This window comes from Lytechinus pictus, chromosome 12 (genome assembly GCF_037042905.1).
Source record: "Lytechinus pictus isolate F3 Inbred chromosome 12, Lp3.0, whole genome shotgun sequence".
In the NCBI taxonomy this organism is placed as follows: Eukaryota; Metazoa; Echinodermata; class Echinoidea; order Temnopleuroida; family Toxopneustidae; genus Lytechinus; species Lytechinus pictus.
Window position 1 is genome coordinate 17,754,855 of NC_087256.1, and position 144,179 is coordinate 17,899,033.

Here is a 144,179-nt window from a genome sequence, read left to right on the forward strand (position 1 = left end):
ATCTTTTCCCCCCTACCAGGCGAAAAGTGCTGCTTTTTCTTTAAAGGTAAAAGACAGAAATTATCAGTAGGTACAATACGGTGATATACTATAGGCCAATTTGATCCCCTTTCATCTAACATGTAAGGGACTGTAATCACCCCCTCGCCCCCCAAAGAAAACCAATAGTCTATACCCCTGAAACCCAGTAAGACTAATAGAGTAATATATATAGGCCAATTTCATCCCCTCTCCAATTAAATGTAGGGTTCTTGGAAGAACCCCCCCCCCTTAAGCCAAAAAATAGTTTATACCCCTAAAACCCAGTAGGTACAATTCGGTAGTATATATAGGCCAATTTCGCCCCCTCTCAACTCAAATGTAGGGTTCTTGGAAGTAACCCCCCTTCCTCAAGCCAAAAAATAGTTTACACCCCTAAAACCCAGTAGGTACAATACGGGAATATATACAGGCCAATTTCATCCCCTCTCCACTCAAATGTAGGGTTCTTGGAAGTAACCCCCCTAATTCCTCAAGCCAAAAAATAGTTTATACCCCTAAAACCCAGTAGGTACAATACGGGAATATATATAAGCCAATTTCATCCCCTCTCCACTCAAATGTAGGGTTCTTGGAAGTAACCCCCCTTCCTCAAGCCAAAAAATAGTTTATACCCCTAAAACCCAGTAGGTACAATACGGGAATATATATAAGCCAATTTCATCCCCTCTCCACTCAAATGTAGGGTTCTTGGAAGTAACCCCCCTTCCTCAAGCCAAAAAATAGTTTATACCCCTAAAACCCAGTAGGTACAATACGGGAATATATATAGGCCAATTTCGCCCCCTCTCCACTCAAATGTAGGGTTCTTGGAAGTAACCCCCCTTCCTCAAGCCAAAAAATAGTTTACACCCCTAAAACCCAGTAGGTACAATACGGGAATATATACAGGCCAATTTCATCCCCTCTCCACTCAAATGTAGGGTTCTTGGAATTACCCCCCCCCCCTTAAGCCAAACAATAGTTTATACCCCTAAAACCCAGTAGGTACAATACGGGAATATATATAAGCCAATTTCATCCCCTCTCCACTCAAATGTAGGGTTCTTGGAAGTAACCCCCCTTCCTCAAGCCAAAAAATAGTTTATACCCCTAAAACCCAGTAGGTACAATACGGGAATATATATAGGCCAATTTCGCCCCCTCTCCACTCAAATGTAGGGTTCTTGGAAGTAACCCCCCTTCCTCAAGCCAAAAAATAGTTTACACCCCTAAAACCCAGTAGGTACAATACGGGAATATATACAGGCCAATTTCATCCCCTCTCCACTCAAATGTAGGGTTCTTGGAATTACCCCCCCCCCTTAAGCCAAACAATAGTTTATACCCCTAAAACCCAGTAGGTACAATACGGGAATATATATAAGCCAATTTCATCCCCTCTCCACTCAAATGTAGGGTTCTTGGAAGTAACCCCCCTTCCTCAAGCCAAAAAATAGTTTATACCCCTAAAACCCAGTAGGTACAATACGGGAATATATATAGGCCAATTTCGCCCCCTCTCCACTCAAATGTAGGGTTCTTGGAAGTAACCCCCCTTCCTCAAGCCAAAAAATAGTTTATACCCCTCAAACCCAGTAGGTACAATACGGGAATATATATAGGCCAATTTCATCCCCTCTCCACTCAAATGTAGGGTTCTTGGAAGTAACCCCCCTTCCTCAAGCCAAAAAATAGTTTATACCCCTAAAACCCAGTAGGTACAATACGGGAATATATATAGGCCAATTTCGCCCCCTCTCCAATTAAATGTAGGGTTCTTGGAAGTACCCCCCCCCCCTTAAGCCAAAAAATAGTTTATACCCCTCAAACCCGGTAGGTACAATTCGGTAGTATATATAGGCCAATTTCACCCCCTCTCCACACAAATGTAGGGTTTTTGGAAGTAACCCCCCTTCCTCAAGCCAAAAAATAGTTTATACCCCTAAAACCCAGTAGGTACAATACGGGAATATATATAGGCCAATTTCATCCCCAATACGGGAATATATATAGGCCAATTTCATCCCCTCTCCACTCAAATATAGGGTTCTTGGAAGTACCCCCAGCCAAAAAATAGTTTATACCCCTAAAACCCAGTAGGTACAATACGGGAATATATATAGGCCAATTTCGCCCCCTCTCCAATTAAATGTAGGGTTCTTGGAAGTACCCCCCCCCCCCTTAAGCCAAAAAATAGTTTATACCCCTCAAACCCGGTAGGTACAATTCGGTAGTATATATAGGCCAATTTCACCCCCTCTCCACACAAATGTAGGGTTTTTGGAAGTAACCCCCCTTCCTCAAGCCAAAAAATAGTTTATACCCCTAAAACCCAGTAGGTACAATACGGGAATATATATAGGCCAATTTCATCCCCAATACGGGAATATATATAGGCCAATTTCATCCCCTCTCCACTCAAATATAGGGTTCTTGGAAGTACCCCCAGCCAAAAAATAGTTTATACCCCTAAAACCCAGTAGGTACAATACGGGAATATATATAGGCCAATTTCGCCCCCTCTCCAATTAAATGTAGGGTTCTTGAAAGTACCCCCCCCCCCCTTAAGCCAAAAAATAGTTTATACCCCTCAAACCCAGTAGGTACAATTCGGTAGTATATATAGGCCAATTTCACCCCCTCTCCACTCAAATGTAGGGTTCTTGGAAGTAACCCCCTTTCCTCAAGCCAAAAAATAGTTTATACCCCTAAAACCCAGTAGGTACAATACGGGAATATATATAGGCCAATTTCATCCCCTCTCCACTCAAATGTAGGGTTCTTGGAAGTAACCCCCCTTCCTCAAGCCAAAAAATAGTTTATACCCCTAAAACCCCGTAGGTACAATACGGGAATATATATAGGCCAATTTCGCCCCCTCTCCACTCAAATGTAGGGTTCTTGGAAGTAACCCCCCTTCCTCAAGCCAAAAAATAGTTTATACCCCTCAAACCCAGTAGGTACAATACGGGAATATATATAGGCCAATTTCATCCCCTCTCCATTCAAATGTAGGGTTCTTGGAAGTAACCCCCCTTCCTCAAGCCAAAAAATAGTTTATACCCCTACAAAGTAGTTTATACCCCTAAAAATAAACTACTTTACCCAGTAGGTACAATAAAAATAAAAATAAAAATAAAAATAAACTACTTTACCCAGTAGGTACAATACTGGAATATATACAGGCCAATTTCGCCCCCTCTCCACTCAAATGTAGGGTTCTTGGAAGTAACCCCCCTTCCTCAAGCCAAAAAATAGTTTATACCCCTCAAACCCAGTAGGTGCAATATATATATATATAGGCCAATTTGATCCCCTCAAATTAAGATGACCTTTGACCTTGTTCAGGTGACCAGCAATAAGTTGATATTAAAAGTAAAACTCGATTAGGCTTACCCTTACATTCAAATTTCTTGGGGAAAATACAATTATTTTGTTAAAATTTTTACCCTAAATGACCTTTGACCTTGATCATGTGACCTTCAACTCGGTCAGTGAAACTTCTGTTTCTGTTTCTGATCGCCCTAATGCCAAAGTTTCAAGAAAAGATGCCAATATATCAAGGCTCAGCTTTAACATGCGAGACAAAAATGATGAAAACAGCTCAATCATATTTGAATATTTGCCCGTTTAGCAGTCCATACTATGCTGGGATGATTTGGCTGAAGTTGGAGGCCGGTAATGTATACATATATTTTACGCCCCTAAAACCCAGGATTACCCTTACTTTTAGAAGTTAGTGTTCACCAGCCACAACACTGTACATAAAATGAGGCTGGAGATGATGTTGGGATTTACCTTGGAAAATATGACTTTTTTAATGGCAGGTTTGACCCGGGGGGGGGGGGGGGGGGGGGGCAGTCAATGAAATATATTGCTGTACACACGTACGCTAGACAGCTGGCAGCCGTCTGTTTCGAGGAGTTTTTAAACATTTTTATTTTATTTCTCCTCGTACACAGACAGCTCGCTATCGTGCAGCCACCATTACGGGGTTGATGCAAAATCCCCCCCGACGGGGCTCATCGATTTTTGTCTTTATTTCATAAAAATATATAAATAGAACTGTACCAAAATAAAGATTATTATTCCGTTTTGGTCTGAAATGCACCAAAACGGGAAAAAAAGAAACTTAAAAGGGGGGAAAACAGTGACTTACTTCGGCTGTCGCGCAACTCCCACTTCCCTGGTTGATCTGAACTTAATACATAAACATATGGCCATTGAGTCCCTGTACAGATCGAGCTACAACTTTGGTCTCTGTATTTGGTGAGTGGAGCCAACAGAGTTCAGCGGAACAACCAACATAACAGAGACCGAAGCTTCTGGTCTATACACTAGCGTGACCAAAAAAATGCGAAAGGGGTGTTTTTTTCAGTTTTAAACGTGGGCCGCGCGTGCACTCGTTAAGGGTATAACATGTATAAAAAACACCGATTAAAAAAAAGGGGTAGTTTTGAAAGACTGGTCAATGGTCAATTGCAGGGTCAGACGTATTTAGGGTATGTTTTTTTTTTCCAAAGCTTATTTTTTAAGACTAGCCAAACTTGTTTAGGGTATGTTTTTTTACCCAAGCTTTTTCCCCGGGGTCATATTCTGGTGACAACTTGTTTAGGGGCCAACATGTGTAAATAAAGCCCGCAAAAGGCTTGTTTAGGGGGTTATTTTGCACACAGAGAAAAACTCGTTTAGGGGGTGTTTGGAAATAATTTGGCCACACGTGTGTACAGCAATACATTTGACTGCCCCCCTTCCCCCCCCCGGGGGTTTGACTTGAGCGCTGGTGACTGGTTAACCCAGGACTCGTCTGTGTAATACTAGGCAGACATATACTCTTCAAAATGGGGTAGAATGGGGTCGCAATTTAGCACTCCAAATAAAAGGGGAAAAAATAAATTATGCACTTACCTCGATTATATGGATGAAGGTCTATCGTGACACAGAACTGGACCCTCAAAAAAAGGAAAAGTTCAGTCTCGTTCGTTCTCCTGTCAAAATTGAAAACAAAATGGCCGATCGATACTGAGAACGAACGCGACATAGAGGTCTAACTTTTCCTGTAAAACTGACATCATACTCTTGAGGTACACATGAAAGCAGGTGAAACTTTGTGCTTCGCAAAGATGAAGAAAAGTACTTTAGAACATAAGATAATCAGCTAGCAAACCCTCACCCTACAATCACAGGGGACCTTAATGGCCCCCTCAAAAATGTCCATGATAAATCCATAAAGACGACAGGGCCACGCCATATCATTCAATACTAGTTTGGGGATGCATGCGTGGGTATGCGTAGCCAGGCGGCTTCTAGAGAGTAAAAATCATTTACTAACGTAAGGTCACTCTCATACGAAGCCAGGCCTTCTATCCCATAGACCCACACAATGGAAGCCAAACCCTGAAACTTTCACCCCCGAGATTTCTACTTTCCTTCTAAAAGATCTAGCTCTAAATCATGTACATGGGATAAAACTTCATTTCCGACATTTCTACGCTCTCGTTGTTATTTTTAAAACAAGAATTCATCAAAAAAATGAAAAAATATTGTGAAAAGACGGAAGAGACTTGCCCGATGTTTACGCCGCCATCTTGTTTCTTATTGTACTTCCCCAACGTTACGGACGCGAGCGTCTATGGGATAGAAGGCCTGGCTTGGTATGAGAGTGACCATACGTTAGTAAATGATTTTTACTCTCTAGAAGCCGCCTGGCTAGGTATGCGGTTATGATATACACCACAAGTGCATATTATTGGACCCCAAATTGCTCAAAAACTTGATTTCATGTATAAACCCAATGTGAGTTCTTGCCAAAATTAGTATCTGTAATTCTGTATCATTATTTATTTATTGTTAATGATTGGAAAATTATTGCCAATAATTTCCTTTGATAACAAAATAAGTTTTTAAAAATGTACATAAGAAATATAAAAAAGTTCAAAAGCATTAAAAAACATTTCATACTGATTTCTTTTTAAATATACGTATTTGATCAGAATTCCTCAATTAAAAAAATAAGCAGTTCAAGGGCTTTATTTATAGATTTGAACTCAATTTGTATTTCATGCACTAAAATTGGTATAATTAATTTAAATGAAATAAAGCATATTGATTTAAATGAAATGATGCTTTGAAACCCCATAGATTATGTCAATTTCTTCTATTGTGCAAATTCTTCTCCCCCCCCCCAGATTGACAAGACTCAATATACCTCGGGACTACATGCAAATGTACATGTATTAGAAATAAAATGTCAACTTTTAGTGTTCTTTTTTTGTAGGCATTCAATTTCCATGGTTTAGTAATTTTGGGGGAAATATGAATTTTTCTGTTGGAAATTCAGTAACAAAATAAAAATAATAAAAATCATCTATTTAAAACATCAAGAGCTGAAATCATATTGTACTAAGTGTAAAGTTTAATTGATTTACAGAAAATGGCATCATTCATTGGAAAAAACTTTTTAAAACGATATAAAATGTTTTAAAACAATGAAAACGTTTGTTTTTTTGTTTTTTTTAATAAAAAATCTTTTTTTACTACAAGCCTGTTGAACAATGATATTTATTCTTTCATATTTTGACCCTTTGCAGTTTGCATTCTTGGTAATCCTGGGTTTTAGGGGACTATTATTTGCACACAAAAGTGCTTGCTAACTTCACCCAACTCATCCCAGCATTTCACACTAAAAATTGATAAATAGATCTAGCCCTCCCCCATTCCCATGGGTGCTGCATGAAATGTTGACAATCAAGCAACAAAAAAAAGGTCTTCACCCAAGATTTTACGTTGTTTTGTACCCAAAAAATTTGACAAGCAAACAAAAATAAAGATCTTCACCAAAAATTATACGCCGTTTTGTACCCCCAAAATATTTGACAAGCAAAAAAAAAGGTCTTTTTTTTTTTCAGGGGGGGTTGGGTACAAAAAAAAATCAAAGGGGGGGGGGGTTGGACCCCTGTAACCACCCCCCTGCCTCCTCTCTGGGTAGCTAGGGAGGTGGGGTCGGGGAGGGGCTATCACTATCAGTAATAAATAGTTTTGGTGAAGTTTAAGCGGTCACTTAAGGGTGCAAATAATTTAGTCCCCTAAAACCCACGATTACCTAGTTCTGTTTGATGAGATAAAAGAAATAAAAAGATCTACTGCAATTTCTCCCTGATTTCACTTTCCTCGTTAAGACTTCTGACATAAAGTTGAGATGATCTCAAAGAATTAGGGTGTGTTTATGCTTCCATTGCAGAGACAGAATCTGTGTTTTCAAACGTTTCAGATTGCCAATTGCAAACGTGTTTCTGGGAGTGCTGTTTATGCTTCTTTTTTCAGAGGCAAAATCGCAATTTGCAGCTGGCTTTGCAATTTGCATTGTAATTTTCGTTGAGTTGGAAAACAAGGTCAAATTGGGCGCACCATATTTACGATTTTTTTTCCTTGAGAGTGTTGTTATGGTCGACAATTATTTAAACTTTGAACAATATCCGATCTTTATAGTAATTGCATGGAGCTACTTGACATAGCAATAGAATTTCTACCAGGGTGAGGATAATAATAAGACAAAATAAAGAATATGAAAGTAAAAGAAAAAAATAATAGACATCTATTTTTTCATACTACTTGGGCTTCTGGCTCAGCGATGTCTCCTCACCATAACTCATGTTCCGGGTTTTTTTGTAAATCCCTCAACATACACTGTGATGAGTGATGACAAATTAGATGAGTAGTAATAGTGATAGTACTTAACTTCATAATCACACATGCAAATGTACATTGGTCATGATTAGAACCAAGGAGATGAGAGGTAATTCCATGGAGGTCCCTGCTAGAACTATATGCGACTGTATCTGCCTGCGGATTTTCACCTCACCGGAAGCATACATGTACATGTATGTACCAAATGACGTCATTTAAACATGTTTACGACCATGGTTCTGTTCCCCAGAAAGCCTGATTCTGGTCAAACGACGTTTTGAAACGTACCTATCTGTACGTTTACGATCGGCGTTCTGAAACGTCATTTAAATGAGAGTAAGCATGGATGTAACCTTTTTTTTTTACTAATGTATGAAAATGCTGATTCTGGCTTGAAAACTGGAAGCATAAATATGCCCGGATAGAGGTCTACATGTATGTAATAGATCAGCAGCGCAGTGGTGTGAAGTCATGAGCTATCTATAATACAATTTGTATTGATCTTCTGAACCCAGCTCAGTCCAGCAGCTTTTTCATGCACTCAACACCAACACTGAACACCGTACTTTAAATAACCCATTGTGTTGTGGATTGATTGCTTGATAATTTGTGGTATCACGTGCATAAACATTTTTCCCCAAAGAAAAACATTAGTGGTCATGGTCACAGAACAAGCGATTTCAATTGCTGTGTTCCCTAGCTTAGGAACGAGGGAAGGGGGAGGGGGAAGAACATGTAGATTAGTGAAAAGGGTGAAAACGATATGCTGGCAAGACGTGAAATGCGGGTCTTGATGATCAATCCATACTGCCATATTTGGAAGATGCACCCCGTGAAATTGTAACAAAAATAAGACTAAGAAAAAAATGCAAATCAAATGCATTCCCTTCATTTTATTTTGGAGTTTTTTTTGCTTTTCAATTTTCCATTTTTTCTGGATGCCAAACGTCCTTCAAACAACTAATTAAACACTTATTGCTCTCTCTCTCTCTCTCTTCCTTTTCTCTAACTCATCTTTCATTCATCGCCTCCAGACGGCACCATGCCGTACCTTGACATCCAGGGAAGGATATGTGGCTTCATGAACTTTGAGCAGGATGAGGAGAGCGGGCGCTTCTTCAGGAGGTACTTTGTCATTTCGCTGGAAGATGACTGCATACTCTGTTATATGGATAACCCTACAGTAAGCCAAAGTTTGTCTGGTTGGTGGGGTGGGGGAGGGGGATTTGATAACATCCACACACAATAGACTTTTTAATTTTTTAAAGGAATTTGTTTGATTAAAAAAAAATGATTGTTCTTCACAAAAACTGATCCTAAACGTATATGATAGAACAAAGAAACCAGGAAATTATAAGAAACACATTCTGATTTTTAACTCAAGGGTATTGAGAGAGGCTGGAAGCGGGCGGGGGGGGGGGGGGGGGGGAGTTATATTGCTACACATACCGCTACACCAAGTAGTGATTGCATTAAGGTCTTTTTGTTGTCTCGTGGGGAACTAAATAAAATATGCAGTAATTGCAGGTGTGATACAGTGCATACATGTGTATCGGCCCCCATTCCACAGATTGGAGACCATTGAAAGATCACTGAAAGACTAAAAGTTGGCAAGGTCTTTCAGCAGTTTCCAGTATTACTGAAATTTGTGACCAGTCTCTGGAATGGCTCTGAAAATCTCTGAAGTCTAAAAAAACAAAATTTTCAGTGAGATCACCTTTGGACCTTGAAGACAGCTGCAAGTTTACTGAGAGATCGAAGGACTAAATTGAGAGATCAATGAAATATATGCTTGTTACCTAATCAAGGCTGATGAATTACATGTAAGCAAGCGGTATGCTTTTGTGAGGCATCATACTGAGACTTTATAGAGCTGTGCCTTACTGATCTATAAAAATTAAATGGGAAAGCAGGCTCTGTGAAAATTACCTGTATATAGTGGGATTCAAAGGCCCAATCAAAATTTTATAAATTTCTATATTTGTTAATAAAACCACTTCTCATGCATGAAATTTTATGGAAAAATAGTCTTTACAAAATGGCTTTAATAGACCAAGTGATGTGTACATGTAGACCAAATGACTATTAGACCAAATGGGATTAGTCTGTGTATTACAGGTGGACCATCTGAAAAGCAGACCAATTGCTTGTTGACCATGTGAATATAAATTGAATTGTATGCAAGTTGCGAATTCAAAGTTAAAACAAAAAGAAAATAGCCCCCCCCCCCAAAAAAAAAAAATTATTTTCCTTGATTTTGATATTTGGTGATACAATTGACTTCTACATGTATATTTTACACTCTCTGGGGGTGTTTCACAAAGATTTAAGTATGACTTAAATCACACTTAAATGCTGACGCGTATTTGAAATACAACGTGCAATCTTATTGATCAATACGCAGTAGTGCGCGTCCTCTTTGCATGATCTGGCCAATGCGGTTATGCCTTTTATAACGTGCGCAACTAGGCATTTAAGTGCGACTCTTAAGTCATACTTAAATCTTTGTGAAACACCCCCTTGAAGTGATAACATGTAAAAACTGGACATTTAGTAAAATTCCATGGAAGCAGGCCTCTACAAATTTTTTTTTCATCACTTGCCCAACAGGGCAAGTGATGGAAATATTTGCTTGCCCGATAGAAAAAACTGCTTGCCCAATTTGTTTTATTATTTTCTTTCATTGATTATTTTTTTATGACGGTACTATTATTTTTGAAGGTCATACAAAATAAAAGAAATTGAGAATCATGTACAGTAAAGAACACACAAAGCATATTTTTGGCAAAGTAGGCCTGAGTCATTACGTTTATTTTGAAAGAAAAAACTTTCGCTATTTATTAATGGGCGTTTTAGGTTAAAAAAACCTTCACCAAAAGTTGCTAAAATTTCATATTTTGCATCTTTAAATCCATGAAATGGCCATCTGTTTGCCACGTTTCCTTGGAATTGTTTTGATTTAGTTGGAAACTATCAAGAAAATGAAGAATATTCAGCTCTTTTTGTTACTCTGGAAAAGATCGTTTTATGTTACAAAAAAAAAAAAAAGCCTTCACCAAAAGTGGAGTGGCTAAAATTTCACATTTTGCATCTTTAAATCCATGAAATGGCCATTTATTTCCCATATTTCCTTGAAATTGTTTTGATTTAGTTGGAAACTATGAAGAAAATTAAGAATAATCACCTCTCTCTTTGTCTTTTCTTCATCATTTTATGATGTTACACTCGGACTGTGACTCGGTCAATATTTTTTTTATTGTGGTCACACATGGAGACTTTCATGGTGTTGCAACATTAACTGAAAACGATCGTTGATCGTTTTACACTTGGTCAACACCATGAAAGTCTACATGTGGGACAACAATAATAAAAAACATTTACCGAGTGTAACATCATCAAAATCAGAATCAAGAAAGAGCTGGATATTCTTGATTTTTTCAGTTGTTTCCAACTAAATCAAAACAATTTCAAGGTAATATGGAAAATAGATGGCCATTTCATGTACCGGTATTTAAAGATTAAAAATGTGAAATTTTAGCTACTTTTGCCTGTTTTTTTTTTTTTTTTGGGGGGGGGGTTGCATCGGCAAATTGCACAAGATAGTATGGCAAGCGCACATAAAACTTAAGATGAGACGGCATGGTTCTTCGAACGAGGTACCTGGCGATAAATTATCTGTATTTGGTGCTGATTTTACATCAGTTTCCACTGTTTTTTGACTGGTTTGACATTATACAGACCTGCCAACCAGTACGTTTGAGCCGTATTTAGTACGTTTTTGCAACCAAAATACGGCAATACGTTTTTTTATTTTTTATTTAAATAAATCGTAATTTATTGAGAAAAATAATCTCTATATGTCTCTATTTCATAAAACGTGCACAAATATGGTTATTACATCAATGTAATTTCAGGTAACTTGTTTTTTTTTCAATCATTTTGTTCAAACCAGGGTGAAGATATACACATGTTTTAATGTTTTTTTTTTCATCTGCAAGAGCAGTGCACATTTTAGCTTGCATGCAGCTTGAGCGCCGCGATGAGCGAGTGCGCCAAGCATTTTATTATGAAATACACTTTTTGGGGAAAAATACAGTTTTTTTAATCACAGAATACAGTTTTTCATTCCCAGAGGTTGGCAGGTCTGCATTATATGAGAGATAGTTGTGATTATCACTGATATTTTATTATTTTATTGCCAAAAAAACCACTTGCCCGATCGGGCAATTGACTGAGAAATGCTTGCCTGCACATCATTTTCACTTCCCCCTGGCAAGCGTAATTGTCGCTCCCTGCATGGAAGTACATACCAGTGCAAAATTACATGTAGGTGAAGGTGATACCAGGTCCAGGAATGTAGAGGATATATTTCAGTGTTAGCATTCTGCCAGTTGGCAGCCTCTTTCAGCATTCTATTTTTGGCACGATGCGTCCTGTCTGTGATTCCTGAATGTTCTTGGTTCTGCCTAGAGCTGCCAAATCCTTATTAAATAGGAAGGTACATTGTCATGCATCCAAAGGAAAGGCTCCCGGAACAACGCCGTTCCGGTGGCTCACCCGTTTTAAAGCTGATCTTCGAAAAGTATAAAGCTAGCATTTACCGTATTAAAAATATGAAAAGAAGATGTACATTGATATAATTCATCCTGAATGTCATAAAGCAAGATACAAATTTATTTTGAAGAAAGTCAAAGCTGTCATAGTGGTCACCTGTTTATATAGTAAAAAAAACCTGTCTTTCGGAAGTTTCAGCCACCATAACTGTCTCCCAGTCGTGAGTTCATGCCAATCAGTGATTAATGAGCCAAATTTTTTTGAGGGGGCCAGATATGGCTTATTGGCAAACTATTTTAAAAGTTAAGAGCAAAAATGTTGACACTTTTATTACAAACAAGCAATTTTGTGATTGATTTTGAATTTTGACATAATATTCAGAAAGTAGTATTATATTTCACCCATCTCTCTTTCCCATTCTTGCCTTTTCTCTTATTTTGGTTGAGATTTTTTTTTTTTTTTGGGGGGGGCAAGCATCCCCCAGCCCCCACTGATGCTGATGGGGTTTGGCTATGTGGTATTACTTGTAGACTATCTGAGATCTAGACCCAACCGCTTGCAGACCGAGTGATTATAAGCCATACCTTCAAAATGTTGAAGTGTGGTATGAGTCACCAAGCACAGGATGGGGTGTGGTGTTCTGTAGCTGTTCCTGTAGAGAGCCTTTCACACAGTCCTTCATTAAACCTCAATGATCTTGTTTTGTTTTAAAAAGGAAAAGAAAGAAATCATACGTTAAAACAGTTTATATCAATGAATAAATGGAAATTTAGAATTTATGTTTAAGATAAAATGAATTTAAAAGAGAATTAATCCCTTGAAACAGGCTATTGTGAAAAAAAATCATGAGTGGAATGTGATCAATAAAAGTTTGAGAACAATTGGACAAAGAATATAAGAAAGTTATGAGCATTTGAACGTCGAGATCACCAGTGCTATGGAGATCCTCAAATTGGCAATGTACCAAGATTTGTGATGTCACACATGAAGAACTATACCCAAAACATAATCCTTTAATTTTCAATTTTTCGAAGTATTTGGAATTTATATGAATATAGGTTATGGGTATAAGAGAGCTTGTGAACTTATTAACTTTCATCCAAATAAAGTTATAATTTTGAGAAACGAACTACATTGTACAAATATACAAAAGAATCTGAAGGAAATTTAACCTCTTTTTTCATCGATGGCTATTGGGAATAGCTATTGGCTGACCTGTGATGTGAATGAGAGAAAAGCGTAGAACAAGTGACTTCCTCGTTTTCTAGTCTGGAAATTTATTGAAGCGTTTAAATAAAATCCTTCAAATCTGGGGAAATTACAGGAATCCTTATCTTTCAGTAGGAAGATTACTGTACCCACTATTTTGTCCAAAATATGTATATTGTTTGAATTTGCATGTTTTTTGTTTGTTTGTTATTTGCCAAGGTTAGCTTAACTGGATACATGAAAGCTACAGTATTAAAAACAGATCTTTTCTTTCCAAAAGCGTACTAAACAGAAAAATACACTTTATAGAAATGAGTACAAAAACACATTTATAGGCATAAATAAATTGGAACATTAGCTATCATTCAGAAGGCAAAATAATCAAATGAAAAAGAAAATTTATGTATTTGAAGTAGAAGAAAGAAGAGGAAGAAAGAGCTTAATGTATTAAAGAGAGAGAGAAAAAGAAAGACAATGAATGATAAAGGAGAAAAGGGTACATAGCTTTTTCTGAAAAGTACCATCAAATATTCAAATTATGGAATTCAAATTCTTGTTTATAGTGCTCAGTCATATGTACATGTAATCATCCTGTGATATCAATATTAATATCAGAAAGAATCATGATTCAGATTTGATTTTTCAAATATCTTTTAATATATATATATACATCTATATATGTTTCACTATCAGATAGGCCTTAATGACTTGTCTTTGCTTATATTACTTCAAGTAATTACTGTATTTTATCAAGCAAGAAAACATTGTCAAGAGTATGTACCTGAATTTCATGCTATTCTGTTTATAGGGAAAAGTCGGGGGAAAATCAGGATGTGTTTATTTGATGATGTTCACTCATGCCCGCCACGCAACGGTGGACACATTACAGTTACGTATTCATGAATGAAGGTTCACAGGGTTACCCTCAGTATAAAAGTAGGGAAAATGGGGTAAAATGAGGAAAAATCAGGGATTTTTACCCACTTGTATTCAGTTAAAGGCCGACATGTATGAAGCTGAATATTGTGGAGTACAGTATTTTTATGAATCTACATGTACATGTATTGAATTACTGCCACTCTGAGCCTCATTTCATTTTCCTACAAATTACTGTATAAAAATAATTTATTATTTTTTATGAATGTTCTTTGATTTTTTGTTGTGCTTCAAAGTACCTTGAGCATTCTATTATTACTGGTAGTAAGAATAATGGGTCTTTTTTAGTGCTCAGCTGCCTCGATTGATATAAAAAACTGTTCATTCCCTCAGCTGAACTATTAGATCTAATTTGAGAGAGAGAGAGTGATATAGTGATTTCTCTTCTAAATTCTTCAGTGATTTTACGAACTAGTTCATACCTTGGCTGGTCTCCAAAACATGACAATTTCGAGATAATCACGTTCAAAGTTTGGAGGGTTTTTAGACGCTCATAACTTCGTGCTTTGAAAGAAACCAGATCAATTATTTACATCAAAAAGCATACATGCTATTCTTTTATGATAATACAAAATTTTGTCCGTAGTTCGTATTCATCATTTCAATATTTGAAATGAAGCACATGTATGCATTTCAGAAGCTGGTAATTCTTACATGTACCAAATACGGGTTTGAGTCACTTCGTAAAAGCATTCTTGCCATGCATATTTTTTTTAGAGGCAGAAACCACATACGCGCTGGGTACGCACAGCATATAGGGTCTTTGACCTGTGCGCACCATTCCAGAGACTTTATAGTACACAAAGAATGGTTTGAGCCAGTTCGTAAAATCAAAGGAGGGGGTTGAGTCGGAGGGGGTTGAGTCGTAAGAAATTTAAATTATGCTCTTTTTCTTTAAATCTAATGCAGATTTTGATCTGAAATTTGGCAAATCAATAGAGTGAATCACAGGTTTTCAAAATATGCAAAAAAATAAATTTCGAAAATTTGATCAAAAGTAAGGTTTGAGCCGGTTCGTAAAATCACTGACGAATTGTGCTACATTGTGTACATGTATAACTTGTCAAAATTTTCTACAATTTAAAGCTGCAAGACCTTTAATAGACACTGCTCCATGACTTAATATAACTAACATCGTGGTGTAGCGGTTCAGATTCTCACTTTTTAATAATCTGAGGGTTGTGTGTTCGAATCCCACTGCGGGCTAGCGTCCTTTGACTCCTTCTGCAGTGCGTCAATCCACACTAAACAACTCTCCACCCAGATGGGTGCATGGAAGAATGTGAAAGCCTATGTAGTAATAAACTAGTATGCCTAGCAATGGAATCTTGGAAGTTTTGTTGGAATGCTCCCCAGGGAGTGGAGAACAAGCATATGATCCTATGACTAGGTAATGATAATAATGAAAAGCGCCTCTATTGCAAATGGTGACCACTGGTGATTGATTTACATTGTAGCTCTATCCATAGTATTCCATACATGTACACCCTCATGCTCCTCCTTCTATCCAATGCATTCATGCATCGTTATCTGATGGGATCATTCCTCTGAATTTAAACTTCAATAACAATGTCTCATTTCCTGCTACTATCACCATTGAAGGCCAGTCCCTGCATACCTTTGTTTAATTAAAAAAAATCTGTATTCTATTTTACACAGAGAACTTAGAGGCCATGGCCAAATCAGACTTGTTTTTCATTCAGGTCAGGTGTACATTGGCACGGTCAAAAATTACTATCATACTCATCATCAAAGTACGTAATTTAATGATAATTGAATTGTTGTGCAATACAAAGTTGGAACATCTATATACATGTACTAACGTTAATATCAGACTTTTTGCTAATCTGTGCAGATTTAAAAAAATTAATAGTCATGTTGCCACCAGCAATTAGTTGATTTAATATTAGAATAAAGTTAAATCATACAAACTGAACACACAAACTTTTTTGAAAAAAATAATGTAACATAAAAGAGTTCTGACATTTCAAAGTTTCGCTTTTTTGCACAAAACGGTTAGTAAATGCCATTATGATAAAAAAAATCAAATTCAAATTTCAAATAAGAGAGCACGAATTTTCGCCTGGTGGTCTTCAAGTTTTTGTTGCATATTCCCAATTTTTGGTTGCGAATTTCATGAGTTAAAGACCCTGACCGGTGTAAAAACAGTCATATATCAAAATAAAGGTAATGATTCATACAATACAAATATACCAAAAATATTACATATATCTCCTTCCATTTCTGACAAATATTAAATAAAAATCAAAGAAACTGCTCCTCCAAAGTACGCTTCGATTGAGCACCCCCACGTCGCCTGGAAATGATGACGTCACGTTGTGTCAGGAGGGTTGTGATTCCATAGGTTTGTGTACAAAAGCATTGGGTATTTTCTTCCATTTCCATGTTATGAATCCATATTTTTTTTTCGTTTTCAGATGAAAATGGCACTCAAAATTATTCACTGTTCAAATTGTTGTAAACCTACAACTATTCACTACCTTTTTTGTGATTTCTTTGTTTGGCTCTTATTGGGCCTAAATTGCTATGTCAGGAAAAGTTGTTATACATAATCTAAATGCAGATAGAATTGAAATCTGCGCCAAATAAGCAGGAAATAAAATATGGCAAATACTAGTTCAAAACTGTAGATTTCATAAATTCAAGCTTGTGGGTAAAAATATATGTGATATCCCTCTGTGATAGAAGTGAAGAGAATGAAATGCGTTATCTGGAAAGCAAAAAATCACCCAGTTTTTCTGTGTACAAACCTATGGAATCACGACGCTTCTTACACAACGTGACGTCACGGTCTCGAGGCAGGTGAAAAGCACAATAAAGCCTATTTTCTAAGCGGGGTTCGAAGCCCGATAATTGGAATATTCACAAGCAAAATACTCGGCTGGGAAGCGGTGAAAATGCATAAAGCATACCTTGCTGTATTTAGTAGCTTATAAGCTTTCGATTGGTATATAATTTATCAATTTCATTTTCGGGTCCGGTCTGGATCTTTAAGTTTTGTCACCAAAATGACAATTGAAATGTGAAAATTTAGAAAAACCTGTCAGAAACTTCACAACTGATGTCATGTTATTGATCATTCAGATCTACATGTACCATGGAATTTATGGCCACTACCAAACCCCTACAGAAATTTAAGCGTGCTGCATGCTAGTAACTAGCATGCGACTAGCAGGGCGCTTGCGTAAAGGACAAGTCCACCCCAACAAAAAGTTGATTTGAAAAAAGGGAGAAAAATCTAACAAGCAAAACACTGAAAATTTCATCAAAGTCGGATGTAAAATAAGAAAGTTATGAAATTTTAAAGTTTTGCTTAATTTCATAAAACAGTTATATGCACATCCTGGTCGGTGTGCAAATTGGCAGACTGATGACGTCACCCACTCACTATTTCTTTAGTATTTTATTATATGAAATATTCTAATTTTCTCCTCCTTGTCAAGTGAAACAAAGTTTTATTTCTCCCTGAACATATGCAATTACTATTATTTTAACAGTTTATGGTTAAGTTAAGTTGGTCCTTATTGTCAAATCTGTAAAAATTGAAATATTGTATCATTCAAACAAAAAACAAAAGAAATAGTGAGTGATGGACATCATCGACTCTCTCATTTGCATATGGCTGAATTGCGCATTGAACTGTTTTGTGAATGTCATAACTTTCTTATTTTACATCCGATTTTAATGAAATTTGCAGCGTTATGTTTGTTTGATTTTTCTCTATCGATTCAAATCAACAATTTTCTGGGGTGGACTTGACCTTTAATAAGTGAGTGCATGCTAGCGAACAGTTCCTGCTCGCTAAAAGATTGCTCAACTATTACTCTGCACGCATATTACACGCTTATTAAGCTACATGTAGCCGCATGCTAGTTACTAGCACGCCGCAAGCTTGTCGCAAGCTTGAAAAATTATGTGAGGGAAGTACCAAACTACATGTTGTACCCACTTGCACTCCATCATGTATTTGGAGTTTAAAAAAAAACTAATTGTCTGTCAATTTGGACAGGAAGACTTCCTTGAGCACCATTTCCCTGCGGTCCAATTAGATTCCCTAAATCTTTAGATATCTAAATAAGCATTGATAAATGGCCAAGCTTGTGTAGGCTGACTCTCCTTTGGAATCCTTCTAAATTTAGAAATAACTTTGAAATGCAGTCTAATATGACCACTTCCCAGTGAACTTGCCGAGACCTCCATCTTTGGAGAGTTTGTTCACACTGAAGAAAATGGTTCAGGCTTTGTATATGTATCCACTGGAGCACCAAGTGAACGAATGTGTAATATCAGTATTTTCCATGCTTTAATAATTTAAAAAGAATATATTTGTATATTTTATTAAATCATGCAAGAGTTGTGGTCACACTTCTTATTATTATGTTGAAAAAAAAAATGTTTAAAAAGTTGTGCAAACCAGTTAACTTCTCATCTGAATGAGTTGAGGATCCAAGTGTGGTGCCCGGGAGTGTTAGTCTGCAAGCACAGACTCATATTTGACACTTAACCCAATAACAGGTCTAGAGTGAAGACTAGACTCCAAAGACTCTCTCTGTGTCAAATAAGATTGGAAGAGCCAGCCACAGAACATAGTGAATCTAGTCTCACTACTTCAGACTCTGTATTATGCACTATGCGAAATTGTGAAAACCAAGGGTCTACATGTATGCCTGTAGGCTATTGGAGTAGAGTGGCGTAACCATACACCGTGGCAGATTTGTAAAGGGGCATTTTGAGCCTTCCCTCTTTTGAAGTCCCCTAAAAAACTTTTGTCCTCCTTGTCATGATAAATGCTCCTTAGGTTTGAATCAAAAAAGAAAATCATAAAGAAAGTTTTCCCAGTTCTGAAATGATCCTTCTTGCCCATGAGAATTTTCTTTTTCAAAAAGTTACATTTTTAAAAAAGAATTGTGTACCCTTGGCCATTTTCCAAACCATGTACATGAATTTATTCATCTGTCTACTTTTTATTAAAAAAAAAAGAGAACATATTTCTTTATTTCTTTACACCTGTATTATTAAAACCCTTTCAGACTATTTTTGTATTATTCAAACAATGATTTTGAATAGCATGAACACAGGGATAAAGGAGAACGGTGTTGGCAAGCGTTGGTTAGTGGACCTAGGAGCAAATTGAAACAGGAAGCAAGGCCAAGAAGCCAGGGATAATTTTATCCCCAAGTCAAGGAATCGACTTTGGATATAGTGACAGACAAGCTAGTAGCAACTCCAGAGAAGTATAGCCTCTTGATCACCTAAAAGGTGTACTGTGTAGGATCGTGACTGAAGTACAGCATTGTGATATGATGATCCATCATACCTTGAAAGGGAAAAGTTTATGCTGTCAGAAAACATGAAAGCAATCTTTCTGATCTTTCAAATTCTTTTTCAAGTAGAATAAAAAATAGGTAAAATGTCTTGACCTACATTGTAGTCCCGTTTATAGTTAGTTTGTTTACATTGCATATGACTTTATAGCACTGTAGAATTGATTAATAATGATTTGATGATTCCAAATCCTGCAGCATACGTGTAGGTGTTGCCATATTTGATGATATATCACGTCACTTGGACAGTGTAGGGTTTTTTTCAATGAAGGAGTTTATTTAATGTTCTAAAGATTATATTATCTTAGGAATACAATTGTTTGATCATTGTGTGCATATTAATTGCAAAAGTGATGTTGCATTTTAGCGGGAAAGGAAATTATTGCATTTTTGTGTGTGCTATAATCACATTTGATATTAGTATGGATGCAGCCATGTTAGATGCGCTTCTTATTCTGGCTTGCAGATATTCAAACATACGGATGAACATACATTTTTTTGTCTTTGAGTTTGACTCTGCCTCGCATCTTAATCACCCTAATCATGTCAAATATTCATGATGGACTCATCGTTTCACCAACCCCGCCTCTTTCTTGTCATCTTGATCTAATCTCAAATAAAAACGGATATATGGGAGTTATGTGATCTTGATCTTATCCTGCAAAAATCCAAGACAGGAGTTTCGAGATCTTGGGACTAATCCCCTGCGATCTAAAACTATCATCACTTTTTTTTCTTTTCCACGCCCACTTACAGAAAAGTCTGTTAAAGGTACATTGTAATCTTATTTTAATGCAAGGGGACTTCTTCAGTTTTCTACTTCCTGTGATTTGTGCACCATCTCCTGTTTATGAGCTTGTAACTTATGGTAAATTGCCAAATCGTCTATTGCCAACTCGTCCACAAATCACATGGTCTGCCTTCATTTAGTCTAATGACATTCCGTCCATCAACATTATGTCTAGCAACCATTTGGTCCAATTATCACTTCATCTAATCTCCAGTTGGTCTATGACCATTTCGTCTTATAATCATTTGGTCCAATTATCACTTCGTCCAATCTCCAGTTGGTCTATGACCATTTCGTCTTATAACCAGTTGGTCTAATCATCACTTCGTCCAATCTCCAGTTGGTCTATGACCATTTCGTCTCATAACCAGTTGGTCTAATATCCAAATCATTCATTCCGCCCAATTAACATTTACATGTACTGCACAGTTCAATTAGACCAAATGGGATATGGACTAGATAGCTATTGGACCAACTGGTTATTAGACGAAACGGCATTTTGACCGTGTGAATAGTGGACGAACTGATGGTAGACCAAATGATAGTAGACGAGTTGGTAATTGGACAAATTGGCATTAGGTCAATTGAACATAAACCATAACTACATATATGTAATCACTTGCAGTCTAAAACTATTATCACTTTTTTCACTCTTTTGCACCCCCATTTCAGAAGTCTGTGATAAGTAAATTATGAAGGAACTTCTAAAACCTCTACTTTTTTTCTTCTCTTGTCCACCCTCACTTCAGGAAATATCTCTTATCTCTTACTTTTAATATTTGTGTACTCCTCTTTTTAGACCAGAGAATGAGGTTTCAAACTACCACTACTTTTTTTTTAGGCTATCTTTTCCACCCCCACTTTATAACAAAAGTCTGTTAAAGCAAGGACCTGTAATCTGGTAAAAGGTAATCTGAAGACACTTCCAAGTTCTAACTGTTGAATTTTGTGTTCCCTCCTATTTCTGATTGGAAGTATGTGATCGTGCATTCTTGTGACTATGGTCTAGTAAAAATAAACTATTACCACTTTTTTTTTAATATTCTTTTCCACTCCCATTATTTTTCTGTTCAAATTCTGATTTTGATAATCTGTATACATGTGCTCAGATTGTATTTGCGAACTCGAATAGCCAGTTTTGCAGAAATGCTAGTGAATTGGAAAAACAGTTTCACCTACACCCAAATAATAATGTATGAATTGCTTATTTTGTTTGAAATATAGGCCTACATGTATTTTGATACCAGTTATCTATAATTATTTTATTATATAAATAAATTTAATAAATCACTTGGAGCATTGTAAAATTTGTGTTTGATCCGAAAGAGAACCTAGGATTATCTTTAAACGTTTGTGAGAATCACTGATTAGATTCTTGTCATTCCTTGAAGCCAAGACTGCCTTGAACATTCACTACCCCTGGAGAACATGAGTGATTAGATAGTGCGTGGGAAGAGGCACTGTTTCTATTGCAGGATGTATTGTGGTGTAGTGGAGTTACAGGAGGGGGCAATAGGGGGAATGTGTCGGGGTAGGAATTAATTTTTTTTTTTTAGGGGCTACTTTTTTTTTTACATTGGGGCTACCACTGAATATCTTGGGGCTATTTTCTAATTCATGGGGCTACTTTTTTTATCGCATATCAGCAATTACCTTTTTTGATGCCTAAAACTGAGTAAAAGCTCATAACATTTTTAACTGTAATTACTGTAGGCTACAGGCCTTACAATAAACAACAGTAATCCCACCAGAGCAGTGGCGTACCTAGGATTTTTCACAGGGGGGGCAAATTCATCCGCCCAAAAATGAGACAAGCAAAAAAAAAAAAAAAAGTGCATGGGTTGTGACATGTCAGGGGGGCAGACTGCCCCCCCCCCCCCGTAGGTACGCTAGTGCACCAGAGTTGCCTTCAGGTTCAGCTTCACACACTTCAGATTCAAGCCGATCGAGGCCCCAAGACTTTATTGTCGATTGTCTCTGTTCAGTACTGTTTCTTTTTTGGCTTATCCTTCTCAACAGTATCTCGATTTGGAGAGGCTTCTGGCGCTGGCTCTGGCCGTTTGGCAGAGCCAGGTTGAACTCGAATTAGAAACTTATCCATCTCGCACTCCGACTCGACGATGTCGATAATCAGCAGTCAAAATCACCAGCTGATCGCATACAAGTCTGTGCACTCCTACATAATATACCGTACGATGCACGTGGTCTCGTTACCAGCTGTGCAGTCTAATCGTGCACGGGTACATGTACATAAGCCATGCGGCAAGTGCGTCAATAATTCTAAAAACCCCGTGCTAAAGACTATGCGTACTCCGCATCCCATATTGCATTGCGCGTTTATTTACAATCGCGAAGCTTCCGGTGTTACGGAAGGTTCGGATATTGCATCGACCGTTCAACTTAAAGCCGGCAAGGGTGATATAAAAGATGCGCTTGCTCCGCCGCCGGAGAACGTAATTATGTGAAGTATTTTTTACATTGTCGATGGAATTTTATTGGGGCGATTCTGAAATAAATAGTCGCCCCAAAGCATTGGGTTTTGATAATTTTTAGGGGCGATTTGGGCTGTCATGGGGGCAAAATCGCCCGTCGCCCCCGTGTTATTCCGACCCTGGAATGTGTGCCCCCAATCAGGAGGAACCCCCCCACTATAACCCCTTTGCCAGAAATATGAACAAGAATAAAAGAAAGAATGTGAAAATGGGGAAAGGGAAACAGAAATGGATAATTTCAGGGTTAAGGGTCACTTACATGTACCCCCCCCCTTTGATAAAACGTAATAGTACATGTAGGCCTAAATATATACTTGTAAGAAAAATAATAAAGTGGCAGAAGGTCCTTGTAAATTGAATGGAGAGATGTGTTGAAAATATTACCTGCATAGAAATGTCTCAAGAGTACTTGTATCTTCATTGATCACAAAGAACTTATAGGTGTCTGGTTTAGATGAGGGCAGGTGGGGGGGGGGGGGGGGGATTGGGCATTTGAAAGTGGATGGATTTTTAGTGGCATATGTGTAGAACCTTACAACAAGCTCCGAAGTACTCAACTTACTGAACTGGGATTGTGGCAAAATTAGCATTGCCTGATTGCCTGCATTGAGCGAGAAGCCACAGAGGTCCTTATACCATGGACCTGAATAGGTCCATGCTTATACTCTGTAGGTGGTTTCAAACCGCCTCGTTCACAAGAATCCCGTTAAATTACGAGAACATTTTTAGGCTAAAAAATACCCATTAATTATTCCTGCATTCACACCGCCCCGAAACATACTCTTCGGGATAAGTTCCTGAAGTTAGGAGCATGCGCAGTATGGTCTAATAAGCAGGCAAGGCGTGAGATTCAAAACCACTAGCCCAGCAGCCACCCACGGCGCCCGCGCCCAACGACACGCTGGGCTAAAAGTTCCCGTAAATTGCTTGTTACATTGCCAAAATACCTGCGACCTTGGAAAAATCCCCGCGAAAGTTCTCGTAATTTCGCCAAGTACCTACTATTTAGCGGGTATTTTCTTTCGGGGAAATTACGCGTAGTTTGCTTTCACATTACCAAAATACCTGGTATTTTCTGATCGGGGTAAATTTCCCGATCAGAGAATACCTGGAACTGACGAACTTCGAGGCGGTCTGAAACCACCTTGTGATTGCTGTAAGAACCATCTTAACAGCTGCAGGTGGATGGGCCACTAAATTCTTCTTAGGAATTTTCTTGGTGTCCTTTTCAATTGGGATGGCTATGTTAACAAAAATAAACAGGGTGTATTACAGATTCATATCACTGGAATGACATTATTGTCTATGAAATAGCATGTGATCGGTTCCTTTAATTAGAACTGTGACATTTCCTAGTAGGATGCGTAGGTGTATGCCTTTATCTCAGTCAAGATAATCGAAAATGAAAGAGAGAGAGTTATAATGGGATGTTTCATGTGAAAGGCAATTTTTAGATGATTTCACTAAAAGAAGAAAGAAAGGAAAGTGGTAGATGAGTCATAAATTTGTTCAAAATGCAGAATAGAGATGTAATTCTTCATTCCACAAAGTCAGCCATTAGGCGCTAAAGGGAAAGTGGTTTTCATGATTTTTCTGCATTTGGGCACTAGTATTTTTTTCTTGGGGGGGGGGGTGGTGTTACTGCCCCCAAAACTTAAAACACAAGGCTAATCCGCTAATTGGAAATTGTTTATTTGTAAAGTGCAGTTCCTCTCCCCTCTGGTGCCTGGAATATTCACCCCAGCTGAAAATGTAACATTTGAGACATTATTTACATTAGGGAAAATGTGACTGACATTCCAAGCGAGATTAAAATTAGGGCCTTTTTTGAGAAAATCCATGGACGAGCACAGGGTCCAACTTGTAATGATGGTGAACCCGAGGAGCGTGTGTATAGTCTGTTGTACCGGTACCTGTACAAGTTTGAACCCAGGTAACATACATTGTGTAGGCCCTACCTGAATCTTGTACTGCATTTGTTATTTATTTATTAGTGTGCTGTAATAAGTTCAAGAGTAAACCTACATGTATGTTTCACTTTCTGGTCAAGTGTAGCTCTTGTTGATGTGAAAAACATGCTTTTGCTTCACATACATGTAGGTCATTAGAGAACAGTCTATTGAGAATTGTCCAGGGTTGCTTGATTGAGTGGAATTTTAAAGGGCAAGACAACCCCAACAATGGTTTGATTTTTAATAAAAATAGAAAAGTGAAATGTGCTTATGAAAGCTGATAATTTCATAAAAATTGGATGTGAAATATGAAAGTTATTCAATTTTTAGAATTTCACTTTATTTAAAAAAAATATAAACATCCTGGTCAGAAATGCAAATGAAGAAACCAATGATGTCACCTGACACCCACTCACTATTTCTTTTGTATTTTATTATATAAAATATGAATTATTGATACATATTTTAATTTTCTCCTAATTATGATGTGAAATCATTTTCTTATTCCTACCTGAAAATGTGGCATTGCCAAATTAAATCAGTGATTTGATGAAGAGTTTCCTTATTGTCCAACCAGCAAAAATTGAAATTTTGTATAATTCAAACATTAAAATACATACATGTATATATTGTAATCACCCAATAAATAATTTAATTTTCCCTATTTACAAATACTAACGAAATGGTCAGTGAGTGAAAAAAAAATTGCCACTCTCATGAGCATATCTCTGTTCTCTTTTGTGAAAAATCAGCTAAACTTTATAAAAGTCTTAACTTTCTCATTTTACATCAGATTTTGATGAAGTTTAAATTCAGTGTAATGCTTTTAAAAACTTTTTGTCTTTCTACTCGGATTGACTTTTCTCCCAGGGTGGACTTGACCTTTAATGCAAGTTGAAAGACATGTTCCCGAGAGGAGGAGGAGGAGGAGGGGGAGGGGTGACCATTTCCATTTTCGAGATTTGTCTTGAGGGATCGTCTCTCCTCCTCAGAGAGAATAAAATTGAAATAAGAAATGAATAGATAAATAAATGAAAGAATGAATAAATATGTAGGTAGGCAGATGGATAGATAGATAGTTAGATAAATAGGTAGGTAGGTAGGTAGGTAGGTAGGTAGATAGATAGATAGATAGATAGATAGATGAGCAAATAAAATTTGGAATGAACAAAAAACAGGAGAATGAACCAGCTATATAGAGATTGAAGTTAGTACAAAATAAAAAATATATATATGTATATTAAAAAACCCTTTGTATGAAATGGGGCCCTTGTATATCTTAGTGCAAGGGAAAATAGTAACATATGATTACAGGAAATGAGATATAAACAGTTGTTGTATTTTTATACAGAAAGTTATCAACATATGTGTTGAATGTCAAGATGATCAGAGTTCAAATATGTGATAAAGTAGAAGCATGAGGAAAGTGTCAAATTACAATTATATATGATATTGTACGTAGGCCTATGTGGGAATATGAACAAACACCTCGGCTTATCAAACAGTCATGACATTAATATCACAAAATTATATTTTAATAAAACCATATGTTCATTTCATACCCTTTTGATATGACGGAAACAGAAGGCCTTTGAGGTTAAAATGGCTTGGACCGCAGCCAAATACATGTAGTAGCACATGACTTTAAGACCAGTTAAAAATCCAATATCCCCCATGATATATCATGTTCTATCGACTGATCGCACATTAGAATTGCCTTCCCCCTGTGCTCCTCCTGCATTGTTTGTGTTTGTGTATTTTTATACAGACTTTTTTGGAAGAGCCGTTGTGTAGTGGTTATGACTCTCGCCTTGAAAACAGAGGGTGGTGTGTTCGAATCCCACCGCGGTCTAGCGTCCTTTGGCAAGGCATTAATCCACACTTTGCCGCTCTCGACCCAGGTGCTAAATGGGTACCCGGTAGGATGCGAAAGTCTATGTAGTATGCCTAGCAATTGAGTCTTGGAACTCTTGTTGGAATGCTCCCCAGGGAGTGGAGAAGGTGCATATATTGTATGTAGGCATTCAAGGATCTGATGACCGGGGTAATAATATGCTGTAAAGCGCTTTGGGCCATTATGGGAAAATCGCTATATAAAAAATAGCTATTATTATTTTTTTTTTATTCATGTTTTTTCATTTACAGTTGAGGCCGAAAGTTTACATACACCTGTGGAATTCAGTGAAATTTGTTCGCTTGTCAAACATCGTAAAATTTACCATATCTTCAGAAATATGAATACTACCATGACTAATTTGGTATCAAATGAAAGAGCGTATTAAGCTCTTTCACACAAAGGGATGCCGTTGGGATTAATGTATATTTTAGGTGGAATTTTCTTTGAAGAAAAAGAGTAATATTCGTGCTAAATGTACTCTATTGTTTGTTATTATATTTTCAAACATTGTTTCATAGAAATATATGTCAAATCTATGATTCATATTACATTTTTTATCATGATATGTCACCACTGAACACAAAAGTGTAATCTGAAATGTTCGTGCTGAGAAGTAACTAGCACAAATATGAAATGTTTTTGTCAAGTTTTTATTTTTGATTTGTCTAAAATATGAAGATTTTGGGGGATAAAATGACACCTAAATATTTTCAGCTCCTGATGACTAAGCAACGTGATAAAGGGGCATGGCATACTCATTTGTTTGATATCAAATTCGTCATGATAGCACAAATACTTTATTAGATACAGTGAATTTTATGATGTTCGGCAAGTGTCAACTTTTCTTTAAATTTCCTGGGTGTATGTGAACTTCTGGCCTCAACTGTATAATTAAGGACTGATCGAACTTTAAAGACATGACCCAGAGCTCGAATCTCTGGATACAGGTGCATGTTGAAAAAGCGTAGTTTTCTTTTCTTAAACCCCTTTCGTTTGAGGAAAGGGGTTTAGTATGAAGGAAAAACTTGTGAAATAGGTATATACATGTATTTTCTGATTTTCATATGGCAGATGATGCAGATCTGTACTTTATTTAACAATTTACATGTAGTAATAATTTTTTTTTAAATCAATCTTTTCTCTCTTGCAGAATTTACCTGGAGCTGCCAGAAGACCTATATTAGAAATTCAACTTACCAATATATCAAATGTAAGTACATACTGTATACATATTGTAACCAGGGGAAAAAATTACACTGGGGCTCAGGGTGAATTCGCCCCTGAGATGCTCAAATGAGCCCCGGAAAACTGAAAAAAGAGCTGATGTTCCTGTAGGTTCTAGTATAAACTTAAATACAATTGGGCTGGTGAGCTAAAATATAGCCCTTGGAAAAGAACTATTGTTTCCATGATTGTAACTAATAATGGAAGTAGGATTATATAAATAAGTAATATGAAACTTTTAATATATTATGGTATTGTTTTAAATATTTATCGTGTATTAATTACATGAAGGCCAATAATGATTAGCATGCAGAGAGGTTTACTGCAGTTATGCCCTGTGACCATTTGGTCTACGATAATTGTAGATTGCCTGTTGGGTGATCATATCCTGCTAGCCGGGAGTTTTGCTCCGCGACGCAGCAGACATGCCAACCGTTCCCTTTTCAGAGTATTTATTCCTCTTTTTCGCTATGAATACGCCAATACTTTTTTTGTATGCTTTGTTACTTTAAAAAAAAATTCGATCATGGAGTACGTATTAGACACAGCGCAACACTAGCGCCTGTCCGACGGTCCCAGACCGGTAAAAATCTCTGTTGGGGATGTATTTTTTTGTTGCATGAAAAGCACAAGTAAATTCTTGCCTACAAGCACATGTTTAAAAGGGTGAATTATCAAGTTTTCAAGTAGAGTCATTTCACATATTTTTTACCGATCTCACTACAACAGGCTGGGAATTGTTAAGTTGAGACAAATTTTAAAAAATACTATTCTTTGTCAAAAAATACCTTTTTTTCCTTCTGAGAATACTTCTTTTTGGTTGTAGAAGGTTGGCAGGTTTGAGGCAGGTATGGTTCAAGAACACAGTGAAGGAATTGAAAAATGACCGTCAAATGACAAAGAGCCGGGAGGTCTTTGTCAAAAATTGGTAAACCCAAACAGCAGTTTTGTCCTAAGTTTCAGAGCTGTAGAAAAATTGAAAATTTGTCCAGAGTCAAGGACGAAACTGCTGTTAGGAATTCACCAATTTTCAACAAAGACTTCTTGGTTGATCTTTGTCATAAGAGGAATTTGACAATACATTTTCTAGAACCCTGTGTTCGTCCCGAAGTGAAGACTCCCTTAATATGGACTTTAATACACAAATTTTTCAAAATTGAAAGATCATAGCCTTTACATTATAGAATTTGTTAAATTTGATATCACTTTATTGAAGTCACAATAAAGGAAAGAAATTTACAAAGTAAATACAAAGACATAATAGAGATTAAGATAGGCCCAGATCATGATGCATTACTGTCACATTAAACGATCAGCACATCGTCATTGTTGATCAGTGCAGGGGCATTGTACATGTATGTTATCAGTCTTGACCTTTCGTTCGAGAACGCGAACGTTTATTTACAACGGTAGTTGATTTTGGAAGAGACTTTTGGGCCCGTCGTCATGGTCGTGAAACTCTGTCCTGCAATGCAAATTGTGTGACATGAGATTTTTTTCGTTTCGCATCTGGAACAGAAACATTCAATCTGCGTTCCGTGTGCAAAATTCTGGTTGCTACTATGGTAACAGCGATATATCCGATTTAGGACGACTTTCCAGAGCCACATTTGATTCTGCCCAGAGCTCGAGAGGCCGCCCGGGGGGCCCACTTCCATTGAAGAGTTGATACCAGGCGCGACCACGCGTAAAAAGGGAAAGAGTGGGCAAGTACGTTACGTATAGGCCTATGTAACGTTATAAGGGTGTCAAAAACGATGTTTAAAATACTGAAAAGGGGGATATATTTCCAATACTTGTAGGGTTTTACAAGCTAAATACTTGTTAAGAGATGCATTTTCATAATCTGGAAAAGACTTGCTTCCCTTGTTTAGGGTGATTTTCGAAACCCCATGGTCGCGCCTGGTATCCACTTATCAATGGAAGTGGTTCCCCCGGGAATTTGAATCTAATCCCCCATTTCTGGGGAAAGTAAAACATAATGCCCATTACATTGTGTGCTAGAGGCATATCGTTTTTGTAGGAGTAAGCAAAAGAAAAAAACCCGTATGTTTAGGCCTATTGCCTATGCCGTGTACATATCAACGCATGCAAAATGGTTTCAGCTGGAGAGGTGATCTGACCCATGGAATCAATTGCCAGTGATCCACCAATAATCCACATTAAATGCAATATCGATTCGATGGACTGTAATAATCTATATCTAAGCCTTAATTCGTTAACTTTTTCCTCACTCAATATGTACTCGATTTGTTTGAAAAACCGCTTTCTTATCCATATGTCATAATCTATACGATGATGACTATCAGTCGTAATGTACATGCATGTATGGTGCGGGTGTCGCGGGAAAGAATTTTGCACACGAAAAGCAGATCTGTAGGGCCTGTAACCCCCTTGTAACACAAAGCTTAGCATTGATTGTAGAGCAGTTTTCTACGTTTGATTCTATTGACTATAATGTACAATCAATCTTAAAAATCAAGTGTATGATTAAACGTCAACTTTTGTGTTAGATGACCCTAATATTAGCGTCCGTGAGGTATGCGAAAGGTCCCAAGTATCGATTCTGTACAGCCTCTATTTTGGCTAAATTATTGTTAAATTGCAAATTTGAGATAGTTAAATCAGAGCTAGCCCATTGACTACTGCACTCTGTTATCCCAATAGACATTGTACAAGGATTTCCTAGTTTCAGTGGGCAGTGGCTTAAGAATTATGGCTATTTGCTATGAACTTGGACTAATTATTGGTTAGCCCAATTGTGACTAGAGCAAGCATGAACTAAGTGTCTGAAGGGGGTCATACTTCACACATTTGTGACGGATTGACTCACTGTTGCTGTGTGCATCCAGGCACATCCTGCGTGAGATGGCATTCTCGAGGATGTACGAAGGTTGACCTGGGGCCTCAAAACAAAAACCGAAGCGATTGATCAAGGGATTGATTTCTACGATTGATTGCATTGATTATTGTGTATGATTTATTGTATAAATAAGCCCCATGATCAATCACTAAGCTGTATGTTACTGTGCCCTGGATGGCATATCAGCAGGACCTGCTCTGAGAGAAACCTAGACTAATCTCAAATGAGGACCAGAAAGGCATTGATTAATATTGGAACCATTGTCATCCATTTGACGAGTTTAACTTTACCCGTGGTCTAGATCTATGGTAAAACTGTGTAGCGAAACGTGATGCAAACCTTTACGTCTAGATGATCAATTTATTATCACATTTAGCACTCCAATAAATACAAACTTTCGTTGAATAATAGATTTCTTCTCCACTGGAAAAATGAACCCAGCAAACACGAGAAATGTACATTGGCAATGTAAGTTTCCGATAATTTTAGCCCAGACGTGGACCATGGTCTGAAGTTAAACCAGATTATGACCCAAAGTGTGGACTCTAATATACAGAAGAAATGCATGGAATTTATAGAGTAGTTTTGCCTCGGGATCATAAACTTGGAATCCTGGAGACTTCTAGATCCCCAAAGTTCATTCATCGGCAGCCAATTGGACTTTAAATCAAATTTTAGAGGTAATTTTATTACTTGGTGAAGCCTGAAGACATGATGATCCCACACTGGGTATACTAATCGGCTGCTATGACGATATGAGCTGTATGTCATTGGGCACCTAGTTGATTTTACTTTGAGAGCATTTCATCAACATTTTCTGTCTGACAATTTGTTAGATCTTTTGTTTTGATTGGCTGAGTTTGTCTGACTTATACTATGGTAACTATCAGATAAAACAGACTTTGTGGGATAAAACATCTAGCAAGTCCATTCATGAAATGATCTTGTCTGACAAGTTGTCAGATCTGACCATTTTCTTGTCTTGATTGATGCGTCCGGCCACTTTGACCTGCCTGGAGGTCTCATCCTAGATATTCACTTCGTTGGTCCCTTTTCTGCCTAGTACAATGCACATAAAAGTCTGTACTATCATTGATATTATTCTGACCAATGGTATATCAGCCAAACAGCAAAGAACTACTTAATTTCCTTTCAAAACTCTTTCCATATCAGGAATCCCAGTATAACGATGCTATGAGGCTTTTACATGTGTATCCTGCATTTCCCATTTTACTACAATGAAATGTAAGAAATGGAAACAAAAAGCAAGCTCTTTGTAGGTTCGTTGGGGAGAGATCAGTGGCTCTAACTTTTTAGCTGATGATTCAGATGGATAAAGCCCACCAGATGGCTAACAACACAGGGGACTGTTTCATGAAAGTTGTCAGCACTGACAAGTTGTCTTTCTCCGACAGTTACCATAGTATCAGTCAGAGGCCAGTGCCTTTCAGCCAATCAAAACCAAGGATTTCACTGAAATTGTCAGCACTGACAATTTAGTCGGTGCTGACAACTTTCATGAAACACCCACTTTCAGATCTTCTTGAGAATGAGAGGGGCAAATGCATGCAAGTGCTTCAGATACCACTGACCCTTGAGAGTCAGAGGTTTTCTTTCCAATTTTCGAGGAGTATGTACAAGTCTGTACTGATACGTGGGCTTCTTTATCTGTGGGCTCCTCGTCCTAGAGTCCTTGTGTTGATGACATGGGCTGCCATGTACATTGTACAGTACATGTAGTATCAACTTGAAATACTTCTGGTGAACTCTTAGCCTTGTACATGTAGGCTGTTAATCTAGGCTATCATTGCTGAGGCTTATTGAACATGTCTGCAGATCTCCCAACAACCTACTGGCTACTGGGTTGTCTAAGGGTGTGTTTATGCTTCCATTGCGAGGACAGAACCAGCGATTTCAAAACTCCGATCGTAAACGTCGTTCTGGGAGTGCTGTTTATGCTTAACTTTTCAGAGGCAAAATCACGAAGTCCAGCTGGCTTCGCATCGTAAAGCAGGAAAGCGAGGTCAAATTGGGTGCACCCTTTTTCGATAGTTTTTTTTTCCGAGTGTTGTTATGGGGAAGGTACATCGACTGTTATTTAAACATCGACCAATTTCTGATATTTTAGTAATTGTATAGAGCTTCTTGACATAGCCATATAATTTCTACCATGGTGAGGATAATAGTGAGAAAAAAATGTTAAAGTATACATAATAAAATAATAAAACATCTATTTGTTTATGCTACTGGGGCATCTGGCTATGTCTCCTCATTATAACTCATGTTCAAGTTTTTTTTTTAATTATCCCTCAACATTCATCATGATGACAAATTGGAAGAGTAAGTGATAGTACTTAAATCTATTATCACACATGCAAATGTAACAAGGGAGATGAGAGGTAATTCCGTGGAGGTAACATGCGACCATGGAGCAATGCGACTGTATATTTGCCCGCGGATTTTCATCTTACCGGAAGCATGTACCAAATGACGTCATTTAAACACGTTTACGATCGTGGTTCTGTTTATACTTCCCCAGAAAGCCTGATTCTGGTCAAACGACGTTTTCAAACGCACCTTTTTGTGAGTTTACGATCGGCGTTTTGAAACGTCGTTTAAATGAAAGTAAGCATGGACGCAACCGTGTTTTGGACTAATCACGTTTGGAAACGCTGATTCTGTGGAAGTGGAAGTATAAACACGGCCTTACCTATTCTGCAGGTGTTACGCATTCTGTATTGTACCAATGCACTGTAAGTAACCCCGATAACAGGTGTCCAACTAAAACCTAGAATAGCCATTAGAGATCAAACACTTGACTACAGAGTTGTGCGATTCCATAAGCTAAGGTCAAGGATCACCTTGATCCAGTAGTCAATGGGTTATTGGATTAAGCAGTAGACCCTTGACAGTGCAGAGAGGAAACTCTGTGCAGGCCTCAGATTTCTAATTTTTAAGGCAAGGCCACTTTTTTAGAATGCACATTTCTGGAATGAGGACAAAAAACAAAAGGGCACAACAAATTTCCAAGTCCATTTCAAGGGGCATTGAGCCCGGGGGGGGGGGGGGGGGCACTTAGTATAAACACATGTATAATATGTAATTGCTGCAGCAGTTGCGACCTCCATTTTCAGCCTAAATTTCTGTTCCAGAGCATCACCAATTCAGAAAGCAATAGAAATTCCTATTTTCTTCCATTCCAGAAACCTTCAAATCTGTGGTTTCTCGTTCCAGAACGCGCCTGTCCTGAACTATTCAGCCGGTCGGAGCAGCGAGCACCCGCAGCTAGCTAGCGCTAGCCCGATATGACTCTAGCAAGTTGCGTGCGCGTTTTTACATGGCCGCTACATAACTTCTACCATGCTACGCCTACGATCTGATAAGTTCCTGAGATCCCCTTTTTTGATGTGGTCAGTTTCAGAGCATTGCATTTTAAAGCAATGGTTGATCATATAGCCATTCCCGAGACCCCCTCTTAAGACCAAGATTTAGTTCCAGAGCCCCCGACCTCTGACTTCGGTGCGGCACATAGGTACCATGTTATAATCCAAGTACCCCCCCCCCCCCCCCGGGTCATTGAGGCCAATCACTAAGGCATGAAATGGGGTTTCAGAACTACTTGTACCAAGAACCTCCTTGCTTGTACATGTATACCCTGTATGCCACAGTGATCAAGAAGTTACATTAACTTGCTCCGATAACACATTCCCTGGGAAGCAGAGAAGCTGATTAGAGCTTTCATCTCAATTATAGAGAGGGGTATATCAGGAGAGGCTTTGAAGAGGATCTTGTTCGCGGTGATGACACCCCTTCGAGACGAGGTGATTCAGAGTTTCTTATCGAGGGATGACTCATAGCCACGAAGTATGTTCCCCCGCTGATGTGGGTCAGGGGGGATACGGGGGTGCCCCAAGAGTGCGTGTGTCTTCCCATCAACAGCTGAACTGTCATTTGCCTTGAGGAAGCAGAAGCAGTAGCCTAACCTTCAACGGAGGGATCTGCTTTCCGTTGTGCTTCGTGTCATTCCTTCATGTTCCCTGACGCTATCAACTCTTTGAAGGGGTAGATAGATACATATTCCTCTCCTTTCTTATATGTTGGGATTGGAAGCTAAGTACTTGATAAATGAGCTGCGTGAGAGAGTATTTCAGAGATTTAACATACATGTAACGTGAGCTTTCAGCATTGCGATTCTTTCTGGAAAGAGTTGGAAACTGCAGGAGAGAGCTGGAAACTTGAGGTTTATTCTTGAAACTCATTGGGACATTATGTGTTTTGAAACAGAATGTTTGACATTTTCTGAGTGAGAACTTTTTCAAAGTCGTGAAAAGTACCGGTAAGTAATTTGAGTCTAAGTCTCATTTTGGGGGTAAAATGTTATTCAAAAAAAAACTTTTAAACTTTGCAATAACCATAGCGCTATGTCTCACTTTTTATTCCCAGTTCTCAGGTGGTCTAAGAGTTGAGAATGGTAGCATGAAAGAGATTCTACTGGTATTTTGCTGTGAACCCCATGCAAGAAAAGATTTTAAATTTTTGATGTAATTTGCTATCAAGAAATAAAACAAAGTGTAATCAAAACAATTCATCATCTGTTTTTCTTATGCAGGCTCGAATAGCTGAAAAACAAAGGCCTAAAGTGGAATATTGTTTTGGTAAGTAAAATACGTATATGCTTTCCACATTGCATTCCCTTAACCCCATACTATCCTTAATCCCGGACTATCCTTAACCCCATACTATCTTTTTTTTGATTCACACTGTCTTTCTTAACCCCATACTATCTGCTTAGCCGGGGTTAACGCCTTAACCCCGGACTATCCCACAGCCCATGGATATTGATAATTTTACAATACAGAGCGTGATTAAAGGAGAATGAAACTCTTGGAGCAAGTTAGCTTTTGTGAAAGCAGAAAAATCAAAGAATAAGATCAACAAAACTTTGAGTAAAATAGGACTAGCAATAAAAGAGTTATGAGCATTTGAATGTCGAGATCACTAATGCTATGGAGATCCTCCCATTGGCAATGCGACCAAGATCTGTGATGTCACACGCGTACAACTCTCCCATTTGGACACTGAAAATATACCCCAAAACATCTCTTTTTGCTCATTCTAATCATATGACAAACGATTCATCATATGATATAATGTTGTGAAACCTCTGTACTTGTCATCTCATAAAGAGAACACCTCACCTTGTGATAGACTCTATAAAAATGAGAATATAAGTGAAATAAGTACTAAAGTAATGAGGGAGTTGTACGTTTGTTATATCACAGATCTTGGTCGCATTGCCGATAGGAGGATCTACATGGCACTAGTGATCTCAATATTCAAATGCTCATAACTTTCTTATTATTCATTCAATCTTCCTCAAACTTTGAACAATATGTTTCTTTGATTTTTCTCTTTGATATGGATTCAGCTGGTTTCAAGGGTTTCATTCTCCTTTAACGTGCAATTTCGACTTCTGTGATTGGCTATTGCTTAGCCCGACTTTTCCTTAGCTCGGTTTCGTTTCACACTGCATCTCTTAGCACCGCAATTGTGGTGCCAGCACCACAATAAGCCGGCTAACCCTGCTTTTTTGCAGGGCCAGATAGTACCGTACTATTTACCGTGCTAGCCTACTTTGCTAAAACGTAGTGTGAAAACGAAGTGGGCTAAGCTTAACCCCGGGAAATTGGTGGGGCTAAGGCCCCCCCCTAGCCCCACCAATTTCCTGGGGTTAAGGAAAAAAAGTACAGTGTGAAAAGCATAATAGAGGGTAGGGGGTAGTCTGCAGGCACAGACTCATATTTGACACTTCAACCAATAACAGGTCTAGAGTGAAGACTAGACTCCAAAGATTTGGTCTACAGGTGCCGTGGTAGAACCAGCCACAGGACATAGCGAATCTAGTCTCACTATTTCAGACCTTGCATTAAACACTATGCAAATTGCGAAAACCAAGGGTCTGTGCCTGCAGAATAGGAAGGGGGCTCTCATATCAAGTATAAAGTTTGGATCATAGGAGGGTTCTTGGTGAAAAATAGTACTATCCTTTTGATAATATTTGATAATACGGTAATCACTACTCTGTATGAGATGCACATTATCTTTTAGCAAGGATGCAGCTTTTGAATTTTACCATGATATGTAAGAATTGAGTTAACCCCACCCTCCCCTACATGTATGTAGTGTACATGTCTTAAATATATATCTATCTAGTACAAGTCAAAATACTTTGTAGGCCTACTCCCTCTGTATTTTTATTCATACACATAGCAAATCTGTGTTCACTGTGTCTGCAATGCCTTTGTCACAATATTATTTATATTCTTTATGAGAGTAACATAATATGTTTTCATTTTTTTTATGAAGACAAGTAATATTAAAATGTAAGGATTGAAAAAAAGTACATGTATATTTTTTATAGTATAGATTCCCAATATTTTTGTTATATGGCAGATATGTTTTGGGATTTTTTCTTCCATTTTTGGAGGGGATTACAATTTGAATAATTGCTTGCTTTGTCATGTCTTGTCATAAAGTTTGTCTTCAGTTTATGCAATTAGGCATATTTTTTTATCTATGAAAATGATTACTGTTTACATTTTTGTTCTTAAATGATTTAGAAAATTGTATATTTTCACTGGACTGGTATTGGGGATTTTTCAACTCTCCCCCTTCAATTCAGAGTGTTTACTTTACATATTGGAAATCAAATGATAGAGTTATGTTATTTGTAACCATACATTTATGGTTGTTCCTGTTGAACGCATCAAGATTATTGCACCTGATTTATATTGCACTGTAACCGACATTCTGGGACTTCCCCTATAGTTCCTTGCATTCTTGTCACCTAATGTTTTGCTAATGGGCCTACCCCTTTCTATTATTTTGCTTTGTCACGAGCACTTTCCTGTTGAAGCTATGCTTAGGCCATGATTCACCCAGGCCAGCAAGTTTGGGAGCACAAATAGAGAATGTCTATCATCGCTTCTAAAAAATAGACAAAGGACTTCTTCAGACTACTATTTATGCACTCTTAAAGCCTTCTGGCAGCTAGGCTAAAGCCACAATAATTATTATGGAGTACTAGAGTGTTTTTTTTAGAGCCCACTATTATTTTTGATTGCCGGCATTTAAATGACAGTGTCTGTTTGGTACAACTGGCCAAGTGTTATTTTGATGTTGCAGTGTCATCATTTTTCACCAATATGTAATGCACAACAAAGAGGAAAATAAGAGTCGATGATATGTCACAGTTTCACTAGTTCTTTTGTTACAAAATATGGAATTATTACATTTTTTTCAGATTTTATGGTAAGGTTCCTCTTGATTGAATCGCAGTAGTGCAACTTAATGGGAGATCCAATTTTTCAGGATGAATCAGACTTTGTTTCACTCAATAAGGAAAAATGACAAATATGATATAAATAGTGAAGCCTTGACATGGGCTCTCTCATTTTCATATCATCCACGCTGTATTGTACAGGAGTAATGTTTTTGTGAAAATAAGCAAAGCTCTGAAATATCAAAAACTTATATCTTATTGTACATCCAATTTTGGTGAGTTTTCACCATTTCATCGCTTTTTTGGTAGGTGTATGATTTGTCACTCAAATGGTAGTTGCGACCTGAAATCACCATCTCACAGCTCAAATTACTTCCTCAATATTTGCCCAATGCTCATGATAGGGTACATATAGGAATCAACATACATTTTGGTAGGCAGTTGGTCTAATGTAAATTTTGTAGATCATATTACTACCTCAGTTTTTGCCCAGTGCACATAAATGTATTGATCTTGGAATGAAGGATTGCAAAGTACATTTTTTTAATATGTGGGGTGCTGCCATATTATTAATGCTATATAACAATGATTATAGGCAAAAACCATTCCTCAAATACGTGTAAATGTATAAGGTCATTGTGATTGGGCAGAAATGCTAGTCATCTTCAATTCTAGGTGTCCATGTATTAACGTGGGTTGACAAATGACATCATATCAATTTCAGGCACTGTCTGAAATGAATGTAAACTGTAAAGTGAAATTCATCAGCACTAACATTCGGGTAATGAAACTTTGACAGGATTTCATCACACTGATCCTATGATTCAGCATTACTCACTTCTTTCAGACCTGACTGGTTTTATTTCTTCACAGTCACACTACTTTACATGCACTTTCATAGTCATCGTACATACACACCAATGTGTTACATGTATGTCCACATTGATTTCTGTTTCTTTTGGCAAGGGTAACATTTCTTTATTGAGAACTTTGTTCGAATTTAATACCAGATTACATGTCCATTTAGACAGCCAAGAACTAATTTTGTTTGTTCATATTTATTTGTTCTATGGCTTAATTAATCTACTCTGTTTGAAAATAGTAAAAGTATCATTGAAATACTGGTTGCCTGCTGCGACTCCAAGGTGTTTACCTCTATAACATGCTGTTATTATAATATTAAAATCTTATGAAAGAGAAGGGTGTTAAATCAGTTTTCGAGAATCTTTAGAAAGGATGTTTTGAAAGCAGATGTATCTTGAAATTTTTGTATTAGCATATTTTGTGAGAGGACGTTGCCTTTTGCCTCCTGGGGAGCATATTATGTAGTCAGGGATTTTCACTGACTCAGCGAGTCCCTCATATGATTGGCTCAGAGCAAATTTGTCAGTGATAATCGTCAACTATTCGTTACGTGAAATACTCCCCAGGACAAATTGTCCTGGGTCCCCTGATTGCATTACAGAGTATACAGTGTGAAGTTTCACAAAGTTTGCTTTTTGTTCATAATCTTTAGAGGTGGATGTGAGTAGACCCGAGTCGAATGTGCTGTGTTACATTGACATTTTTTATTTTGTTTTGTTCTTCAGTCGTGACGACAGCGAAGCGAGACTTCTACTTCCAGGCTGACAATCACAGGGACATGGAGGATTGGGTAAACAGAATCAACAATGCCAGTAAAATTACAGTGAGTGATAACTACCAAACCGACTCTAGGATAGTGTTTCATCAACTTTTTTGTCTGTCAAGTCGTCAGATCCGACACCTTTCCTCGAATCTGGTTGACCAAGAAGTACAGTTCCTATGGTTACTGTCGGATAAAACAGGATTTGTCAGATAAAGCGTCTGATAAGACCTTTCGTGAAATGCTCCCCGGAGTGTTTTATGAAAGGACTTGTCAGACGTTTGTCAGGATTCCATGACATTTGTTCCGGCGGCAATTGCTCCGCTGCAAATCCCCACACAGTAATGGAATGACCAACTTCAACCCTGGATTTAATACTATACCCTATCCTAAACCTAACATATAACCCTATTGCAACCCTACCCCTATATCTTAGACGAAATAAAGCCTGGAGCATTTGTCGCTGGAGCAAAAATTGTGTCACCTTTGTCAGAAACAAACGTTGATGAAACACTTGCCAGACTGATCAACGCTATTAAAGCAATATTGACTGGCCTCGGGGCGATACGACATATATCACCCAAACTAGATTTATATCGCCCGAGTCATAGACGAGGGTGATATCAATTTAGTGAGGGCGATATATGTCCTTTCACCCCCAGGCCAGTCAATATTGCTATTATTCACCAATCAGACATCTAGAGCAAAAATCCTTAAAATTCAGATATTTTATAGTTTAAGAATGGGAATCTGTTTTTGTCATGTTGAGCAGACTGGGCCTCTTAACTTTACCATTGTGACGTAATTGAAATGACGCGTCCCTGGCCTAGGGACGCAGTATCCATTGTTGTCTCAACTTGATTAACATTGTGACGTATAGCACTGCGCGATTCAAGGACGCGTAAAAAAACGCGTAGAATACGCGGATGTTAGCTCTCTGCCTTATTGCCCGGCGTGCTACATTACCACGCATTTTCTCATAGACTTTCCTTAGCGGCAATAAATTTGTCCGTGGTTAAACAAGTGGAAACTTATTGACCGACCACTTGATCACAGTCTTAAGCAGGCAACAATGTATTAAAGTTGCCCTGCTCAGATGTCTGATTCAGTTAATAATACGTAATATTCAAATGGCAATTTGAATGGCATACTGTCTGTTGTCAGTTGGTTGTTGGTTTCTTTGGTGTGACTAGAGCATGAAGGAGGTAACACAGGGAGTAGTGGTATGATGGGGGTAAGGAAGGGTACTAGAAGGGGTAATAAAGAGATATTGGGTATTAAAAGGGTGAAGGAGGGGATATGATACGATGGCTTTGTTGCAAAGCTCAAGAGTAATTTATTATGAGTACATGTACATGTAAATGCTCCTTTTTGGATAGGTGACACTTTGATCCTTGTAAGAAAATTCAATAACTCATAATGAATAGAAGGCCCGTAGTGTACACTCTCAGACCATAAAAGCCACATGGAGTACCTGCCTTTCCACCTGAGCACCTACTTGTGGTCAAATCAATCATATACTTCATGATTCAACTTAAAATGCAGTTTTGTTTCCGTATTAAGATTGGCTTTCCCATATGTTTTCCACTTTTAATACGTCCCATTTCTCCCATCTCCATTGCTAGGTACCATCAACAGTAGCACCGGGAGGCACACTTCCTCTCGGGGACAAGAATGGAGGCGACGCGAAGGCGGTCAGTTACAAGACAGAGGTAGTCGGCGGGGTCGTCATCAGGACGCCGGTTCAGGTGAGTGGGTCATGGCATGATGGCGTATGCGACTGCCTCCTTTCCTAACCCAGCTTCTTTGAACCCTAGCTAAAGAAACGTTGGAAGATTTTAATTCCAGTTTTGATCTTAGTGTTAATGTTGATGTTTTGTAGAGTGTGATCAGGCTGCCTGACATAGCTCCAAAACCCAACCAAGCAACAACAGCCCTGCAGGATTTTGAAATGCTACCGATCATATTACTGATGCTGTACCTGTAGTTCACCACCTTGTGCAATCAGTTCTAACACCAGCCCTATTCTAAGTTTGGAGCTGTAGCTGGTGTAAACACCACCCAAAACCAGCTGTCAACACAAAGGTGTTAACACCATACTGGAAGTCACCCATTGGTCCATTCTATTAGCCCATTGTTGTTCACTAGGTGTATGTTCCCTTCCGATATTGGGAAACTGGTGTACATTGTAAGAAAAAGTGTTCGTTCAACACCAGTTGCCATCCTTAGAGGAGAACACATAAGGTGTTACAAAGTTCACCATGCATTTTGAATATAACACCAAAGAGTGTTATAATAACAAAGAGAGGTGTTGCTCTGTAATTTTTCATAATTTTTAGTTTTTTATATCCTTGTTTCTCTGATTTACTCTAGTAATTCATGTATATATTGTGATTTTCATGATTTTTTTTCATTAAAAGCAAAATTATTATTAAAAAAACAAAGAGAGGTGCTATTATAAAACAGGTTGGTGCTGAACCAACATATTATTTACAGAACGCTTGGTGTGGTCCACTATGTAAATTTACACCACTGTTTTGCAGTGTTAGTAGTCCATCTCAACACCTACAGTTAAATATACCAAGAGGACATCACTACGATTTTTATAATACTGACATAAAATATTGACATCAAACCTTATCTACAAGTTTATAAAAGTAAATTGATAGAACTGTTTTATAGATCATTGCAAAAGAAATAGCAATGGTGGAGGAAAGTCGCGATCTGTGCATGTAATATACAATTAATCTTATTATCAATCTTATTCAATCATTATACATTGTACATGTTATAGTATTTTGCATGTACATGTACATTTACATGGAACTGTACAGAAGTGAAACTAATGAAATGGAAAATGATTTTTTCCTCTTCTATCTTTATTCATAAGGATGTTGATGAAATTTAAACCTGGATGTAATTTTAAAAGGAAATAAATATTTTAGGGTTCATTCTTTAAATCAGGTCTGCAGTACACGTAGCTTACTATTAAATTAATAGAGAAACTGAAATTGAATTGTACCTACATCATACTCTCTATCAAGAGAGCTCTTCTGTATGTAATCAATGATTCTTCTTTTTTTTTAGTACTAAGAGCAACCAGTAAACAGACTGTGATTATTATAAGGCTGATATGGTTATTTCATAATAAATAATCATTTATATTCACATGGCAGGTTTCAGATTCCAATCAACTCAAAAATTTTGTAATTTATTTCAACTCCACGTCAGAAAAAGTTGCCTGGCCCCCGCAACACAAATGTGTGATGGATTACAAATTTGAAAAAAAAAACAAGATAAGAATTCTGATTGGTTAGTGATTGGTGCTTTGAAGAAAATGCCCATGCAACAATGTCATTGATTGACCACTGCAATAAAGCGATTGATTGCAAACCTTTGTGTAAAATTGCTCTGAATTGAAAGATCATACTAGTTATTGAGAAGAGTTTCAATTATGAAATACATGCTAGGTATTGAGAAAGGATTAAAATGCACCTGAAAACTTGTGTTTTCTATGCGTTTATATTGAAATAATTTCTACAATGTTGCCAAGAGTCACATCCTCAACACAAAGGTATGGGACTACACCACAATAATTAGCCCATCTGCTTCAGCTTTGTCTTGTAATAGGAATGTATTTCTTACCAAATTAGGAATGTGCGCTCATTTGGAGAGCGATTGTTTTCTAAGATATTCATGAAATTGAAAATAATGTGAAAGTTCAATATTTATTTCATCTTTCTTACAAAGTGTCCAAAAAATTATATAGATGAATATTAAGCACATTCTTGTGGCTCATTACCACATTGAAACTAAACTTATTATTTTCACGATGGTCCCCAATGAGTTTCTTGTTCATGAAGAGTTACTGTAGAACCTCAATTCCTCTAATTGTCCTTTGCAGTCATTGGCCTATAAAACCGCAACACATGCGTCATGTGACGTACTTGCTGTTTCCCATCATGCACCTGTATGTATGCATTTCCTATTGGATCTGTTGGCCTCTTTCCGGGAAGTTGTAATCCTATTGCGGCGATTGTCCTTAATTGATTACTGTAAATTTCATTAGGGTAATTGAGTTCATGAAATGTTTGATACTTTGTTTACTGTCTGACCAGTCTTATTCTTTTACAGATCTATTTTTGAAGGATTAGGTAACCTTAGCAGTTTTGTTTTAAACAGTAGTAGATTTTTTTGGGTTATTGGAATGATAGTGAACTTGTGGAAAATACACAGCCAGAATAACGATTGTCATTTTTATATTCTCTAGCATTAATCACTTCTTTTAAAATCTGCACTTTGAGTCTGAAAACAAAACGGTGACTCCAAGCTTTTGACATCCTAAACCCATCACCTGCGTGTCGTGTAGTCATTCAACAAAGATGGCTCTTTTTATGCATTTTGTTTCCTGCCAGTGCATGAAATATAGTTTAGAGGGTCCATATTTCACTATACGTATTATAAAAATAGAATATTTGAGAAATCATTGAGGGTGAAAAGTGACAAAGATTTATTTTGGGGTACTCTGAGATCAGAGCAAGGTCACTTATTTAGGGTCCTGTTTGAAAGCATATGGTATCCACCTTGTAATGTTAGTGTCCTCACCCCCCCCCCCCAGCACTGCATTTAAAGAAAAATTGAAATGTAGTTTGAAACTGACTGGGATACTGAGTCTACTCCAAGAGGCGGGTCTGCCCTGCGAGGTGGTGTAGCGTGTAAACGTGGTAGGAGTCACATACATGTACATGTATCTCCAAATATTATTCATGTGTTCAAATTTCATTATATGGAGGCGCGATAGCTCAGTCGGTAGAGCGGGGGATTCGGATTCCGGTGACCCGGGTTCGATTCCCAATTGGTGCGCTAGTGCCCTTTGGTAAGGCATTAATCCTCATTACCAGGTCCTTCGGAGAGGACCTTAAGCCGTCGGTCCTCTGGTTGCTTGCTTACAAGCATTCATGCTTTCTTAGCAATCAGGTTTAAAATCACTACCATTACCACATACATGTACATGTAGCTCCAAATATTATTCATGTGTTCAAATTTCATTATATGGAGGTGCGATAGCTCAGTCGGTAGAGTGGGGGATTCGGATTCCGGTGACCCGGGTTCGATTCCCAATTGGTGCGCTAGTGCCCTTTGGTAAGGCATTAATCCTCATTACCAGGTCCTTCGGAGAGGACCCCAAGCCGTCGGTCCTCTGGATGCTTGCTTACAAGCATTCATGCTTTCTTAGCAATCAGGTTTAAAATCACTACCACTACCACATTATATGAGCCTCCAGGAATATGGTTAGTGAGTCATGTCCAAAGTCCTTCAATATCTTGAGAACATGTCTGTTTCCCTGTTTTGGTTTGCCCTCTACTAAACTGCCACCTGGTCTACCCCTGCTTCGTCTACTTTTCCATGGCTCGCATTCCACATGGTCTAATCCTTGTTCATCTATCAACCATTTGGTCTCGTTAGTAACCATTTCGTCTAATTTCCAGTCAGGCTATAGGCCTATATATTTCGTCTAATATCCACTTTGTCTATACCACTTTGCCTATATGATTTAAAAGTATACTGTTTGTGAAGCAATTTACATTTGCAAAAATTTGAAATAATAAGTATATGAACTGGGCATTACATCATCTATACTAAGGGATATTAGACTTGTAGAAAGTGGCTAGAACAGGTATAATGTTGCACAAATGGGAATTAGATCATATTGATTTTAGACCAACCAGATTTTAGCCCATGGAGACCAACTGCATGTAATGATAATAATAATAATAGGCATTTATATAGCGCCATCTATCTAGAAATATTCTATTCCGAGGCGCGTCGTTATTATTATTATTACCCCGGCTTTAGGTCGAGCTGCCTTTCAGCGCTCATGCATTTAAGGAATTAATCCTGCCGGGTACCCATTCACCTCACCTGGGTCGAGTGCAGCACAACGTGGATAAATTTCTTGCTGAAGGAAATGTAGACCAAGTGAATATAAGCTTGCTCTTTTACCATCATCATTTTCTCCCCCCCCCCCCTCCAAAAAAAAAAACAGCATAAAATGAGACAGTACATGTGTGTCTTCATGAATACCTTGCATAAATGCAATGAAACTAGGCACTAGAAAGTAGAAACTCCAGATCCAAGCAGGAATTTGTGGACTGAATCTCTGAGCAATCTACATGTACATGTATGCTCACTTGAGACATGGATTGTATTGTTAAGAGCAGGAAGTACATCTAATTCAAGACATGCTTTAGTGTTTCTGAATAAGAACACTTTGGATTATTTTGTTTTGGAAGGCTGGTCAGTATGGAGTAGAAATTACAGCTTTTTCATTTCAGTCAGCTTTAGGCAGATATGTAAGGCCCATGTAGGTACAGTTTAAAAAGGACAATTACCGCATTTACCTGTCAATTTATAAACACAAGCACTGTAAATTGTCCCCTCTATGTCAAATTGTGAAATTCATAAAACCATTACAAAGGAAGGGATTGGAGGGTTGATAAGGAGATGAGATGGATGCTGAGTAGTAGCTGCCCCACACCCCCCCCAAAAAAAAAATGCAGAAAAGTGATAAAAAAGGGTCTATACAGTCCTAGTTCCCCATATGTTTCCAGACAATGAGTGCAATTGAAGTCTCAAATCCAGTCAAATGTATTCCTCTCACGAAAAGTGTAGGTAGCACTTGAAGGATCGTGCAGAGCAATCCCTCAAGCATCGGGGCCGGCCCAGCCCTCCCTTCCCCCTTCTCCTCCCACCCTGCAATTCTCCCCCTTAAAACTGCTAATAGCAAATGACTAATCGGACAGACGTGGGCAAATCAGTCTGTTGCTAGGTGATGCGGTGGGTTCTGTTTAACAAGATTTGGCCATATATCCTGTATTGCACTGATCATGAACAAAGAAATACATCATCTTCAGGTTTTCGATGATTTTAGGGTATTAAAAGTATTTTGGGGTGAAATGCTTCTGAAAGCTGGATTGTGCATGGAGAGATCACACCTCTGATGCTTTGATAATTTTTTGTATTACATAAAAAAATAATGTAATACAATGTTAGAAATGTTTTCATAGCCCCCTTAGCTACAGTATAAACTGATCCGATATTGACCATACACTATTTTATTAAGTTATTAACATATTGCATGGTCAAGATGGTATCAGCTGATTTCTGTTCTAATATGCTGAGCACCTGGTTTTAGGCTAAAGGTCCCTTTTTAAATGACCTTTGAATGAATCGACTGGGAATTGAAGCCATGACCCTCTCTCTGTTCATGACTTAGACCCCTGTTACATCTGAGAGATTCCCTACCTCGGGCCGGCCCGGGGCCTACCTCGGGTTGGAAAGAAATCAGATGTAAACATCCCAAACCTACCTCGGGCCACCTTTTAGCGAACCTACCCGAGACCACATCCAGAGGTAGTCTCGGGTAGGTATCGGGCCGGCCCCGGTCCACCGATTCGTAGATGTAAACGCACTCAAGCTTTCGAACCTATCTCGGTCCGTTCGCCAGCTGTCAAATTACGTCATAGCGCGCGCTATCCCCTCCCCAGCCCCGTCGTTCTTCAAATGTTTTGCGGCATGCGACATGTGAATTGTGATTGATAAAGTCTTTGATTTGAGTGGAAAGAAGGAAGCATTTTAAACGTATCCTTTTCAAGTCGATCATATCTTCAACGACTGCTGGGATCATCAGCATTCTTCCAGAATCTCGGGTAAAGGTAAAGGTAAAGAGTCGTTTCGACTCTCTCTGGAAATGATCGGCACATGTCCCACCCTGTCATTTTCTGTGTAGCAGCTGATGAGTGTAACGAAATGTAAACAACTTCAATTAGCAAGCGCATATTATTCAGAGCCTAGATCGAGAGCACCCTTTGGTGTCAGCAATCGGATACCGCTCGAAACCGTACCGACAAGGGAGGGAATGAACGCTGTAATGTAAACAGACCACATTTCGGACTCGGTCCATTCGCGAAGTTAAGCCACCAATAATCCAGTCAAGGTTGCAAGTGGACTCGGTCGGGTCTCGGGTAGGAAACTTTCAGATGTAACAGGGGTCATGGATGCACCACCACAGGGCTTACATCCATCTAAATGATTTCTTTATAAAGCTATTCTGTTTGGGTTTTTTTACCCAGGGGAGTCTCTTCAGTATACAGACTGCTTGACAAGAGAGCCCTATACACATAATCACTACCTTATTTCATGTGTTATCTTTATCTGTCGCCCATTTACATGTATAATTGATATTGTACTGTATCTCTGCAATTTTCATTTTTCAATTCTTCATTGCACCATTTGGTGTTTACATTCATCCTTAAAAACTGGGAATATGCTACAGGCATGATATTCTCCCGACTAAAATCGGAATTCCAATTGTTTTTTTCTATACGTGAAATCCTTTGCCCAAGAACATTTTCATGCTGTTTTTACTGCTTTTTTAAGTCAAATGGTAAAACTGTCGTGCAGACTCACCTTGAAAAATCACTTTCAATTTCTTTACCATGCAAGAGCTTGTAACCCCCGACCGGGGCGCCTTGGACTTTGGCGGTGACTTAGTGCCCCTTGGCTATTTTTCAGAGGGGACTATCATGCCTGATGCTGATAGCATTGATCTAAATACGACTATTCGTAGGTGCTGAAAAAAGGTCAATACAAAATTGTGTTGCAAAAACTATTCACCTGTGTTTGAGCTTACAGCTTTACACCGTCTTGCTGAAAACCTAGCTAGTCAGACTTCGGACTTCGTCGGGAAATCATTTTCTAGTTAGAAATTTTCTGGCAAGGTCTTGAGCAGCGTGATAGGGAACTTCATTCTTATAAGCAACTTGAGTTTGTTTTTTTGTTTGTTTTAGTTTGCGGTTTTGAAAAGCAATTTGGCAACAGCCACAAGTCATTAAAAACACATGAACTATAACTTTGTTTCATAACTGATTTTAAAGTATTGTGTGGGAGAGAAATGGTCCCTTTGTAATCAAATAATTGATTTTTTCATAACATTGTGTTTCACTTGTATAGAGGTGTGTGTGAAAGTAGTATTACAATTGGTCTTAAAATGTTCTAGGTCCGTAAACATAATTTACTTTCAATATCATTTTTAATTTCTCCACCCCTTGGTTTCTCCACTCCATAACCATTCTCCCAGCAAACGTTAAGTAGGCCGCAGACAGTTAATGTTCGGCAGACACCGATTCGCTGGAAGTTTCATTTTCCATGGCGATTCTTCTTTGAATTCCGCAAGGTCATCAGCCCGTGTCACATGATGGTGGGAGCCAACGGCCACAAGAACAAGAGCAACGAGAAGCAGAAGGAGAAAGCGCAGAATGTAATTTTTGAGAGAGAAATGGGAGAAGTTATCTGTGATTAAGTGTCAGTCATGTGTGTCCTTATACCAATAATATTTCCCAAAATAAAACAAAGATGCATTGTAAAATGCATTTTGAAAAAACAGCATACATGCATATATGTGTAGTTACCTTCAAATTTTAATACTCCTTTCCTTTTAAAGTGTATATCGACAGGATGTGCAAAATATATTGAAGATTGGGAATCCAAAATTTTGTTTATTTTTTGGGGATATTTTTTAGAGTAGATATCCTGATGTATTTATTGCACAGTATTGTAGAAATTTAAACGAAAATATGAGTAGATTGATGTTCAGATTATAATGTGAACATTCATGATGAGCCGAAAGAAAGAATGTATGGCAAGCAAAAAGATACATGTTTATCAATGTATTTCATATTTTAGCCATTTTCAAACCAATTTAGCTCAAACAAATGTCAGCAGCGTTGAATATAGGATCTACTTTAACATCAATATGTAGTCAGTTTAACACTAGCCAACAAGGCAGATCTGAAGCAACAACTCTCCCACTGCTGAATGATAACTTTATTTAACTTGCAATAGCTCACAAAGAACCTCTCCCCAGTTGCAATTACACCTGTGTGGAGAGCGGCAACTCCAGAGTGATGCCCTCCCAAATGGCATTAGTACAATGGTAAGATTATATTACCAGGATTTTAAAAGGACATACAAACTGGTGAAATACCATGAAATTTGCTTCTTTCAGGGTAACTTACAGTATAACTCCCTATGAATTCTTACTTAGATTGGAATATGCTTGAGGTTCAAAGCAATTAGGGATGCAAACTGGTAAAAATGCTTTGGAATTAATTTCTGTGAGGTTAACTTATAATTCTCTATCAACTCTTGGTTGGAAGATAGTTGATGTTAAGTCAATAAAGAACACAAACTGGTAAATTATTGTGGCATTCACCTCTTTGCGGGTAACTTATAATCGCTGACACGGCATTCGCTCCTGCGACATTTACTCCGGTCTTAATATGTCAGAGGTCATAGGGTTAGGAGTGTAATAGACTTTTTGGTTCAGAATAATGAAAAGATTAGGATTAATTAGGGTTTATTTAGATTTGGAGGTTAGGTTTTAGGTCTGGCTTAATGTGGAGACTTTACATCGGTGCAATTGTCGCCGTAGCAAATATCATGGAACCCTTATAATCCTCTAGATAAATATCACCTCTTGCTTGGAAGGTTGTTGAGGTTAAACCAATAGGGAACACAACTTGTTGGAAATTTACTTCCTCGAGAGTAACCTATAATAATTCTCTATCTACCTGTGCTTGAAAGATGGTTGAGGTTCATAAGGAGCACAAACTGGTAAAATACCTTGGAAATTTACATATTTGAGACAGTTTCCTTTCCTCTTTCTTGGAAGATGGTTAGGAATATTCCTGAATTCTGTATCACCTCTTGCTTTAAAGGTGATTGTTGGAGGAAATCACATGACTGGCCTTTATTCATCTCAGATACTCTCTCAATTCCTTGATACGTTCATACTGCATCTTGTGCATCTTGCTATGGCCGCTGCTCCTACCTAACAAAAAAAAATGAGGCTGAACAAAATTATGCTGTTATTATTAATTGGATTGCTTTATTATTTTACTCTACTGTTTTTCTTTTCTTTATTTCTTCCTTTCCTTCATTTTGGTATTGTATTTTTGTACTTCTTTCCATTAATTTGATAAAATCTAATCTATGATATTCTATTTGGCTAGAATTCAGTAAGCTGAATGATATGTTTTGTATTTTCCCTGATTGTAAGAAAGTTTTTAGCAAATTTCTGAATAAAATTTGATATAATATATTTATGTTTACTTTACAAAAAAAAATGTTTAAAACAAAAATTTTGACGAATCTCTTTACATTTGAGTATAATCTAAATATTCGGGGGCAGTCAGTCCGCAAGCCCCTGTGTTAATGAGCAAATGAGCAAGATTTATCCAAGTCCTCTCGTGGCTGAATTCATGTCCCTGCAAAATCTCGTGAATTGTGAGACTTTCTTTCTCAAAGAATTTAACCACTTTCTCCTTGAGTAATATTGATTATTTTTGTACCATGGGCAAGAGTATATGTTACTCTTTTATATTGGTCATTTCTTTTGAATGAAATATTTTGATAAATAAGTGAATTTTTTACCTGAAAAGATGCATCAAACAGAATTTTCTTTCTCTGTTTTCACTTGCAAATTGTGCAACATTTTGTGTTTTAGGCACCAACATTATTTATATCATCAGAAAGCTCAAACTCTATACTTTCTTACTATGTCACTCTTAATATGTGGCATCTTTTAGATGGGTCAGCAGCCAGCTTTTTCCATCAAGATGCAAGACGAGATTTCTGAAATTTCAGAGTAACATAAAATCCAGAGTTCTGATTGGCTGAATACTGTTTTCAAAACAAACAGGCGCGGGTAATTTGAAGAGATTACCACATGGTGAGTGTGACCTTGCGGAGGCCCAGTGTGGGGAACATTGGAATTTGCGTGGGTGTGTGGTCTCTATGACCAATCAGAGCGCAGTATTCTTGTTTTTGAGCTGCAAAATGTACTTGGCCTATGAAAAGCTGGCTGCTGACCCATCTAAAATACATCTTCTTATAAAAATTATATCATATTAAAGCTTAGATCTTCAGCTTTATCATGATCTAAAAATCATTTGTGCCCAAACAAAAATTAAGTGTGAAAACAACAACTTTTGTTGCATGAAAATTTTTTTTTTTCATGTTTTAGATCAAAAGTTTTTCCTATATTACAACATTCTTTTAAAAATCCAAACACATGACCTGAAAGAATGAATCTTCTCCTTTACAAAGATACCAAAAACATGAAATTTGGTAAATATTTAGAGCAGCAATGGCCGAATAAAAAGAGGTGTTTTGGTTCGCACTAAGCTCATTAACTATGCAAAAACCCTCTAGTCATGAATATCACTTGGATAAAAGAAGCTACTTTTTCAGGGCTTGCGGACTGACTGGGGGGGGGGGGGGGAGGCATTATGCCAGCCAGGTGATAACTTTATTATTTAGAGTGTTGATTAGAGCCTGTGCCGACAGACTATCAAGAACTCACCATCTATCTTCATATGAAACTGAAATGTGTACTTGAATCAATCAAAAGTCTACCTTCAAGTAATTTCAAAATCATATGTTAATTTGATTGATCTTCCTTTTAAAAAATTATCTAGTGTCCTCTTAGATTCATAACGTCATCTTACACCTTATAGTAATGTTTCTACCCTTTCATAACTGTGTTCCTCTTAAAGTCCTTTTGACCATGAAATTAGATATCAAATTGCCCAATCAGTTAGACTCAAGTGATCTATGAAATTTTGTAAATGATCATGTATCATTGGTAACCTCATGGGTGACAGTTGTGTCAAATGCTACTTAATTCTTGAAGGATACAGCTCCTTTCTAACGCTTGCTATATTAGAGCACATTGGAATGTAGCTGCTTCCTTGTATCCTTGTCCCAACGAAAATTGTTGAGGTCCGTCCAAATGAAAGCCGTTTCCTCTTTATCAATGTCCACTCTGTTTGGTTTTGCCAGTTGATCCAGACCATAACGTGCAGAGATTTGTACTATAGGTCGCCACTGCAGAGGACATTGCTGATAGCTGACATTTGAAAGCGATTCGCATGGATTTTATTTGATATTTCCTTGAAGGAACTACTGGCTGTTGCCATGATTGTGCCCCCTCTTGGATAGTTTTGTTGAAAAGTTCTTGTTCTTGAGGATTCGTGAAAGATTTTCAAGGTGCTACCTTCAACTGCTTCCTTGCGGATTTTGTTCGGGTTAGCAGATCCCTGGGAGGTTTTAGGACATGTAGGCCATCTCCCTCCGATTGACAGATGCCTTGAAAGTGTATCATAATAAAAGATACTTTGAGAAAGAACATTCATGAGCTGTCCTGTGATACATGCACTTCATGTCAACTGGTGTATTGGTGAGCTGCATGTTCAAAATGTCATGTAATAAGTGCAGGAATTTTACAAGTAATCCCTGTTTAGTGTTAAAATGAGCTGGAGAGATGTTAGAGTATATTCTTTTGGGATCGCTCACTAATTTAGCTGATATCAAATTTTAGAAGCTTTTGTCCAGTCAAATCTCACGAAATTGATTTTATCTTACATTAAATTGATTTTACTTGTGGTAAACTATAATATCATTGTTTGATTGTCTTTAGATGGTACTCTAGGTTGCAGCTTAAGAGAGTAGTCCTTCTATTGCACATTAAAATGACTATCATGGTATAAAAGAAACATGATCAATGCCATGCAAAACCACCACAAAATCACATGGTATGGCCAACATATTCATTTTCTTTTACACTTGAAAAAAATTTATACCGTATGCTAGCTAGTATAATCTGCTCAAAAATCAAAAAATTTATGGAGGTTTCTGATTTAGAAATGATGCACACATTAATAAGGAAGTGATCTACATACTGTTATTTGCCAATTAAAAGTTCAGGGCATTTGTATATTCTACTTACTGATAGTTATTCTCTGATTTAGTATACTGAACTATCTAACAAAAAAATAATAATTTTCAACTCTTCAAATCTCTTAAATACCCCTCCCCCCCCCTCCCGGTAGGGTATAAAATAAAAAAAATCCTTGACTATTTTGAGTTCACCAGCCCAAATTTGGTACATTGTATTATCATTAACATCGGACCCTTCATAGATTTTCAGGGGGTCTAATATTAGTTATCTAGGGCTCTGTAGGGCATTTTGGGGGCAAATTTGCCCCAGCCCCCTGTATAATTTTTCCCTCCCCCCTCCTCCCATACATCAATTAAATTTTTAAGTAACTGTATTGCTGTCTTGTGCATTTAAGCACAGTCATTGGTTTACAAGTATCATATGGATTTTATACATGTAGCCATATATGTATGTAGTACAATGTATTTTATTGCGTGTTATTTGCATTAGACTTTACAACATCATAAATGGCTATCTCTTAGAATTAGTCAGCTTGCTGAAGTTTGTAAAATTCTTAGAAATGATAAAAGGGTATGAATGGAGGAGAATTATCATATTGCTCACTTTTTTGGGATAGCGTATGAAAACACTGACAAATAAAAATAAAAATGGCTAGTTCCAGAATCATTCTTCATTTTCGCATGAAGTGATTGTGCTTTGATACACTGGTTACAAGAGCTGCTTGTATGTGAAGCAGTGTAGGTATACTTCAGACATGTGAAGCTAATTATAAATATGTCCTGTAGCAATAATGTTAGGAAATTTGATAATTGTTTCAGTCTATAAATAGAGCTCTGGACATCACTACATGTATACAGGGTGTCCGAAAAAAAAAATTAAGAACTATCCATGTATTATCATAATATGATTAATGAATACTATTACCCGTATCAGACATCTGAGCTGGTCATTTACAAAACCGTATTGCCCTGTAGATTTTCAGAATATCGGGAAGGGATAGGTATGTTGTTTATATTTTGCTTGGTCTGTATGCATGTATTGACTTTGCATGCAGAGACGATGCAAAATATACTTTTGTATTTTTCCTGGTCTCACATCCAGGCAAGTTTAGGATTCGTATGAAGAGATAGGCTTCATAATGATCCGTGCACCAACGATATACATGTTTGTCTTAATAAAGACAAGATGGATCCAGGTGCTTATAAATACGTCATAATGGTAAAGTGCAGAGCCTAGACCCTGATATTAACAATGTAACATGACACAATAGAATTCTATAAAAGAAATATCACCATTATCATGATTTTTGCTCTAGCTAACTGATTTGGATGATAATAAAAATACTGACTGGTTATTCTTTCGGGGAACATCAAATACATTTCCCTTAAAAGACCCATATTGCCCTCGTCTAAAGACTCAGGCCAATATGATTCTTTTGCTGGCAATATATTTGATGTTCCCCTCAAGGCCAGTCAATGTGATATAAATATACCATGGTAAAACTTAGATTCTTCTTTTATCACACGATATGATACTTATCCCAAGCAAAAGTGAGTTAAAATTTATTTGAAACGTGAAGTAACAGCACTCTTGTTATTTCAGATACTTGAAATGTAAAGAACAGATTATGGAGTGATATGATTTTCTTATTGAAATTTACATGCTGTCTGCCTAATTCCTTTTTGTATCCTCTCTCCAAAGTGATATGAATTACTCATGTGTCATAAGGCAGCATATAAGCTTTCACTTGATATGTCATGCACAAGGTGTACTGATTTTAAACTGATAATTCTTGGTTTCATTTTTATAGGACACAATGACTATAAGTGGGTCAAAGAAATATTACCCTTCTGTATATGTACAAAACTAATGGAGTGTAAGACAATCAGAAAGTATTAGACAAATTTGAAGTGTTTGCAGACAATTGATTTTTTCAGAATTAATGGTCTTTCAGTTTTCCTCCTCACATATAATATTGTCGGCTTCCCGCAAGAAGGGACTTAGGGTAATATTCACAATTATTTTTATTTCAAATATTGAATAAGTACATTGTAGGCAATCCGATGATGCACAAACTATTTTGAAATTTCAAATAAAACTCGAAATATCAGAAAATTAAAAGGGGCACAGTAAAAAAGAATGATCGTAAAAATTACCTTAAGTCCCTTCTTGCGGGAAACTGATATTTGCACTTCTATAGAACAATATAATTATAGGGGCCTTTGTTTTTTCTTTTGGGCACCCCAACCCTGTGAAACTTTTTTTTTGTGGAAACAAAGTGAGGAAATCATACTTTTAAAAAGTATGGGCCAGGGGCCTGTTGCATAAAATGTCTGACAAATTTTTTTTTTGTCAGAGTTTTTTAATGTGTTAAGTATCAATGAGATAATTTTGTTGCCAGAGTTTTTAATTTTCTAGAGCTTTTTTTATGACAAAATTTATGCAATAGGCCAGAGGAGATAAATAAATCTTTCCTCAAACTTCATTTTCTTTTACAACTTTGAACTGAATACAATAAAGATAGAACTTTGATTAAATCAGATCCTACTTTGTGATTCTTTGATCATATCTCCATCTTAAATTACCCGATAGAATTCTGTATCCTGACTTTAAACCAAATACCAGTCTAATGCCATTCCATTAATGAGTTAAAACTCTAACCTGTCTTGTACCATACACCCTACACTCTTAAAATATTGGGCAACATAATGTCCACACAATAATTGGTTAACAAATTTATGCAACTCTGGGTAGTTTTCAGCCAATACTGTGTAGTTTTCACCCAAAGCACACATTATTGGCTTACAACTACCCAGAATTGGATAAAGTTTTAACCAATTGTTGTGTGGACAGTATGTGGGTGCCCAACATTTTTAAGAGTGTAATCTTCACACCTTCACTGGATAAAAGCCTGGAACTTTTGCCCAGTTCATTGAATATTCACCATGTACAAGTTAAAAAAAAAAAACCCTTTCAGATTTGCACTATTGATGTTTGTTAATACCACTTGTTACCTTGCAAATAAGCACAGACCACTATGCCTTCAAAACAAAACAGACAATTCGGTGCAAGGAGAACCTTCCCTTTAAGTTCGGTTGTAAATTTTAGATGATTCTCACTTTCCTTTCAAACCTTTTTTTTTTCATGCACCCCTTGTAGCGGGATGAAGAGAGCATCATCAAGAGTCATAAATATGTTCCTCCCATTTTCTTCTTTTAACAAAACCAACATGGGTGAACTACCCCTTTAAATTTGGATTTTCATTCTTAATTTTAGATGATTCTTACCTTCCTTTTAAACTATTTACATGCATCCGTTCAGTGGGATGAAAAGAGTATCATCAAGAATCATTTGGAATCCTTAGTCAAGGTAAGACAGGTCTTGATGTAAGTTGTGCCTGCAACAGATCCATTAGCCTGCACTTTCCCCTGCTTTGGCCTGGGTGCGTGTGAGAACTGGACCTGGGGGTGGTTTCAAAGACTTTATGTACGACTGGCGAGCGACCTTTGCTAGGATGCTAAATCAGATTATCACTCATTAAGTTTCCTTTCAGCTACAAGCTCTGTAATTTCAAACTCTTTTTTAACCATCTCACTGGAAAATTCAATGTTTGATTTAGAAATTTCACTTGGTGTTTGTCATTTAGCGCAAGAAAGAATTACCAGTCGTTCCTAAAGTCATGGTAAGTTTAATACAAATAAATTTATGAAACGGCCCCCGGATCTACCTGGAAATGTGCTCACCCGTTGGCATGAAAACTATTATTAAAGCAGAGACCTCCCGACAAGCTCATACCCCTTTCATAAACCCAATAAAACCCAATTATGCGGCTAATAGCAGCATAATTTGGTCGTAAAATCAGAGGAGGACAAGAGTTATCCGCATTATTCTGATGCTGCTATTATCCGCATAATAGCAGCATCGGGACAAGATTTTGAGTTTATGAACGTATTTCCAAATAATGCGGATAATTGCCATGGTGCGGTCACAAGGTCACCCTTTTCCAACACAACCGCATCGGAGGGGGCGTGTCCAGTTGTCATGACGATTATCCGCCTTTTTCAGGACGGGCGCTCGTAAAAATAATGCGGATAATTTTCGGAGTTTGTGAACGCAATTTTTATTGAATTATCCGCATTACTCTTAGGCGGCTAATTGGAGGATAGGTTTTATTGGGTTTATGAAAGGGGTATCACATGCTTCTAGTCCTGCAAAGTCATCTGTGAACTGATATAGTTCAGCATCTGATGCTTGTTAACTGCTGCCAAACTGACTGACTAGATCAAGATATTTTCTGTTAGGTCGGTCTTGCTAGGCGAGGTAAGCAGCCTGGGTCTATCTACCATGATCTGCATCAGTCTATCTTGATCGATATCTCTCTGGTTAACCACCCAAACGTTTAGAACATGTCCAAGGGAGCCAGACCATTCCTGATTACCAGGATCGAGGTAGATTGACCAAGACCAACCATCTTTGTAAAGATTGATCAAGCTGATCAGGTACCCATTTCATCAAGAGTTACTATGCCAACTTTGCCAGTATGGTAACTACCCTGGAAATATTGATTGTGGTTGGCAGTTGAGCTCTGTTACTTTGTCTTTGGTAGTTGCTAGAAGTGAAAAGTTTATACCATTTATGAAATGGCCCCAGTTTGACAGCAGTAGGAATCTAGCAATAACAAACTGTCTCGGCCACTTTTAAGCCATGACTTATAGCAAGCATCCTGTTTAGCGTGTTCTTCATCCTGGTAGTCTAGTTTCTGCAAAGACAAGACAGTCGGGCATCAGGGAAATCCAATGTGGAGTCCTATGGACGCAATCTGGACGTGAGGTCATTGTCTTTAGAATTAGACCTCAGTGTAAACTCTTCAGAAGGCTTGTCAGGTCTTGGTGGTTTCTGAGACCACAGGTATTTCTGATACACTCATATCTCAAGGACCTTTCATGAATCCGAGTAGGATAAAGTGTCCTTTAGACTCACTGCACATTCATGTTGGTTCCATTTGCCATTGGTTCTGTCAACATTGAAAAGACTTTCATATGAAGGTTGTGAGACTGACAGTGATAAATTTGTGGACTTCTTGGATCAGAGAACCCAGGGGGGGGGGGGCACTCAGTATATAATGCATGGTGGGTATGTGCCGTGGAGGGGACCCCCATTTTTACACTCAAACTTCTGTTCCAAGGCATAGCATTTTTATCTTTTTTGAGAAAAAGAACAAATCCACACCAATATGGGGAAATGATACCATATACTGAATTAAAAAACTCCAGAAAGATACCCATTTTCCTTGATTTTTTTGTTAATTTTCTGAAAAAATACATTAGTTTATATGAGAGTTTATAGCACCCTGTATGCACTACATGATCACCACATCTGACATGTTTGATTCCCTTCTAACATTTTTTTTCTTCTGGTCAGGCATGTTCATATACACCAAATATAGTTGATGCCCACCCCTTCCGATACTATGTGTTACTCACAGTGAACAATTTTCTGGCATGTTAAGGATTACATGAATCATTGTAATTATTCTTGGGATGTGCATGTGCTTGTGTGTTTGCATGGGCATTATATATTCATTCATAGAACTTTGAATTTTCTGTTTTAATGGTAAAATGTTGACAATAATTTACATATCATGTTTAAGAGTAATAAGGGTTTTGCTTTTATGTGTATGATTCTTTGTGAGTAGATGATAATATGAATTCTTTGCTCACAAAAAATAAGGAAACAGGTTGGTAAGATTTTTACACCAGTGGCCACTCTTCAAAATGTGGATTTTTTTATTAAGGAGAGAATATAAACAGAGCGTTTATTGTCATTTTTCATATACATTTATCACAAAATTCCTGGTCTATTGTTGTATTTAGTTATGCAAGCCAAGTTTGATATGAGCTCAGGTGTTAGATTTTAACCAGTAACATTTCATTCCTCAGCCTTTTTTATGACATACCACAATAAACCCACCCAGGTCTCCCCTTCCCTTGACCCTTGCAAAGTTTGAAAAACCACAATTATATCTTGAATTCTCACAATTCCAGGTACCAAACTGCTCATGACCAAGTGAGCTTTTTCACCCCTTGCTTGCATAAAGAAAGAGACGGAAAATGTATCCCTAGATTTCTTTCCATAGCAACCGCAATCCCTAATGACGCAAATTTCAGTTTCTTCCAACCAAGAGAGATTGTGAGTCACAATCCGAAGGATTTTCATCCAAAAACTTTGTAAGAACAGGGTTCCCAGCCCATCAGGGAAAATTATTTTACTTTTTTCCAGTCAGGGGAAAATCAGGGAATTTGATTTTTTTTTTAAATAGCTCAAATCAGGGGAAAATGCCTCAAATGAAGGAAAAATCAGGGAATTTTGATCGCCCCAAAACTCGAAAGCACGATAGTCAGTCAGACTCTGTTATATTTTGTTTCATATCAAAACAACCTCCATTGAATGAATACATGTTGTTGTGTAATAGTACTATTTAGTTTTAAATTATTGTTTTTATACTGAAAATACATGTAATTCCCTGCACCAACTTTGAAAACATGCGAAATTGGGAATGGGTTAAAATAGTTATCAGGGAATATTTAAACTTCATCAGGGAAAAATCAGGGAATTTTGTTTTCTTGAAAAGCTGGGAACCCTGAGGAATTTGGGAGAAGCAAACGAAAGATATTGGGTGTCCAAGGGAGACATTTGGGAGAGCCCCACCCCCATCCCACCAATGAAAGTTTGGTTGAAATCATGATTTCTTCCCTTGCCTTTCTACTACCTATGGTATGTATGGTATCAGGAGTACTCATGGGGGCTGCTCAACTTTCGGTAAACTCTGATCAGGATGTTACCATTGTAGTATATGCGAAAATGATTATTGGATAACTCAAGAATATTTGATGAGTTGCCAAACATTGCATATATTCTTGCTCAGTCAGGGTAACATTCAACCATGTAATAGATAGTCATATCATGCTTGGGGCATGGTGAAAAATAAATGTTTCTCAAGATTGCTAGTTGCTACCTCTATGTTCGATTCATTTATTTTTAATTTACATGTATTCATTAATGACACAGAACTTAGGTACCTTGTCAAAAGTCTGTTAGTGTCTTTAAGCTGGAGCCCCATGGTAAAGTTGCATTCCATCTTTTCATAACGGCTTTTCAGCATTCTCCATTGTTTTGTCTATGATGAAATGTGCTTAGCGCTAAAAGGCACTTGCAGGTTCCCTGCAGAAGAGCTGTTTCGTTTACTTCTGACAAAGTGTCTAAAATCTGATTCTTTTTAGCTTCATGGTCACAATCATTTACATTCTGTGAATTATTTAGATAGTAGGGGCGGATTCAGCATTACATTGGAAATTTCAATCTAGTAGATTTGGAAAACAATATTTTCGATGATGTGGAAGAGGTTCATCGTGGTGAAGGATGAGTAGAAGAAATTAACCAGTTGTCTCACGATGTAGCAAACGTAGTGTGAAAGCGACGTTTCGTCTGCAAGCTGCTAGACTTCTTCAGGCAATGAGCAAAGACGCTGCTGCGCGCGGGTTATATAGCGTCGGGAGCTATTGTCTGGCTCCACTCGGGCGTGAGCCGCGCTGTGATTGGCCGAAGCCGCTGGCCAATCAGGGTCCGCGCTGGTGCTTGGTGCCCGCTGGGGCGGTATTCTGAAAACCGTGTTAGCACAAAAACGGTGTTAGCTAACACGATTGGTATTCTGAAAATCGTGTTAGCATGAAAAACACGTGGCCCAAGAGATAACACCGCGCATGGTCATGAAATACGCAGAGCGCAACGCGCAACCCCCATACGCGGTGTTAGGGAGGAAGATAACACGAAATTTGGTATTCTGAAAATGGTGTTAGCTAAAATTTTGTTCAAAGATAACACGAACATTTAACACTGCGTTAAGGAGAGGTTAAGTTGATATTTCTATGTCAGGTTTAATTTTTCCTAAAGTGCTTTTCATGCTTTTCAAAATTTACATTGCATATTTATTTTTTCAAGTTCTTAAAATAATTGGGGGCATGTATGAATTATGCTTGCCCCCATATTTTAGGGGCGATCGTCCCCTGCCTGGTCCACAATCGATCGAGGCCTCTGTCTCCTGTCCATGCTGTCTGAAATAATCCATTCTTAATTGTCACAATCACCCCTCCCGACGTCTCTTTCTTGCTCTAACTTTTATTTAGCTGTATGCGCTTTCAAAAATGATGTCACAATATGCAAGCTTCGTGTAACCGAAACCGAGCGCGCACTCCCCTTTTCCCTGAAAATTGTGCGCGATTTATTTCTTTAACAGCGCATTTGATTGGATTAAATAGATGCAGAGTGGGAGGAGCCGAAGATAACACGAAATGAGATAACACGCAGATAACACGGTTTTCAGAATACCGATTTGGGGGTATGTTAGGGGCGTGTTAAATCAGAGAGATAACACGATATTTAACACCAAAGTTAACACGATTTTCAGAATACCGCCCCAGGAGCGTGCACCGTGCACCGTGCGTTGTGATTGGCCGATGCGGCCGGCCAATCAGCATCTGCGCTGGTGTCAGGCACCTGCTGGTGCGGGCGCCGTGCGCTCTGAACGGTGGATGCAGTATGCCGTCGGATGGCCGGTAACCATGCATCAGGGATCTCAATGCCGCTGTCCCTATTGATATTGCTCGGGTGCAAACGGATCTGAATCGCTTCCTTAACGCGCCGCGTATACCAATGCTTATCATGAGCAACGCAGCTGACCTCATCCCAGTTAGGTGGATGATCGGAGTCCCAAGCATGTTCTGCAACAGCAGAGCTATCAGTGCGCCTAAGCCGAACATCACGGCGATGTTCCTTCATGCGTTCCCCCACAGGTCTACCAGTCTCACCGATGTAGACTTTGTCGCAAGTCGAGCATGGGATCTTATAAACAACCCCATCGCGTCTGTCGGGGATCGGGCGGTCTTTCGGACGGACCAGCTGGCTGCGGATGCTGTCGGACTTGAATATAACTCGGATGCCATGCTTCTCCAAGCGCCGGCGGAGAAGATGCGCGATACCATCAACAAATGGGATTACTATAGCGGATTTAAATTGCGCAGGCTGTTCGGACGGAGCGCTCTTCTTCTTAGCAACGCGGTTAACGAAGGAGCGCGGGTAACCGTTAGAAATAAGAGCCGAGGTGATGTGTTGCTTCTCTGTAGCTGTGCAATGGGGCTTAGTAACGATGCGTGAAGCTCTGTCATAAAGACACTTCACTACACCGCGCTTAACGGACTTCGGGTGATGCGAATCATAAGCAATGTACTGATCGGTGTGCGTGGGCTTCCTGTATACGGTGGTGTACAATCGGCCGCTGGTTCAAAAGGTCATCGGCGGCGGATCTATGCGTGATAATAAACGTGTCATCTACGTATCGCTTCCAAACTCTAGGGGCGCAGTCGGGCGGGCAAATACTCAGCGCGCGTTCCTCAAAAGCTTCCATGAACAAGTTAGCGATTACTGCGGAAACAGGGCTGCCCATGGCTGCTCCTTCTTGCTGTTCGTAGAAATTGCCGGCAAACATAAAATACGTAGATTGTAAAACAAAACTCAAAAGCTCAGTTACCTGGGCCGGAGATAACTGTGTGCGCTCGGGTAGACTCTCATCGCGTTCGAGTCTGCTAAGTGCGACCTTGCATGCGGCGTCGATGGGTACATTGGTAAACAATGACACCACATCAAATGAAACCATGACCTCGTGTTCCTGTATGGTTTCGCTGCGTAGGAAATCAACAAACGATGCAGAGTTATGGACAGCATGTCCATTGGACCCGACTAAGGGAGCAAGAATATCAGCGAGATACTTAGACGTGTTGTAAGCAAACAAACTCACACATGATACAATCGGACGGAGCGGAATGTCAGCTTTATGGATTTTAGGTAGTCCATAGATCCTGGGTGGTTGCTTCTGCGACGGTTTAAGCTTACGGTAGGTAGAATCATCGATGTCACCATTCTTGTGAAAGCCGCGAAGAATAGTGGTAAGCTTGCGGGAGAGGCGATCGGTCGGGTCCTTCCCGATAGCGCGATATGGGCCGGATTCAATTAACTCGGACATCTTGGCGCGGTAGACATCGGTGTCCAGAATAACACTGGCGCGGCCTTTGTCTGCTGGCAAAATCATAATAGACTCGTCTTCCTTGAGCGATTTCAAGGCTTTGCGCATGCCGGGAGTAATGTTAGGTTTAGGCGGTTCGGCGGAGGAGAGGATAGCATTTATCTCTCTTCTTACGGAGCCGATGGTCTCGGCATCAAGTGAACGAATGGAGGATTCCACCTTCGCAACAATCTCGGTAGCGGGAACACGCTTCGGGGCTACTGAAAAGTTAAGTCCCTTGGCGAGCAGCGCACTCTCATCAGAAGTCAATTTGCGTTTAGACAAATTGACGACCCGAGAGCTAGTATCGGCACATACGGAACTATCCTTACCCTCTGTACTAATCTTGCGATACTTATCCTGTTGTCGGGACTTGCACTTCTCAAATTCGTAGCGGTAGATATCGTTGAAAAGCTCGAGAGCACTGTTGTAGTGCTCTTCGGCGAGCGCGGAACGGACAAGGGTAGTACTGGACTCAATCTCGGCGCGGATAGACTTAAGAGTCATGCGGGTGAGGCGGATTCTTTCACGAAGGAAAAGGCGGGAGGTCCTCTCGGCGATGATGCGTGCTGACTTGGTGGGTACTGGCGGGCGAACTCTAAGATCTTTCGGGATAACGGTGTTCTTGATGCAACGGGTTAGGAAGGTGAGGTGGTTGGTAAATCTCGCGAGTTTCTTCGAGCAGCGTTCGTGTCTTCGGACGAGCCTTAGGGCAGGGCGCCCATACTTCTGAGAGATGATGTGGAAGAGGTTCATCGTGGTGAAGGATGAGTAGAAGAAATTAACCAGTTGTCTCACGATGTAGCAAACGTAGTGTGAAAGCGACGTTTCGTCTGCCAGCTGCTAGACTTCGTCAGGCAATGAGCAAAGACGCTGCTGCGCACGGGTTATATAGCGTCGGGAGCTATTGTCTGGCTCCACTCGGGCGTGAGCCGCGCTGTGATTGGCCGAAGCCGCTGGCCAATCAGGGTCCGCGCTGGTGCTTGGTGCCCGCTGGAGCGTGCACCGTGCGTTGTGATTGGCCGATGCGGCCGGCCAATCAGCATCTGCGCTGGTGTCAGGCACCTGCTGGTGCGGGCGCCGTGCGCTCTGAACGGTGGATGCAGTATGCCGTCGGATGGCCGGTAACCATGCATCAGGGATCTCAATGCCGCTGTCCCTATTGATATTGCTCGGGTGCAAACGGATCTGAATCGCTTCCTTAACGCGCCGCGTATACCAATGCTTATCATGAGCAACGCAGCTGACCTCATCCCAGTTAGGTGGATGATCGGAGTCCCAAGCATGTTCTGCAACAGCAGAGCTATCAGTGCGCCTAAGCCGAACATCACGGCGATGTTCCTTCATGCGTTCCCCCACAGGTCTACCAGTCTCACCGATGTAGACTTTGTCGCAAGTCGAGCATGGGATCTTATAAACAACCCCATATTTTCCTCATTATAATTTTGGATTGGTCTACGTTGTCATGTCTTGATACATGATTATACAAACAATGAATGTTTATGAGTGCAATGGACAGAATACTTCATGAGGTGAAAGATGAAATGATCCATTCAACGATGCGTAACCGAGTTGAATGGATCATACATTTCATCTTTCACCGAATGAAGTATTGTGTCCATTGCACGAATGATAAGAACATTCATTATTTGGTTTATATGACACCTAAAATAGATTCTTTTTCTTATAAAATTTATGAATTTCGATGCAAAATATGTTCATGCAGTGCGAGCTCGGTCTGTTGATCGTCACGTGCAGTATGCAGCAGTCTCGGTGCGCGAGTGCAATGGACAATATCGTATGGATCCAAAATTGCACGGTTGACGACGTCTTGTCAAATGGGCCGAATGATCGATTTCAAACAACCAATCAAATGACAAGGATCTATCTAGGTGTCATATAATTTTTTATATTGATATCAATATGTGTTTTAAAATGTAATTGGACATATTTCTTAATCTTGATGAAAATAGTATTGAATGTTGCCGATCCCTCTTCCAGTTCATTTGTTTGTTTCATGCATTGTGGTATAAATGGTGGTTGACCATTTTTTCTTCTCTATTTATATTTTGCTCTTTTTGTTACCAATCACATGGGCTCCTCTTTGTTTTCTTTTTCTTCTTCATTGGTTTGAATCAGATTGAAATATTTTACTTTTTTTCTTTCTCTTTTATTTGCTTCTACATGTAATTTTATGAATGAAAATCAATGGTTTGTTGATCTTGCCAATCTGCATGCCCTTCTCGTGAAAATATACTTCACAATTGAGGTTGTCATCACTGTCTAAGTGGTAGACATTTTGTCATTGGACACCACTAAAAATTAAAATAACAAATACTTTAATTAAATTTGGAAACTAGCATTAAACATGGACATACTGAAGCTATTGGACATGCTAATATAATGCTATTTTCTGGTTTTACAGTACCAAACACTATATTCAATTAAATCAAAACTTTGATTAAAAATATCATTTCCTTTGTCAGTGGGGAAAACAATGCTGGGCAGGTATATCTTGAAGTGCATTCCTTTCAGAAATTTTGATTGGTGAAAGCTATCGACAGGCATCGAACAATGTGGTGACAACCCTGATCACAATTATATTTTCCAATATATTCTTGTGTCATGGTCTCATGGATATTATTCGTTGTATTAAGATGCTATGGGTTATAAATATGTTATTATGTTAATAAAGTTTAAATGAATTAAAGAACATTTGGTTATTAATGATACTTTCGTTTCCTTATAAGCATTTGATGTTTCATTCAAAATCACTATTTGCTCTACAATAATTCATGATTATTATGACAGTGAAATGAAACTAGATGAGACATATAGAAGAAGACCAACTAATATTTTTATCAAATAATTTTGATATGGGTGAAGTACTTTCAGAAAAACTAATTTCTAGAAGAAACGAAGAAAAACTTGTTCAATAGGTGACAACTGCATGTATCAGCTGATGTATAAGCATAATTAAATAAAGAATTGTATTGGCTAATCATACAATATAGAAAAAGCAAACAATGCGAATGCATGACTAAATTTCTGAACTTTGACCTTTGACCTAAACAGACAGGAGCTCAACTTAGTGAGAGCGACAGCGACGAGGAGGTCAACCTTTATACGCGGGGTACACCGTCGTCGCCACATTCACCAACGCACGCGGCCGGTACGATGGACAAAGTGACGGCGCGACTCTTTCCCGGGAGGAACATCATTCAATCTGGTTGGTGCGTGAAGCAAGGCGCAGTGGTAAGTATACCGCAAGGTTTATATTCTAATCTACAAAGCATTTGGTCGACTTCTCTAAGCCCTCTTCTCATATCTACGTCCTTAAACTAGATTAGTGGAAACCAGTTTAACTGTTTATGGGAATGCTCGAAGCAGTCTTGGAAGCGATATTAAGTGATTTTCCAAACCAGTTTAGAAAAACCCCTCGTGATGTAATATTGAAGGCACAACCATTATTCAGGAAGAGGTCTTCGCATGGAAGTATGAGAGTGTGTGCATGTTGGGTGCGCTACTCAGTAGACACTGTGTGTAGAATGCCTGCGCTGCAGTTTCAAATTTCGTGCGAAACATATGACTCCACTGAGAGTGTTCCCATAGCAACAATACCATTTTACGTAAAGTTGTTCTGGAAACCAGTTCAGGAGATGGTGATGAGGACCCAAGCAAGCGATCTTCTAAACTGGTTTCCTGAACTGGTTGAAAGGAAAAAGTGGATGAGAACAGGGTCATATAGTCTTATACCACACGGTCTGAACCCATTTTCTTTTCTACTATCCATTTGGTCTAATTCCTGTTTAGGTCTATACAACACTAATTCTCATTTACATGTAGTCTAATGCCCAGTTGGCCAATGCAATTTTCTCAGAAAAATTGAGAAAGATTTAATATATTTGTGCATTTATTATATCATTAGACACATCATATCATACCAGGTGGGTGTTTCATAAAGCTGTTCATAAGTTAAGAGCGACTTTAAGAACGACTGGTGATCCTTTCTTGTGGAAAATGGTTCATTGGCGATGGTTAAGCGCGTAAGAAAGGTTCACCAGTCGTTCTTAAAGTCGCTCTTAACTTACGAACAGCTTTATGAGACGGCCCCCAGGGGCTTTCTACATGTATATTAAAGAAAAATATTTTCAGTCATCATGAACCATTGAAAAATGGGAATCTATTGAATTTTGGCGATGCTGGCCGCATATGATGTCACAAATTTCAATCGTTAGAAATTCTTAACTCTCTTATTCTATTGACGGATTTTCGTCTAATCTTTACATATATTTTTCGTTATTTTTCTGCTATTATTGAAATACATAATAGGGTGAACTTGCCCTTTAATATTCACTGGTACATTCCTACATGTACAAACTATGTACAGCAAATGACAGTAGCAAAAAAGGAGGTCACATTACTCGATGGAAATGATTCTTATGTTCCTCGCAGAAGTCTTCCATAAATCCTGTCGGATGATTAGATGTGCAAGTCAGGGGGCTCAGGAAATTAGAAAATTATGCCCTAACCAAATCTTCAACTATAAAGAAGTTCACACCCCATCATTGATTCAAACTTTTATTGCATTAGGAGAGTATGTATGGAGAAGAAGTGACTTGGTGCCTCATTTAATTCAGTTCAGCTGTCTACATCTGCCTCAATGTTAATTCTGGATCATGTTCTATGCAGGAAACATAATCTTTCTTAAGACTGAACATTCAGAATTTCATGATACCCATTTCTTGATTTTTTTCTTGTCTTTTATTTGTAATTGTATCAAATAGTTTATGAAACGTTGATATACATGTACATGTATGTATTGTGTGCAAATGTGCTAGGATTTCTGTTCATGCACCTGAACAATTTTTTAATAGTTAGAATCATCATCTGACTAGTCTGATACTCTTCATTTTAGTTGAGAGTTTAGTTATGGCAGTACTTTCCAAATAGCATGGAAATTGTGTTTTGATTTCTCATTCAGGAAAAAGAAGGAACTGTATTAATCACTTAAGTGAATTTAAGTACTAGAAGCAGACATTAGTTAGACACTAGTTAAGAACTTTTAGAAATTTATTGCTTTGTCTTCTATCTATCAAGAGTTAGCAAAGACAAGCAAAAATTGGCTACATTGTAGCTCAACAGAAAAAAAGGGATATATCAGCAGCTTGCTGGAAATTAACAGCCATCTTTCACCTTTTGGAGAAAAATAATCACTAGGATATATTGATACATTACCGGAAGATGGTATTATCTTGTTAGATGGCGTTACTGACTTCCTACAATAATTTTTTTTTTTTGGGGGGGGGGAGGAGCTATACCATAGGTTCAGGAAATTAGCTTTGATAGGGTCCATGTTTGGCCATTTCACAATAAGTTTTACACAGTGGGTAGTTGGCTTATTAAATTTAGAATAAGATGTGGAGAGTTGTTTAGAATTGTCCAGAATTTTTGTTTTCAATGTTTTTAGAATGATTTCATTAACAAAATAATACTGAATTTGTTTCATGAGCAATTTTCTTAATTGTGTTTTAAATCAATTACATCTATCAAAATAATTCCAAACCACATGCCCTTTGGAGAAAAGAAAATGTGTTAAACAAAGGTTTTAAAGTCACACATATCTGTACTATCTTTTGACTTAAATCAATCAATGAAACTGTTCTATTGCATTTCATTACATTGCCTTTGATGTAAACCAATATTAAAAACAAAAAGAAGTAAAAATTGTCATTTTGTTAGTAATATTGTTTTTTCCTCATTTAAATTTATCAAATTGGCAATATTTTGAGGGATCCCCATTTTCCAACAAAACTGTTATATATATTTTTTTTAGTGAAGTCATGCAATATTTATTATTTGTATTGATTTGTGAGACTGGTTAAAGAAATAATAAGCCAAATTAAATAGGCAAGATGTTGAGAGTACTGATTTTTGTATTCATTGAAAATTAGACATAATTTTAGTTAGATTCTATGATGTTAATGCTGCAGTCACATTTCCCCTACAGGGGCTGTACGGCTGTCGTAAGGGAAATGTGACTGCGCCAATACAATCTGCATTGTTTTCAGAGATGGGTATGTTTAGTGCATTGCAGAGGGGAGAGTCCCTTTTTTCAGTCTCACACTTTCAAAACAACCATAGACTCGATATTCGATATGTTATTGTGTTATGATAGAATGAGAACAATATTATAAAGATAGCCATCCAGTTGATGAATGTGAGAAATATGTAATTGACAGATAACAACGATCATATCAGATTTATTTTTTCTGTCTAGATACAAGTTCATTCTCAGTTCACCCTTTGTTTTCATAACAATGTGTGGCTACACATGATTGGTTCGAAGCAAGTACTCTTTGATTGTAAATGTTCAATTCATGTTTTGACATCTTTTGAAATGAGAAGTAAGATATCATACAGTTAGTAACATAATTACACATTTACACTGGGGGGGGGGTCTCATATGCCATACCCACCACTTGAATAGTCATGTATCATTGACTGGTTTAGTATACTCATAATAAAATTAGATTTATTAGGTTTATATAGCACATTTTCCAGAGGATATAAAGTACTATTGTTACTACCCCTGGCTTTTTCTCAAGCTGCCACTTACTTGTAATTCTGGCGCACAGGGCATTCAAGGTATACATCATGCCATACCTATTCACCTCTCCTGGCCTGAGTTGAGTTCTGCAAAATGTGGATAGATACATGTATCTTGCTGAAGGAAAGACATGCCATGGCTGAAACCACGACCCTCTGTTTGAAAGACAAGAAACAGTTTGAAAGACAAGAGTCAGATCCATTAGACCATGATGCACCCACATACCATCCATACATACATGTACATACTTAACTTGTAAAGTTCCTTTTCCCTTTTTTCACAATCTGACAAGAATGAATTGTCAGGACTTGTTGATAATTGGCCCTCATTGCATACTTTTTTCATTAACGATTTCATCACCATTTTCATAAAGATTTCCTTCTGCACATGAAATGACAGAAAGCCAATATGATCTTTTGTTTAGTGATCTACATGTTTATTTGTTGTTTTTCAGAGACTATATACATCAATTGACAGTTCTCTCTCGTATTTAATACCCTTAACTTTCATGTTGTTTATCCACAGAGAAAAAGTTGGAAAAGGAGATATTTCATCTTAGATGATCAAGGCATATCTTATTATAAATCAGATCAGGTTAGTTAACCATCTTTTTTTTTCAATGAAAAATTCAACTTTTGTTCTCAACACATTGGAAAATTTACCTTGAAATTTTTGCCTATCCACTGCAGCCTTTATCACTGATTTGACCTGGTGGGTGTTTCATAAAGCTGTTTTTAAGTTACAAGCGACTTTATGAATGACTGGTGATCCTTTCTTAGGGGCTAAATCCACACCAATGAAACTTAGTGCACTTAATTTACCTCAAGAGAGGGTCACCGGTCATTCGTAAAGTCACTCATAACTTACTAACAGCTTTATGAAACACTCACCTGGAGCCCGTAACACAAAGCTTAGCAATGATTGTAGAACAAATTTTCACGATTGATTGCATTGAATACAATGTACAATCAATCGTGAAAATCAAGCGTACAATTAATCGCTAACCGATGTGTTACGGGACCCTGATCTAGCTTTGCTGATGTAATTATGGATGAATGGGTCATAGACATTAGGAAGCTTATAAATGTAGCACCATCCTTTGTTGAGAGTTGGAGTGTCCACAAAGGCCCGTAACACAAAACTTGCAATAATCGTAGAACATTTTTCTGCGACTGATTCCATTGACTACAATGTACAATCAATCGTGAAAATCAAGTGTTCGATCAATCGCTAACCTTTGTGTTACGGGACCCAGGTGTAAATAGCCTCCTTTACACGCTTTTCACAAGTACCGTGACTCCCTGTCAGCCACTACTAGCTTGTAGGTGTCGACGTGATGTCCAGCAAAGCTAGATCGACTCACATGGTTGATGAAGGCTGCTGTTAATAGCAACAAAAAAATTAAGGTAAATTTTCAAGTTGAGAACAAAAAAATAAATTTCTCAATATCTTTTACCAACACAGATGGAATACTAGGGCAACAACTTCATCTCCCTGGCAGGGACCCCTCCCCCATGTTGATGGATTGTACATTGATCCTGTAAAGAACTATTTATTATATTTTGCTGTGTACAGAGCTGCCAAGTAGTACTGATTTTCAGTATTTAGCACTGAAAAATGAAAAAGATACTGATGGTTTCATCTGGGTTGGGGGGGGCACCAAATTTTATTTTGATGGGGGTTGTGCCTCACGAGACCCTGAAATGGGGGTCTTAGGAACTGACTTACCTTACCGCTGTTCCTTCTCTTTGAAGAGGTTGGATGTCATGGTTTTCCATCTGTCTCTATCCAGTGCTATCTTGCAGCATTCGTTTATCTTTCTGCCTGTCATCTCTTCAATATTTCATAAGGAACTGACTACATGGGTAAAATATGTGGTCTTTGGAACTAAATACATACCGGGCAGTGTAAAAAAACGGTCTACGGAACTGGATCGTGGTTCTGTCGGTATTGTGCACACTGCGCTGTGCATGTACTATGTGGGCACCAGCCATGCATGAAGCTGCTAGCACCATTATGAAGGGAGTTATGAAGCCATGCGTGCAGCTATGGGATGCGGTGCTCGCGCTGAACAAATTTTGGCAGGGCTGGGGAACTGAGATGTTTCGTAATGGGGGTCTTGCGAGTGGGGCGGGCGGCTTCTGAATGGAACTTTTGTCATATGGAGTATCTATAGAACTGAAAATTAGGTCTGAGAAAGGGGGTCATGAAAGCGGCACGTCCCCGTTCCACCAATGTATGTGAGTATGGTACTCCAAGTGTCATGCAAAATACTGATTTATAGAATTTCAGTTTTATGTGTTGTGCTATGGTATTTCTTTGAAAATATTGATTTCATCATAAAAATACTGATTTTCAGCTTTTTAAATTCTGATATGTTCTTGTTTAGGTTGGCAGCTCTGCTCCTGTTTCACCTTAAATGCGGAGTTCTGTTTTTGGATCTTTTATTTGGGAGAGGATGGGGCATTTTAATTGTGGTTCTCACCCGACACTCTCATTTGTTTTCTTTTTGTATACAGGAAAAATTACCAATCAGAATGATCCCTATTAAAGAAATATCATCTTGCAAAGTAGCAGAACACGGGTGAGTATATTTGCCACTCTCGATTCAGCTGTTGTAAATGTTGCTTAATGAGCTACTCCCTCGCTTTTTGCCCAATACTACTGAGACATGACACACATCTTGATCTTGGAGTGAAGATGTGGCAGAAACGTTTTTTTTAAATGTGTTGGGCACTATCTTACCATCTTTTTGGCATGTTATGGCAATTAATCAGGGGAAACTTTTGCGGAGTGAACTACTCCTTCATTTTTGCCCAATGCAAATGACACCTATAAAGGCACACATTTGTGTTGGAGTGAAGAGTGCAAGATACATACCGTAAGTAACGGTCTATTAACCGCACCTTTTTCTCGGCGGTATAGAAGCAAAAGTCGGGGGTTGCGGGTTATCCACGGTGACGGGTCTGAGCCAGCCCGTCGTAACCCCTCCCGAACACGTAAGACGTCTGCCAGTTCACAACACTTCGAGTGGCCGGGCGTAGCCGCCCAGGGCAATGTCGTTTAGAGGGGTATGAGCCGCGGGTAATGAGAAGCGATTATTATGATCTTAATCAAATATTGTCCATAACAAGCGCAACCACCTTCATGACACTAATTTCGACTTTATTCTCGATTTAAAGCAGCAAAGTTCCCTGGCTAAGTTCAAAGAGACGCCAAGCATACTCGGTAATATTTTGTCACAGCTGAGCGAGAGTTGAGTGAGCTGAGCTAGCTTGCGTTGTATCGTGGTTATAGTGCGATTTAAGCTGGCGCTATTCATTTTATTCCACGGCCTCCCCTCCAAAATCCCGTTTCGCGCCAGCTTATTTTTTCTTTCCCGTTTGCCTTTCATAAGATACCATGTACACCACGCACGAGAGAGACGGCACGAAGCCGTAAAAACAACTGGAAAAATGCCAATTTCTTTGTTTCTTGAACCTTCCTGTAATCCCGTATCCAAAATTCATGCTAAGACATCGAATGCTAGACAAATTCTGAAAGTGATTGTGATGCAAGAAATGTGAATGTTTCTTCCTCCTACGCCGGGAAAGACACAGATCATAATTTGATAAGATGTACTGGTACCGTATCGTAGTTTGCAATGTACAAGAACGGCAGTGCTGTGTGTGTGTGCACTGTGACTGTGAGGTGAGTGAGTGTGTAAGTGGCCAATATTGTCGGGACCTTTCTTTCTTGCTAACATTTGTTGATGAATTGATCAAGAACAGCAGATTTCCGCATACCGGTAATCTCTTTGGATACTTTGAAATCTTTAACTTAGTTTTTGTTTCTTCGTACATGTACAGTACCTTAAATTTTTTTTTTTTTTTAGTCCAAAGTTGGGGGTGCGGTTAATCCACGGGTGCGGTTTATAGTCTGTTACTTACGGTATAATTATGTTATCAGATACTACGTGGCCATGGTAATGGCATATTATGGTGTTAACATAAGGCTGTCATGATAGGGCTGATCAACATTTGAGATTTTTTGTCGTCTTGTTTAATGATGGATAGTCTAAATATCTTTATTTTTATTTCAATTTTGTCATTTCAAGGCCCAGCATTCAGCGGGACAACTTATTTGAAATCATCAGTGCAGGAAGGACGTTCTTTGTACAGGTAATCATGAGATGCAGAAGGGCCCTGTTGATACTGATCCAAATTTACTCCTGATATTGGTGATAGTTTTTTATGGGAATTCTTGAGTTCCAGTGGTATTTGGAAAGAGAAAACTACATGAAAAATAGTTTAGCATTCCCAGGGAAGCCTCTATTCAGATTTTGTTATTCTCTTTTATGCCTCTGCTCAGTGTAGGTGGTTGCCAGAGGAATTGTGTTTTTAGGTCATCAATCTGTCTATCCATCCATTCTATCGTCTAAACCATGCGATGGATCAACTTAGAAATTGGACCAAGTTTGCATGTAGGGGTAAAGATGATGTGATCAGATTTGGGGTCATGAGGCCAAAGGTCAGAGAGGTCATTGTATATCTCAAATTATCTTTCTGACGATAACTGGGGAACACTTTGAGGGATCATTTCACATTGGACTCTTGTACATGTATGCATATGCTGGTGAGGATAATATGATGAGTTTGGGGGTTACAAACTCAAAGGTCAAAGTTCACAGAATTTTTTTCATAATAATGATATATCTTGTTCACGTGATAACCAAATAACCATTTGAACAATTACTTTCTAACTTGGCTCATGTATGCATAAGGGATTTACGATCAGATCAGATGTTGGGGTCACATTGTAAAAGGTGAAAGATCACAGAGGTCAGCATTTTGAAATTCTGGAAGCTAGGTGTGTACTGTATCCTTAAATCTTGCAATGGCAGAGGCATAAATTCTGTCTGAAATCTGATGAATAGCATTACAATATTTGTGAGCACAGTCCTATTTCAAGTTATTATATATTTATAATATCATTATTATTTCAGAATAGTATTTATTCCGGTCGAGTTGCAGGGTGGTATTAATTTTCCTTTTCTTTTGTTTTCTCTCCTTCAGGCCTATTCACCGGGGGAGATGGCCTCGTGGGTGGATTCCATAAGCAATGCCATCGGAACCAAGAAGAAAGGCTTAGAACAGAGTGTGAGTGTGAAAAAACCTATTCACATAGCCTCTTTGTATCTCTTTATACCATGCTGCGTCTGATTCAAAACTTTTTGACAGTCCTTGGGGGTGTTTCACAAAAATTTAAGTATGACTTTTAGACTTTTACATGTAAATGCCTAGTTGTGTGCAGTATAAAAGTATATCTGACTACATAAGTCAGATCATGCGAAGAGGACACTTCTTTGTGAAACACTCCCCATGGAGTTTATAAATGATTGAGTTATCCTAACAGTTGGATCAATATATGGGACTGACAATAAGAGATATTTTAATGAAATTTGTTTTCAACACCCTGGAAAATTTACCTTGAAATTTTTGGTATCCATTACAGCCTTTGTCCGCATTATGACTCAATCTAACCTTGCTTAGTTATTTAAGAACAATGGACAAGGGGATAAAGTAAATGTCCGCATGTCCACAACCCAAATCATTCATCAAGGTCAGATCAGGGGGGTGTTTCACAAAGATTTAAGTATGACTTAGAGTCGCACTTAAATACTGATGAGTACATGGCTTGCGACACATAATCTTATTGATCAGTGCACATTAGTGCGCATCTTCTTGGCATAGTCTGACCAATGCGGTCATACATTTTATATTGCAGGCAACTAGGAATTTAAATGTGACTATAAGTCATACTTAAATCTTTGTAAAACACCCCCAGGTCTTATCGTTGATAAGGGCTAAAGTGGATACCAAAAATATTTGAGATGATTTTTTCAGTGTGCTGAGAACAGATTTTGATCTGTTAATATCTTCTCCAATACATGAAATTTCATTATTGTACTATGAAAGATTTTGTAGTAACCCCAATTAACAATTTGCAAGAGATTATATTTTATTGAAAAAAAATGAGTCTTTTGAATTTGACAATTTTGAATTGGGTGCAAGAGTGCAGAAGCATGTATGCACAGCCTATTTTGATATCCTTATTTCTGCTGCATATTATATGAAAATATCACTCATAGATAGTTCTTGTATAATAATTTGATTCTGCGGCTTGTAGAAATTTCCTCTGATGAGGTGAAAAATTTGAAACTGACTGCAAGTGTGAAAAGCATGTTGACACAGTCTCTTTGAATACACTATGCTGCATGCATTACTATTTGCAATATTGTCAGTGCTTAAAAACATTTATTTTATGCACAATATGAGTGAAATGATTTTAAATATTGATTAATTTTAACCATGAAACAGTTATAACATCAAATTTACAAGAGATATGAATGATTAACGTTTTAGGATAACAATAAACAATAGAAGGAAACATAGACTGAAACCACAATTATATCGACTCCTCGAAGGGTCAGTTGATATAAACCCAGATTATATTGATGTAATTCATGACACTGTTAATTTTATTCTGTACATATGCCATATCCAAGAACATTAGTAATAATTACTGGCAAGGTATATACTCAATTTTTATATAATCAGGAATTGGAGAAAAATGCTCTTCACATATACTTGCTATTTAGGGCTGTTTATGATATTATGGTATATATATATTTTTGTACAGGCTAAGCCTAGGTGTAGATTGCTACTTGCCCATACCTATTTAACTGGATGATTTTAATATGTGCAATATCTTATTTCTTTTCTGACCTTTGTATATTTATATTGTTCTTTCTTCTTTTTTTCGTCATTTTTTGTTGATATCAACTACACATATCACCAGTAACTTTTCAAAATGTGTGCTTCTCTTTCATTTAAGATATTTTTTCATGGATGTTTATATAATTCTCAGGTTTTCTATTTGTGCAATGAAACGACTGGATTTTGATAGTAAGGTACTTTGTATTCAAATGAACCGATGAAGATGTGATTTTTTTTATATTCGAGATGAAATTTGATACTGATAATATGTTCTAAATGCACATTCACAGTGTTATGTATGATTTTGCTTGGATATTCATGTGTGACCATGTCTATGATTTAAAATCTAACCAAACTACAGAATACCGCCATAACCTCACTAAATTTTATAAGAGTTAAGTTCTTGTTGTGTTTGATACAATTTAGTATAATGGGCATGTTTAAAGTTAAAGTCCTTCCTTATGTGAGAATTACATTGAGATCAACATAGGGGCAGGATAATTTCATGGGGGGGGGGGGGAGGAGACATAATCTGATGGTGACATCATTTTAAGAATTTTTTTCAATAATAAAAGAGTTATATGACCCAGATTTCTCCTTTTCATATTCTTCTTTCTTCCTTTTCCTTTCTTCCTTTTTCTTTCTTCCATTTTCGGTGCCTTTTCCCTCCTTTCTTTCACCTTTTAAACAGATTTGGGTTTTTTTATTTCACTATATGTACTTGAAAAATCATGTGGGGATGTTGCTCTCCCCCCCCCCTGCCACCCATATGATGCTGCCCCTGCATTAGGGATATACTTTGTCTTGGAGTATTGGTTACATTTAGGATCAGGGTTATGAATAGGATTTGGCATATTTATAATAATAATAAGCATTATACAGTGCTGTCAACTATGTTCTCTTCGGAGGGAATTGGTAACAGCGGCATATTTGTTCATCACTGCATTTTACTCGCTGAAGTAATAAATAAAGATTGTTGGAGTTCTAATCGGTCAATGTACCAATTCAGTTGGGAAAGCATTGATTTTTATGGTACCATTCCATTACCGATTCAAGTTTTCAAATCACTTGATATGAATGAAGCTTAGGATTTTTTAAGGAATGAATTTAGGGTTAGGATTAGATTCAATAGCTAGTTTTAGGGCTAGGTTTTTTGTCAATGGGCTGAAATACTATACTTCAGCATTAGGTTTAAGTCCTTTGGTAAATTGGTTCAAGTTGGGATGACCCACAGGACATCATTTTAATTCTAATATTTCCCTTGAATGGTGTATTCTGTAGTTATTCCACACTCTCAAGCACAACACACACATGTACACCAAGAATGCTAACATTTGAATTTATTTTGCTTTTCATTTTGTTTCTTTGTTTTATTCTTGTATAATTGCATGCATGGCCTTTCCTGCATTCATCTTGCCACCTTACGATAGTGATGTGAGCGGAAGGGTTTAGATTCATGTACAGAGTTTGTAGGTGAGTTCTGCATGGAATGTCAACGGAATGTGATCAGCATGGGGTCAGCATGAATTAGCCTAAATTAACATAAATTAGCATAGATAAGGGTTACTCGGCTACATGTGTAGTCATGGCGGTTTGTATCGATCCACTCAGTGTACTGTCAGATGGTCTGATTCTCAGATTATCAAACGCTATTATGAGCTCACTTGGTCTACTATTAATTTGCTATAATTGCTGTCTAGTCTACACTAAGCTTGGTCTATTAACCATTGGCCCGTATTCTCCACTTGGGGTTTCATGAGCCTAATTACAACAGGAAGGCTACAGATATTCGTTCGACCCAACCCATTCAAATTTTTTTCAATATGATATTGCTGAATGACAAAAGTGTATGAATATAATTGAAAATCGAACACTGATTCTAGAAATGGTAACTACTGAGCTTCCTTTGCCCAAATTGGGAAGATATATCAATGACTTTGGAACTATTTTTTGACCGGCGGAAGAATTAGGGCTATTTTACTGTTTGAGTTGATAAATTTGATCCCATCATAGTTATTTTCATAAATGGCAATTTATTTTTAAAAATGAGCTGGCTACGATACCCTTCTCTAGTCAGATATGGAATGTCAGATATATATCCTATCCAACGGTAGTAAACATTCGACCCTGTAATTTCACGTTTATTTTTTATGAATTTTTCAAAAGTGCCATTTTAACACACAAGTCTGAGGGGAATGTTTTACGCGCGTGACGCCTTGGGTTTAAACTAAAATCTGGTCAAAGGTTGTGGTTTAACTATGGATAGCCAATTGTGACAGGTATCTCAAACACTACAAGTTCAATCGTCCGCTCATTGGACTCTCGGATCATGTGGGAATAATTACTGAAAAATAGTTCTATTCAACATAAACACACAAGGAAAGAGCCAATTATAGATAGGAAACATAATGTAAATGCAATATTGACATTTTTGGCTTCCTATAATTTTAGCACAGAGTTTATTAGACCATGGCTTAAGTTAACCGAGAGAGCTCCGGCCTGCGAAGCGGGCCGTAGCCCAGAAGGTAACCATAGGCTGCCACAGAACATGGGTACCTTCGAGGTTGGGGTACCAAAAACCCCCAAATTTAAAGGGAAAAAAAGATATCATGCACCCACCTCAATTCTATGGATGAAGGTCTAACAGAGGGCAGAATCCTGACATCGAGGCAGTAGCCAGACCTTCAAATACGGGGGAAAAAGGCCTCGTTAGTTCACTCGCTTTCAAAATTGCAAACAAAACTGGCCCATCGATATACCGAGGGCGCATGCGTGAATTTGGCCGAGTCTATATTTTTTGCTTGAAAATCTGTTTTTTTTTTCGCCCATGTGCCATCGGTATCGATCGGCCATTTTGTTTGCAATTTGATAGCAAGAGAAGGAACGCGGCGTTTTTTCCCCCTTTTTTGAGGGCCTGGCTACTGCCTCGATGTCAGGATTCTGCTGTCCGTTCAGGGCTCCAGCTGGAGCTCTCTGGGTTAGGCCTAAGTTAAACCAGACTTCACTATACAGGACAGTGAATCTAATTCTCATTTAGTCTAATAGTGTGATGTCCAGACAGTCTTATTTCCATTTTGTCTACTTATTATTTTGCATTTTGTCAAAAATGAAAATTTAGTTCATGCACAGTTTGTCTAATCATGCAGACAGTGGTATCAGACTGAGTGGATATTAGACAAAATGATTACAGCTTAAAGTTTCAATAATTGGTAAATGGCCTAAATGGCAGTTAGACCACGTGGGATTAGACCAAATGAAAAGTAGACAATTTGGGTGTAGACCAAGTGGCAATTTACCAACATGGCTGCCTAAAATGAGTTTTGTTCAGGGACAAATTGCTGAGACGCTTAGCATCTTCCAATTATCCCAATGGAATTTTTGTTTATCCTTAATGGACTGGGGCCTGTTTCATAAAGAGTTACAACTATTGTAACTTTGCCATAATGGCACTCACATGGCTCAGCAGCCAATCACATTCAAGGTTTCCATGGTAGTTAGAATAATGACAAAGTTTCAATAGTTCTAACTCTTTATTGAAACAGGCCCCAGGATTGTCATGTACATGGATGATTACTTCTAACATGATACCATGTTAATGTTATTGAGAATTGTATTTAGCTTTCCCATTGATACTCTAGTTATTCTTGCCATAACTTGATTGTAACTTTTCAAACTTCTTGATGAAATGAAGGAGGTCTCTTGCTTGGGTGAACTTAATGTCATTATGCTTGACCATAGGGAAACTGCCAGGATCATCTACTTTTAAGTGCCCTTTAAGATTTTGAAGCAGTTTGTATTGGTGGAGTGGAGGAGCCGTGGTGTAGTGGTTCTGACTCTCGCCTTGTAATCAGAGGGTCGTGTGTTCGAATCCCACCACGGTCTGGCGTCCTTTGGCAAGGCGTTAATCCACAGTTTGCCACTCTCGACCCAGGTGCTAAATGGGTACCCGGTAGGATGTGAAAGTCATTGTAGCTTGTCCAGTACTGTGTGCGCCTCACCGGCGACTGACTGGAATACTCCCCAGGGAGTGGAGGATGTGCACACATTGTGTGCGGGAATGACTGATTGAATCCGATGACCGGGGTAATAATATATCTGTAAAGCGCTTAGACACATCGTTTCGATGTATTAAGCGCTATATAAAAGCGGATTATTATTATTATTATTGTTGAATACTCAGTTGACATTAATATTATTCCCTTATAATACATTTAAAGTTATGATGATGTTGATAATGATAATGCATCTTATAGTCCACATATCCACTCTTCAGAGTGCTGGCACTGTTGTCGTTATTCCCCTCGAAGCATTCTAATTTTTATGTGATGTTAATTATTATTTTGGAGCATTAACACATATCATATCATAAAGATAAAAATGGCTCTCTCCTTGAACTCTTGTACTTTTTTGTGCTTCACTCCTCACAAAATTCAATGTTATTATTTCCATTATCTGCAACACTAGAAAAGAAAATATTCTTTTAAATTACACTTTATTTCAAAGAGAATTACAAGTAAACCTTTCAACAACATAAAAGAATATATAGAAAAATATTAATTCTGTCTTTGAAATATGCATAGTATATCCCTGTATCCGCTGGATGATACACGCAAAGCATGTGAGAATGAAGTATGCGTAGTAGCGGAACAACAAAAGCTGCCATTTTCAAAAACCAATGACGACTCTCTTTTTTTAAGTCTGGGAGATGAATTTAGTATTTCATAAAGATCTGGCACATAAAAATCTCCCAATTTTAATGCTGTCTTTTCTCTCTCTTTTTTTTTTCAATTCAATTCAATTTGTCTTTCAAAAAAAAAACTTGGTTTGTTTCTTCAGAACTTTTTGACAAGCAAAATTAAAAGAGATAAAATGGTACTTTCTCTCCAAACTAGGGCCAATATAAAAATCTTTGTGGCAGTCCACGCTCCCTTTCCCCTACATTTAAGCATGTGTGTAGAGATAATGTGGAATAGGTACAGTTATAGTGTATATGCTGAGGATGTAGTTGTCTGCATTAATAGAAATTGCTTGGAGTAGTTTATTTCCTTCCTGTGTATCTATGAAAATAAAATGTGCTCTTGATGACTTGAAACAATTATTTTTAAAGGAAGATGAAGAAGAAATTTATGGGTTTTTTTAATGTGTAACAAGTGGCGGATCCAGCTGGGTTTGACACTATTAGTTACACCGTGCTTGTTTATGTAATACGGGAAATATATACGTTCAGGATGCAAATAACATGGTGCTGGAGGCCGAATGGAATATGGAGCCGGAACGTAGGTATTTCCCTATTTTGTGAGAACAAGCAGGGTGTAATTATTTTATCTCTTGTCTGCTTAGAATCTAATGATTTTTTTAAATGTATATTCAGCTTGGTTGACATTACTATTTGGTGAATAGTCAAAATACCATACCTAAATCCTGCCTATCCTTTTATAGGCATAAGTTTAGGACTACCTATCATTTATTTTTTAGTTTATGGAGGTCTGTTTAAAAACTATGTACCACAAATTGTCATGGAAAAATGTGTGTCCTTTGACTTAATGTCTAAGATCTATCCATATTATTGTAGAATAAGATGAAAATCAAGACTATAAAACCTCAGCATTTTGAAAGGAATCATTCCTACACAGTACGCACACTGCACATTTTGCCATTGAAATTGACGTGCTATTAGTAATGTGCAGTATGTTGCTCCAATACCAAGCTTACATATCACAGAATGCGGCCTCATGTTGAGTGGTTGAAATAAGCACTGGGCATGCACGTAACAATGAAAACGACATTAAAACAACAATAGCTAAACATCAAGCAGGTGTTATGGATTCATGTTACCTTTTAAAAAAAATCTTTTTAACCAAAAATATGAGGTACATAGGGCCATAGGGATTGTCTCTCAGACAAAGAATTTTTGAATACTAGGGCCCACTAATAGATAAAATACCATGTCCAATATTGTTAGTGCACAGTGGTTGGCCCAGCCAAAGTATTGTGTCTAATCCGGTTAGATCAGCCACCGTTTACTGTACATGTACATAATATAAAGATTCTTGAGAGATGTATTTATTTGTACTTCACATATTTTCATGATTGTGTATGTTTGTTTATGTTTTGAACTTTGCAGATGTTTGTGAATAGAATGGAAGGAAATACGTACCTATGACGGAGCCATCATTGCCAGTAACTTATCTGAGTCATACCCCGTTCAGCGTCATCACACATCCATCCATTCCTGGTGACGAAACGCCACAAAAGATCTTTTCTCCACAATTGGAACGATTTGGTTGTTTGCATAATGCGGTGCTCCTCATCAAGTTCAGTCCCATTTGTGGGATTTTGAGTAGGGGAGTTCAGTATCGCCTTGGAGAAGGATCGCCCATCCTGAGTTGAACCTATTAATCCAGCCAAGTCCCACATGCATGGATTCTAAGAGGGGATTTCTCCATCCTGATCAAGTGCCTTCAAAGAAGAATCTTCCAAATATCTAGTGTTGGACTAGTCATCCAGTGTAGACCCACGTACAGGAATCCAACGTGGGGTGTTCTACTTCTAGATCAAGCATTCCAAAAATCTATTCCAAACTTTAAAAAAATAGGCATGTTGTGTGGTGCTGTCCAATGCTTTTAATTCATTCCCTTCTTAGCCAGGAAGCATGATTTGTATGTCTTTTTATGTGGCCTGGAACAAAAACTGAATTTTGTGTCGCATAATCCGTTCACTTGAATTTCTAAAATAGTAAATATATTAGTATTTCCACTTGCATCTTTTACAGATATTTACAAATTTTAAAGTCATTCTCCCAAAACTTTTGTTGAACAGGTGCCTGGGTTTTTTGTTGGTTTTTCTTTGTGAGTTGAGTCACAAAATAATATGTTAGAACATCATTATTTCATCCTCCTTATTTCTGCATTTGCCATGGTATTGCTGAAGATATTGGTGGCAGGAATAATGGCATCAGAGAATGATGGGAGATGCATTTTGGAGAATATTCTTAATATGCTTTCATGACTTCTTGAAATAGTTATGTCATTATACATGGAAGTTACTTTATATCAAATGAATTTATAATAAAAACCTTTCAACAGGTTAAACGTGCCAACAATGAGTTGTTATTTCAAGTTTTTCAATAAACACAATTCAAAATCATTTTAGCATTCCATATTTGAAAAAAAATATCTGGATAGTAAATTTTTTTTGCATAATTAAATAAATGGCAATAATTTTTTGATATTTCAGAAAACTGTTCCATGGGACAATTAAATATGCCAATATGATTGATTTCTGAGACACCATTTGTGACCAGCCACCCCCAAACCAACAAAAAGTTGCCAGGATAGATTCTCTGTGAATAATCGAAATAGTGATTCGGTATTCAAAGGATAAAACTGAGCTTATTTCAAAGAGTAATTCTCCTTCATACTGTCAACTTTTAAAGTTATTGAGATGAAAAAAGACAAGTTACAAAACTTTCTTTGACACCATTTTTTTTTCTGGACTGCTTGGATGTTTCACTGAACTTGAGAGAACTCTGAACTTCAAAACTTATTTCCCTTATTCTTTAAAGCTCTTGCTGATTTTTCTACATTCAATCAAGGACTTGAATGGGTTATTATTTATCATTTTTTACAAGTTATGCATCATTCAATACCTTAGGATGTGCTTTTCCAAATCTTAAGATTCATTTTGGTGACTCATTGTTTGGTTTTGGGGTGGTAGGTTCCGTATACATTTTGATATGGCAAAAGAAACCCTGATGCCAATCTCCACAACATTCCTAAAAGGCCAAATCCACCCCGACTGTAAGTTCATTTGAATAAATATAGAAAATCAAACAAACATATCACTGAAAAGTCATTGAAATTGAATGTGAATGAACAATAAAACATTAGGTTTCAATAATAATGGTAAATTACGTGTTCAGTGTGTGATCAAGCCATCTACTATATTCTCAAAGAATATAATTGAATTTTGTGAAATTCATACACTATAATACAAAATGAACAGTTGGTATGTGACACCATTTGCTTTATTGTTTTCATTCCACCCTCATTATTACACAATATCACTGTTTTAATGAAAGTATGTAATACTTTAAAATACCATACTTTTACATCAGTTTTGATGACATTTCAGTGTTATGCCTGTATTATTCTATTTTATGATCAGAGCAACGTGTAGAAGTGTTTTTTCATGATAGTCCATAAATATAATGTCAGTATTAATATCCTTGTCTTAGATTCAAGTGTCCTTCAATATAAAAGAGAAAATTTCACTGCAAAATAGATCAGAAGTTTGAGAACAGTCATGTTAGCAGTGATGCTGTTTCAAGTTTGTTTACGTCGTGAATTTTTTCTTATATTTGTATATAGATACAGTTGTATATGAATTTAAATTTGTATAGGGTTTATGTATAGATATTGATTTTTATTGTTTGTTTTGTGGAAATAGATGGGTATATTTTATGAGAGTACCGTGTGGGAGAAAATAGATTATATTTGAGCACAGTTGCACAAGTTTAAACATTTTATTGCTTCAAATAATTCAACCAGTAGGGAAATACATATACCTCCCTACCCCATTGGTGCCAGAGGCATCTATTTCTATTATGTAACTTAAAGAATATTAATGCTGACCAGACATATACAGTTGTGCTCAAAAGTTAGTGAACCCCACCAAAAAATGCACTTCTTCCTGCTGTGTGCTGAATGTAGACACCACCACTACAATTTTTGGTGAGCCCAGAGAAGCAAACTTTATTGAATGTGATATTTTATCACCTGACTTCACCATTGAATATTTAAAACATGGCAGAACTTGAACACAGTAAAAGCATTCATCTCCTGGTGGGGTTCACTAACTTTTGAGCACCACTGTAATATACTTTCTAATTAGCAAACGCTGCATGTCTATCGATATAAGTCATGTGCTTTCAAGCTTCTCATCAATATATAATTTGTCTTTCAGTTTTATTATGGTCGTCTTTCTTTTTTGTTGTTAACTATAAGAGCCAGTCTGATACAGTTTGGAAGACATTCCTATAATGGATTATTAAGTAGATTCATTGACATAAATCCTGCAATATTTCCTCTTTCCGCATTAGCCTTTTTCCAGCAGTTAAAGGCTCATATTCTTTAATCTGGTTTATTTTAAATAGTGGTCTAAAGTTATGGTTTAACTATGGATGGCCAATTATGACACAAATCTTTAACAGTACAGTACCAGTTTATGTTTACGGTAACTCCCGTAGGAACTCGGCAGGACAGTGTTTTGCTGGTAAATGCCAAGCTGGTATATAACCAATTACCTAGGAAACATTTTACGTATAGGTTAATCAGTCACAGTGGCTGACCTTATAGATGACAGATATTACTCGGGCCTTTTTATCAAAGTGGAGACAATGGCAGAATGGGGATTCAAACTCACAACCTTGCGATTATGAGTCCAATGCTCCAACCACTGGATCACAAGACCCGTGTCACGGTGTGGTCCAGTTTATGAGATCATCTGTTACTGAGGTCATTCATATTCCCTGTTTGGGAATAATAACTGAACTATTATTTTCCATTAATTAAAACAGGATGAAAGAGCACGATGATCAAAACAAACAGACATTGTTTACTAAATTTTGACATTTTTGCCTTCCCATAATTTTAACACAAGAGTTAGACCATGGACTACATTTAGGTTAAACAAGCTTTCAGAATATGGGCCATTGTATTTTTATCTTGTTTTCTTGATATTTGAAGACCTCGATTCCTAATGGTACTCCATCTATCTCTGTTAATATTTACACTGAACTTCACTGTAATGAGCTCTAGCCCACAGTGAATGTTCTTCAAAAGAGCCGTGTGCTTTATGATAGTCTTAATGTGCATACCCTTTCTTAAAACATTTGAAAATATTGCAAATTCAGGCGTACAACAAAAAACAATTGCTACTCAATTTTTGTTTCAAAAAATAAAATGCTTGGAAATATGCTGTAAACATGTTATTTCTTGACAAATATGTATCAAATAAGCAAAAATTTATTATTATAATGGGCATAGATTATAAGACTACATATCAAAATAATGCAATGCATCCTGTGTAATGATCTAGGAACTATCTACAATATGGGTCATTTAATTCTTGAGCTGGTGCTTTTCAAACTTGATGTGGCATACTGGCTCCATAAAAAAACACATTTGTTTACCTCATTTGTATGGATTTCATTTGAAAATTGAGATTGAAAATGTCATGTTGTAAGGGTTGCTCTCGAAAGGGAGGTTGAAACTTCTGTTTCTAGACATGTTTTGACCTGAATAATAATTATTTCTTGTTTCAACAAATCAGTTTTGATCAAATTTTAATGTACATGTAGCACCTTTCTGAACCAAGGTCTTAATTCATTTTTATTTTGTCACTTAAGGACACCCTCTATGTAATATCCTGTGTTTACTACTGTATTTTTTTTTTTTGCAGAAAGCCACACATTTTAAAGTATTTAAATGCACTTTACATTGATTTGTCTCACTCTCCTATCTTATTTCATTTCATTCACCTAGCTAGTAAGATTTTTCTTGTATGTTAATGTTTTTTGTAAAAGATTTCAAATAACGGCAGCGGGCTGTCCATATGTTGATACTGCTTGTTCATGTAACCTTGTTTTATTTGATAAATATATCCAATAATATCAGTCATTAAATGTGTTATGGTCATTCATGTATAAGGTATACTCTAAAAATGATTTAGTCCACTTTGGATGAATTAACATATACAAGGGGCAACTAAAGATTAATTTGTGATTCATCTGTACAGTTCAAATTCATTTTAATAGTCTGGTAGCGAATCAAATCTCAGAAAAGTTGACTTCATCTCTTTTAAAATCATTATTGGTATTTATGAATCATATCCTGAATGGAATTATTTTTAAGAAATGTAATGAAATGATTTTAGTGTAACAGAGATACAATTTTAGTAAGAGTGACCAAAGCCTGCACAATACCAGATCCACACAACATAAAGCTTAGCAATCAATTATACTAATGTTATTCATAGTTGATTGCATTGTTAATCATATGCATCCTGTCATAAGAGTACAGATTGTGTACCTTCCTCAGAGTTGCAATGAGTTACTTACATTCCCAAGGCACAAGTGGGTTAAATGGAACTTCTCTAACAGGTTTTGTGCATTGGTCTGAGGCCAAATTCAAGGTCGGCCAGCATATTGTACCCTTGTCTACCGGTCTTGACCCCATGATTGCTGTAAGTGCTCCATTTTAACATACCACCTCGTAACCATTTTATTGGGGGATGGTAAGGAATAAGGTTCTTGCCATTTCCATAAAATGATACACTTCCATTTTGTCATCAATGTTTTGATAAAACATGAAGGCAATGATATCTGTCTTCCATCTGAATATTAAAATGACACGATATAGCCTGTTTATTGTGAATGATTTTTGCCATGTAATTAATAAATTGAAATATCTCTTTTTCCCGGAGCTTTGATGATTTCCAATGTCCAAACTATTATTTTTTAATGTTGATCTTTGCACAGATGGCACTCAGCTATTCCATTGCCTTAGTAACAATAAAACTATTTGTTCACTTTACAATAAAAGGTATTTTTATTCTCCATTTTCCAAAAATGCACATTCAACTGTCAGCAAACATTTTTTTATCAGAAATAATCCTGTAGATGTTTTGAATGAAGTCCTAAAAATCCTTTTCTGAATATTGGTTGACATCGTCCCTCTTTCGTGTGTGAATTATTACGTAAAGTTTATGGCTTTGGGTCTCTGAGTTTTTTTAAATGTATTTTTTATGAAAATTATAAACTGCAATTCTATATATTTTGTGGTTATGATCATATCAGTGAAACGCACTGCAAATAACTTAAATAACTTTGGCAAAATTTGTTTTGATTGGTATCACTGTATACCAAGCATTCTGTAATCCACAATCGTTGAAACGCTTTAACGACAATCACTCTCTTTCAAAATAGCCGCCTTATTGCCAAAAGTTATGTTTTCATAAAAATATATCATGTTATACTTTTGCCCTTTTCACATCTTATTGACGGGGAAGAATTATATGGATGAATGTGTACAGAGTATGAGGACACTTGTATATTATGAATGTGGATAAATTGCTTTTGCAATGGGTATATAAAATAAAAGAGAAATATATGATATTATTTGCAATACTCTATTGTGATATGTGTCTTTTTTCCCTTCTAATTTTAGAGTCCCTTTTCAAGTCTTAAGTTGAAATTATGATAGCACTCATTAAAATGAGAGCAAGAAGAGAAAACAAAGTTACTGCAGAAATCTCTTTTTTTTTCTTTTTCTTTTTTAAATAAAAATAAGAATGAAATATGAATTGTAACCTTGCTTTTGGAGAAATTCCATGTTACGAGACCTCTGGGAACCATTTCATGAAACTGATTTTTACTATTTGCTATAAGCTACTGAAATCTTTGACCCTGGGAAGCAGGGGTGCTGAAGCATCCAAAAGATTTCCTAAGGGGGGGGGTTGCTTCATGTGTTACTCTCCAGGCAGCACCCCCTGGAAATCTGTCGGCATGGCAAATAGCAGAAATGTCACCAAAATTACCTACATTTTGTAATAAAACCCCTTTTCTTGCTTGTAAAAAAAAATAAAATAAAAAAATCGTTCCCAGGGCCCTACCAAAATCCTTACATCTGAATACCTCATAAAATGTCAGTGACAATTACTGACAGAATAGGCCTACAACATGAAATGCCCTACAGATCAGGATAACTTTTTGTTAATAATTATGATTGAGAGAAGGAGGGAGTGGGTTAGAAGAAGAAAGAGAGAGAGAGGGACTGAGAGAAAGAGAGACGGGAATACAGAGATAACGGGAGAGAACAGAGTCGGTTAAACATCAGTAATGAAAACTGCGATAATGGATGATTGAGGGGGAGAAAAAGGGAGGGGGGTGTGAGGCAGATTGTGGTTGGAAGAACGAATAATGTGATTGAGGAGATGATAATTAATTGAATAGGACTTTTTTATGGAATTGATAAAATATTGTAAGGGAAAGAAACAAGATAAAGGTAATGATTCTGAACGATAGAGAAAAGGGAACAAGGAGATACTGGGTGCTGTTTAGGGGAGAATGAATAAACGGGTGTAGAGGTGAAATTATCGTGACGGGAAAGGGAAGGAAAAGATTGAACTGAACAAGGAATAATCCCAATAACAATATAATAGAACGGGGAAGAGAGAAAGACTGGGAGGAAAATGTAGAGAGAGCGAAATGAGGAGGGGAGAGAGTGGTAGAACGAGAGAAGAGGGGGAGGGGGGTAGTGGAGAAGAAAGACAGTGAAAAGAGAATGTGTTGTGTGCTTAAGAGGGGATAGGTGGAGGGATTGAACAATCCGGAATGGGTTAAGGAAAAATGATATGCTTGAAATTAAGCAGTGTGTGGAGCTATATCAACATCTACCTTAGATCGTTGGCACATGTTAATTTTACTTCAGATCTATCCCCGACATCCAATCTTAATCTACCTACCCCCCCCCCCCCACATTCATATATCTGCTCCTCTTTCATGTCTATGTCTCTAGCAAATCATATATATTTCCTTTTTTTTTTCATATTCATCTCTCGAAGTTTAATACTCCATACTTTCATGCAGATAATCAACCTGTTAGAAGCATCCGTCTTCAAGCACGCCCTCATCAATTGAAAGTCAGAAACCATTGGGGGATATAATTGAAATCATTGGTATCTCCAGTCGAGACGAGTAGTTAGGCAAAGGTGCTCATTACGGTCATGGGCGGAAATCCCAGGGGGGCGCGTCCCCCTACCATTTGGAAAGGGGGGGGACACAATATTAAATGTCCCCCTACCATTTGTGGTCTTTTATGATTAAAAAAAGCGGGCTCGTGCCCCCCCCCTTGAGATCCAATATAAAAATTTGAAAAAGAAGAACTTTTTTCCCAAGTGTGCCCCCCCCCCCTTGAAAGCTGTAACCTTTTTGTTTTTTTTTGCTTGTCAAATTTATTTTGGACGAAAATGGCCTTACATTTTGGGTGATAACCTTTTTCTTTTTTTTTTGCTTGTCAAATTTTCCGGGGGAAAATGTGCCCCTCCCCTTTTTTTGGAAAATCCTTGATCCGCCTCTGGTCCCCCTACCTTGGGGGAGATTTCTGCCCAAGGTTACGGTGCACTTCACTACATGTATTTCTAGGTAAGCGAACGAGCAATGCAAAAACTCCGCCAAAGGGGATGTAATAAGGCAATATTTCTTGAGGATAGGCCTTTATTGGAATACACCTGTCCATTGGGGAGGGGTGGTTGCCTAATAATGCACGGCGCGTGGACTACATAATCTTTTAAACAACACCATACAATGCTTAATCAACAACTGGTTCATAACAGAGAAAACTGTAAGGCCTGATAATGTCGTCGGGCTAAGCGAAAAAACAAAACAACAGACCTACAGTACTGATTGCGTTGCAATATGCCATCCTGATGACGTCATCATTAAGTGCTGCCCCCCCCCGTAAATATAGTAAATAGGCCTTCCATATCTCAAAGCATATCATATAAGTTTCTTAGGACTTTGATATCATCAGAATGTAACTTGAAACAAGCTTAGTCCCTCTAGGTCTGTTATCAACCTATTTTCTACCTCTTCGCTTGCTTTGAGTACATTGTAATCAATTCCATGAAGATCTCCTACGTAAATTACAGATATATTTTTAGGTAGGACCATCTTAACATCTGATTCTTTGCAAGAATGTTGGTTATCACTCTGTCAAACATTCGCAAATGTGACAATTTTTTTTTATTTGCAAACTTACCTGTCAAATGTTGATGAATATCAATGTTTCTGTTTCCAGTTAACATTTTGTAAGAAAACAATTAAGGATATTTTACGGAAGCAGTTAACAAAAATGAAGGAAGAACACTGCGCAGTCGCAAACCATTTTTCTTAACTTAAATTTCGAGGATTCGTTTTTCAGACAGGAAATTCGAAACCTTAATAAAAATGTCAGTGTGTATCTCTTTGTGTCTTCCTTATTTTACAAGGTCTTTAATCCTTTCTAATTTATTTTTTATCAAATGTAATAATGGAACGAATTGCAGTTCCTCCTGTATTATCTTTTAAATCAGTTAGGCCGAGAATATATGCCATCGGATTAACATGAATGGAGTAATATTTTCTCAAGACGCCCTCCTTAGACTTTAGAGGGACTTGAACAGAAAGGTTAATAGATTCATCAAGCATGTCTAGTCAGCTGCAAATCTTTATATTTCTCTTCTCTCCATCTCCCTCCTACATCGCCAGATTCGTCTGCTGCTGTTTTTCATTATCTTCTTCATCATCATCTTCTTCCGCTCCTCCTCTCCTTCTTTTTCCTTTACTTCTTATTCTTCTCCTTCTTCTTCTCCTTCTTGTTCTCCTTCTCCTTCTTCTTCTTCTTCTTCTCCTTCTTCTTATTCTTCTTCTCCTCCTCCTCCTTCTTCTTCTTCTTCTTCTTCTTCTTCTCCTTCTTCTTCTTCTTCTCCTTCTTCTTCTCCTCCTCCTCCTTCTTCTTCTTCTTCTTCTTCTCCTTCTTCTTCTTCTTCTTCTACTTCTTCTACTTCTTTTTCTTCTTCTCCTTCTTGTTCTTGTTATTCTTCTTCTCCTTCTTCTTCTTCTTCCCCTCCTCCCTCTCTACTCATTCTTCTCCTTCATTATCACCTTCTTCTACCATGAACATGAAAGAGGGCTAGGTCACGTGACTTCTCTCCAACCACCTGCATTCGTCTTTATTTGCCTACATCAAGGGATTGCCGCGGGAAATTACTCTCCATAGTACAGGGATCATCGGGGAAGGTAGGGGAGTAAAAGGGTTCACACGAAAATGCACAATTACTGAGAATATATGATCCAAACAAACTCTAGATGAAATATAGAACATAATTTGAGAGTGGAAGGGCAAATCATGATTAGAAGCTCATTATGACGCAAACAATCCCATTCAATTGTCGATATAATTTTCACCTAAATCTGCTATTTTATTTCGACCTGAAGCAATCTTGGTTTCCCTGTATCGTTTTTTTTTTCTTTATAAAAAAATAAATGTTGATATATTGATATACATTTTTCTGATTTTATTATAAATTATTTTCCTTCACTAAATCTTACTCATTCATATTTTGTGAGGCATTCATTGGCAGAACAAAGGTTAATAGGCATATATAATCACGTTAAATCTATTTTTTGTGAAATATTGTCGGGGAGTGGTGACCCCTTACATCCCCCAAATTATATTTACTCGATATCTGCTCTCGAATGTTTCCCAGTCAAACGAAAAACGTTCAGAACACGATAGCATCACCTGCATGTCTGCTCAAAGATGTTGTCAATGTGAGACCCTTTTCTATCTCCCCTCCTTTAAAAGAAACGCAACATCACTTATCCTCGCCTGGGGAGGAGGCATCCCCCTTCGAATGACAGATAAAAGAAGCGACATCTAAACTGTTTTTGTTTCCTTCTCTTTCGTATCACTTGGTTTTTGAGAAGTTTTTTTTATCTTTTAAGAGGGGGGGGGGTGCCCTCAGAGACCAAATTTATTGTCAGTGTGTGGTGATGAGAGTGTGTATGAGGTCGCGTCATTGAGGGTGTGGTGTGTGCGTGTGTATTATTGTAAATAATATATAGCATTTATGAGGCGCCGTTTTATCTAGTTTCCTATTCAATGGCACACTACATGTATATATTCATTTTGATAAGAACCTAGTAATTTTTTATTGAAAAAGAAAGTTACATAACATAAGATATTTTGTATAGACCATTTATAAGAAACAATGAATTTACATAACCTACGATATTTTGTGTAGAAAATCTATAACGAATAAATCAATTACAAATAATTAGTATCTGTGGGAACATAAATGTAAGCATGTGCAATGAAGTGAAAGAAGTGAGAAAAGGTATTCCTGGGATGTGCCCCCAACCGAGATCATATGCCCTTTCTCACCTCGACAGGGACAGTACTCTAATTTGCGAAGTTTTTCTTTCTCTTGTTTTCTTCCTTGAGGTGTTAATGTGTCATGTAATTATCACAGCGAGACTGTTACCACTCAAGTAGACAGCACAGACGAAGATAAATTAGTTTAATTTCATTTTGTTCAATAATATATCTTTCCCCTAGCTTGTCTGTAAATTTGCTAGATGATTTCTTTTGTCAAATTACACGTCGATTAACATCAATTTCTCTAATTTAAATGTTTGCTGTTTCATTTCATTTTATCTCCCTCTTTTTCATGTTTGTATCTTAACATGAATCAGTTTGCTTGGGAAGGGTTTCATGGAACAACATGACCAGGGATTTTTAACTGACTATTGCTATAAGCTACCGAAATCCATGCATCTGATTGGCGCAGAGCAGATTTGTTAGTGAAAGCAGGTCCATGGTGAAAGTCAATATTTGTTTTTTCTGAAACACTTTCAATCCATGATATTATTGTATACAACCTTCCCCCTCCTTTCTCTCTTCCTCTCCCTCGCTCGTTCATCCTTTCCCATTATCTGTTTCTTTTATGACGAAAAACGATGAAGAACGAAGTGTGAATGTTCCTCATAAGTGAGGACGTCATTCCAAGGTCAGTTCCATAGAAGAATTGAAATAACGATTTTCTTAGTTGATTGGGTTTGCGGATGAAAATGGCCCCTAGGTGGTATGTATTTTAGGGAGCATCACTTATCCCTAGCCTAATAACTGATCGGTTCAATAGATTGTCTTCCTTTCAACCCCCCTTCTTCTAATTTTGCACATAGACCTACATTCTCTTCATCGATCTGGGGCTCGTATACACAAAACTTAGCAATGATCGTACAACAATTTTCTACGGTTGATTACATAGTCTACATTGTACAATCAATCGTGAATATCAAGCGTACGATTAATTGCTAATCTCTGTGTTACGGGACCCTGATCGACCTATCAAGCTGTATCTATCCATTTATTTATGTATATATCTATTTCTATCTTTTTATCCATCCGTCCATATATCTATCTATCTATATATCCATCCATCCATCCATCCATCCATCCATCCATCCATCCATCCATCCATCCATCCATCCATCCATCCATCCATCCATCCATCCATCCATCCATCCATCTATCCATCCACCCATCTATCTATCTATCTATCTATCTATCTATCCATCCATCCATCCATCCATCCATCCATCCATATATCTATCTATCTATCTATCTACCTACCTATCTATCTATATATTTATCTATATATATACCTACCTACGTATCTATCTATCTATCTGTCTATCTATCTATATATCTATCTATCTACCTATATCTAAAAATATCTGCCATGCGTCTGTTGCAGTTGTATTAGGAGACGAAGAAAATAATTCACAGAATGATATAGATGCCCGGGTGTTATTAAATTAACACCGACGTTTTTGCAGTATTTGTGCTAAGGACGTTCCACAGTTAAAATGAAATCTATGTCATTTTTTAAACAAAATTTTCAGTTACTTTAGCACCTAAATATTGCAAATATGCAAAAAAATATAATGTGGTTTCATGCGCTTGATTTTTTGCTACCGGTCATTGCAGCTCACTCAATTTGAATTTCTCGAGAAATGCGCGTTTAAGAGATTTGAGCATTTTTATACCTCATGAGATTAGTACGTTGAGTTTAAACCTATATTACTCAGTCAAAATCCATGTAAAATTCATCAAATTTCATAGTATAACACAGAATTGTATACTTTAGTTGGATAATCTATATATATTGCTCTTCGTTTGCCCTTTTAAGGCTAGCAGCACCTTCGATTCTTAAGAATGGTGCCAAAGGATCACAAAAACCTATTTCCATAATTTGACATTTCCATAACAAGATTGCAAAGTACAATAAACGCTGTACTTTTTTTCAAAATCCATGTCGTCTTCACAAAACATTTGCAAAGTTGTAGAGGAAGGTATACCTTAAAGGTGCAAACATTAAAAAACAGGGGTTCATGTACTTGTTTGTAAACTATCAGCACTTTTATTGAAGCAAAATGTGCTTTCCAAAACACCATAAACGCGCCAAATGCTCTAAATATGTGTGAGGAAAATATCAAAACTACTGCAGGAGCTATATCTTACATTTTAGAAGCTCTAAGGATACGCTGGTTCTTCCAACACAGAACAAGAACAGATGCAGAGGTAGATGTTGCCGGTTTGAAGAGCTAGGCAGGGCATAATTTGTTATTCACTTCTTCTCTTGGCTTTCTTTGCACAAGGTACTAGATTTCAATAATATTCAAATTAACTTAAGATTTTTTTTCCTCGTGTCAGAGGTTTTTATTCATTCAATTGCCAAGTTAACATGTATTAACATCCAGGGTCTTAGAGACAACATCCGAGATGTCGTCTAAAAGAATTTCATATTTAAACACATGCCATATAGAAAACTGTTGTATGGTTTACCTTGAAAATAATTAATCATATACATCAAAAAGATTGCATATTGAGCATACACAAGGACTGTATTTATACCTGTTGCTTTTTCATGTGTGAAATCAAAACCAACTATTAATAATTTTTCGTTTAATATAAGTTTTTCTTTAAACATTAAATTAATCAAATCCACAATACGTTTCCAGAAAAGCTTTACGCTTGGGCATTCTAAAACAACATGAACAAAAGATTATGTTGTTTACAGAAAATACATAAGTTGTCTGTTACAATTTTCCACCTCCACAAGTTGTATCTAAACGGTAAAATCCTTTGAAGAGTTTTGAAGTTGAGTTGCTTTATTTTATTGTTTTTCAATGTCTTAAACTTAAAGTTCAATGTGTCTATCCAGTCAAAATAAATTGCAAGGTTCAGTTTACCTTCCCAGAATGTTAAAGCAGCCGGTTCTCTTTTCTTAAATTCACACAATAAACTATTAGAAATTGCGAGACTTGCGAGACATTGATCGTAGTCTAATAAAATCAAGCGTTCTAATTTCGAATACGTCGCTTCCGTATTGTGAATTTGTTTCATCGTTATCTGCATAACTAATGTCTAGAATTCTTTCGATCGAAATTTTTGGTATCGCATTTTTCAGTTTCGAATACATACATACAAGGTACTAGATTTCAATAATATTCAAATTAATGAGTAACACATCATCTTGGATAAGAACCAATCGTACATAAGGAGCTTGCAACATAAATATTCATGATTCAGTCAACCAAGAGAGAGGAGGGGAGTGATTAACATTGCTGTAGAGAGGACCAAGAGATAAAGGGATTGGATAACAAAAGGAATGGTCAAGTGAGGGATAAGGGATAGATGAGGGTAACAAAGGAGATGGGGATAACAAAGATAAATGAGGATAAAAGTAAAAGAAGGCTGATGGAGAATGAAGAAGAGAGGAATGTAAATTAGGGTTATTTTGGAGCAGAGCAATGTCCTGTAAATGTGAACTTTGGCTTAAAAGCAATGAACAGATTAAAAGATCATTATCCCTAATTACTGAACAAATGTGTAATGAACTTGAATAATGTACAAAGTAGTTCCCCATACTACTATACCATTTATTCAAACTCGGGGTCATATTCGTCATACCTTCCGGCACTGTAGAGTAAAGTATTTTGAAATTGTACAGATATTAAACAAAAAAATGGTCCATGGAATAATTCCGGTGTATTAGCTTCATAAAATTAAAAATCTGATCTGCTGTTAGAAGACAGATACAAAAAATCAGCTCATACCTGCAGCTGATTAATCACCTGTTCATCCATTGTGACGTTGCGCGCTGAGTGTAAAACATGCGCAGATCATGATGCGCACAAACTGTGGGGAAAATGTACAGGGAAAGGATGAATTGTGATACAATATGTTGAATAGTGAGCAAAACTTATCACAACATTAGACTTTCATTTTGAAAACGCCTTTTTTTTTTGGGGGGGGGGCTCGTTCGCGTCTCTCCTTCGATACATATTTTTTTACATATTCTTTTTCCACATAAGACACGTCGTGCACCCTCATTGTTTGGTTCATGACCCAAAGGATTTAAGGAGAACGCGTTCCGACATAAAAACTAAAGCCTAGTAGACATTAGAGGTAAACACCTTGGACATACTTATAGAGCAGGGAATTATCACTAACAATACCCTGAACAGAGTGGTTGTGAGCATGAAAGAAAATGTCAGGTGTTTATCCGAAGGAGTCAGTTTTATCCGTCAGACGCAATAGTAAAGGCACCTGAGTTTCTCAGCCAATCAAAATCAAGGAAAGTTGCGACATCATATCAAGCGCTATTGTGAGCTCTTAAAATTTTCTTTAAAAAGTAGAAAACTTCAAGGATAAGAAGAGATGAGAGAAGGACGATTAAGAAGAGTGGACATCATCTCGAACAACAGTTACTGATAATTAGATGACGTAAAAAAACCCACATCTTCCATTTTTATTTTACGCAACTTTTATGATCGAAGCTCTGCTCCGCCAAAGGGGACGCCGGGGGAGTCTGTGATTCATTACATTTTCCCTTTTTCATGAAAACATTCCGTCATGATAATTAAAGAGGGCGATTCATTTAGATCACACCCACAACGAGTGATGGATGTGTGAGTTGGCAGTGTGGAGGAGGAAGATACGTTTTTGCTATCAATCAAACAGATAACGAACATGATATTCTTTTATTAAAGTCGTGGTTTTGTAAGTATTTAAAGTGTGAACAGACTTTGTTTTTCTAGGAGTGTTGTTTTAGCAAAACATGTGATCAATATTCAAACCAATGAGAGAAAGAGAAGAAGAGCGATGGAAAAGGAGAGATATGGGATGAGAAAATGAGAGAGAGAGGGAGAGAGAGTGGAGCTGGGGTGGTCATTACACTCTTGAGTTTTACTGAGACTTACCCAATACTGGGTAGAAAGGGAACATGCATGTTTGCTGGGTATTTTTTATTCACCCCATATTGAGCTATTTCAAGGCAACATTGTGTAAAATTTACAAAATATTGATTATCTTTTTACCCTACCAACATGCATGTTCCCGTTTACCCAATATTGGGTAAACCTTTTTCAGATTGTAAGTAATGTAGCAAATATAATTATAAGTAAAGGTACATAGAAAGATGAAGAGAGTGAGTTTTATAATTGGGTATATAGGTGGGGAAGCTATAACAAGGGGGAGAAATGGACAGATAGACAGAGGTTGGGGGAGAAGGGGGGTAGGGACTAGGGAGTGAGGTCAAGAGATGGAGAAAGAGGTTAAAAGCAATGAATTCTAGAGAAAACCTCTCATTCTTTGCCTATATATAGGGTCTAAAACTGTATTCATGATTTTGTTAGTAGACATGCCTTTCATCACATCCATACCATTTCTTGGACTACTACCGTGCTTATTCTACCTGATACATAATTCATTTTAGTGTAATAACACAAGAAATCAATTAGCCCCTCACGACGATAAATCCAGTCATCTCCTTGCAACTTCCATGACACACCGATAACAATTACCTCATGATATCTGCTACCACCCCATAACACTTTTATACACTCAAAATAATAATGATAATGATAAAAATAAATAAATACACGAATAAATAAATGAACAAAATGAAAAACATAAACAAACGAATAATACTCACAACTTCCCCTCGATAAATAGTATCAGAAGGAATATATCGATCTAGCATTTCTCCCTCAAATAGTATAGTGTCATGTACATGTGCGATTCTTGTCAGCGCAAGAGGGCGCCTTTGCGTAATAAAAGCAGGGGGGTGAAACTCCGCTTCTGCATCCGGTTAGACATGGGGAAATTTTGGAAGGTCAAAAGTGCACACTGCTCCCATTTTTCGCGTACAAGCCTATGGACATCATAACTTCATGGCACACCAGCGAAACGGAGGCGTGGTCATAATTGGCCTGCGCGCACAGCGTAAAGATATGCAAATAAGTATATTGTTACTAATTAGCATAATGCGCGACGTGATTGATTATAGAGTTGCGTCTTTGGTAAATAATATTAATAAAGAAGATTATGTCATTCATTCCCCCGTTCACCCCCCGGTATTCAGTTGTTAATTCATCTTTCCTTGTTTATATATTTTCCTGTCGCGATTATTACTACATCAATTAATAAAATTATTTATTTGCTATAGCTATTTCCCTTGAAGAAATGTGGAAGCTTACAAGGAATTCATTAATAGGATTGAACTTAGGGGTCTGCTTGCTCGATCTATTCATGCAGTCATCACTGCATATTATTTTCATTACACATCATTAATAGCCATAATTATTTATATGTTTGGGTTCTTTTTTAGGGGGGGTAAATACTTAAAATGATCAGAGAAATCTGAGCAAGAGAGCAAAGCAATTTAGAAGGCCATTTTGTCTTTATTTTGAAATTGAAATGAACAATCTGGTGCAAATCTTATAAAGATTAAAAAAAAAAAAAAATCTGAGTTTGGGATGGGAGCAAAATTAAGACAGCCCAATACCCCCCCCCCCCCTCCCCCCCGCATGAGTTCACTCTCATCAAGGCTATCTTAAAAAGGTCACTTCCAAACAAGATGAAATTTTATTTGTACCTGCCCGCCCCAAAATCTATCCATCGATCCCACCCTTCCCCCCTCTCTCTTCCACACACACACATGATACATGTACCACATAATCATGCGAGCAAACAATTATTCTCATATCATTTTTATCCCACTCTTAAATCAAACTCATTTATCTCTTTAGGAAGAATATCTAATTTGGCTGCACCTGATCTTAAAATGTCACAGTATGCCATATTTTTATGGGCTATCTTGCCATGCATGCATAGTATTTTGATACTTTATGTTATACTCTTACCTATTGTACTAGTATGATACCCATAGATACCTGACAAACACAATCAATCAATCAGTAGCACCATCATATTCCAGTCATATAGAAGTATTCTTCATTATCATCATTACCTACATCACAACACAGTTTGGTAGCAATAACATCATTATTACATATCTTTCACGCAATGTGAATAAATAAATCACGAATATCAAGATTAGAAAGTATATTTCAAATTAAAATATTTATTAAGGAATCAATTTCTGAATATGTGATCAAAATATTCCTATCCTCTTTTTCTCGCCAAAGCATCACATTACATCAGCAAAATGCATATAATGAATGCAACAGAAATTGCAAGGCTGTTACAAGGGAGGGGATGTAATTTTTTTGGTAAAATCTAGAGAAAACAAATTTAAAAAAAATCACTTTCATAGGTATTGATAAGCCTTATATAGTCAATATAAGGGGACATCAAGGATGTCATTAAAAAAATTAACGATATACCTCTCTCTCAAAGTCGGTTACTCAAATATCAAGTAATTTTTTTTCAGCATTTGCTGACAAGAAATAGCATGCTAATCTAACCGAGGGCACTTCACAAAAAAGGGAGCACATTGCCACATTTCTCTGAAGAGTGCCTTCCCAAATCTGCACATTAGTAAATTAGTAAATTAGTAACAAAATTGCTTATTGTGTATTGTTGTGAAGTGCTGCTAGAGCTGTGTTCTATTTCCAACAATTTTTTTTCATTTGAAGAGCTAATTTAGTTCAAAATACGGGACATGAACAATACAGTGCTACAAGAACAAAAAGAGATTAAAAACTAACAAAACAGTGCAACTTTGTACTTCCCCCAAAAATAAATTTAACAGCTTAATGTCCAGCACTACAGATCCTTGTTTCATAAAGACGTCAATTATGGTAAATTTGCCCCAATTGTAACTAGCAACTAGCATGGGAACCTCAATGTTGATCTGTTACTTTAATGTTTCCATGGTAATTACCAGAATGGCAAAGAGTTAGAGTAGTGGTTAGACTTAATGAAATGGGGTCCAGGAGTGAGAGTGATTTCTTAATCCTTTGTTCTGTCACCTTGTTTTTTTTTAGTATGCACATTTTCAATGAAAATCCATTATTTCTTATTGTCTTATGTATGTCTGTAGGCATGTACATAGCCCAGAACTCAGTAAAGACCCATTCTGAATTGATTCTATTACCAGAATACAACTTATCCCTTTCAAACTACTTATATCATTAAAAGTTCTTTCACTACTACATGTAGATGATTAGAACATTAATATAGGGTGGGTAGGTGTGCCCTTTGGGAAAATATTTCAATCTTGTGTGAAACCTATGGACCTAAATATCAATACTCCAATTTTTTTTCTACAGATGTGTAGTTCAAGCAACATTCAATATGTATTGACATGTTTATTCAAATTCATTCAATTTTTAAAATGTGTACTTGTGATGAAGTAGCTACTTGTTATGAACTTGGCCTCCATATTTCTTCTTATAATCTGCCCTGGTGATACTCAAACTGCCTGCGGAACCTGCATGGTAAACACAAAAAAGAAAAGAACAAAATGAGCTGCTGATATAAATTATTCTTACTCATCTAGTTCAGTTTATTAAGAAGTTTTAAACTTTTAATTAGGCCCTAATCTTCCATGCAATATTGTTTAGATAATGCACATGTAGTAATCTATATAGCCAGATAAAAATCATAGATCACTATTTATAAAGCATTATTCATAGAACTTTTTTTATTAAGTGTGTAAACTCATTCAAATATATATCATAAAATTACTCTCAATATTTTGTCCTTTTTTATTTCTGTCTACAAAGTAACTGAGTTTTAAAGTGATATCACATATGACTCATGTAGATAAGATAAGAGACATGGACAATAAGTATGCATTGATGAGAATGGAAATACTGGTGAATATGAATCCAAATAAATATTTACTCACAACGGAGCTTTACTTGCTATAGCCCTCCCCCCCCCCCAATAAAAAAGAAATAGGAGGCCTTTTTTTAACAAAAACAAGCATACCTTACAAGTTTTCAGTTCAAATATCCTGTTCCTCATCAGATTGTAACTCTTGGTGATGTGTAAATGGTAGTTGACTTTGTACTTCTGACTGGGCTGGGACTGCTAAGAACTTGATCCCATTGGATCTGCAATTCAAAATACACACAATACATGTACTTTACAGTTTAGAATTTTAGAGGTGATAAACAAAATTCCTCTTTTAAAACAATATTTTCAAAATTTCCAGCTAGTCCTATCCTAAGCCTATGAATATTCCCAACTAGAAAAAAGCTGGTCTTGACCGAAAACTTCCTTCTCTATGTATTATGTTCCACTGACGAAATAGGCATAGGCCTACCTGGCTCTGTTTCCACTGACCATCTTCATTGTCAATAAGAGTCAGTAAATGGTTCAAGCATATACGTGGCCTACTATAGCGAGGCCTTTTGTCAATCTTATACACCAAGCCAGCTTTGACAGATGTAGGATAATTATTATTTGTGTGATAAATTGGCTCTCGCTCATTCGTTGTTTTTTTTTTTTAATCGTCTAGATCTATAAACATGTGAATCTCTACATCTAAGTGAGTTCCTCTTTAAGTTTGATTTTGATTTTAAAAAAAAGTTAGCTTGCTCGCAAGTTTAAATGACCCTTTGCCTTTCACCATAAATATGGTCAAGTGAGGAGGACAATAAAGATAAATCAATTGGATCAGCCCTCTCTCTACTTATAGTATACTTATAAAATTCAGAATGGGACACTTTAAATTTTGTCACCCCTTCCCATAAAAAAATTGCACTCATGGTATACGATAACTGAGCAGTTTGAAACCTGACAAAGAAATGTTGTCCCCAAAAAATAAGAATCATTTAACTCCGTTATATAATTTTAGTCCAACGGTCCAGGCTGGGACTAGAATAAAGTTAATTTAAATCTTCGTAGAAAAAGTCAAACCAGACAGATCTAGAATTTCATTTTTAGAAATCAAGATCTAAGTTAGACGTATCCTAGGGCCTTACTTTTTAGTAAAAAAAGACTAATGTTAAAATCTGTCTCAAACCATTCCACCAGTGGGCAGTGGCAAATCTACCGATATCAATATCATTCCAAATAGATCTAACATAGGCCCTAGTTCATTTAAATAATTGATTTAAAATTAATTTCTTTTTAAATGCAGAGAATTATATTGATTCATATGAAGATGGAATAGCGGTGTCAAAAAATCAGTAGGCTAAGGCCCAACTTAAAACCTCAACTCAAGCTTGTCAGTGACATTAATTCCCAACACCTAATGACCTAGCCTACATCGCCATCGGCAATTTCGCAGCCGGCTGGCACCGGCGGTATCAATGCCCATTTCCTGCTCTGAGTCTGACTATATTTATTTGGCTTAGATTTAATGCAGCTTTGCCGTTACTGAACAAGTCCACATCTACCCCTGATATATGACAATGTACTGAAATACAGATTTAATAAGGACGGACATGAAGCATTCTAATTAACCAACTTAGTTCTACGAAAAACTATTATTTTCTTAGAAAATATGTCAGTCAGATCCGGAGTCAGATCTCAGTAACTTAATGGAAATATGGAAATTGTGGTTTCCGTAGTAACTACGGTACACAAACATAAAGCCCTGACTGCGACGCCGAACCCCAGCAGCAAACACATTACAATTACAACCGAGATCAAAGCACGAAATTGAACTTAACTTACTTTTATTTGTATGGAATGCCATTACTTTGATGTAGATGTTCCCTCATAATTTTCTGCTCTTACTGAATTTCACTCAGAAATCATGATTCCGGATACTAATTCTATAAACAGATAATTAGTCTTGCTATTGTATTTCAAATGTTGAATTTCGCGGAGTAAAAAAGAACGACACCTCGCACAGATATCGTAGGGAATTGTGGGAAGGAAAAAAATGTTTAATGCATGAGGACATGAATAAAACATTAGCGTTTTATCCAATCATACAAGTGCATTATGCGTATTTTGACGTCATTACTCATGAATTAAACATTGACCTTCCAAAATCAACCTTCAAATTGGCCAAATGGCAGCCATGTTTGTTATGTACAAAACCTATGGAAAATCAAAAACGCGCGGAAAGAGTTCCCTCTCTAGCTCCCTTCGGGAGCTTACGTATACGTAAGATCGTATCTCTGTGAATAAAAGCAGGGGGGTGAAACTCCGCTTCTGCATCCGGTCAGACATGGGGAAATTTTGGAAGGTCAAAATTGCACACTGCTCCCATTTTTCGCGTACAAGCCTATGGACACCGCAACTTCATGGCACACCAGCGAAACGGAGGCGTGGTCACAATTGGCCTGCGCGCACAGCGTAAAGATATGCAAATAAGTATATTGTTACTAATTAGCATAATGCGCGACGTGATTGAATATGAAATGAATTCATGGAGTTGCGTCTTTGGTAAATAATATAGGTAGATTTAGTATGTCATTCATTCCCCCGTTCACCCCCCCCCCCCGGCATTCAATTGTTAATTCATCTTTCCTTGTTTACATATTATTTGCTAGCTATTTCCCTTGAAGAAATGTGGAAGCTATTACAAGGAATTCATTAATAGGATTGAACTTAGGGATCTGCTTGCTCTATTCATGCAGTCATCACTGCATAATATTTTCATTACACATCATTATGTTTGGGTTTTTTTTTTTTTTTTTTTGGGGGGGGGGGTAAATACTTAAAATGATCAGAAAAATCTGAGCAAGAGAGCAAAGCAATTTAAAAGGCCATTTTGTCTATATTTTGAAATTGAAATGAACAATCTGGTGCAAATCTTATGAAGATCAACCCCCCCCCCCCCCCCCATTTTCCGAGTTTGGGATGGGAGCAAAATTAAGACAGCCCAGTACCCCCCCCCCCCTCATGAATTCACTCTCATCAAGGCTAGATCTTAAAAAGGTCACTTCCAAACAAAATTTTATTTTTACCTACCCGCCCCCAAATCTCTCTATTGATCCCATCCCCCCCCCCGGCCCTCTCTCTTCCACACACACACATACCACATATCATGCGAGCAAACAATTATTCTTATATCATTTTTATCCCACTCTTAAATCAAACTCATTTATCTCTTTAGGAAGAATATTTAATTTGATTTTAAAATGTCACAGTATGCCATGTTGCAACATCTTTTATGGGTTATCTTGCCTCTCACTAGTACTATACCCATAGATACCTGACAAACAAAATCAATCAAACAGTAGCACCATCATATTCCAGTCATATATAAGTATTCTTCAGTATCATCATTACCTACATCACAACACAATTTGGTAACAATAACATCATTATCACATATCTTTCACGCAATGTGAATAAATGAATCACGAATATCAAGATTAGAAAGTATATTTCAAATTAAAATATTTATTAAGGAATCAATTTCTGAATACGTGATCAAAATATTCCTATCCTTTTTTTCTAGCCAAAGCATCACATTACATCAGCAAAATGCATATAATGATTGCAACAGAAACGGCTAGGCTGTTACAAGGGAGGGGATGTAATTTCTTTGGTTAAATCTAGAGAGAAAAAAAAATAAAAATATAGAAAACTTACATAGGTATTGATAAGCCTTATATATAGTCAATATAAGGGGACATCAAGGATGTCATTAAACAAAATTAACGATACACCTCTATCTCAAAGTCAGTTACTTAAATATCAAGTAATTTTTTTTCAGCATTTGCTGACAAGAAATAGCATGCTAATCTAACTGAGGGCACTTCACAAGAAAGGGACCACATTGCCACATTTCTCTAAAGAGTGCCTTCCCAAATCTGCACATTAGTAAATTAGTAACAAATTTGCTTATTGTCTATTGTTGTGAAGTGCTGCTAGAGCTGTGTTCTATTTCCAACAATTTTTTTTTTCATTTGCAGAGCTAATTTAGTTCATAATATGGGACATGAACAATACAGTGCTAGAACAAAAAAAGAGATAAAAAACGAACAAAACAGTGCAACTTTTCACTTCCCCCAAAAAATAAATTTAACAGCTTAATGTCCAGCACTACAGATCCTTGTTTCATAAAGACTTCAATTATGGTAAATTTGCCCCAATTGTAACTAGCAACTAGCATTGGAACCTCAATGTTGATCTGTTGCTTTAATGTTTCCACGTTACTTACCAGAATGGCAAAGTTAGAGTAGTGGTTAGTCTTAATGAAATGGGGCCCAGCAATGAGAGATTTCTTAATCCTTTGTTCTGTCACCTTGTTTTTTAGTATGCACATTTTTCAATGAAAACCAATTATTTCTTATTGTCTTATGCATGTCTGTAGGCATGTATATTACATAGCCCAGAACTTAGTAAAGACACATTCTGAATTAATTATATTACCATAATACAACTTATCCCTTTCAAACTACTTATATCATTAAAAGTTCTTTCACTACTACTACATGTAGATGAGTAGAACATTAATAAAGGGTGGGTAGGTGTGCCCTTTGGGAATATTCAATCTTGTGTGAAACCTATGGACCTAAATATCTATACTCCAATTTTTTTTTTCTACAGATGTGTAATTCAAGCAACATTAAATATGTATTGACACGTTTATTCAAATTCATTCAATTTTTAAAATGTGTATACTGTAATTGTGATGAGTCATGTTAATGAAAATATTCCTTTTGCAAAGCCCAAGTCCAAAAATTATAAAAGATCACCCAGACTACCTTGGATAACGAATTCAATTCTTCGTTCGATAAATAGAAAAAAATCGATTATACTATAAATATATATCAAGATTAACTGAGAATACTCGGAGCCAATATACTAATTATAAGAATACACTTACAGGGGTCATCCGTACTGCTAAAAAGGCATATTACCATGATCAATTTAATCAATGCAAGAATGATCTTAAAAAAACATGGAAATTGATCAATTCTACCATCAATAATGGACCAAAGTTTTCAAAGATAACTAAGCTTATGCATAATGATTCTATTATTGAAGATAAAGTTCAGATGGCAAATATTTTCAACAATTACTTTTCACAAGTTGGATTTAAGCTCTCTAGAAGTATACCAACAAACTCCCATTCATTTCATCAATATCTGGGGGATAGAAATCAAAGTTCTATGTTTTTCTCTCCTACGAACGCACAGGAGATAATTAAAATTATATCTAGCCTAAAATCAAATAAAAGTGCAGGATTTGATAACATTGATAACAACCTTTTACTAAAAACTATGAATTATATAATTGACCCTCTTATTTATATATTCAATTTGTCATTATCATCGGGAAATATTCCAAAATCAATGAAAATTTCTAAGATAATACCAGTCTTCAAAAAAGGTGATAGTTCTTTAGCAAGTAATTACAGACCGATTTCATTGCTTACAAACTTATCTAAAATTCTTGAAAAATTGGTTCACATACGAACCATATGTTTTTTTAAAAAGCACAACATCCTATCCGATACTCAATTTGGTTTCCGGGAAAAGAGTAGCACTTCCCACGCAATACTTTCTTTGGTTCAAACAGTTGCCAATGCTTATGACAAGTCTTCGAATACGATTGGTTTGTTTTTAGATTTTTCAAAAGCATTCGATACAGTTGATCATAACATTCTCCTTTATAAACTTTCTCATTATGGAATAAGAGGGGAACCACTAAAGTGGTTCAAGAATTATCTAACCGGGCGTTCACAGTTCGTTTCACTTGATTGTAATATTTCTGAACGTAAACCTGTCCTTTGTGGAGTTCCACAGGGCAGCATTCTTGGCCCACTTTTGTTCATTACTTATATAAATGATATTGATATGTCATCTAGATTGCTCCAATTTATACTTTTCGCTGATGACTCTAATATATTTCTGTCGCACCCCGACCCAGAGCAATTGACGCAAATATTCAATGACGAACTAAAAAATGTGTCTAATTGGATAACAGCTAACAAACTCTCTCTTAACCTAGAAAAAACTAGCTACATGCTATTTAGCAACAAGATTACGAGTGTACCAAAAGATGTAATTTTAAATGATATTGTCATTCAAAGAGTGCGATCTACTAAATTTTTGGGACTGATCATTGACGACAAACTTTCTTGGAAAGCACATATTGATAATATTTGTAAAATCATTGCTCGCAACATCGGTGTCATTAGAAAATTAAGTTACTTCTTACCCCATTATATTTTGTTATCATTGTATTCAACGTTAATTTTACCTTACTTGAATTACGGAGTTGTTGCGTGGGGTAATGCAGCGAATTATCAAATTAATAGACTTTTTATTTTACAAAAAAGAGTGATTCGTATTATTAGTCATGCAGAATTCAGGGCACATACAAATATTCTGTTTTTGAGAAATAAAGTCTTGAAGATTAAAGATTTATATTCTTTTCAACTCGGACAGTTAATGTTCAAGTTTATCAATAAACAATTACCGTTACCTTTTAATAATATGTTTATAAAAAATGATACAATTCATAAACACTTCACTCGCCAGGCGAGTTCCTTTCATTTACCTCTGAATAGAACATCGTTTGCACAGAAGACATTTGTTTTTACTGGTCCAAAATTATGGAATTCTTTTTCAAAGGATATTATACAATGTAATTCAATACACAATTTCAAAGGAAAACTTAAAAAATATCTTCTGAATTCATATTAGATTATCGTTTTTTCCCAAAGTAATGTAATTCAGAACTTAATATGTAAATGTGTTTATTAATTTCTCTTTGTATATATGTTTAATCGTTTTATGATTTCTGTATACAGTGTATACTGAATCATTTATTTTTATTATTATTTAATTTAATTTTTATTTTTTTTATTTTTTTATTCATTATATATATATATATTGTTTATTTCTTTATTTTATCTTATTTTTAATTCATAAAATTTACTTATAAAAGGGGGCCTTCACCCTACAAGCTCTGCTTTTTAGTTGGTCTCCTTCCCTTTCGATTTCATGGTATTATTGTATTATAAAAAAATGATTTAAATGTTATATTTTGTAAATATGTATATTGAACTCTCATTGTAAATGTAAAAAGATTGAAAGAGAAAATAAATGAATTGAATTGAAAAAAAAAAAATTGAATTGAATTGAATTGATGAAGTAACTACTTGTTATGAACTTGGCCTCCATATTTCTTCTTATAGTCTGCCCTGGTGATACTCAAACTGCCTGCGGAACCTGCATGGTAAAAAAAAAAAAAAAAAAAAAAATGAGCTGCTGATATAAATTATTCTAACTCATCTACTTCAGTTTATTAAGAAGTTTTAAACTTTTGTATTAGGCCCTACTCTTCCATGCAATATTGTTAAGATAATGCACATGTAGTAATCTATATAGCCAGATAAAAATCATAGATCACTATTTGTAGATCATTATTCAAAAAACTTTTTTGATTAAGTGTGTAAACTCATTTAAATATATATCATAAGATTACTCTCAATATTTTGTCCTTTTTTTATTTTTGTCTACAGATTAACTGAGTTTTAAAGTGATTTCACATATGACTCATGTAGATAAGAGACATGGACAATAAGTATGCATTGATGAGAATGGAAATACTGGTAAATCTGAATCCAAATAAATATTAACTCACTACGGAGCTTTACTATATGGGATAACATGATTCAGAAAAAGTTGCTATAGCCCTCCCCCCCCCCCCCAAATAAAAAAAAGAAATAGGAGGCCTTCTTTAACGAAAACAAGCATACCTTACAAGTTTTGAGTTCATATATCCTGTTCCTCATCAGATTGTAACTCTTGGTGATGTGTAAATGGTAGTTGACTTGGTACTTCTGACTGGGCTGGGACTGCTAAGAACTTGATCCCATTGGATCTGCAATTCAAAATACACACAATACAGTTTAGAATTTTAGAGGTGATAAATAAAATTCCTCTTTTAAAACAATATTTTCAAAATTTCCAGCTAGTCCTATTCTAAGCCTATGAATATTCCCAACTAGAAAAAAGCTGGTCTTGACCGAAAACTTCCTTCTCTCTATATTATGTTCCACTGACGAAATAGGCATACCTGGCTCTGTTTCCACCGACCATCTTCATTGTCAATAAGAGTCAGTAAATGGTTCAAGCATACGTGGCCTACTATAGCGAGGCCTTTTGTCAATCTTATACACCAAGCCAGCTTTGACAGATGTAGGATAATTAATATTTGTGTGATAATTTGGCTCTCGCTCATTCACCAGTGCAAGACAATTATTATTTTTTTTTTATTTGTCTAGATCTATAAACCCGTGAATCTCTACGTCTAAGTGAGTTCCTCTTTAAGTTTGATTTTGATTAAAAAAAGTTAGCTTGCTCGCAAGTTTAAATGACCCTTTGCCTTTCACCATTAAGGTCCAGTGAGGAGGACAATAGAGATAAATCAATTGGATCAGCCGCGCCCTCTCTCTGCTAGATACTTACAAAATTGAAAATGGGGCACTTAATTTTCTCAACCCTTCCCATAAAAATTGCACTCATGGTATACGATAACTGAGCAGTCTGAAACCTGACAAAGAAATGCTGCCCCCCCCAAAAAAAAAAAAAAAATCATTTAACTCTGTTATATAATTTAACTTAAGCCCAACGGTCCAGGCAGGGACAAGAAATTAGAATAAAGTTAACTGAAATCTTCGTAGAAAAAAGTCAAACCAGACAGATCTAGAATTTCATTTTTAGAAATCTAGATCTAAGTTAGACCTATCCTAGGGCCTTACTTTTTTGTAGTAAAAAGGGACTAATGTTAAAATCTGTCTCAAATCATTCCAGTGGTAATAAGTGGGCATGCAGAGGGAAATTTACCGATCATTCCAAATAGATTTAGTTCATATAAATAATTAATATAAATTAACTTCTTTTTAAATGCAGATAATTATATTGATTCATAAATAGATGGAATAGTGTCAAAAAATCAGTAGGCCCAGGCCCAACTTTAAACTTCAACTCAAGCTTGCTTGATTCCCAACACCTAATGACGTAGCCTACATCGCCATCGGCAAATATGCAGCCGACTGGCACCGGCGGTATCAATGCCCATTTCTCGCTCTGATTACGGTATATTATTTGGCTTTATTTAATGCAGCTTTGCCGTTACTGAACAAGTCCACATCTACCCCTGATATTTGACAATGTACTGAAATACATATTTAATAATGACGGACATGAAGCATTCTAATTAACCAACTTAGTTCTACGAAAAACCGTATTATTTTCTGAGAAAACGATTTATTTGGGATCAGGAAAAAGAAATGGAAATTGTGGTTTAGGCCTATAGCAACGAACGTAGAGGGCAGCAACACACAAGCGTGTTGCTCTAAGGAAGGTCAACTCCGCTCGAATTTTGTGACCACTCTAAAAAATAAGGTGGGGTTTTGGGAAATTTGTCGAGTTGATTTTTTTTCATTTGTTAATTTCAAATATTTTTTAATGAACAATTATTAGATCGGTTATTCTGAGTATAAATAGTAAAAATATTACTTTCATTTTTAAAGAAAATATTTAGCTTAAATAATCATGATTTTGACATTTTTCCTCATTTTGGAATATTAAGCCTGTGACGAGGATACCTCATATCTCTTATTTTCTTCTGCTGAATTTCGCTGCACCACTAATAAATGCATAGACAACCACCGTAATAATCGAGGTCATTTTTCTGGCCTGGGTGCGCCGAGTCTGGGCCGGTCGCGCAGCTAGCTAGTGACCGTGATGATGCGCTGGGGCTTCAGGCGACTCGTCATAGATCTAGCAACTTAGACAATGACGTCTAATTTGCCTGGCCTGATTTGAAGTGTAATGGCTTCAGGGCTGATGTTTATCAACGATGATTGTTCAAGGTTAGATTTCAAATTTTAAATGTCATTTGACTTTTAAGTCTATAAATCTGAAATAAAGGCGCTGTATCCCCGAAATCCGGGTCTAAATTTCAACTCTGAGTCCGAGACCATGGCATGGACGGCGAAAAAACAACCCATGCATCGGATGCATTGCATTGGCTGCGCGCTGCGCTGCAGCTGCACTGTGATGATGGGTTCAGCGAAGAGCTCAGAGAAAATAAGGTGGTTATATTCAATCCCGAAATGCTTTGCGAGTGGTCACAAAATCGTCTCGACGCAAATCACCTAATACAGCCGTCTGGTGAAATCGCTGATAACAACAATCACCGATTTGGTAATGATTTTAGTTTCCTGAAACTTATATTTGTAAAGTTTTAAACATCAAAGTATGTTTTTATATGTATGTATATTCCTCAACATATTTTTAAAGTTATCTTTGATATTGTTGTAGTCATATTCTTCCATATTCGTTTTTTGATCGCTACTAATTTGTTGTTGTATTGGATCGGCATTTGATTTCGTTGGCATGAACAATAAAATATGCGCGCAGCTCAGCTGCATGCGCGTATCGAGTTGACCTTCCTTATAGCAACACGCTTGTGTGTTGCTGCCCTCTACGTTCGTTGGCCTATAGTAAACTACACAAAGTACATAAGGCCCTGACTGCAACGCCGAACCCCAGCGGCAAACACATTACAATTACAACCGAGATCAAAGCACGAAATTGAACTTAACTTACTTTTATTTGTATGGAATGCCATAATTTCGATGTAGATGTTCCCTCATATATTTTCTGCTCAGCTGAATTTCACTCAGAAAATCATGATTCCGGAGACTAATTCTATAAACAGATAATTAGTCTTGCTATTGTATTTCAGAAAGTTGAATTTCGCAGAGTCAAAAAGAACGACACTTCGCACAGCTATCGCAGGGAATTGTGGGACGGAAAAAAATGTTGAATGCATGACGATATGAATAAAACATTAGCGTTTAATCCAATCATACAAGTGCATTATGCGTATTTTGACGTCATTACTCATGAATTAAACATTGACCTTCCAAAATCAACCTTCAAATTGTCCACCGGCAGCCATGTTGGCTGTGTACAAAACCTATGGGAAATGAAAACGCGCGGAAAGAGTTACCTCTCTAGCTCCCTTCGGGAGCTTATACGTAAGATCGTACCGGTATCTCTGTGAATAAAAGAAGTTTTAAGGTAATTTTATGAATTTTGCCTCATTTTCCGTTTGTTTCTGTTTTGTATTGTTGATGGAGTTGTTGTGATAGTCATACCAGGAAGGGTATTTTCTTAAGCTCCCCTCCCTGATATGACATATGGGGGCTTGTCCGAAATATAATTTTACAAGCCATTTTTCTTGCTCGGGTTGTGTCCGATCTCGCTTTTGTTTACGTTATTGTCCCACGTATCTAATTTGATGTCGGGGTTTTCTCTGCTTTGGCATTTGCCTACTGCTTGCTTGTCTCGGCTACTTCTGTACTAAGTTACATGTATCGTAGGCGTTGTTTGTGGTCTCGATTTCAGGATTTAGGTCTATTTATTAAATAGCTTGTACTGCAGTCGTTGGCTGGTGCTATTTTTAATATTCTTACTGTCAATACTGTGCATTTTTCTGCACTTTCCAGGACATTTTTCGTCGCGATTCTGCTCTGTTCATTGCCTGGATGAGTTTGGCCGGCAAGGACATTTCGTAACGTTGTCTACTTTGATGATTTAGACCTATCCTTGATTCTTGAGTCAGTCTAGGTCCTATGCCATTCTAGAGCCTTAACGTTAGAGTTAGACTCTTACTTAGAATAGAGGAGTTTTTGATGTGACCTTTTTTTTTTTTTTTTGTCTCAGACTAGGTCATACTATTTTGACATTAGACCTGAACATATGGTTTCAAAACTGAAACGCGTGTGACATAGCCTGGTCCGTGGCATGGGCGCATGACATTTTAATGATTTTTTTTTAGACATACTGTTGTTAGATCTCCTAAATACTTGTTTCTTTTCTTTCATTCTTCCTTTTTTTCTGTCAATTTACTGGATAGAGAAATATGGCACAGTTTAATGTAGATACGTTTTTAGAGGCAGACCTTACACTCGTTCGCTTGCGTCAGCTGCGTAAAGATGATCTGATAGCGGTTGGACAGAAAATGTCGCTAGATCTTTCGGATTTGAAGACTAAGGCAGAGTTATTTTCTGCTATTGCGGCCCGTGCGGAATTGATACCTGAAAGTATGAGTGGTGATTCTGATAATGATTGTGATGACAGAACTAAACTTGACAGTGATGAAGTACGGCTTGCACTGGCCCGTATTGAACTAGAAGAAAGAAGAGATAGGCTGAGAGCTGCTGAGCATGAGAGGGAAATGGAAAGAAAGCGACTGGAGTTTGAGATGATGCGGCATAGTGAAATTGTGTCTCAGAGTGGGCAGTTGGGTGAGAGAGAGAAAAGGTCAATGGAAGCTGGGTTCTCTGCCAGGGTAAAGCTTATTCCAAGGTATGATGAGACTGATTTAGACTCGTTCTTTCTTTTGTTTGAGAGAGTAGCCAGGAAAATGGAATGGCCTGAAAGTGACTGGGCATTGCTCATTCAGCAAGTAATTTCAGGCAAGGCACAGTCTGTCGTGTCTGCATTGAGCTATGATCACGCTTTTGACTATTGGAAAATGAAAGATGCCATCCTTCAGGCGTTTGAGCTAGTCCCAGAGGCATACCGTCAGATGTTTCGTGATCTCAAGAGGGATTCTGCAGAGACTTGTGTTGAGTTTGCACGTCGAAAAGAGGTCGCATTTGATAGATGGATCCGGTCTCTGAGAATTGAGACGACATATGAATCACTGCGTGAGGTTGTTTTGATTGATGAGTTCACAAGATGCATGTCCCGTGATGTTAAAACGTACATGAATGATCATGCTGTTGTTAGTGTCAGAAATGCTGCAATGTTGGCAGATGGATATGAGTTGTCACATAGAAGTAGCGCATCGCAGCTCCAACCTTCTAGTCCGTTAGCGAGTGGTTTTGGTTGGAGTAGGTCCGAGACGTTACATAAGGAAATGGAGAGGTCAAAGTCGCCGAAGAGTAAGTTGAGTGGTGGTAGCCAGTCTAATGGTGTTAGACCAGAGGGCAGGTTGTTTTGTGCATACTGTAAGAAGGATGGGCACCTTATTTCTCACTGTCAGAAACTAAAGGACAAGAATACTGGTCAGAATAAAGTCCAGGCCAGCGGTTTTGTTCGGCCGGCTACGGTTTGTGTAGGAGACCCTGTGTGTGGTGATGGGGTAAAGCAGACGTTTCGTGATGGGGTGGATGAAGGATACAAGGAATTTATTTCTGATGGCACGGTGAAGTTCACTGTTGATGGAGAAGAATTTCCTGTTGTGATTTTGAGAGATACTGGCTCTGTTCAGACACTATTAATTGCTGATGAGTCATCCATTGAATCTAGTTTCACAGGCATGAGAGTTCTGATCCAAGATGTGAATGAGGGTTTCAAATCTGTTCCTCTATATGATGTAGAACTTTGTAGTGGGCTGGTTTCTGGGCGAGTGACAGTTGGCGTTGTTTCTCGATTGCCTATGAAGGGAATCACAATGCTGCTTGGCAATGATTTGGCTGGGGGTAAGGTGCAGCCATCTACTGTGTTGAGTGACATGCCGGTAGTGGATTCCAAGACAGAGGCTTTGAAAACGGCTATCCCAGGTATTTTTCCATCGTGTGCGGTTACCAGAGCGCAGGCTATGGCAGGGCGAGATGAGAGAGAGGTTGAAAATGGTGGTGACATAGATTTAGGGGATACAATTTTCAGAGATCTGAGTGAGAGAATGAATAGTCAGACTGGTGATGATAGGACTGTTTTCAGCCAGCCTGCCTTGATTGCAGCCCAACAGTCAGCTGCAGACTTGAAGGGTTTGTATCATGTTGCTTTGACAGCAGAGGAGGCTGAGAAGGTCTCACAGTGTTATTACATCAAGTCTGGTGTGTTGATGCGAAAATGGTGTCCTCCTGGTCGCCCAGCTGATGAAGATTGGGTTGCGGTAGATCAGATTGTTGTCCCGCCCCAGTATCGAGCAGAGATTCTAAGGTTAGCTCATGATATTCCCCTTGCTGGACATCTAGGTGTGAGGAAGACAGTGGCCAGGATTAGGGCTCATTTCTACTGGCCTGGTCTCAGGAAGTGCGTATCTGAGTATTGTAAGTCATGTCATGTCTGTCAGGTGGTGGGCAAGCCACAACATCACATCAAACCAGCCCCACTTATTCCAATTCCTGTTTTTCCTGAACCATTTAGCCGTGTATTGATAGATTGTGTTGGCCCTTTGCCGAAAACCAAGGCAGGTTATCAATACTTGCTTACTGTCATGGATTCCACCACACGTTTTCCAGAAGCTTTTCCGTTGAGGAACATTAAGGCTAAGACGGTTATTGATGCCCTCTTGGTGTTCTTCACACGCTATGGACTCCCTCAAGACATCCAGTCAGATCGGGGCTCTAATTTCACGTCTAGTGTATTCCAGGAGGTGATGCATCAATTAGGAATCAAGCAGGTAAACTCATCACCTTACCACCCACAGTCGCAGGGTGCCCTTGAGAGATACCATCAGACCTTAAAGACAATGATCAAGTCTTACTGCTCTGAGAACTCTGGAGACTGGGAAAAGGGCATTCCTTTCCTCCTATTTGCCTCTCGTGATACTCCAAATGAATCTACGGGATTCACCCCATTTGAGCTTGTGTTTGGCCATGAGCCAAGAGGTCCTCTCAAGGTAGTGAAGGAGCATATGTTGTCAGATTTTGGGGTGGAGAGTGGGAATGTGCTTGATTATGTGTCACAATTTCGTGAACGACTCTTGAGGGCGTGTGAACTCGCAGGGGAACATTTGAGATTGTCTCAAGGTGCAATGAAGGCCCGGGCAGATAAGAAGGCAGAACCTCGCTCATTCGAGCCTGGTAGCAAAGTCCTTGTGTTACTGCCCATCCAGGGTGAACCTCTTAGAGCAAAGTTCAGTGGTCCATATGTGGTAGAGAAGAACTTGGGTAAAGAAACCTATCTTGTGAGTACTCCAGACAGGAGAAAAACAAAGAGGGTTTGCCATATTAATATGCTGAAGAAGTATTATGATCGTGACGAGTTGGCGACAGTTGCTGTTGTTTGTGAAAAGGCAGCAGAACATATTCCTGCAGAACTTGAAATCCCGGTGGAAGCGGAGATTGGTGAAGGGATGTCTGGAAAGGTGAATAACTCACAGGTGATGGCTGATCCCTCAAAGATATTGGGTCATCTATCAGATTTTGAACAGCAGGATGTAGTGCAAATACTTCTTGATTACCCTGAAGTATGTGGAGATAAGTTGGGATATACCGGAGAGGCTATTCATGATGTTGATGTAGGCGATCATCTGCCTATTAAACAACATCCCTACCGTTTGAATCCAAGAAAGAAGAGCCAGGTGCGGAAGGAACTTGAGTATATGCTTGCATGCGGTGTCATTGAGCCTAGTCAGAGCTGCTGGAGTTCACCTGTAGTTCTTGTTCCAAAACCAGATGGGAGTCAGCGTTTTTGCATTGACTACAGGAAAGTCAATGCTGTAACAAAACCTGACTCATTTCCTCTACCTCGTATTGAGGATTGCATTGATCAGATTGGTAATGCAAGGTATATCACAAAGCTGGATCTGATGAAAGGTTATTGGCAGGTGCCATTAACAGAGAGGGCTAAAGAAATCTCTGCATTTGTGACCCCACAGGGGTTATTCCAGTGTCGGGTTATGCCATTTGGCATGAGGAATGCTCCAGCGACATTTCAACGGCTCATGAATTGTGTAATTGCCGGACTGGACAATGTTGTAGTATATCTTGATGATATTCTAGTAGTTAGTGATACCTGGTCAGATCATCTAACTTGCTTGAGAGATGTGTTTGTCAGATTGACCAAGGCAGGACTTGTTGTGAATTTGTCCAAGTGTGAGTTTGCGCAGGCAACAGTATCTTACTTGGGTCATGTAGTAGGGCATGGACGCGTTGCCCCACGAGAGGCAAAGATCCAAGCTATTGTGGATTTCCCTGCCCCTTCCACAAAGAGGGAGGTGATGAGGTTTCTGGGCATGTGTGGGTTTTACCGCAAGTTTGTTCCGAATTTCAGTGACATTGCTATTCCTCTTACAGATCTTCTCAAGAAGGGGACCAAGTTTGATTGGACCAAACCATGTGAGATTGCCTTTCAGAAATTGAAAGCTGTTCTTATCTCAAAGCCTGTATTGCAGGCTCCTAACTTTGAGCATCCGTTCCTACTGGCCACTGATGCAAGTGAGGTAGGAGTTGGTGCAGTTCTCCTTCAGTTGGATGAAGAGGGTTTCATGAAACCCGTGAGCTACTTTTCGAAGAAGCTTGATGTACACCAGCAAAGATACTCTACGGTAGAGAAGGAGTGCCTAGGTCTGGTGCTGGCAGTTCAACACTTTGATGTGTATTTGAGTAGCTGCCCTGATGTGACCGTTTTCACGGATCACAATCCACTAACCTTCCTCGAAAGGTTTAGGAACAAGAACCAGAGATTGTTCCGTTGGAGTCTGTTTCTTCAGCCTTATGGGCTGAACGTGACTCATATCAAGGGAAATGACAATGTTATTGCGGATGCACTTTCTAGAGTTTAGGCAAATCTAACAGTCAATTGCCGAATAACCTCCTTAGAAACAACAAACAAAACAATAATAATAAAAAAATAAAAACAAAAAAACATAACCGGAAAGCTGCAAACCGGTCGTTAACTAGTATTCACATAAAAATATTAAAAGAAAACAAAAACAAATAACACTAACAATAATAACAATTAAAAAAAAAAAAAGGTGATTTTCTTCTTTTTACTCCAACATCCAGGTGGTCAAGCAATGTTTTGAAATGAATGTCTCTAACAATTTATTAACAACTATCTTTTAATGACAAAATCGTTTTATCAATTACATGGAACAATTCATTCTGTTCTAACAAGTCTACATATTCTAACTCTTACTCTCTTCATTTATTTATTTTTTCTCTCTTTTCAGGTTCTGCATTTGTAAACATGAAGCTGGATCAAAGTTCTTGCATTTTATTTTATTTTTTTATGATTAAATAGCTCATGTTGCTATAGAAAGGTTTTATATGTATGTATATAAAAAGACAAGAGTCTTGCAGAGTTAAGTCACCTTGTTGTATTGGCATATGTTTTTTTTAAGTGATATTGGAATTCCTAAGGTAAAACCAACTTGTTATTGATTGAAGTTTTCTGCATCTCTTTTTGTAAATGTTTATGATGCTACGTCTTGACTATACACTTGAATGAATTTTTTTAGTTTTCATATTCCTCGTTCTTCTGAGCGTTATAATGTTATGCTATTTCAACATGCTCCTTTAAAATGAAAGAAAGTTAAATTGCTATAACTTTCTTCTTTTAAGGGGGGAGGTATGTCATGTACATGTGCGATTCTTGTCAGCGCAAGAGGGCGCCTTTGCGTAATAAAAGAAGTTTTAAGGTAATTTTATGAATTTTGCCTCATTTTCCGTTTGTTTCTGTTTTGTATTGTTGATGGAGTTGTTGTGATAGTCATACCAGGAAGGGTATTTTCTTAAGCTCCCCTCCCTGATATGACAATAGAGGGTCTATTCTTGCAAAAGTATCAGTGATTACCTATATTTTAAAGGAGAATGAAACTCTTGGAGCAAGTTAGCTTTTGTGAAAGCAGAAAAATCAAAGAATAAGATCAACAAAACTTTGAGTAACATAGGACTAGCAATAAAAGAGTTATGATCATTTGAATGTCGAGATCACTAATGCTATGGAGATCCTCCCATTGGCAATGCGACCAAGATCTGTGATGTCACACACGTACAACTCTCCCATTTGGACACTGAAAATATACCCCAAAACATCTCTTTTTGCTCATTCTAATCATATGACAAACGATTCATCAATGATATAATGTTGTGAAACCTCTGTACTTGTCATCTCATAAAGAGAACACCTCACCTTGTGATAGACTCTATAAAAGTGATAATATAAGTGAAATAAGTACTAAAGTAATGAGGGAGTTGTACGTGTGTGATATCACAGATCTTGGTCGCATTGCCGTTGGGAGGATCTACATGGCACTAGTGATCTCAATATTCGAATGCTCATAACTTTCTTATTATTCATTCAATCTTCCTCAAACTTTCAACAATATGTTTCTTTGATTTTTCTCTTTGATATGGATTCAGCTGGTTTCAAGTGTTTCATTCTCCTTTAACTGTTTTAGAGGAGTAAGGAGCACTCGGCGGTTCAAGTATGTCTTATTACTAAAATAATATGACTTTGAGACCCAAGAGAACACTTTTGTATGGGGGGGGGGGGTTCTATACAAAAAATCCGGCCTTTTCCTCTATCCGGCCCTTTTTTCTATGATTTGTCAATAAAGGTCCTCACCCCAAACTCTCATCCTACAAAACACCATGCCATTTAATTTAGAATATCATTTGAGTAATGCAAAAGAAAGAGGCCCCGGCGGGAATAGCAAACACTGACTCGTGTCTACGCCTGAAGTCCGGGCACGACTTTCAACGTGTTCAAACTAACTGGGCAAGTATACCCAGCGATGCACGGCGGTATTTAGCATGAACATATTATACGAACATTGGTGATACTGGATATTTCATGTTTTGAGTGTAAATGACACATGAAACAATATCTCCTCAAATCCATATGTGAAGAAATAATCATTATTAAGATTCATTTGAGTTAGAAGAAACTTCGATAGTTAAAAGTGTAACCTCTCAGTTTTATTGATTTCTACCCTTTTTTGTCCATACACTTCAAACATTTTTCAATGATTAAAAACGCAGACATCATCGTGTAAATACCCACAAATTTACTGTATCTATAATATGGAATATTTTCTACCAATCACGGGTGAGGGGGGGGGGGGGGTACTGGAGTGGCGAAAGATATGGACAAGTCAGATGGTACTGTGGTCTCATAATCCGGCGATTTAGCTTAAAAAGATCAATACTTAACATAATGTTAACTGCAACTTACTGTTAAACTGACCTTTTATTTTGAAATTCAAGTTCAAGATTTTAGACATTTTATGAATTTCTGGTTGGATGTCTACATTCAAATTTATTCAATAAAAGTTAATTGATGTTATTATACCAATCTGTATAAAATTAATGAAACAACTAAATACAATGTAGAAATCACGTATGAATTATATACACTATAAAACGTGAAATGACGGAAGGGGGTAAATAACAGGAAAGAGGAGTGACGGGGTTTTCAAACTGGGTGGAAAAATGCACGTTTGCCCCTTTTTCCCTTTTCAACTTTCATGGTTTCGTGAGTAGAAAGTAATTTTATGATCGTAACAATGTCCACGGATAAGATGTAATGCTGTGGTTCGTCTGGAATAGTGTTTTCCCAACAAGCTGTTGATAATGATTAAAGAGTTGGCACAGCCATTGGAGTCAGCGTGGGGTGAAAGAGGTGGGGGGTACGTCGCTGGGTGGGGGCGGCTAGGGATGGGGGGAGGGCAAGGGATTGGAGGGAGGGCTAATATCCCCGGCCTTTGTACTGATAACATTAGATCTGAAAGAGGATATGACGAACATTTAAAAAGTTACATGACTTGCAGATAATGTAGGAGAGTCTATAAGACTGCATATTCCGATGGAAAAAACAACAACTAGTGATCGAATCCAGACTTGGCTGGCAAAAACGGAATGTAGACATTCTCATCGGTTTGTTAAAGGTCATTCGGATGAGGTGGTCAATTTCGGCGAGTCCTTGACAAGATGGCTCCAATTGCATGATGGGAAGATAAGATAACATGTGACCGTGAGCGAGAATGTTTTCAAAATAATACTCCTTCTCTGGTAAGAATTTGATGACCGACAAACCTGTCTGGATTGCGTATATCGATAAGTAGGTTATATCCAGGTATCTCAAAGATAATCTTGTAAAACATGTAAACAGCCAGGATAAAAAATAGAATTCTTTTGGAGTTAAAATGACAGGTCTTCATTACTGATGATTGTGCCACTTTAAAAGATAACAATGATAATTAGTGCATTAATGATGATGGTGATGATAATGATGGAGATGATGATGATGATGATGATGAGATGATGGTAATGATAATAATGATAATAACAATAAGGTTGATAATGATGATGATAATTGATAAGCATATGAAAAAATATGATACAAATAATAACTATAGTAATAATGATAAACATATTACAATAATGGAGATTTTGATGATGATGATGATGATGATTATGATGATGATGATGATGATAGATAGATAGATAATCATTAAATTAAAAAAGAATAATAAAAACAAAAATAATGCTTTTTTAAATGATTCCGATTCGATTGCAACTTTACTTTTTTTCCAAAATCATTGATATTTTGCAATCGATTGTAAATAGGGATGTGAAAAACCTTCGAGTGTAACTCTGGAATTCGAATAGTGGCGGGAGGCATTACCCATTTTACCACTTTGAAAGTAATTGACTAACACAACGCTTCTCATCTTATGAAGATATGAACATTGTATTTAATTGCATAATAAGTTGTATGTTTTGCTCTCCTTGTGTGTGGGTGTGCGTGAGGGGGTATTTTTGTTTGTTTGTCAGGTAATCTGTGTGTATGAGGGCGTGGGCCCCCTATACACACATACACCCACATTGTTATTTTGTGTGGCACGCACTCACACTCTATTTCCCATACGATTTCTCTCTCTCTCTCTTTGTTTCGGTCTCTTCCTTGTATCCCCATCATCTCTCCCTCTTGCACATACGCACACCCTCTTTTGCTAAATGAAAGGATAGATCTCTCCCCCCCCCCCCTCTCTCCCCCTCTCTATCCCATAGAGGCGAAGCAGATGAAATGTCAGTGAACTTTGGCAGATGGCTTGGAAACAGACATACTAGGTCCATGCAGAGATCCTCACTTCTCTTTGCTCTTTCAATCAGGAGGGAATGGGGTCGGATGTACAATTGCACCCCTTGAAAATATTGTTACAGCCTAAACATCCTTGAAAGCTATTTTGAGCACGCAGCAATTTTTTAAATATCATTTATGGAAAACCATAGCATTTTCTCCTCGTATAAAAACGGATAACAGTGTCGTATAATCAATGAAATTGGTAATTCAGTAGTGTTTTATAATGATGTATGTCAGGGTTCTTTTCCATCTATATTCAGACAAAGTAATGATTGTATAATGTATAACTCAAAATGTCGCACTTGGAACTTTTATGAGACATTAATTTTGAAAAGTAGTAGTACAATATAGTAAATATAAGCAGGTAGTACGGATACAATATTATTTCTATATCCGATTTCTCTCTCCCCCTCCACTTCTCTCTCTCCTTCTTCCCTCTCTATGCCCTCATTTCTCTCTCTCTTTCTCTCCTTCTGTATGTCTGTCTCTGTCTTTGTCCCTCTCTCTCCCCCTCTCCTCACTCTTAGCTCTACGTAGCTATCTAACAGACTGACAGAACCCCCTCCTCCTCCCTATTCAAGGCAACTGGTATAGCCCGACTATACGTCCTTGGGCACGCTGATAACACACGACCCATTCAGCGCGACCGGGAGCTATCTGATTCACACTTGTACCCCTTTGAGAGGTCTTCTCAATTTCGGGAAAACTTGCTTTACCGAGCAACTACTAAGCTGAATAAATACAAGTTAGAGTACTGGAATAATCCCTTTAATTCTTCAGAATTCAACATGATCGGGAATATTCCTTTCTCATCTCTCCCCATTCATTTCCCCCTTTTTCTCTTAGATACTTGTGGCGAGGGATTATAAATGCCCTGGTGCAATCGTGACAAGTTGAAATGGAAATAAATATCGGCAATGCACTTTATTTTCTTTAAAGGATACTCAATAGTAGTTTTATTTACTGCCGAATCCGGCAGTAAATAGATAACTGTTCAGATCTGCGTTTGAATGCAAAAAAGGTCGCAGTGCTCATAATTTTCCGAAACGTTATGAATATTGCGAATAGGCCAGCAAAAATAAGAAAAGTATTTTTTAGTTTATGAGTGTTTTTTAATCTGAAAGTAATTTCAGCAGATTTTAGGCACCTACTCTGAATAAGATTTAGAAGAAACTTTAGAATACATTCATTTTGTTTGTTTTTTCTCTCTGGCATACAGATAAGGTCCCATGGAACCCCAAAATACTTCTTGACTTAGAGAAGAAAAAAAAAAGAATGAAAAGATCTGAGATATGATGTTATTCAGAATATTGTGTCTAAATCTATTTTTGTAAATTGACTTTTGATGTCATTTTTTTCTACTTGCTCGCATACATTATCCCCCATGTCTGGCCCCTCAAAATATTTGGCGTACTATACTACGCTACTACTACGGCCAAGGTAGCATTTTCTGGATTAGACACATATAGGCCCGTATTCTGAACTCGGGTTTAAAGGTAAATGCTAGTTTTGGTAACGATATCAAAATGAGTTCGTACAGATTCCAATGAAATGACCACCAAAGTGTCTGTTTGTATAAATAAAACGCATGTGCCAAAGGATTCTGGAAGAAATTGTGTAATTGCTGAGAAATCAGCAAATAAGCACAGGATTCGGGTAGAGCGTCGGGCCCGACGCTCAAAGCAATAATTATACACTGTCCCACGTGCGCTTATCTGTGTTGGGGAAGTTCAGTCTGAACATTTTTCAGCGTAGATTTCAAGATTTCACAAAGTTCAGTTTATGTAACTGTACCAGATCTAGATCCTCGATGATATACTGACAATTAAGCCTGGTTTTACAGACTTTCTCATGAAATCAGCGTTTACTGCAACTACTGGAATTTCTCTTTAACTTAACCTCAGGACTAAAGTTGTGGTTTACGTATGGATAGTCAATTGTTACATAAATCACTAAGAAATGTCATATTTCAGCTCATTTGGCTATCAAATCATTCATAATTTTCTAGGGAAGTATAAATAGATGATTGCCTTCACCATCGATGAATCAGGAAAGAGCACAGTAAACTTAAGAAACATACAACTTAATAAAAACAAAATGTTGACACTTTTGGCTTCCCATAATTTTAGCACAGAGTTATACCACGGTCTTAGTTAAACCTGACTTCAGAATACGGGCCATAGACACGTAGCTGTACACCAAAATTTTGGAGCAAAAATACTAAAAAAATATACATGTACAGTACCTAAAATGAAGTGCAACCGTGCTGAATTTATCCATAATTATACCTACCAAATTTCGGATTTCTTTAACACAGGTATTATATTCCTCTGAGTTAATGCTGTCCATCATAATTATTTCTTATGGAGTAACATGGTATTACTTCATTATGTTATTCATTTTGTACAAATGAAAATAGCTAAATAAAAATAAATAAAAAAATAAAAGAGCAAAACGAATGGTCTGAATAAATGAGATCTATTTTGTAACGACAACTATCATCTCTCCTGATCGTGTGCGCATGCGCCCATCTTCATCTTCAGAGCATAAAGACCGCCAAAAACAGAGTAATTCCTCTTTCATTTCAGCCGATGCCGTTTTTCGAAAGTAGGCTGTGACCGCCATAAAATCTGCGAGTTTGTCCCCTAGCTCCGACTTCTCATCAAATAGATCAGTAACATCCCACTTTATATCCAGATCCAATGCGGTGATAGAAAACCCCTTCCTTTTGGCAATTTCCGCCACTTTTTCCGACCTTGGTTTCCCTGAATAGTGATGACTTGCTGGTAGCCATTCTTTATTACGGTGGGATTGGTCTATCAAATTCCTTTCTGTATGGATGATAAATTTTAGCCCCCCCCAAAAAAAAAAAAAAATGAAAACACAATCCATATATGCTTATAAACAAATAAGATAAAACAATTACCAATTTGATACGACACACTAAACTAAGCTGCAGTTTTTAAAGGGGGTATACATCGTACAAGTGTGGTGTCAAAAAGTTAATAAAAAGGTTAATTCATTACGTTTTTATTATTTTTGTCGAGTTTTCTCACAATTTGGCATGCTTTTATCATGCATGTATTTCTCCCTGTTTTGAGAATTTGAGGGTAGCATTCCTCGTTGATGCCATATTTAATTTCATATCTCACCAGACAAAACAATGAACATGACACCATTGATTTTCAGCATTGACATGAGCCGGGTGAAGGTCGTCTCAAAGTCACCGGTGTGGTACAATGAATGTATAGCGCTGATCATGTTGTACTTGCATTTCGCCAGAGGGCTTTCATCGAAGAATTCGGAGAGGGTTCCGATGTACCATTTAGATTCACATTTTGCTTTACTTTCAGAACTCCATTTATCAGTGTTGGTTTCGAACAGTTCGAGTAAGCCTTCATTCGGCTCCACAGCTACATTCTTAACCGATGTAAAGTAAGATCCAAGTCGCTTAAGAAAATGAAGTTCATTATGACCTGAAATTGAAAATAGATAAAAAGCAATTTTTATCAACAGCTTTCTTTTATCCTAACAATCATATTCATATTTGTAACTAATTGCTCATAACATATCACTCTTCGAACAGCCAATCAATGAAAATTATGAATGATCCTCCTCCCCCCCCCCCCCCCTTAACAATGCTGGACCCGTCCCTGCTTATAAACGTACGCAGGCTAGTCGGCAAAAGACGATCGCATATAATTTACAATGACTAGCAAGATATTTTGACCATTCGTTTCCAATTCTGTATTATAAAGGCCTAGTTACACCGGAACCGAATCAGCTGCGAATCCTATTCGGGTGGTTTCGGGAGTATTCTTTTCTCCCTCTGCGAATGCGAAAAAAATCAGGAAGGATTCGGGAACATTCGAATCCACCGAAACCGTCCAAATTAGTCCGAATTCGGCTAGAATAGCTCCGAATTTATTCGAGAAAATTATTTTTTGGTGTAACCCTGGCTTAACAGGCATCATAGACTCGTGCTATATCTAAAAATATCGCTTTCCCGAATCCCGACCTGGACCTGTTGTGAACGTACCTTCACCCACGCCTACTCCAAGGAGATTGAACTGATCGTCTGCTGGAAAAGAGTCAGTCAGTTTTTTCATCACGGTGTTGTCGAAATAGTTGGTCAATTCTTGAAGAAGGACATCTTTGTTGGCGATTTTAGAGAAACCATTGAGATAAACGTCTCTATAACGGCCAAGATCAACATCTAGGATCGTAAGACCAGACATCTAGAGCGGAAAATGAACAATCGAACGCCAAGGAAAATAAAAGTAGTGAACAAAATGAATCCAAGAAGCAGTTTGACTTATCAGATAATCCGGAAATTTATAATTTGCACTTTGTATCCTTTAGTAAATAGCTCGATACAAACCTAATCATTATTAGTTCCAACTTGCGTCTAATACCGTTCATTGTTCTGTTTTTTTTTTTTTTTTTTGGCTTGCCTTGTGCCAACACAAGTCATTCTGCATGATTGTGGCAAATTGTCTTTCTATCTGACAGACCTTAAAACGATTAAATATTGTCTATCAGTATTGACAAACCGTGTTGGCGTAGGAAATAAGGAAGGATACTGTAATTTACCTTCAGATAATAGGTCGAACTTGCCATTAAGTGATCTGCATACTTCGTCTGACCTGGTCAGATGTGTATAGCTAAAGCCCCTTTCACAATTGACGTACGACCTGTTTACGACCACCTGCAACAGTTTTTTCTTGTTGTTGCACGATCGATCCCTTGGTGTCTTGCGAGCACTCGCAGTCGTTGTAGACGATCGCACAAACTCGAGGTGGTCGGAGGTGATCGTGACTGGTCGCATCTGAACTTTGAACATGTTCAAAATCCAAACGCGATCAAATACGATTGATTCACTCGCAACAGGTCGTACCATCGGTCGGGCGATCATCGTGTGAGTGTTGTTCAACGTTGTACGACTTGGTGCGAGAGGTGGCACAACTAAGTATAGTCGCATTTAGTCGACTGGAGGTCGTACAACACTTGCACATGTGCTGGAGACCTACAGAGACCAGTCTTGCGACTGGGTGCGATAATATGAGACTGTTGCAAGACCGATCGAAATTACGGCTTACTACATTCCACTACCGTTGCATTCGCATGTATACGACCGTTCAGCCCCTTTCACAATTGACGTCCGACCAGTTTACGACTGCCTGCAACAGTTTTTTCTTGTTGTTGCACGATCGATCTCTTGGTGTCTTGCGAGCACTCGCAGTCGTTGTAGACGGTCGCACGAACTCGAGGTGGTCGTGACTGGTCACATCTGAACTTTGAACATGTTCAAAATCCGAACGCGATCAAATACGATCGATTCACTCGCATCAGGCCGTACCCGGGGTCGTACCATCGGTCGGGCGATCATCGTGCGAGTGTTGTTCAACGTTGTACGACTTGGTGCGAGAGGTGGCACAACTAAGTAGTCGCATTAACTTGACTGGAGGTCGTGCAACACTTGCACATGTGCAAGCGACGTACATGTACAGAGACCTGTCTTGCGACTGGTTGCGATAATAATATGGGCCATAAGACTGTTGCAAGACCGATCGCAACGGCTTACAACATTGCACTACCGTTTCATTCGCATGTATGCGACCGTTCCACTCGCAATCCCTCGTGCAACACTCGCATGTGATCGCACGAGCACAATAAGAGCATATGCGACTTACTCGTGCAACGGGGTTTACTGGTTGTTTTTGTTGTACGACGGCTGTTGCAACTGTGAAAGCCTCTGTGCGATCTTATGAGATGACTAGCGATTGATGCCTGTTGCAGCCTGTCGCACGACCAAAAGGTCGCAAATGGTCGTACGTCAATTGTGAAAGGGGCTTAAGGGAGGCATGTGTACTATAATCAGATATAGCCGGTTTCCCTCCTCCAAAACAGAGGGAAGATGGCAGAAGCGAGATAGTCGAGAGACCGAATGAGTAGAGGGAGAGAGAGAGGGAGAGAGAGAGCTAGAGAGAGATGAACTTGAACTTAAAGACAGAGAAAGAGTGAGTAAAGAAATATTAGTTGTAGACGTATTTATCTGAATGTTATGTCAAAATCTAGCCGAAAATTCGATTTTTGTCAAGAAATGTAAAATTATTTGCTCGCTCGCTTCGCCACTCATTTTATTATATAACTTTTGCTTCATGCGCCAGATCTGGCCCACGAAATTTTCGGTTATTTTTTCTTTTATTTATTTTTGATCATATAGATTTATTTTTCTTTGAAATTACCCTCGAAATAATAGCCTAAATAATAGGCCTAACAATACGCAGAATCAAATCCATAGTCTTGGGTGGAATTTTGTTAACATTTGAAGAACAGCAATAGGTTTTGGAAATTTCAGGAGTTGCAATTAAAGGCCATCCCATCCCCCAAACGCTACTACATACATGCGCGTATCCTGGGGGTGCTTTTGAGGCCCGGGACCCCGGGTAAGTGAAAGAGGGGGCGCCAAAAAAAAGAAGAAAAGAGAGGGAAAGAAAAGGGGAGAAAAAGGGAGGGAAAGAAGAAGAGAAAAAGAAAAAAGGGAAAGGAAGAGAGAAGGGAAGAAAAGAAGAAGAGGGAAGGGGGCGCCGAATTGATGTTTTACTTAGGGGCGCCGAATTGATGTTCAACCAAGAAGGGCGCCGAATTGTCGACCTAGAGGCATCGAATTGATGTGTGACATAGGGGCGCCGAATTGATGTTCAATGTAGGGGAGGGGGCCCCGAATTGATGTCAGACCTAGGGGCGCCGTATTGATGTTCGACATTGTGGGGCGCCGAATTAAATTTCGGCATAGGGGTATCGAATTGATCTTCAACCTAGGGGGCGCCGAATTGATGTTCGACCTGGGGAGTGGGGGGGGGGGGGCGCCGAATTTGTGTTCGACCTAGAGGGGGGGCCGAATTGATGTTGGACATAGGGACGTCGAATTGATGTTCAACCCAGGGGGGCTCCGAATTGATGTTCGACATAGGGGCGCCAGTTTGATGTTTGTCCTGGGGTGCCAGATTCATGTTCAAACTACGGGGGGGGGGCGCCAAACTCATATTCGACCTTTTTGGGCCAATTCGATGTTTGTCCTGGGGCGCCAAATTCATGTTCAACCTAGGGAGGGGGCGCAAAGTTCATATTCGACATTTGGAGCTCCAATTTGATATTTGACCGGGGGCGCCAAATTCATGTTTCACATGGGGGGGGGGGATGAAACTCATGTTTGCTCGCATCAAAATTAATACTTAGTTAGATGCCCATCCTGTTAATGATTACCAAAAGTGCTTAGAAAGTCCAAATTTTAGGTCAAAATAAAAAAAAATTATCTCGCTCTTCGCGCTCGCATCAATTATTTAGTAAGGTGACGATAATGTTCATAGTTGGAGAAAGTGCTTAGAATATCCAATTTTGTTAGATTCTCATCCTGTTCATGATTACCGAAATGCTTACTCGAATGACTAAATTTTAAATCAGAATATAAGAAATGTTCAGCTCGCGCTTCGCGCTCGCATCAAATGTTTAGATAGATATTCATCCTGTGCATGGTCACAAAATGTGCTTAGAATTACAAGTTTTGGGTCGGAATATAAAAAAATTTCAGTTCGCACTTGCATCGATTAATTACATAGATGCCCATGCTGTTAATGATTACAGAACATGTTTAGGATGTTCAAATTTTAAGGCAGAATAAAAAAAAATCAGCTCACGCTTCGCGCTCGCATCGATTGCTAGGTTAGATGACCATCCTGTTCATAATTACCAAACATGCTTAGAATGTCGAAATTTTAGGTCAGAATATCTTTTTTTCAGCTCGGGTTTCGCGCTCGCACAATAAATAGCTACCCATTCAGATAAAATGACGATCATGTTCATGGTTAGATAAAGTGCTTTAGAATGCCCAACTTTGGGCCGTAATATCAAAAATTTTAAGCTCGTGCTTCGCGCTCGCATGAAATGCTTTGTTAGATACCCATCCTGTTCATGATTACCGATAGTGCTTAAAATGTCCAAATTGTAGGTTAGAACATCACATTTTTTCTACGAGCGCGCTCGCATCAATTATTTAGATAGATACCCATCCTGGTCATGGTTACAGAAAATGCTTAGAATGTCAAGTTTTGGATCGGAAATTCAAAAATTGTCAGCTCGCGTTTCGCGCTTGCATCAATTGTTTAGATATACGTATATACGTCTTGTTCACGATTGCAAAAAGTGTTTAGAATGTCCGATCGGGAAACATATAGATGAAAATATCCACCCCCCCCCCTGTTGGCGGAAGCTGGATCCGCCCCGGGTAAAGAAATTACAGCTCCCGCACACATAATTTTAGTAGGTCCTACCACTCTGATGAAAAGTTTAACTAATTTGAAACCCCGAAGTGCTTAAAGTATTTCTTTTTTTATTTTGTTTTTAAATGTTTTTATTGAACAAATCAAAACAAATCACAAACAATGACAAGCAATCAAAACATTTACAAAATATTGTATCATTAAATAAAACAAAACAAAAAAGAGGAAATAAAAGAAATAAAAAATAAAAAGGCAGCCTTTTATATCCAATCTTACATCATCTCTAATCACTTATGGTTATCATGTAGGATTTTATGAATAAAAGAAATCAAACTTTTGAATTATCAAGATGGAACAGTCACACCTGTTCCAATATTAAAAGTGTCATTGCAGAGAATCTCGATAAAACATAAAATAAATTAATCTGTGATATAACCTCTGCAAACGAGGGTAAAAGTTGCATGATAAGACAAAAAAGTGCTTAAAGTCTTGGTTTCAGGTCGCATTTATTCTTTTCAAAAAGTGGTATCACAACATATTCATGGATATTTTTTCATTAACACATTTTTTAAAAAGTGGTCTGCGATCGCCCTCTTTCATGTGACTATTGCCTGGCGGGAGGAGGGGGCGCCATTTTCCGAAAAGTTTGTGTACGTGAGATCGTATCTCTGTGGAAAGTTCACAGGGGCGACAAAATTAGGTCGCCCCCCCCCCCCCCCGGGTTGCAAAATCCTCGATACGGGCCTGACATAGGCCAACTTCCGTAGACTGTTGTTATCATTCATAATTTCCATACATTTCAGAAGAATGGACCTTCTTCTTTAATCAATCATTCCCATCATAAAGCGTATCGCGAGAAGGAACATCCACTATTATTCAACCTTTGTCATTTGAAACTCTCTCACGACCTCCTGATATTTCGCTTCGATGCTGAGTAAATATCCCCAAGCTGTCTAAATAGAGATTCCTGCAAGATCGAGTGTCGATTTAGTCCTCAAATCGGCCACGCTTGACAGTGCCCCATCACAGATATGGGATAATTGCGCCAATTTCGACGGACAAAATTGGGAAGCTTGTACGCGGGTTCTAATTGCTGGTCATCGCCTGTTTTCGCAGACGGCGCTCGGACGCGAAATGGGAGACATGTTTAGCTCGCAGTAAGAAATCTCTCATTTGCAGCCGGACACTCGCCTGTCATTATTCTGACTTCTCTTTTTAAGAGAAAAAAAATGGTCGAAGTGTCGAGTGGGACCCTCCATTTCCATCTTAATTTAATTTCTATTGAAAAATAGTATACATATTTAAAACCTACAATGTGTTGCCCAAATTGTCTAAGTGTTTTTTTCACAACATATGTATTATTATTTTTTTTTGCAACGGATACAAATATTTAGGTTTACAATTTGTTTTTGTTTGATGGAAGTGAAATAAATAAATTTGAATTTGAATTTGAATAAATGGTCAGGACTAATTTCGAAGGTAGCCCAAATGTCATAGTTTGTTTATGAATCATTACATCATGCAGGGTGACCAGACGTCCCGTATTTCCCGGGATCGTCCCGTATGTTGCTCCTTTGTCCCGGCGTCCCGACAAACCCTTCCCGGGACGCCTATTTGTCCCGTATTTCAGAATATTGAACAAAATGTAGTTAATACATTGAAAAGTGACGAATTTTCATCAAATAACCAACAGATGACGAAGCAGAGACAACAATAAAATCGATAACTAAACCTTTGCAAGTTCTGCGGTGATTGTCTTGCTAACCCGATACATTGCAAACTGGCCTCATGCCTGTGTGTGACAGGTACTGGCTAGGCAATTAAGATCGGAGCAGATTCTCAATGGTGCAAACAATGACATGATAAACACTCTTTCCACCAAAATAATCATAAAATCTGCGAAAAACTTGTATGATTATATTATGGATTCTCAGGTTACTGATTTGGAGATGTAATCGGAGAAACAAGTTACGAGTTTTCATAACTAGATCTAGTTGTTTCACCTTTCGTTTTGAGTCTTGTTGTGTATCATGCCACGATGTTTCATCTAATTTTTAAGTTGACAATGTCTCACTTAGAAATTTTATTAATTTCTGAAACATTTTTTTTTTATATATTAAAAAAACACAAAATATCATGATTTTTGTTAGATGATTGGATTGTTTTTGTTTGCTTGAAGTTTGATCTTTTCTTTCTTTTCTATCCTTCTATCTATACATCCTTCGATCCTTCCTGATTGCCCTTTTTTGTTCCATCTCTCTTTATTTCCTATCTTTCTTTCCTGAACCTTTCTCTCTCTCTCTGTTCATTTTTCTTTCTTTCCTTCTTTCTCTTACATGCCTTCTTTATTAAATTTCCTTTTTTTTTTACTTCCTTCATTCTTTTTTTCCTTAAATTTTTCTGTGCTTCCTTCTCCCTTCCTCTCCTTTTTCTTTCTCAGCTTCCATTATTTTCTTTTTTTTTTTCATTCTCTCCTCCCTTCATTCTTTCCTCCTTTCTTTCATTCTTTATTTTACTTTTCGTTTATCCTTTCCCCTTATTCTTTCTTTCTTTTCCTCCCTTCCTTCCTTCCTTCCCTCCTTCCTCCTTTCCTGTTTTTTCTTCTTTCTTTGTTTCTTACTTTCAAAGATAGAAGGAAACATGATTTTCCTTCATCTTTTCACTCCTCCTCCTTTTTTCTTACTGTTTTTCTCTCCTTTATCACTGTTTATTTTGTCTTTGAATTCACACACTTATTCATCTTCCCTTCCTTTCTTTTCCTTTATTTCTATATTCAATTTAAAGAATGACGGAAACATTTTTTGTCGCTTTTATCCTTTCTTTCATCCTTCTTTTATTCTAAATTTTTATTATTCTTTTTTTAATTTTTTCCCTTCATTTTTGTCTTTCTTTCTTCTCAATTCATCTCTTTTCTTTCGTCTTTTCTTTTTCTCCTTCATTGTTTCCTTCACCCTCCCTTCCAATTCTTTATATTTTTTTCACAAGTCTAACCTGTCTGAATGTGTAGCCTTCTTTGTTGATCTTTTTTGTCGATTGTCCCGTATTTCATTTTGTGAAATCTGGTCACCCTGACTGGTCATCATGTCATATCCCAAAGAGAATTAAGGGAGCTGCACAGAAGGGGCGGGGGTAGTTAGGGGTGGGAGGCATTTCCACTTTAAATTTGATGTCCCGCATGTGTTGTAAAAAGTATCAAAGATGAAGTTTGATGTAGACACTTCCTGAAAAAGATCAGTTTGCATGTGCATCATTTTTCTTTCTTCTTTATCATCTCCGTTTTTTATATCTAAGGAACTAAAATATGAAAGCCTGCATGATATGTTTTGGAACTGGGCTGATAGTGGTTTGTTTTTGCTGAGAAATTAATGTCAATTTAGCAAAACAGAATTAACATCAACAATTAATTTCATAATGAAAGTTATCTAATTTTACTTTAAATAGATGAAGTTACAAACAAATCAAATAGAAGATCAATTACAATTTAGCATGATAAAAAAACAAGACCTTGATGACTGATTGCCAATCAAAATAAAACGAATCAAAAAGTTTGCCTAATGCAATAAACTTGACCATCCCCACCCCAACCCACCAAACCTCCTCAAAAGTCCCATATACACTAAAAAAATATCCCTATTTTGATACTGCCAAAATTATCAAACGAAAGATGAAAATGGCGGTGACTAAATTTTATGACCAAATCAGTTTTATCCCTTCTACCTCTTTCATATTTCATCTCTTTCAAATTTCTATCTTGTTAATGGTCATTTCATGCTGCGCTCAATTTACTAACCGAAACCAAGCGGGCATCTATCTAGCGGTATAGATCAAACAGGTGCTTTTTTATTCCTACAGTAAGCAGTAGATAAAGATGAATTGCAATTTTAAAAGTAATATTGGAAATACAAACTCCATGTGGTTTACTTATGAAATACTGTATGTAGTATTCAGCATTTTCGATCACATTCAAATAAGCCTCGTTTCTCATGTTTTCTATATCCTGTGTATTCAAGCTAATGATTTTGAATATGATTTACTGCCAATTTGCCCCAATCCCTATGTATCATTTCATTTCGTTTGTTATATTGTTGTATTGCAACCTTTAAATGTTCATTTGACACATGTGATATAAAACATCGGAACTGAATCACCTCTTTGAAGGTTTTTTTTTATATTCTAAAATGATTAAAGGGAAATAGATAATACAAATCATGCATATATACATAGCTATAGTGGCTTTGGCATAGCAGGGTATATCAGCTGATAACACCCTTAGAAAATGCGCTGATCAGAACATTTTCTTGTTCATGTTGTTTCGCATTTGGAACAGGTTCTTCAAAGAAGCACAAAAGGGTTCTAAAAAGTTATTCAGAACCGTTGTTTAACTTTGTACAACCTATGCGTTTTTATATGCCATCAAGATAGGAGAACCAAAAATGGCTCTAAAGGACTGCTTAGAACCCTTCTGCTTCTTTAAAAGAACCTTAAAAGGTAAATATGGTACGAAGAAAGGTTGTAAAGCTTCTAAAAGTGTACGCGCTCTGCGTTTCATAAAATGAAATTTCTGCAACGAGCAAGTGGAATTCCATGTGTGTAAAAATTGAAAGGTCTGAAGCATTGGCTGCATTCTTTTTGAAAACGATGACAGGCCTTTATGTATTCTTTGTTTATTTGTGCAGACATTTAAACAGAAGAAAACCATAATAAGCCAAAGATTTTGACATTCAGCCAGAAGACCTTCCGTTCTTCATCCTCCTTTTGACAGAATTGGGTTTGCTTAATCCATTAACCTACATGGTGCAGCGAAATCTAGTGTCATCTCTATGCAAGATGGGTGTACCGGAAGAAGAGATCGCTTGCAAAATGGAAGATCAAATGAAAATTCGGGGAAAATTCAGCCTCAGAAGAGCCTGAATATCCGGAAGCCGTTGTGCATGTCTTAACAAAAGACTGGTACCCTTTCTTGTTGTAATATCATATTACCTCAATTTTCCTAAGTGTTGTTTTAGCTCCCAAGAAAGGGTCACCAGGCGTGCGTTTAGTCCCTTGTAACCTACGAACAGTGCATTATGAAACACCCACATGAATACTGAGATAACTCGTTATAACTGCAGCTTCTAGTTCTAAGATATGGTATGTTAAATGGGCGAGGAGAGAGAGGGGTGTATAAAGGGTATAGCGCCTGTGTAACGCGACCATCCGATCTAAGGGGAACCAAAAATATGGCCTTTATTGGCAGGTGGGTCATTCTCAGAAAAATGCTACAATTGATGGGAGGAAAAATCGTAAAAATAAAATCTACAAAATGGATTGAAAAATACAGATTGTGAAAGTACCATGTATGAGAAAGTGGCAACAGAAAAGGGGCATGTCGCTGTTGCGTCAATTTGAAGTACTGACCGGATTAACTCAAGCACTGTATATCAACGTTACGGAGGTTAATCGTTAGCATTGTTCACTTATGTTACTCAATTAAATCACCTTTGAAATGATTGAAATAGAAATGCACACCATTAAGTTTCAGTGTGGTATCAACAATTTTATTTACTGAAGCAAAAATGTTTGCAAGATAGAAAAAATATTCAATATTCTTTTTCAGAAGCAGGATTTTACCAAATAACATTTAACAAAAAGAACCATAAAAATCATTGCACATCTTTCGTTCAGTTTAATGTTCATAATTTGAATGAGGCAACCTTAAAATAACTTTCATCCATAACCTGAGATCCTAAGCAATGCATGACCAATGCTGGGAATCAAAAGATACTTTACCATCAAATCCTCGAGTGGCATTTACCCTTGTCAATCTTCGTTACGGAAGTTAAATGAAGTTACAAATTGCAGTATTTATTTGTTAGCTTAGGAAAATCCATATTTAGGTATTCGTATAACCTTTTATTAATAAATAAAGATAAATGTGGAACGCATAGCTTAATTTGCCAACCCCGCCCCCTAAAAAAATGTAAAAAACATAAACAGGAAACGGAAACTGTAATTTTATTGTCGTTCTTGTTCAAAGTTGGAATGAAAAAACCGAATAACCGGGCAACAGAATTACAGTTCATCTTTAAAGTTTCTGGCAATAAACAAAATATAACAATCGCAGTCCCGTTACCAGGATGAGTTCTCTGGGTTACGAGGAATCCCGCCGCCTGCCAATAGCCAAAAAAGATAGAAAAAGAGGGAAAAACATTTAAAAAAGGACATGGGGAAATGAATAATAAAAAAGTAAGGTGAATGAAACAAGAGGCTAAAAATTCACAAATACATAAATTATTAATGGAATCTATATGATCTAATCGCGATTTTTTTTTCATCAGTTTGTTTTATCGAGATACGCAATTACACATTCTATTCGTGATTTAAAAAAATGATGAATAGCCAAAATGTTTGATTATCGAAATACGTATTTCATTTATAAATTCCAACAAACCGTGAGAGTTTGAAATACCCCTTTCCATGTTTTCATGTAAGTAGGCCTATATCGATTATTCAAGCGCTTTTCATGCACGTTAAAGGGGTCATCCAGGCTGAAAAATATGATCTGAACAGATAATAAGCAGACAAACAAAATACTGCAAATATGATCAAAATTGAACAAGGAATAGCGAAGTTATGCCATTTTAAAGATTTGCATTATTTTAGTGAAACAATATAGTCTATGCATATCTTCATGAATATTAAAAGAGTTGATTGATGGTGTACATACATGTAATCCCCACTTGTTTTTTTTTTGTATTCTATTGCATGAAATTATTTTTTATTCAATTTATATCCTCTTTATTTGAAAGCGTGCTTAAGATGTCTGGTTTTCATATTGGAATGACACATATTTTCAGCTCGCGCTTCGCACTCACTGCGCATCATTTCCTTAGCAAGACACCCATCCTTTTTATGATTACAAAAAGTTAGTAGAATGTCCCGTTTTGGGGACTAAACCTAAAAAAGAGCGCGTTTTACATTTGCAATAATTGTTTATTGGATATATATCTTGTTCTCAAATTACAACGTCCAAAAATTATTGTTTTCAGATCAACATATAAAAAATTTACAGTCGCATCAATTAAGATACCCATCCTTGTAATTGGTACAAAGAGTGTTTAGAATGTCAAGCTTTCGGTCAGAATACGAAAAACAAATCAGCTAGCACTTTGTACTCGCATTAATAGTTTATTCAGATAACATCCTGATCATTTCTACAAAAAATGCTAGAATTTAAAGTTTTCAGGTTAGACTATTCACAAGTTTTAGCTCGCGCTTTGCGCTCACATTTTTGATCGGTGATACATTAACCCTCCTCATGAGTCATTGCAAACAGTTTTTCTGTCTCTTTCCTTGTCCATGAAAGCTTAATTGTTTCTCCTTCTTCCCTTTCTCTACACCATTTCTGCCGACTACAGCATTAGACAAAGCCATGTCACCTATTCTGGAACTAGAATCGTGCTATCAATCTTAGCAAAGTACAGCAAAGAAGTGTATTAACTTCCGTAACAGTAATTGTTACGGAAGTTAATGCACTTTATATAGCAAAGGAAATTAGAAATCTTAAGTTCTAAAGAAGATGCCAATATTCAAAATTTGTAGTATGTATTATTTAAAATTCTAAAAACATTAAATATATATAATTCTCGGGAAATTGTTTTCGCTGGCAATTTTCCCTCTTTTCAAAGTGATGTTAAAAATAAGGTGTGTAATAATAATTTGACAAGGATGAATAGCTATCATTTGTATGGGTAAGTAGGTGGACGGTACCTTATATGATTTATATCTGTATGATCCGGAGTGATTCAGTATAGCACAAATTTGTAGCATATTCAAGAAAAAATGTTACGGAAGTTAATGCGTTACGGAAGTTAATGTCTTTATGCTTTATGGTCCAACGTGGTCCTTATTTAACAGTCATACCTTTGAAAATTGTATTTATTATGAAAGGTGTCTCTTATCCTATAAGATACTGAATCCTTAACAGAACTGCCAAAGTGCATATTTTCTTAAGGTGCGTTACGGATGTTAAAGCTGTTTAGTCATACATTTTATTTTTTAAGAATAGTCCTTTATTTCCGTGTAATACAGGAAACACATATGATAATTCCCTATCAATTATTTATTAATGAATATCACTCTACTTGTAGACACATTATCATATAATATCATTCAGTTTGAATGGGAAAAAAACTTGTGGCAGTATTCGTTACGGAGGTTAAAATGAATTTGGGACAAAGTTAAAAGTGAAATTAATCACAAAGGGATCATCAAATACTAGGATAAGCGCAGTATGTCGGACGTTTACACCAAGCTGCCCTCACCAGACATTAATGTAGGTAAGAAATACAGACTACTTAGGAAAGAGAATGATAGTAAAATCTCAAACTGACCCGAGACAGCGTCGATTCTAACAAAAAGCAAAAATAAAAGGCTTTTGTAATAAAATTAGAGCTTTATTAGTCACTGGTCGTATATGCTTTGTGGAGCTAGTCTATTATTGTAATTTTCTTGATAATATTTTTTGTAGAAAATGTTCAGGGTTGTGAAGCTAGCGGCCATAAGATAGTCGAGACACGTTTTTTGTGAATTGTAACATTTTTTTGAGAATGACCCAGGTGCCTACTGTATGTAGACGGGTATAAACACATGATCTGCCTCCATGGAAATCAGTTTGGTCGCTATAGCCAGGTGACTGATAGACAGGGGGCCACCAAGACAAGTCTGACTGTATATTCAAAAGTATGAAGTAGTATACCAAGGATACTTAACAATAAATGAACTAGAGTAAGGAAGGATTTGTTCCGCTAGATGGGAAGGGGTGGGCCTGATTGCGAAAAATGTAATATATAATAAAGAGATTAAAAAAACTCTTCAAAGGAATTTCATTAGGAAATATCAATTAAATAATCCCTCACCTCAGAGGCGTCGATCCTTGGGACAGGGCGCGATCACCGCCCATCATAATTTGACAACTTGAAAAACTATAATATGCATTGCAAATATATATTGCAAACAAATCATTTGAAAACACCATAGCCATTAAACATGGCATGAAATGTATTATTACTAAACCCCTCAAAACTGTAAGTTTTCGGCGCGCTAAAGTCTGTATTATTTTATAAATTTTTGACATTTTTTTAAAAATTTTGCCTCCCCCATTCAAAACATGGATCGACGCCCCTGCCCCATCCCCTTCCATCACACACATTATAATCGCATTACATACATCTGCACAGTAGGCATATATTATTAATCATTTGAAATTTATCTTCTTTGTGTGCATAACCCTAAAACCATGGAAACAGTTGAGTAAAAATTGACATGTTGCTTAGTGATTGTTTAATGGTCATTTGAATTTAACAACTGCAGTAAAGTTTGCATGCAATCTCTTAATTCCCACATCGATTTTTAGAGGTCTGGTTACTCCTTGGTTAAGTACTTGGGTAAATAAAATTAATATAAAACAACTTGCTTCTATCATTCATTACGCGTCACACAATTTTAGATGAGGTTTGAATGAATCAAGAAATTTACTACATTAAAAAAAGATTTACAGGGGGGAAAATAACAAAATTAATTGGATAAAACAACAAACCATCTTTATTACCCCTAATCACTACCGTGCCTGAGTGAATAGAGTAAGGAATCTTTGGTCACTTTTACATTTTCTTTGCTTGTCAATTTTTCTTTAATGGCGATGATTTCTGACCTCTTTTTTATAACAAAATTTCCCCCCTCCCCCTCCTTAAAATTTTCTCTAGGTACGCCACTGTTGGGCCAAGCCATGATCTCTACCCCCTTCTTCACCGCCAAAGGTGCCATAAATGTCTACTTCAAATCCGTTCGTGCCGTGACTCCTGACATTTTCATGAAAAGTTAATCCGATATTGGCTCATTCCTAGCTTGCTAAGCCCTCCTTCCCTAATTTCTGTTAAAATAGAAATCCACATGGGGCTCATAAAAAAGAAAATGGGTCAAGAAAGAAATGGAACATGACACACAAAAAGGAATATTGAGTTGCAAAGTTTTGTCGAATTCACAGCAAGTTCCTAACTGCTTTTGAAAATTATATCCACAGACTCTACTTTCATGACAAGTCCTTGATAGTCCAGGATAGGCCCCATAGACAAGGGGTCGAACCTTGTTTTTTTAGATATACAATGTTTTTTTGTAGTTTCTTGTCAATTCGAGGGTGCTGATTCCGAATCTGAATGATGCCACTCTTGTAACCTTGAGCATTTTCTGCAAATTGGCAAAATCCAATATGGCCGCCAAAATATGCAAATTACCCATGAAAATCATAAAATTGCCCACACATTAGCTATAAAATGCATGTAGTTGTTGGGCAGAAGTGAAATACCAATTGGAAAAGCAATATTTGACAAAATATTTATTTTATTGATATTCAAAATGGCCGCCATAACCCCTGTATACTTTATTATGTAGAATATGAATGGGGAAAAATATTTTTTTCAATCAAGAGCACTATTATTGCATGTGATTGTGACCTGTGAGTGGACTACTGTCTGAAAACATGACTATTAACAAAACTATGTCATTTGTATACTATCTAATGTGATAAATGCTGTATTATGATATTCAAAATGGCTGTCATAGACCCCTTATACTGTGTACAATATTATAAAAGGGGACAAATAATTTTCACAACCTTTGAATTTGTTTGACTTTAAAATGCCAATAACTGCGAAATATTGGTGTAACACTGTCTGACAACAAGGATTTCTAACGAAACATCATTTCCCTTGCAATTTCGGTAATTATGCTGCATGTTGACATTCAAAATGGCTGCCATAGGCCCTATCTGTATTATGAACAAAGCGAATGAAGAAACTAATTTTCACAAGAGTAAAAACAATAAAATGAATGTAATTGTAATCTACGAGAGAAATATTGTCTAAAAACATGTTTTCCGGCGAAACATATCATTTCCTTTTTCATGCATGAGATTAATGCTGTATTGTAAAATTCAAAATGGCCCCTATGGGCCCTTACAGTATTATCTACAATGTAAATGGGGACAAATACTTTTGAAAGAATTAGGATTTGCCTGACTATGAAATCCATATAATTCTGTTGTATAAGGAAAATATTGTGTGAAAACGTGATTTTTATAATGAAATATAACATTTCCTTTCCCATGTAGGTGATAAATACTGTATTTTGACTTTCAAAACGGCCGCACAAGCCCCTACAAATTCTGTAACATGCGTATAGGGAAACTAATCATCACCAGAATGAGAACCAAAAACGCACGTAACTATGTGATGTATAGGTAAAATTTGGTCTTGAACATGATTTTTGACTAAATACATCACATAATGGTTGAGAAGGTAATAAAGGCCTTACTTTGAAATTCAAAATTGCTGCCATAGCCCAAAGTAGTATGTACATTGTAACTGGGGACAGATAATTTTGACAAAATTTTTACTATGAAAATGGCTTAATTTTGATGTAATTCATTAAGTGTTAAGTATTGTCTAAACCCAATGATTTCTAACGAAATATATCATAGCTTGTGTCATAAAGGTGATGAATGCAGCCTTTTAAAAATGAAAAATGGCCGCCATAGTCCCTTATCTTAATATGTAAAATTTGAATGGGGAAAGATAATTTCCACAAAGAAACATATTGCAGCCATTTTGAAATTTAAATATAGCATTTATCACCTAAATAACATAAGAAATGATCTATTTGGTTAGAAATCATATTTTCAGACGATATTTCACTCATACATGGAACACCATTTAGTCAAGCAAAGCCAAATTCTGTTAAAATTGTATGTTCCCATTCACAAAGTACATAATAGGCCTACCGTTAGGGCCTGTAGCGGCCATTTTGACTTTCTAAATACATTATTTATCACCTACCTGGCAGAATGAATGATATATCTTGTTAGAAATTATGTTTTCAGACAATATTTTACTCTTAAATCACAAATATATGCACGTTATGGTGCTGACTCCTGTGAAAATTGGTTTCCCAGATCGATTGTACATAATACAGTCAATGTCTTTTGGCGGCCATTTTGAAAGTCAAAATACAATATTTAAAACAAATATGAAACCCGAATAATATATTTCGTTGCAAATTATATTTGAAGACAGTA

The 144,179-nt window shown here is 37.4% G+C and overlaps 4 protein-coding genes and 2 long non-coding RNA genes across 7 annotated transcripts; 3 read left to right on the forward strand and 3 right to left on the reverse strand.

Moving 5' to 3' along the window:
* The first annotated feature begins 8,745 nt into the window (after positions 1-8,745).
* Positions 8,746-46,420, forward strand: LOC129273625 (pleckstrin homology domain-containing family A member 2-like). Of its 2 annotated transcripts, XR_010295341.1 has the most exons (6): positions 8,746-8,890; positions 28,033-28,092; positions 35,579-35,624; positions 39,841-39,938; positions 41,501-44,852; positions 45,119-46,420. XR_010295341.1 is itself a non-coding variant. In XM_054910690.2 (5 exons), the coding sequence occupies exons 1-5, from the start codon at positions 8,750-8,752 to the stop codon at positions 41,669-41,671; spliced, it is 516 nt and encodes a 171-aa protein (XP_054766665.2). In that variant the 5' UTR covers positions 8,746-8,749; the 3' UTR covers positions 41,672-46,420. The 2 variants fall into 2 exon arrangements, 1 of the variants encoding a protein (XP_054766665.2); XM_054910690.2 differs by having other exon boundaries at positions 41,501-46,420.
* Positions 46,421-49,131: 2,711 nt separating this feature from the next.
* Positions 49,132-86,310, forward strand: LOC129273627 (pleckstrin homology domain-containing family H member 1-like). Its single transcript, XM_064107889.1, has 9 exons — positions 49,132-49,194; positions 56,953-57,045; positions 66,866-67,045; positions 70,926-70,994; positions 72,920-72,984; positions 74,497-74,560; positions 75,455-75,538; positions 78,589-78,631; positions 83,283-86,310. Exons 1-8 carry the CDS (start codon positions 49,132-49,134, stop codon positions 78,589-78,591), a joined length of 621 nt encoding a protein of 206 aa, XP_063963959.1. The 3' UTR covers positions 78,592-78,631; positions 83,283-86,310.
* A 15,926-nt stretch (positions 86,311-102,236) lies between these two features.
* Positions 102,237-104,760, reverse strand: LOC129262829 (uncharacterized). Its single transcript, XR_010295288.1, has 3 exons — positions 104,704-104,760; positions 103,009-103,133; positions 102,237-102,505 (listed from the first exon to the last, which is right to left on the reverse strand). It is a non-coding gene; the product is annotated as an uncharacterized LOC129262829 (long non-coding RNA).
* A 5,326-nt stretch (positions 104,761-110,086) lies between these two features.
* Positions 110,087-113,802, reverse strand: LOC135156228 (uncharacterized). The gene is made up of 3 exons (XR_010295367.1): positions 113,562-113,802; positions 110,702-110,826; positions 110,087-110,171 (listed from the first exon to the last, which is right to left on the reverse strand). It is a non-coding gene; the product is annotated as an uncharacterized LOC135156228 (long non-coding RNA).
* Positions 113,803-114,882: 1,080 nt separating this feature from the next.
* Positions 114,883-119,481, forward strand: LOC129258664 (uncharacterized). Its single transcript, XM_054896898.2, has one exon. The coding sequence runs from the start codon at positions 114,883-114,885 to the stop codon at positions 119,479-119,481; it is 4,599 nt and encodes a 1,532-aa protein (XP_054752873.2).
* A 5,215-nt stretch (positions 119,482-124,696) lies between these two features.
* LOC129272994 (histamine N-methyltransferase-like) lies at positions 124,697-128,294 on the reverse strand. Its single transcript, XM_054910062.2, has 4 exons — positions 127,828-128,294; positions 126,941-127,264; positions 125,683-126,619; positions 124,697-125,291 (listed from the first exon to the last, which is right to left on the reverse strand). Exons 1-3 carry the CDS (start codon positions 128,024-128,026, stop codon positions 126,267-126,269), a joined length of 876 nt encoding a protein of 291 aa, XP_054766037.2. The 5' UTR covers positions 128,027-128,294; the 3' UTR covers positions 124,697-125,291; positions 125,683-126,266.
* Between the last annotated feature and the right edge of the window lie 15,885 nt (positions 128,295-144,179).

What these genes read in the sequence shown, in the direction of transcription:
- LOC129273625 (XM_054910690.2), top strand. Translation starts at nt 8,750, where the DNA reads ATGCCGTACCTTGACATCCAGGGAAGGATATGTGGCTTCATGAACTTT. An exon ending in GTTATATGGATAACCCTACA is followed by an intron (nt 8,891 to 28,032) that starts GTAAGCCAAAGT and finishes TCTCTCTTGCAG; the next exon opens with AATTTACCTGGAGCTGCCAG. An exon ending in TAAAGTGGAATATTGTTTTG is followed by an intron (nt 35,625 to 39,840) that starts GTAAGTAAAATA and finishes TTTGTTCTTCAG; the next exon opens with TCGTGACGACAGCGAAGCGA.
- LOC129272994 (XM_054910062.2), bottom strand. Translation starts at nt 128,026, where the DNA reads ATGTCTGGTCTTACGATCCTAGATGTTGATCTTGGCCGTTATAGAGAC. An exon ending in TGGAGTAGGCGTGGGTGAAG is followed by an intron (nt 127,265 to 127,827) that starts GTACGTTCACAA and finishes TTTCAATTTCAG; the next exon opens with GTCATAATGAACTTCATTTT. An exon ending in CATGTTCATTGTTTTGTCTG is followed by an intron (nt 126,620 to 126,940) that starts GTGAGATATGAA and finishes TCATCCATACAG; the next exon opens with AAAGGAATTTGATAGACCAA.
- LOC129273627 (XM_064107889.1), top strand. Translation starts at nt 49,132, where the DNA reads ATGGTGGGAGCCAACGGCCACAAGAACAAGAGCAACGAGAAGCAGAAG. An exon ending in CTTATTATAAATCAGATCAG is followed by an intron (nt 70,995 to 72,919) that starts GTTAGTTAACCA and finishes TTTTGTATACAG; the next exon opens with GAAAAATTACCAATCAGAAT. An exon ending in TGCAAAGTAGCAGAACACGG is followed by an intron (nt 72,985 to 74,496) that starts GTGAGTATATTT and finishes TGTCATTTCAAG; the next exon opens with GCCCAGCATTCAGCGGGACA.
- LOC129258664 (XM_054896898.2), top strand. Translation starts at nt 114,883, where the DNA reads ATGGCACAGTTTAATGTAGATACGTTTTTAGAGGCAGACCTTACACTC.